General features: G+C 39.0%; 1 protein-coding gene and 1 pseudogene across 8 annotated transcripts; both read left to right on the forward strand.

Annotated features, from left to right (window-relative positions):
- The first annotated feature begins 11,917 nt into the window (after nucleotides 1-11,917).
- LOC306864613 (protein arginine N-methyltransferase 6-like) lies at nucleotides 11,918-13,689 on the forward strand (annotated as a pseudogene). The gene is made up of 2 exons: nucleotides 11,918-12,196; nucleotides 12,976-13,689. The product of its transcript is annotated as a protein arginine N-methyltransferase 6-like (transcript).
- A 13,193-nt stretch (nucleotides 13,690-26,882) lies between these two features.
- On the forward strand, nucleotides 26,883-102,801 carry LOC306865230 (netrin-G1-like). 7 transcript variants are annotated; one of them, XM_079409711.1, is made up of 8 exons: nucleotides 26,883-27,335; nucleotides 55,376-56,019; nucleotides 81,790-81,962; nucleotides 88,643-88,669; nucleotides 91,520-91,564; nucleotides 92,510-92,566; nucleotides 96,114-96,248; nucleotides 101,194-102,801. In XM_079409711.1, the coding sequence occupies exons 1-8, from the start codon at nucleotides 27,090-27,092 to the stop codon at nucleotides 101,439-101,441; spliced, it is 1,575 nt and encodes a 524-aa protein (XP_079265837.1). In that variant the 5' UTR covers nucleotides 26,883-27,089; the 3' UTR covers nucleotides 101,442-102,801. The 7 variants fall into 7 exon arrangements, with proteins under 7 accessions (XP_079265837.1, XP_079265834.1, XP_079265838.1 ...); XM_079409708.1 differs by lacking the exon at nucleotides 92,510-92,566 and adding an exon at nucleotides 94,063-94,230; XM_079409712.1 differs by lacking the exon at nucleotides 92,510-92,566.
- Nucleotides 102,802-116,643: the final 13,842 nt, after the last annotated feature.

A 116,643-nucleotide genomic window follows, 5' to 3' on the forward strand; every position in this document is an offset into this window, starting at 1 on the left:
ATTACATAATCGGAAAGATCAGAGTGGTATCCATCATCTAATAGGCTTCTATTATAGGAAACTTTAGTTCAGCCATTTTCAGCAAAAGTATTAGATTTTTTTCATTTGGTCATTAGTGTGCTCATACAAATGTCAGCGACACTGTAGCTTCCCACTGTATTTATAGACTCCGAGAGGAGATTCTGAATGGTTATATATAGATCATTATGTGATTTCAATTATGCAAAGAATGGTGACCGATGTGCCTAATCTATCATGTTACATTATTACATCTCATTTGGTTTGCATGAAATCTGTAGGGGAGAGTTATGCAAGTTTCCTCCTTTTCCTCCCATCTTCCTCTTTTTAAACAGTTCATGTCATTTTATGGATTCAAAACAGGCATGCTTAAGCTACAAGTGCATAGTCATCTAAAATATAACAAGAACATTTTTTTATGGAGAATGTATTTAGGTTTTTATATTTGTCAGTGTCCTCAGTAAGTCTGCTCACTCAAGATTCTCAACCTACCAGTTCGAATGAATGAATGTTTAGTAAAAATGAATGAACACTGAAGAAAAGTGAATGAACCTTGAGTTAAAGTGAATGCTCCATAGCTACATAAAAGTTCAGAAGAAACATTATAACTCACGCTGTACAGGCATAGTTTACACAAAAATGGAAGTTCTGTCATCATTTGCTCACCCTCATGTTGTTCCAAAACTGTATTTTTTTTTCTCCATACAATGGAAGTCATTGGGTTCCAATGTTGTTTTGAACCTCATTCACTTAAAACATTCTTCAAAATATCTTATTTTGTGTTCACACAGCTGTGGAACGACATGTGGGTGTCAGACTTCTCAATTTGGGTGAACTATTCCTTTAAGGAATTTGACTACATAACAGCTTAACATCGAGAGACCAAGACTTTTTATCAATACTGCTCAATTGTGCATTGTGTATTCCCTTACAACTGCAAATATCCGTAGCAATGTCACACATTAATTTGGAGTGAAAAAATTCTGAAATAGGAACCATCTGCATTCATTTGAGAGCGGATTTATGATGTCAGTGGAAATGCTTGTGTGTGCATAATTCTCAATGGTTTATGAACAGCCAGCTAACAACAGTCCATTGTGTCCAGAGACTCATTGTGTGTACACTGTAAAGGCAGTTTAAAATGGTTGATCCAGCTTAATTTGACTTTATTACACAGGGCAAATCCCGTCGATAAAGAGCCAAGCTGGTCATAGGATATTATTTAGGGCTTATTAGCTGAATGCAGCAGGGTGTTACGGAACAACAAGCTGTGCTCTCCACCATCCTGCCCGTGTCCCTATACTTCACTGGATAATTCTATCATCACACATGCTTTCCCTCACTGTTTGTACTTCTCCTAAGAAAAAAAAAACTGAGGATTGGATTTTACCCATGCTATAAAGATGTGGGGAGAAAAAATGCGATGGCGCCACTGGCTTGTTTTTATTTCGGTGGTGACACAAGGCACCAATTAGGACTGAAATTATTTCAGATTTCTGGAGGCTATTCAGCAGAGACTTTCAAAATACTGTGTGCTTGTTTGAGTTAATGAAAAAATATGCTAAATGAAAGGGCATACTTAGAGAACAAAGCTAATATCAATAAAGCTAAAGCACATTCATGGGGGTGTTTGTGTTAATTCTATCTGGATTAAAATAGAGATACTGCCACTTTCTGTTCTAAGTGTGTGCTACTGTCGGTCCAGCGGTCTATTTGTCCTCACTATGGACACTCAATCTGGTGCCCTGCAGGCAGATGCCCACAGCCATCAGTTGAGTTTTGTGTAGGGCCATCACTCGCTCCCCCAGGCTAAATTTCAGCAGCAGTGGCATACGCAGCAAAATATTACCAACCAGCAACTTTGCTGCCAAGTTTAATATGATTTCTTATCGATAGAATGTTCTAGGATTCAGAAATCCAGATGAGCAGAGTGCTATTGTACTGTCATTCTATCTATCTATCTATCTATCTATCTATCTATCTATCTATCTATCTATCTATCTATCTATCTATCTATCTATCTATCTATCTATCTATCTATCTATCTATCTATCAATACACAGACAGACAGATAACAGAAGCCAGTGAGACTGACGGAAGGGATATACTGACAGGCAACTGTAAGTTAGCTAGCATAGCAAATGGCTAGAACTTTGTGACCGTCTTGTATAATTCACAGCGAGGAGAAAAAGTGCAGGTGGGAAGTGTTAATATTTCAGTGGATTGTAGGAACCTTGAACATGCCTTGCATACCTGAGATAAATAGTGATTTCTGTCAGGAACAATCCTGTCGAACGTCCACTGTGTCCAACGCCCAATCACTCACACTTGTGATTTATTTAAGAGCCTGTGGTATTGGGGAGATTAAACGCCTTGGGAGTCCTCCACAGCACCTCACAAAGACACAGCTTACACAAACAACTCAGCGGCCAAGAACGGAGATACCCACGAGTGTTTGCTGATATCCCAACACCTGGAGCAGAATCTCTAAGTCAGAAACGCATGTGGGAAAAGTCTACAGACCGCAGAGAATAAGAAAGCAAACGTGTTCTTGTCCAGATCTGCAACGATGATTGGGAGTGTGTAAATAAATCAAAGCTCTGAGAGGTACGAACTGCAACATGCCAACTCAGAGAGCCTGTAGATAAGACACAATGATAAAAAATCACCTTTTGAGTTGAGTTTTGTATTTATCTACCCATCCATCTATCTGTCCATATATCTATTTATCCATCCATTCATTTCATTGCTCACTGCCCTGGAAATGGGTTTAAAAAAATATACTGTACATTTCCAACAGTTCATCAATGCTTTAATTTAATTTTAACTTTGATCATCACAGCCAAAATCAATATGTGCAATTACATAGATCTTACCAATTACACCTCCTGCTAATGTACTAAATGGATTCCTTTTAATTCTTGTTTTCTTCACAGGCTCAATCTGGTTGCTCATGAAATATGGTGCTCTGTTTATAGAGTGGGCCCAGTCGTGTATTCTGGCTGCTATAAGGAGCCTTCTCGTAAGAACCCTCTCAGCTCTGATTCACTCAAGAAAGTCATGTTCTTTGCAAATCCATCTGAGGGTCACTGATTTTATTTATCAGACCTTCAAGGTCAGGTTTGTGGAAAGCAACTTCAAGGAGTTTAATTTCAGTCTTTCTTTGAGAGAGGCTTGCCTTTCTCTGTAGTCTGGTATGTATTAGTATGTATCTGTAACAAGAGATTAATATAAGGCTTTTGAATGGACCACAGTAGTTGGGATAACTTGGGGGTATATATATATATTGGTATATATATATATATATATATATATATATATATATATTTTTTTTTTTTTTTTTTTTTTTTTTTGCTAGTTGTGGCTATTTTTTTATTATGCAAGTAAAGAATGTGACAGTGTTTACATTACATGTACCAAATACAGATATATATATACTGTATAATTATATATATATGATTAAATATGTGCTGTCAATTGATTAAAAAAAACTAATTAATCACACATTTTTAATCCCACCTAACATTAAAGTTTTAAATATACTTTTATATTGCAATAATTTCACATTCAGTCTTCAAATATACAATATGCAAACATCATAAAGACAGTATATTTTTAATATTTCTTTAATGGTATCTTTTTTATGATTCAAGTCCAACATCACTGATATCAATACTACTGATGTCTCTATAAAATAGTTTTTACCCCTGAATATTTAACCATTGACTGTAGCCATTCAGCATTACAGTATAATTGAGAGCTATCAATTTGAACATTTATTAGACTTAACTTCTAATTTAAGTGAACTTAAAAAAATCTTCACACGAGCCCATTATAATAAATGACATATTTACCTACCTGTGCCCTTCAGCAGAAATATACAGAAAATGAATAGTTACCAAACACTAAATTCTAAATTAAATATAGACGAACCCCCTTAAAGCTATAAAAGTTACTGATTTCCTCTTTTGTTCTTTTGTTCTTGGATTAATAGACATCACAGCAGTTGGTTATTAGCTTATTTGCCTGCTTTTGCTTTAAAAGCTGCTGCTGCTGAACGTGACACGGATCTGACATGCATCTTATTTTCTCACAAATCTCTTAACCTTTTCTGACCCACTTCAGGGGCTGGTTGCATAAACTGCTTAGACTAGTCTTAAAAAGCTAGTCTTCTATATTTTTTTTCTTCGAGATTGGTCATAACTTTTTAAAGTTAGTTAGGAAAAGGTAGATTTGTCTAATTCTAATCCAAAAAGTAAGATTGATTATCTCTTGGTTAACTACTAGTTGGTCAAACTAGTTTGTAAGACAGTCTTAACACTGTATCTATGTTTATGCTGATGTTAATGCTGACCTCAGGTCTTAAAGTCTCTACTAATGAGCGGACGAGTTGAATCGGGTGTGTTAGATGAGGGAGACAGTGTTGGGGTGCCTCAGGACAGTTTATAAAATCATTTCAGAGACATGGTCTTAAATGTGACGCATATATAACATATTGCATGCATGCACACAGTTTTAAGGCAGCTTTAATCGCCTTTTTGGTAACTTGCCTTAACCGACGGCATAACTACGACATTGCATTGCATTAATTGCGACATTGCGTTAAATATTTTTAAGGCGTTAATCTGAAACAAATGTATCGCCTGCATTAACGCGCTGATTTTGACACCACTCATATATACTGTATAACTGTGTATTCCCCCAATGTCTTGTGTAAAATGTAACCACTCATTCACCACTTCTTTTTTTTTTTTTTTTTTTTTTTTAATCATGTATTGTGCTTTGGTACCCAAAAGTTATGAATTTAGTACCTGAAGATAAAAGTCTCTTCAGAAAATGTAAACTAAACCGCTCAGTTCATGGATTAGTTTTACTATCTCTTTATGAATATTTTAAAGCATCAAAGTGGTAGTTGCATAGACTGTCAATGAAGGGACAGAAATCTCTCAAATTTCATTAAAATATCTTCATTTGTGTTCTGAAGATTGACAAGAGAGTGAGTAAATGATGACAGAATTTTCAGAATTTTTTGGGTGAACTATCCCTTTAAATAGACCTAATCATGCTTCACAACAGCTATGCCAAATTAATAGATTCCCGTTAAATGCCTTGATGTTTGTCCAGTGTATGTGAGTAGAATATGAATAAACCACATCCAGACAAGAAGAAAAAAAATAATTAATAATTTCCTCTTGGTAGGAGATTCCTTTTGAGAACCATTTTTCTTTTTTTACACTTGCATGTAGGAGTAGATTTTGATTTCTGATCACAAAAAGAACAAACAATGTCTCACAGATTCTCTTTTTTCATCTTCTGCTCCATCTGGCTTGTGTCTACCTTATTAGCACCTGCCTGTTAATTGGTGATGTTCTGATAGTGTCCAGTACGAGCACAGTGGGACACGAGCCTTTGGAGGTAAAAATAGATGCACAGATTTCACCTCACGCTGGCAAACCGTAAACCAAACACCACAAAATTATCTGATGCTTAATTGGCACTCCAAAATGCTGCTCTTGCTGCTCTTTTTTTCTCTCGTTTGGGTAATCAGGTTTTTATGTTGAAAAAAAAACAAATCTTAATCAGTATTCCACTACAACATCCTTAAAACAAGATCCATTTACTTGTGAAGCGTAATTGGCAAAAATAACAAGATTTGTTTTTAAAGAATATCTTAAATTAAGTACATTTTTTACCCCACTGGAAAATATTTTCTTGGTTTACGCATAAGACCAGTAATATTTACACTTAAAACATGATATTTGTATATTGAATAGAATAGAATAGAATAGAATAGAATAGAATAGAATATGATAGGATAGAATCAGGCTCAGAATACCAATCAGTTGTTCTGAGAGTCACATATGATGCTTTTTGTGCTCAAGACTGTCAGTGTGTTGTCCTTCCATGCTGATTAGAGCCCAGTGGGGAGGATCTCTTCTGTAAATACCTTCTAACCATGAACCACCACAGCGAAACAAAGAAAAGTGGTTTTTTGAATTGGTCTCACAGCTAATGATCTTTCTTTTGTCTGTGTGTTGTGTTGTATTCTTCAGGTCTCAGGGTGTATATGTTTGGTATACATGCTACAGGACAGCTACAATTACCTTGTCAGATGATTCTGTGGTATTCTGTGATATTCATGTATACCTTTACAGGATGTACAGATGGCTTTTGATATTATTCTTATTAATATCTATATATTTTCATAATTGTGTCATTAATGTAAAATACTAAGTCAACTATTCTTTTTACTTGTTCTTATTATTTATTTATTTTATTCAGACAAAGCAGAATTCCAGTAAAAGAGATTCTTCCGAAAGGTAAAGGAATGTGAATACTGTATACAGTATGCTTATTAAATTTCTCATATTGAAATCATATCTCATATGATGTCACTCAGTTAACCTATAGGTTTTAAATGAATAGCAAAGATGTCTGAAATATACATCTAACACATATTAAAGGGACCTATTATGCCCCTTTTTACAAAATGTAAAATAAGTATCTGATGTCCTCAGAGTGTATATGTGAAGTTTTAGCTCAGAATACACCACAGATACAATTTTTATAGCTTGTTAAAATTGCCACTTTTAGGGTATGAGCCAAAACGCGTATTTGAGTATGTTGCTTTAAATGCAAATGACCTGTTGCTCCCGGAGAAGAGGGCGGAGCTTCAAGAGCTCCAGCTCCCATATTAGCAGTGCTAGCTTTTACAAATAAGCATTCCACTATTAGTACAAGCCTGTTATCTTTACAGAAAGCATGCTCTTTTTCAAAGTCTGTCATCTGATTATACTGTGCATAATAAATTTGCGTTTATGAATTACACAGACAGGGAGCACGGTGGGATAAAAATAATAACATAGCTGGTCTCATGCTATCACAAACTTTATAAGTTCCACTTCTGATTATGAGCTCGACAACTTTAAGCGATCGACTCACATTGCTTTCATATGCAACTTTTAACTACCACATTCCTATTCATGATCATTCTGGCAGCACTTGAAGGCAGCATCAGTGAAAACAGGCAGAGACAATGATAGCTTTAGCAATTAGCCTTACAGAGTGCCAAGAAGCTCTTTCAGAAAGGCAGTTTGGAAAACAAACGTGTGATACTTACTTTGTCTGGAGCTTACATTCGTGCACAAAGCATTGGTATGATTCCTAAACATTTAGGGGACTTTACAGATGTTTTCCAGGATATTTCCTTCGAAAATGAAATTTAACCACAGTGTCCTCGGCTCAGATGAGGGGAGATTATGGCAACTCCTATGTTCATTAGTGCATCCCAAAACACAACACTTGTAATGCCTCTTTGGCGCTGAAATTGTATATCTCTAGTAATTGCAGACCACAGCTTCTCACTCAGGGCTGTGTTTATGCATAGGGCAGAGAGCATCACAAATGGGTGGGACTTTTTCCCCTCAGTGACGTGAACAGAGGGAAAATCTGAAACAACTCTTTTAGAGAAACTGTTCATGATTTACTGGTTGAGTTGGTGGATTTTTAACATTATATGCTGGTTGTTTTCACACACTGCAGCCATACAACTGTGTTCAAACACCTTATAAAAGTGATTTTTGCATAATAGGTCCCCTTCAAGAAAAAAAGAAAAGAAAAAACAAGGAAAAATAAGAATTATTATGAATATTAAATAAAAAAAATAACAACACTAGTAACAACATGCCACTCTAGTCACAAATCTAAAAGCATTAACATGCATGTCCACAAATCCTTCCTTAACAAATATTCAATATAATATAATATAATATAATATAATATAATATAATATAATATAATAGATCACTATTTTCCAGAGAAACCAAATTAACTATGTTAACTCTTTCAAATAACCAAATCTCAGAAATATTGCTATTCAGATTAAATAACAAAATTAAAAAGAACATAGCCATTCATTAAATTTGTTGAAATGAGTTGTGAGGTATGATCAGAAGTCATCTTATCCCATCTTAACCAATATTCATGTATGAGTGTTCATTCTGTAAATCTGATTTATATAATTGATTGTACTAAATTAACCTGCTAATTTGACAGCCCTATATTTAAGTTAATTATTCAGTAAAACCATTCCAAGATTTTTCACATCTACATTGGCAATGTGAAACATGATGGGTTAAGATGTTGCCAGTATTTTCCTCTTGGGTCTAACATGTGAATTTAATGTGTCATTTAATCAAGTAACAATGTAATGCAATTTATTCTTGGATGCCGAGTGAGTACCTGCAGGTCTTTGGTAAAACTGATTAATGGCTTCAAGTGTGAACGAGGGGTGAGATCATGCCGAGACCATTTTCTTAATCAGTATTTTTGTTTTCCAGAAAAAATTAAACATACTTAAAAATACTTCCTCTTGAAAAGTATCTACCAAAAACAAAATGAAAAGTGACATCACAACACATTTACTGCCAGAGCCAACTGGTGTGATTGCACCGGGCCCCCTGTTTTGAGGAATGTGATCGCGAACGGACCGAGGGAGCCCCGCGTCAGCTAAGGACGGCCCTGTTTACTGCCTACAGGCCTAAGTCTAAAATGCAACTTGCCTTAAATCTGTATTTTGTTTTTAGTTTAGCTTACAAAGCTAAATAATGTCTTTTCTCAGCCTTATTTATCAACTCATCTGTCAGTTTGAAACAGATTGCGGCCATAATCAATGTTCAGTAAAACGCAGATTTCAACAAACTGGTGTTGTCTAATGTGCGCTTCACTACGAGAGTAAAATATCAAGTCACTTCCACATCGATCCTGCTGGAATCGATCCTCAGCCAGAGCATCACATATTAATTTCTCAGAAGGGTTTTAGTTTTGAATAGGCCAGCGTGACAGTGGGCAGATTGGCAGGCAGTACTGCCCGCAGGCCTGACGCTGATGGAGAGCCACAGACGATGGTCAGGCAGGTGACAGGTTCAGTCCTGCTGTCAGCACTTAGGATTTCCCCATAGGCACACGAATTCCAACAGCAGCTGAGGAGAGAAGTGAGACGCACACACAAACGCGCACACATTTTGAAATATTCTTGTATGGGAGTGTGATTTCATAAAACTTTAACAGTCTTCTTTCGTTTAACCGATTTCTAGGTTCACCTCCGGAGGCGACTTTGTGTGTTTACGTACAACTATTGCTTTGCTCATCAGTTTCAACCGTTTATTGAGGTGTTACCTCATGCATTGTGTTTAAAATCGTTTTGCAAATCTTAGTCATTTTTCAGTAATGCTGCATTTTAAATCTGAGGCAAGCGGTTAGCACATGCACTCACTCGGGTCCTGTTCTGATCCTCTTATCTTCTTTGTAATTAATAATAATAATAATTATAATAAAAACATATATTAATTTAATAATTTAACAAAGGAGAAAAGCCAACAATAAAAATAACCACAGGTTATTTGGAAATACGTGCATGTATGGCTGACTGCTGGATAGGTTGCTACCTCAGATGTTAATGCGCTTGCTGCTTCAGATAGGAATCAGTTTTGTGCTGCCAGTGTGGCACTGCTATAACTGAATCAAACCACCAATACGCCACAGTGATTGTGACTTCCCCTTCTAGTTTCATCCTTTCAGCAGACTTATCACATGTCCTCACCCTTAACTGATCCAACCAAACAAGATTCAGCAGGCGGATTGGAAACAACATGAGCCACCCAGGAAAAATCTGCTTGAGCTGTGTTATCTAATGTTTTCAGGACATCCTTCATTGTCCAAAGTGATTTGGTTTCCTGCTGTTACACTCATGCTTGAACAACCAGTCTCTTTCCTTTGCAGAAGCCACCATCTCTCCTCTCTGAAATTATCTCAGGCTTTCCAGACATGTTTCAGGAACACTGAGCAAAGTCTCTTCCTTCGTTGCCAGTCCATCCCCTTCCAATCAGCTCAGAGTCTGTGCTTTAGATGGGCAAACAGTGATGTGCAATTTTAATTAAAGAGAGATCAGGTGCCGATGTCTGTGCAAACACACAGGTTTTTTTTTTTTTTCAATCATTTCAGAGTGTGTAAAAACATTCAGAGGATGTGGATTTTGTTTAAATTGTGTGTTATCGTAGCAAGGACTCAGAACTACCCAAGGGAGATATGGAAAAAGAGACAAACAGTGCAAAGGAATTTTGCAAAACACCACATTGTAATAAATTTGTCCACAGCTGGTGTGTTCCCTCCCAAAAGTTGGTTGAAGGTCAGGGGGGAAAAAAACCCTAATGCAAATGAAAAATATCAAAATAAATACCCTTGCCAGCTTTTAAAAAGGTGGTTAAATGTTTCCCATCTCATTTGTTGACATCCTTATTTCCAAGTAAAACAGATATTCAATGAGGGCAGGAATTGATTTCATGGTGAAATTGAGCTTTAAGTACCAGAATGGAGCCAGACTAAATGCTAGTGTGCTAAAACAATATCTAAATAGCTATTTGACAAACGGTTAAGATTGTCAAATAGTCTGTGTAACCTAATTAACAGATGAATTGTTCAAAATAAGTCCTTTATTGTGCATTTGGAAAGTAAATGGGGAAATTTGATTTCATGTTGACTGCAAAATCATGATGAAATGGAAGTAGTGACAGATCTTTTCTATTGCGATATCCAAATAAAATAAATAATAATAATAAAAAACATTACGAGGACTGGTTTCTCTGTATTGTTTTTTTTTTTTGTACTGGATTTTTTTATGTAACATATACATGGATAAAATGTTCACAATAACATCTATAAAATGCATTTGGAAAATAGAACATTTGAATTTTGTGAACTTTAATTTCATGACAAGTGATTCATGCATTTCACTTCAAGCATTATTTTCTGTGCGGTAATGCATTCACATGTGTATTTAATTATCCCTGTAAGATATTTTAATTTTCCTTTAATAGAAATGTGTATGTGTCATATAAAGATAACCAATGTGCATCCTTTTCCTCTGACTTCTCCTTACTCTGTGAGTTCAACTTGAGGACAGTACTGAAAAAGGCCAGATCTCATAATCCAACCGTGAACATTTATCACCATAGATAAAGCAGAAGAAATCATAAAACACACTGTATTCAAGAGGAATAGCCTGCTGTCAGTGTGTAGCCTTTAGCGTGTGCAGAGAGAGTGACGGCCGAGGGTGAGGCAGTGCTATTTTATTAAGGTTAAAAGCAGATCATGCTATCCGTCATGGTGGAAAATGCGGTTTGGCTCAGACGGAGCCCTGGTGTTATGTTAGTACAGCTACAGCTGGGCACAGTCAGTTTAAACAGCTGTCCTGGAACTACTGCCAAACAGGCAGACAGCATAGACACTAACTGTAAAAATAAATAAATAAATACATTTAAAAAAAGAGAGAATTTATCAGGCATAATCCACTTATTTGTGTGGGCCAGCATGCAGCATTAACTTAAATAACCGGATGGATATATTGTGACAAACAAGTCTTAGTGTTTTGCATATAGGTCTTGAACAGTATTGAATTTGTAATTGTATGTACTTTGTCACTTTAAGTAATTATCAGATATGCTGCCCCCCCCCCCCCCCCATCCCTCCCTCTCTAAATATTGTTTATAGATAACAATAATAGCCTATTTAACTCTAACCCAAAACCTAGGCTAAAATAATGCTTTTTCAGAACAGTTATAAAGCATTAGCGTTGTATCCACATGTTTCTTTTGGGACGGTTATCACATTTAGCTAAATTCTTTAAGGCAAAAAACAATTATAAATGTTTGTTTTTAACAAAACCTAAAATACCTTCTAGTTATAGTAAGAATTTCTTGCCGCTCATGGGAAGTGTAATTCATTTCATAACAAGCTATCGATCTTTCCGAATCACACGGGCGTGTTTAAAAACTACATCTTCCATGATGCCTTTCAAATCGCGTTTCGGATATGGAAGCTACTTTGGGAAAATTAAAGACGCATGGCAAACTTGTGGAAAATGTCACAGCATGGTACCGAGAAAAGAAAATTAGACAGGAGTACAGAGGATTACATGTACTTTGACAGCTACTCCGATGTCACCATTCACGAAGAGATGATTGCAGACACAGTGCGCACTAGTGTACAGAATGGGCATTTTTAAAAACAGTAAGTCAATAGAAGGGAAAGTGGTGCTAGATGTGGGAGACGGTATTACGGATGAACTGGTTTCCGTGTTATCTGGTGACCAACTTTCTGGTTCAGGTCCTTCGCTCCAGATGTGATGGGACGACCGCAGCAGATTCGCCGATTCTGAAAGCACGAACTGAATCCCATTAATGTAAACACTGTTAATGCATAACAACACCCCGAAGTTTAAGTCTAGTTCTATGTTGCGATCCAGTGGATCATTGGTAAAAGACATTCTTACACTGGCAGGCTGCCCACATACACTTCTTGTTTTACAATGTAAAAAAAAAAACATATAACATCTGCTAACTATCCAAGATAACCTTTAAAGTGTAACTACTAGTACTAGTAAAACACTACTAGTAATAATCAGGATTTCGATATGGACAAATATCTGATGGGGCATTTTCCCCATGCAACCTCTTAGCCACAATGTTTAAATAGGGAAAGGACACATTTCCAAACTCTTTCAATGCTCCACAAGTTCTTTCACAATCAACATCCCTTTTATTGCCAGATACAACGGGTTTACATGTACAAGGAATTTGTCTTTGTGTACTGGACAAAAATACAACAAAGAAATTAAATTATATAAATAAATAAATGGACGTTAATGCGCTAAGCAAATCTTGCTACAAAAGACAATGTACACAGACGTGGTTCATTCCACTGGTTAATACATAAAAATACATTTTTGCCTTGCTTAGTTGGGGACACTTGACTGATTGCACACTATTGGAAGAGAGCTGAAGTAGATGACGACGATGACATCACTAAATCATCAATGGACTTTAGCTAGAAAATGTTGTTGTCCTCTATTTTCCTGTTGACACTGTAAAGCTGCTTTGACACAATCAGCATCGTATAGAGACTAGAGACGATCGAACTGGCCGAACAGGTGGATGTGATTGTCAGGGAATGGATGGGCTCCGCGCTCCTCCACGAATTCATGCTGAACTCAGTGATCTTCGCCCGGGATAAGTGGCTCAAACCCGGTGGCCTTATATTACTGTCCTGGGCAGATCTTTACATCGCTCTCATAAACGATATGGTGGTGGAGGGCAGATTGAATTTCTGGAGCACTGTCAAAGGACAGTATGGCGTGGACATGTCCTGCATGACCGACTTTGCTAGGAAGTGCATCATGAACAAAAACATCACTGTGAATCTGGTGACGGTGGAGGATGTGCTCTCCCACCCGTGCAAGTTTGCCGAGCTGGATTTGAACACATTCACGCTGGAGCAGCTCAGAGATGTGAGGGGCGTGTTCAGCTGCAGGTGCTTCGGCTCGTCCTCCATCCACGCCTTTTGCGTGTGGTTCACGGTGACTTTCCCCACTGAGGAGAAGGCCCTGGTGCTCTCCACGTCTCCGTTCAAACCAGAGATGCCCTGGAAACAGGCTGTGCTTTATCTGGATGATGCTGTGGATGTGATGCAGGACACTAAAGTTGAGGGGGAGATCAGTTTGTATCCCTCCGAGGAGAATTCTAGACATATATGCATCCGTGTGGACTATGTGATAGGTGAACAAAAAAGCACTCCAAAACCTTTTCTATTCCTGATCAGTATTTAGAAGTTAAATAGAGATGTGGCCGTTATTTATTTTTAGTTATTTCCCTAGTCAAATAAAAGGAATGCTCATGAAATTGTATCTTCATTTGGAGCCAATCTCATTGTGATGAAATAAAAAAACGATTCACTGGATATACAGAAATTTCTAGTTTTTCCTAGAATTTCAGTTTATCAATAGGATCTTCTGGGGTTCAGGTTGTGTCTTGTTAATATAATGTGTGATTAGTTCTAAATTATGATAATACATAGTAAGAAGTCTCTTAAGCTTTCCTTTTGGATTGGTTTTTGGTTTTCCCCCACTTGGTTTTGCAAAGAATTCACTATGAATTGTTGCTTGGAATTCTATATGTTAAGTATCTGCAAAAAAAATAAAAAATAAATCAGGTTTAAACTCCTGTCTCTGGACATGTATTGCACATCATTTGACATTAACAAGAAGTTATACGGGAGGCATTTTATTCTATCTATTTGAAAGCTGAGAAGCCCATGGAGAGTATGTTGCGTCGTTAACAATACATATGATTGCTTACATTTAGCATTGCTTTTTTCCCTTTTGGAATATACCTGTGACTCATTTTTGGATTGTAAATTTCTAAATGCACTTGCACTCAGATTAAAGCATTGTTTTGTGTTGTAGTGAAAGGAATGGAGAGAGTGTGGAGTCCAGTATGGAGAGTCTGTATGAGGACGTTGTTGGAAGGCCATTTGCAGGCTGAGAGGCAACAGAGAGGGTAAAGCCTAAGGTGTATTCTGTCCACACTCATTTAGTTATAGTGAGAAACACTGCTTTTACCAATAGGCAATTCATATTAAAGTTGCCTGAACACATTTCATGAATGCTAGGTCCAAAATGGTGCATATCTTTGTTTCAATCTTGACATATAGAAACAAGCTATTTAGAGATATGTTTGCAGGCTATGCGAATTCATGACTGTTTGGAATTGTATGTGGCCTGATCGGGTGGACATTTGTGGCCTCGGAATCCATTCAAAGCTAATTTCTCAGTTGTTGTATGCATAAGCTTAAGCTCAATTACCTATTGACCCAATCATCATTAGTCATTTTATTAGCTGTGATTTTGGATTATCATTGAATGCAGTTCATTTGTAGGAAGTTACTAATCCTCAGAATCACCAGGAGTGATAAGTACATTCATTTTCTTTGTATTTATGCAAGCTCATGTTGTTATGTCACGATTAATTGGAACGACACGTCATTAACGCGCTTTCAAGGCCACGCTTTATTTGATATATTGCATTTAATACCCGAAGATCAAAAAATCTTCTCATATTTAAGAATTAAATGCATCTAATTAAATCTTGCTATTAATAGTTGTGTAGACGGTAAGGAGCAAATTAAATCAGAGCTGTGTCTCTGTCTTCTAGACAGCCTCAATGAGTTTTATCCACAAAGGCATATCATTTTATCCAATACATCCCCCTGGTATGCTAATGATGATACTGTAAATAAACCAGGAGAAATCATTTGCCGCCTGCCAGTTACAGTAACCAATATTTTTGATTCGTGAGAAGACAAATTGGCAGCATGTTATTGACAAATCCTAATTTAGAAGACCAGATCCCAAGGCAATGGGCGGATCTTCAAGGCCAAGTGACAATTTATCATCATTATCATTAGCAGGCCGCTTTGCTTTCATTAACATACTAAAATAAACCACAGTGACAGAAGGTACACTCCCTACAGTCCTCAAACAGTCCTTAAAAGGCACTAGATTTAATGAATGGCAGCTAAAAACTAATTTAAATTTTGTTGGGTTACTATGTTTACTGTAAATTTGGAGGCTTTGTGTGTTTTATGTTTAATGATATCAGTTTTGGAGGAACATCATCTGCTGCTGTGAATATTTCCATGTCAATAAATTTAAGCATAGGCTAGAGCTTGAATATAAAAATGTATGATTATGGTGCTCAGTTTTAAATGTGTTAAAAGTCTCTTAAAACACGTGATTAAGGCTTTGTCACATACATTTCACCATAAGGCTTTATGTACTATTTCAGTCTTAGAAATTGTTATGTGACACATTTTCTTTACAGTGCTTGTCATTTTTAAGCAGAGGTTAATGTTTAAATGTCATGTGCTTTGCCTAGAAGTTGAAGACACTGAGAATTTAGAAAGCTGAATGGATAGTTTAGCCTTACAATTGTCATCATTTACTCTCCCATGTGTCATTCTAAACTTGTATGGCCTTTTTTCCTTGTAGTCCTAATAAAACCAATAAAAACTACTCCAATATAAAATTAAAGTATAGATAGATAGATAGATAGATGAAAGTGAAAAGGTCCATTCCCTGTTGTCAAAAGCCACTGAAATATTTGTTTAGAACTGTTTTAGCTTGTAAATGTGCCTGATCTGTGCATATTTCTCTCCTGATTTTGACAAGACAATTTTTCACTGGAGAAAGCATTGTTACAGATGAAATTGGACGATATTATAAGCGAAAGCAACAGTTTGAGGTCTTGATGGATTTGTTGCACATAAACACAGCTTTTTGCATCATAAGATTTTAACCGATGGATTGATGTTGTGTGGATTACTTGTGGATTATTGTGATGTTTTATCAACTGTTTGGACTCATTCTGACGGCACCCATTCAGTGTAGAGGATCCATTAATGAGCGTGATATAATATGTAAATTCTTTAAATCTGTTCCAATGAACAAACAAGCTCATCTTGGATGACCTTAGGGTGAGAAATTTTCTTTTTTGAGTGAACTATTACTTTATGGTTTAGCTTACTTTGGCCTAATAAGATCTCCATAAAGATTTAAACATGGTCATAAGAGATCACAGATGTCCTGCCAAAGAAATGTTTCTTTTCAAATCTGTTTTGAAGGGTTGACTTTTTCCAGATGTTTATATTTTTATATAACTTCCATGGTAAAGATCACAATAAATCAAAGTGTTAGCATCATATTGGAAACTCAGAAGAAGAATTAGACTGGATTTTGACATGTTATTGTCTATACAAGGGTGAAACCGTCTGTGGAAACATCTCACTTCATAGTGATCTCTCTTCATATTTCTTACCATGTGACAGATATGCGCTGGACGGAACAGATGAAACCCAATAGTCCTCTCAGATGTGAGAGACAGTCATCAATTCTCAGATAACTGAAAGGTATGACAGCACTGAAGGAAACACAGGCTGCATCTCCTACTGGCTGATGCAGTCATGTGATTGTCTGTCCATGTCAATTGCAGCGCCAGTGAGCTATTGAACTTTAAGATAGATTTTAAGATGCATGGCTGTGCGGAATATGAAATGGTAAACACATTCAACGGATGTGCCCCGTCTGTGAAGGAAGGATATCAGTTGTTTTTTTAAAGTGTGTGTTTAGGGGGTGCACAACAGTTGCTGATATATATCATCTGATTGTAACAATGGCCTTATTTGATTGACTTACATGATGACGATAAGCTAAACTGATTTTTGGTCACACAGAAAGCGGTTTAGTTCATGTTGTTCACATTAATTATTCAGTAGTCTATTTAGTCATCTTCAATTTTTCTTTTATGTAGATAAGCAGCATTTTGGTTTTCATATCAGCGCCTTGACCTTCCTGTCTGAACTAATGACTGGCCACTTTTAGGTTAAATGGTCCATGATGGAAAATTTATCTTCCTTCTCCATCAATAATTTAGATGTGCAGGTGCGAATCAGAGACAAGTCACAGAAATAAATAACGTCCACTTGCTAATTTCACACATGCAATGAAGCATGGTGGTTTTGAAGTCACCAGTCATTACTTTTTTTCAAAGTGAAGTCGTTATTTGGGGGGGACTTTTTATGTATTTATTTTTAATGGCTTGAGGACAACTATTTTAGGACATACAACCTTCTATTTCTGAATGTGCAGTTATGAAATGCAAAAACAAACAAACAAAAAAAGCTTATAGAATTTGTATTATTTTGTAATAAAAAAGCTCAAATAACTTTTGACAGTATTATATATGTACAAATAAGCAGCTTGTGCTTAATGTATTTTTCCGTGAAGCTATGCTATATTTGATAGTATTATACGTTTAATATGTGTAATATATATTTTTTAATCGAGTCGCACCCACGAACATCCGCCACATGTTGAATATAATCCCACCTTCCCAAGGCATCTCATCTGTCACATCCACCCCAAAGAAATAAGGCTTCGCCAAGACCTAACACTAAACCGGAAAAGTGTTTCTCCGCCGTCGCATTTGTTTGCTGAGTTGTTTGACTCGCTGAAGTGCCATTTGTGCCTTCGATTAGACCACCATTCTCCCGGAGCCGAGGACAGGAGTGGTCGCCTCTGAGTTCAGCTCCGCACCTGCGCGTCTCCAAGATGTCCCGATTGAAACCCGTCAAATATAGGTGTGCAACATGAGATCTCATCGCACCGTTCGGATTGACGCTTTGGAGTGAAGCTTTCGAGTGAAGGTGAGATCAATGAGGACTTTATATCTCAATGCATGCGTGGTTAATGGGTGCGTCTCGCCCAAACTTTTGATGTGCGTTAGGTGTTTTAATGGGCTTGCCGGCTTTCTAGAAGCATCATTTGAATATAATTTAATTGATACGCTAATCTTAATTCGCTAATCTATATATTTTTCTCTAAATGGATGGTTTTATCCTCTTTCGCCTGCAGTGCGTAAAATCTACCACGCGCTTTTGCGCACTTGTGTCTCTTTTTGTTTATGGCTCTGGCAGTGGACCTTGCTGGTGTAAAACTCTTTTTGTAAGATGCTAAATTACTGTTTCTTTACCTTGGACACTCGTATGTTTGAAATGAAACACACAATCACTTTGTGTGTAGGATGTCACGCACTGGTAATATTCTAGTTTATTGGTTCTCCATAAAAGGCTTTCTGACAGCAACTACATAAATGAGCAGAGCTTGAACTCATTGCCTCTTTATGAGATGAATGATTATCACTAGCTGTTTCTTTATATGTATGTAGCCCTCACTGTTCACTAACAGACCAGTTGAGTTGCAACAGTAGTTTATGAAGTATTCACACTTTATGATATTGGTATTTTCATAAATATTATGCAGTGCATATTTTAAGTGTCATTAATTAATTGCATACTGATAGGGTACATGAATTTAGCTACTGGCCGAAATTAAGCTGTTGTTTGCAAAAAAACAAAAACAAAAAAGAAAACACTTTGGCTTTTTACACCTGTTTATAGGCTGGAACATTATCCTGAAAAGAATCTGTTTTTGCAATGCATCATAGTTTATTAGCTTCTTTTTTAGCTTTATTGTTTTAACTTTAGCTTCTCCAAACAGTGATGACTTTGCTTTATTGTTTCTAACAGTTAATTAATCTGACTTCTTTTTAGACTTTATTCTGTTTTGTAGACATTACCCCGGTCGCGTTGATAGCTAAAATCCACAACATTTCCAAACCATGCTCCAATCAGTATAGCTATATATATATATTTTTATTATTATTATTATTATTATTAAATTACATTTATTTCTGATGTGTGTGATGATTTTATTTGTGTTAAATTATTTGATTTGCTTTTATTTTAAACATGAAACTTTCTTTATAAAGTAGCCTAAATATAGTAATTTAAGTAAATTAATTTAATATTATTTTCTAATATTATTAGTTATATTAATATTGGTCATTTTAGTTGGTTGATATAATTAATTGTATTAAGGAAATATATTATGCGAAATTATACAGCTGCCTTTTTTAAAATAAAAAGCAGCTACAATTCATGTATCAGCATGATATTCTTGTTGAATCTAGATAATAAATTATGTACACAATCACCATAAATAGAAGCTCCAACATAATAAGTTTTAAGTAAATGCTACCTTTAGGACCCTGTGGATGGCATATCCTACTTAGTATTTACAGTGAAGAGATCCTTGCATCAGAGAGAAATATGTAACTATATGTAACCCATCTCCCTCACCATTTGTTAGAATACAAAAAGGAGGACTGTTTGTGTCTTTGCTGAAGTCCCATCTGAGTTTTAAACTGCTGGAAGAGAGTGAGGGAGAGGATGAGCAGAAAACAGTGAAGGTTGAGTGGATGTGTAAAAGCAGAGAGTGTGTGTGGAGTGTCCAAGTGCGTATATGCGCGTGAGGGAATGCGCGTGAGGATATTATCGGCGCGCGCGGGTCTAATTGGTGCGATTCGTATCTCGCTCACGTCTAAAACGTCGAGGAAATAGTGAAAATATTGCAAAAAGAACTGTTTGTCGTTATCCCCGCAAACAAGAAGGGAGTCTCTTGTTTTTTGGATATAGGGCGGTTGAAAAAAGCCGTCAGGAAGAACGGACCCTTGGCTATTTAAAGTTTAGAGAGGACGGCTACTGGCTCTGAGCTGATTGTTATGAGACTCACAAAAGAAAACACGATGAAGAAGGATAAATTGTGGGATTTATGAGTTTACACTGTTTGGGACACACGCAGAGGTTGAATTTATGCTCATTTTGGTGCCACTGAAAACATTTCCTTTTAAGTTTGCCTCAGAAATGTCCTCTTCGGTAATGTCTCGCGCTAGAGAGATGTGGCACGCGACTTAAGAAAAGATTGACGTGCCGCGAGACACATTTCAGTCTCTGTGTTTAGTCAGCCCGTTTAGTTCGGGTGGAGGTGGGGGGCATTCCGTTTTTTTCCCCGAACTCATCACATTAAGATTAACAAGCCGTCTTTAAGAGGATCCTCTATAGTCATTCATGAACTTGTTGAACACCCAGCCCTCCGCGGGACCTTTCACAACGTGAGTGAATCTCATTAACGTGAGTATTCCGTCTCTTTTTTAAGTTTAGGTTGGTTTGTGTGCGCCATACGTTAGTTAATAATTAACTTCTAGTAATCTAGTAATATGATTTCGCTGCAGCTTTAACTTTCCTTAACCAAATTCATTCAGAATGCTGTCTGGTTTACTGCCTATAGTACTGAGCCTATTTAATAGGATACCGATACCTGGAAAACGCATTTGTGATATATACGCAGAGAATTTATGCGAACCGAAAACGATTTCAGCACCTTGGAGAGTGGACTTTCCTATGAAAGAATGCGAATGGAAGCGCCCCCTTGCGGCAATAATGCGTTTTAATATCTTTCGATGTCCAGGTTGCTTTCACGCACGATTAATTCTTACCTGATATGCTCTAATTTGATTTAATCCATCAAAGTAGGCCATGTTGTTGAATAGAAATCTTGAACAAACTCTTTAAAAATGAATTTGCACTGTACTGTTTAAATAGTGTCAATTTCTGGTTTATTTTGCACGCAAGTTTACTTTAAACATCAAACATCAAATTAATAATTATAGGCTTTTGTTAGTTTTTCTATTGTTTTGTTTCCTCGTAACATTTTTTCCGTGCAATTCTGGTTGTTTGTTTGGGATTATATGTTAGTTTCAGTTAAACAGATATGATCTGAATAAATTGACATGAAATATGTAAGTGAAGTTTACTCTAATATATATATATATATATATATATTATATATGCACCTTTTATACATACATCCACAGCCTTTATACATTCATAACCTAATATGCTGTTGTTGATAAAAATGTCTATAGATGATAGATTGAAAGATACTAGAATAGATTCTGACATGAAACAGTTGATTTTTTAGAATAATCAGGCAGTGCAATTTGTCATTGCAGTCTACTTTTTTATTCAACCTTCAAGCGAAAAGACATAGGTTTTGTTTGAGTCATGCTATCTCACAAAATATTCATATGGTGAGTGAGGAATTGTAAGTATCAATCATCATAAGAGGTTTATGACATTATATCTGAGATTTAGCAGCAGCAATCATGAAAGTAGCTGTAAAGAAATAATAGCATGCACTTGAGCTGTGAGCTTTCTGTTCAGTGTAAAATTATTCTCAACATCCCAAGATAATGATTTCAAGCTTCGTTCTCCAGTGGGATATTTTGAGCAGTCTGACATATCGCGACGAAAACTGCATGCCACAGCAGCCTTTTAGGAAAAGTAAGTTTAATAATGCATAACATGTTCCGTTGTCGCAGCAAAGTGTGCGCTTGGCAGTGGAGGGTGATGTCTTGAGCGGAGGGGGGATTGTAGGGGAGAGGGTCTGTGACAACACAAGCCTTATAGGGGCTTTTGTGAGCGGAGATTGAGAAGCAAACCCCTGAAGCTAAGATGCACGACACAAATGGTATTGCTAGAGTTGAGAGTCGCCCTGTCAAGTGGACTGTGCCTTCACACATGAACAGAAAGTGACAGAACATGCCAAAGAGAGAGCAAGAAAGAAAGAGTGAAGAGCAAGCAAGGGAGAAGTCAAGCCCGGCTTAGCAGCTGCGCTAAGGGAGATCCCTTTCTTCCGAGGCCAGGGACCTGTCTACTGCAGACAATCAGATTGCATTATGGGATAGGAGGTCTGCCAGGTTCAGTAGCACTCATGGAGTGTAGACAAACCTGTGCTTTGATTTTGCCTTCTACTGACAGGCTGAGTCACATGCAGCCATCATCAGGCCTTCTGCTTGCAATTGCCATACATTACGATGAAAGAAAGATCTCGCACCTGAATATTATAAGAGGTGACACGGAGGAGTGGATGGTTGTGCTGTGGATAAGTCTGGATTAGAGCAGAGATCATCAGACTCTGTAGGTGTATGTGTTGGGCTGTCATGTTTAGGGAAAACATACTCACTCCCTGCTGCACTCAATGTTTATTTATGAGACCTGTCATATTGGCAGGCTGTTTATGGTAGAATCACTGATCCCGTGCAGGCGGACACTGAAATCCCGAGAGCACAGATCTCATCGAGCGCTGCACCTCCCTCTCTATCACAGGCTGAGACATGAATGACAGCGAGAGAAATATGGCAACAGTAAAAAGGATTTTGGGATAGAAGATGAAGGGGGTGGGGGTTTTATAAATTTGATATATAATGTATATAAGACATGTATCTGTTCTAGTAGGTCTAGTTCAGCATTTCTGATGTTTATGAGCACCTATGGGGTTTAGACATGAAGTTATGCTTCAGTAGTCCAGGGGACAGGATCGAAGTGGACACCAAGAAAGGGAAGGATGTGCTTCACAGCATAAAATGAATGAGGAAATCTGAGCCACTAGTCCTAGGCCTGTAAAGGTCATGTGAAATCTGTGAACGATTTATTGGTTTAAATAAAATATTACCATGTGGCTTACTGGTAAAGCTTTCATTCTTAAATACATATTCACCTGCATGAAAAAGGATGCATGCTTGTCTTGTGGTTTTTTGGGTTGTTGAGTGCGAGGAGGATATATTTTTCTACATATTACCTTTAAATAGGCAATATGTAGAAAAATTAGTTTTGCTATTTTTTGAAAGGAAAAAAAGTCTTGTTAAAATTGGCTAAAGGTTTTTTGATTGTTTGTTATTTTGTTGTTTTTATGGTTAAAGCAAAAAAAAAAAGAAAAAAAAGAAGCAAAATCCAGACATTTTTGTTCGCCAGCTGAATAAAGGAATTTTTTTATGTATATTTTTTTATAGAATAGAACATTAATATAAGCGTTTCAGTTGATGATATGAGACATATTTTTGAATAAGTAAATAGTAAATAGAATATAATAAATATATAGAATAAATAGAATAAGTAAAAAAAAAAACGTGTCTAAAAATGACTGAAAATGGCAGTAGAATGCTGCACACACTTTTTCAAGGTTTGCAAAATAATATTTTTTTATATATTTTATCATCATGATTATCATATTATACCTGTTGGACCAGCTAAAATGAATGATAATGATTAATATTTCTTGCTAAACAATTCATTTCAAATTCTCAAATCACACCTAAGTATATTGTTGCTGAATTGCTTGTTTTCACTGCTATAGATATATAGCAGCAGAAGATCATATGACTTCCCTGTAATAGTGAGATTAAATGATGAGATTGTTTGTGAATCCCCTCATAAGGGTCCCATGTTTAACACAATATATGTTAGATGAGGTGACCTGCCTCAGATCACCCCGCTCTTTGTCATAATGCATACTGCACTCTGCGCCAGCCACATCACCGAAGGCAGCGCAGAATAATTAAGAGGACTCGTATATGGATCATGGAAAGTGATAACAAGCGGGTTTGTGTGATCTTTAATGTGCCCTAGACACTTATCCTCCCTGTATCTCTAATGGCTCATTACACTGTCCTCTTTTCCTCCCTCGTTTCTCGTCTTTCTCTCTCCGTTCCCTCCCTCAGTGTCTCGGATGAATTTTGTGCCCATCGAGAGCTGCATGGCAAGACTTTGCCAATTTCTCAATTTGTTTTGTCCCCCGCCCTCAACATTACAGCTGTTAAGAGGTGTATCCCACCTACTCTTTCTCTCTCTCCTGCTGTCTCCTTCTCTCCTGCCCTGTCTCCTAGCTCTGTCCTTATTAAATCTGGAGGATCTAATCACGCCTTCCATCCATAGTCTTGGATAATGGTCTCTGTGATGGATGTGATGAGTTTTAATAGGACATGGCCATACTTTAAGATTCATAAAAAACTGACCTTTTCCCATTCTGCTTGTATTTATTTAGATTAATCCATAGGTTAAATGTCTAAGTTAAGCAGTGAAATAAATAGGCTGAATGATGTTCTTTCATTCAGTGTTGTTTTTCTTTTTTTCTCCCTAATGCATATTTGAAGTCATGGTTTTGGTCTGGCTTTCATTACAGCTAATATGCCTAATCTGTGCTTTTCAAAGTTTAAGTATATCTCTGATCCTAAAATATTTGCCCAAGTTCAGTAATGATGAACTCTTTCAACCACTGGCACCAAACACCCTTTTATTTAGGCAGCTTTGGTCAACAGTTAGAATGTGATTTCATGCTCCATGTTTTTCCAATTGGAGATTATGCTCTATTACTGACGACCCCACTCAACTCCCTGCTCTGTGATTTTACAGTGACAGAAATTTTGCAAATGATCCTTTTTGCACTACAATGTGCATGAGCTTTGCTCTGGTGAGAAAAGAGCTCCCATCTGAGGGTGGTTTACTGCGAGACTGCGCTGTGATCTGACTCTCCGCCCCATCTCTTTTGGGGCTCACGAGGTTAATTGATCAATGTGGGACTGGTGACGGGATGAGTGTGGGGTCAGCATGTGTATTGACTGGACAGACTGATTAACAAGCACTAAAATTCTCCTGGCCCCCGCTTTGAGAACGTTTGTTAGGTCGTCGTCAATTATCCCCCTGCCAGCCTCCATCAGGGGGAACTGGCAACCTTTGCTCTCTCTTCATTTTGTAGCTGTGCTGTGCAGAAACTGTGGTTTTGCGAAACGCACATGGACAACTCTAACTGCTGCGTATTGATTGCTCTTAGCAGACAGCCAAAGGGTTACAAACTGATTTAATCTAACATTTGATATTGGATATTTCTTACACATTGCGTGATGGGTATATTGATCATCTGAAAAAATTAATCTTCTGATGTTGTGACAATGATCACATTTATATGTACAACAAAACACTGATAGGAAATTGGCTCATTATGAGAAACCTTTTTAAAGAAATTACATTCAAATCAATAAATCAATATTTTCATTGATGACCATTCAATAGTAACCTTATATTTTGACTAAATAACCTTTATTGTAATATTGCCAAAGTAATTTTTGTTTTGGAGGACAGAGCTAACAGTTCAGTTTTGGAGGACAAAGCCATTGGTATGAAAGGGGGATGCTAAGAAATTTCAGGTTTCTTCATTTTAGTAAATACCTCGTTGTTGAAAACCTAATGTAAATATGCATATACATTAGCTTAACTGTTTTTATATGCAAAGCAAAATGTAGACAACAAACAAAAATCTAGGTGTTGATTTGATGTTAAAAGAGCAGAATTTAAGTTGTTTTAAATTTATTTTGTCAGTTTATTGAGCATAATGAGTGTAAGCCATGCAGTGTACTGTAGTATTAGTATCAAATAAAATAAAACAAAAAAGCGAATGAGCCATTGATTTTTATTTATTTATTTGGAAAATTTTCAGTTGTTCAGATCTCACAAGACTGTTGTCCTCTGTCTATGTAGTATTTCTTTTGTATTTTTTTTCAGTGCATCATTTTACTGTTCTGAAGCGCAACAGATAAAAGCAGAACTTTGTTGAAGTTGAATTTTTTTCTGCAAATTCCAGATGAAATATCTGTTCATTACAGTATAATCGTGAAAGTGAAGATGAAAGCAATGTGGGACCATAGGAATCCATAAATAATTTCATCTTTAGCTAACAAGCATCTTCATCTCCACTTAAATATAAATATTAAGTTAGAAAGGTATCACTTACTTGCTGATGTAATAATGATTGGTTTAATCCAACATGGCTGTTTTCAAGTTCAACTCAACCCTTCTTCAATTATGTTTATAAACATTCAGTCAGGCATCAGTGGTGGTGGTTTCTATGTGCAATGCATACTGTGAAATATTTAGAATAACAGGAAAAGGCATTTAATGTTGTGCATTTCACATTATTGTCTCCTTACAGAAGCAGTTTACAGGCCTCCTTTAGGGGCTTCAAAGGGACTTCAACTGCAGATAATGTGTTTCTATAGTAACTTTTGAGAGAGTAACCTCGTGAGCTTGCTTCCTATTCACAATTTCATCAATTCCCATACAAAAGGCATCCAAGCAATCATCAGCTTTGCACTTATTCTCTGAATTCTACATCCTGTAATTTAATTTAGCGTTACATGTAGCTGTTGGTCTATATTCAGTATCAAAAGAGCATTTTGAGTATAGCTACAGTGGAAGAGAACGGGTCTGCAGGGGATTATGGGTAATGCCAGGAGTGAATGCGCGAAAGCTCTCAAGATCACGTTTTCTTTGATGGTCTTTTAGATATCTGATATTTCTCATGACGCACACCAGACACCTGACTGGCACCACCTCATAGGAGTCAGAGTGCTAATTTTCCCTTGCTGTCAAACTCTATCCCCTAACTGATATTCACCATCACCTCTCTCATTTTTCTGTGCAGAGTGCAGATGCCAAGCTGCAATAGAGGATGATTGACAGAAGGCAAAGCTGAGACGGCTGTCACTCAATATCCAGCCAGAGAGTCGATTCATCAGAGTGTCAGAAGCCTTGCTCTCTCTCCAGCCCGACCGATCACGTTGTCTTCTCTGCCTCCACTTTTCTTATCTCTGCTGGCACCCCGACCCTGCCCCTTCTCAGCGGACACAATAAAGAGCAGAGGTGGAGATAGAAGCATCGGGCTTGAGGACCTTTCAGTGACCAAAGCAAAGCCGGTATGCTGCTGCACCTCTTCTGTCCCACGTTCAACAAAAGTTGGATTATTTTGTAAACCAGACCCAGATCTTCCTCTCCATTCCCTCTTTCTCTATCTCTCCTTCTCTCATGCATCTTTGAGAGGAAGGGAGCAGACGGATACTTTACATCACAGTGAATAGTCTATTAGAGGGGCGGCCTGAATAAAGGAAGCAGCCATGCGATTCCCGCTGCTCTTGACACTGCAGGCATCATGGCTGACGGTTTGTCAGGCCTCGCAGCACTATCCCACAACCTGGGGACACTACGACTTGTGCAAGTCACATGGCTACACGGACGAAGGCCCAACCTGGTATTACATGGCCTGTCAGCCTGAAGCTGCGGACATGACCAAGTACCTAAAAGTGTTTCTTGACCCACCCAACATCACCTGTGGAGACCCACCAGAGACCTACTGCACCCTGGTGAGTGAATGAATCATACAATTTCACCCACAGTGTATTTACTACTTGTTGTGGCTTCATCTCATTTTATAACATTTATTAATGCGCTTCACATTTGATATGCAAATATATTCATGGTGCCGCATGCAGACTATAACTGAGGCTAAACAGTTTTGAGGATATGGGATGGATCTGCGTAATCTACAACCGGTAGCAACGAAGATGCTTACAAATAACTGACAAAGTCAATTTCATTCATTTACGCAATTAGAACTGCTAATAAGGAGTAGTGCAACTGAAGCCTTAGTTAACGTCACATTTGTGACGGTGTAAATGGTGTCCACTTCCTGTGCCGGGTCATTGACTGTTTCAATTTATGTGGTTAATTATCTCTTTTCAGCTTTGGTGGAAGCCTTCATTAGGTCTTTGTGGACAAAATGCTGTCTGTCATTAGCATTGAAAATGAGAACTAGAAAAGGGTTAGAAGTAGAAGCAGAGAGAGAAAGAGAGAGAGAGATGGATGAAAGAGGCACTTAAAAAAATCTGGCTTTCTTTGAGGAGGTGAGCTGTACGTCTTTTATGGGCAAGTCTAAGTGTTTAATTAGAAAAATGTTTCTTTGAAATTCACAGCTGGCCTGCAGTATTAGAAATGAGTTAATGGTTATCAGTGTTATCTTTGCTTGTCTGTATATGTGTTTTGGAAGACTATGCGTATTATCTGAAGTTTTACTACAGGTTCAGAGAGCGAGTGAAAGGCTGTTTACAGTATTTAAGAGGTGAAAATAACGAGTGTTGTGGGACAGTCCAATGAGAGTCCGCTGAGTGACAGAGGACCTAATATCTGGCGTGCAGGGAGTGAAAAGTGAATTATTCAGTATGTTTTGTCGCTAATGTGTTTTATTCATAGGATACATTATTCAGAGCCATATCTGTGAGGTACTTTTCAAAATGCTGACTCTCTCTGATAGATTCTCAAGGTTAGAGCAAGGGCTGTCATCCATTTTGGAGGGTCACTGTCACAATATAGTTCGGCTCTCTGGTTTCCCAAGGGCCCGAAGTAAAAAAAAAATGACACATAATTTCACCCCAGCATACCAGTCAGTTATTATTGCAATAACAGATGACTGACAAACAGCATGTGCTGTGGTCATGCCTGCCTTCATTCCTGGCCCCAATATTACTTTATACTTATAAAATGTCTGTGGCAGTTATTATAGAAAAGTTATTAAATAAATAAAAAAAACTATTAAATTAGTTATTAAAGTGTTTAAATTATGGGTTATGAAAAAGGTTAATATTTTGGTTTTGGGAGTCCCCAGCAACAGATTGACATGCATGCAAGGTCAAAAAACACTTTCATTGTCTTATAATATGCATTTATTTTTACCTTATTTGCTCAACAACTCCCAAACGATTCACTCAACGATTCATTTTTCCAACCCCCTCCTTTGCATCACGCTAATCTGCAGTGATTGGTCTGATTGGTCAATTTCATTTCCATTTCATCATGCTTGTAATGCCTGATAGTGAGCAGTGCTGCTTTGTGTACAGCCGTTACCGGGGACACAGCTATTTTACACTCCAAAAGCACACCTAGTGGCAAATAATTAATTTGCATTTTAATTCAGACCAACGTGAAAATCTACTGATGGTCAGGTTTTCCCAGGTCTGCGCGCACAGCAAGTGGGCGGGCAATATGAGGTCAACATGAAATGGCTTGGATTTGTTTTAAAACATTTCTGAGGTCAACATGAAATGGCTTGGATTTTGGATTTGGATTGGTTTAAATGATTCAGAGTCGACTCTTTCTTTTGAGACACAATAACTATAAACGGTGCACTTTCATATTTAAAACTTTGCAGGATGTTTTCATTCACGTAGGTCTGTTTTACACACTGCATGAAAGGTAATTTTCAAAAATCCATAATAGGGGCACTTTAACAGTTGAGCAGACTCTTAGGCCAAGTTTACATAAAATATTTATTGTAAAACATTTCTGGTAACGCTAGGTGATCAGGCCCTTGTTGTCAAGCAACATAAATTGCCATTGTCCAGCCTTGAAACCCACTTGGTTTTCTGCCAGTGCATTAAGGCCGATCAATTTCTGATCTGTTAGCCATAAATTGGCAGAATACATTACATAGATATACTGATTATGCCAATAACAGTTTTTATGATGTCTGTAATCATTCTTTTATTTCCGGCTATTGCCATTATTGTTCTTTATACAAGAGCTCAATCCTCCGTAATTGATTTCTACTCAGGCTGGCCATAGGCTTCTCTCTCTCCCTCTCTGAGGCTGCTGGGCTGTTTCCTCTGATTAGACCCGTAACAGCCATCGCAGACAGGCAGCGAACCTGCTCCGGGCTGGAAAAAACCAAGCACTGGAGAGGCCGATGCTTTACCCTGCAATCTGAAGTGCAGGAAGCTGGACAGATCCATTTGTGAAAAGCTTTTATACGCAATGGGTGATGACCTTCTCTATAGCAAAAACTTGACCCTCTTGCCCTACACCACATAATAACGTCTGCTCAGACACTCTTTAAGCGGAATCTCTGCTGTAGACAATGCTATTTGTCTCTAAATGTTTCGTGCTTTTGTTGTCCAAAATTGTGGACTTAATGCAAAACACTTCTAGACTTGGATAACATGTCATGGCAAGTCAGTTGAGAATGTATAGCCTACTTTATCACACTTTGTGCAAACTTACTAGTGGGGTGGTAGTTGGTTCTCTATTTACACCAGAATACCTCGTACTGCTCACAATCTGCATGTCTTATTCTCTATCTCAACATCTCAAAATGTTAAAGGAAATCTTTCTAGAATTTCATAATAAATGCTCATCTCCTCAAGCTTTTGGCCCTTTGAGCGTATCCAAAAAGTTGCCCTTGTATTTAACCTCTGGAAATTCTCTCATGTTACACCTCTGGCCAGGTCTCTTCGCTGGCTGTCAGTAATGGCTAGAATAAATTTAAGACCTTCCTAAAATGCTGCTTTGGTCTGTGCCACCACTATCTTTAGACTTAAATCAAACGGCTCCAGCCTGGTCACTGCTATCAGCCATTTCTGTCACCTTGCTTCCCAATTTCTCCATGTTCACACTCATCATGCGCTGAATTTTTTTCCACACTTGCCCCTTGATATTGGATTTGAACTCTCCAGGTTTCAATGCTGCCAGTTAGAGTAAAAAAAAAGACCTCATGCATCACTATAAAGGAAAGGATCATTGAAACAAATTTGGCAATGGTTTTCAGATTTATAGTTAGATATAATTCAAACAGCTTGTTCATCAGTTTTGTGGCTTGACACAATTCAGAGAGAGACACTCCTCACTAATGTAACAGCCTCAGAAGACCTCTCCTTTCATCATGTGATATTATACGTCCCAGAAAGAAGAACTGAATGACAGAGAGCTGTTTTTAATAAGGAAGATGAAACAATTACACAGTTACAGAAAGAAAACTAGATTGTGGTTAAAAAATCCTAATGGCTTTCAGCTGAAGATTGTCCCATTGCAGCATTACTCAAGCTTTCATTATTCTATAAAGTGACACCGCTTTATTTATGTTTTGATATATAATTCTGCCCTTTTCCTGCATATTTGTGCGTGATATTCCAGAGTTCAGGGAGTGATGGAAGACATTTTGGTTCATCAGCCTTCTCTCAGAGCTGTCCCATTCCTCAAGTGGCTTAGCATTGACATTTCAGTGAGATTTGAGAGTGCTGTCAGCTACAATATGCCTCCTCTCATATTTAAATGTGCGTCTCGATAAAAGCCGAGGGGAAAAGGCTCCTGCCAATACAGTGTAGTCTCAGACAAATGGTGACATTCGACTTTAATCAAATAGTTTATTCATGCCGAATTCATGCTGAGAGATTGCACAAAACCAGCCACAAAGCAGCTTTTCAAAAGTGCTGACTTTCATGAATGGACTGAGGCAAATATTTGCATTTTAACACTATTGAAAAACTAATTACTTTTCAATAGAGCTGTTAAACATCTGAGGAATTGTGCCACATGGTTGATATATATATTTTTTTTATTTTTAGCCAAGACGTAGAGCTGATAGAAATTAATCTGACTGAAGTGGCTGCTCTGCATTAGACCAAAAAGTTAACAAATCTGATGGAATTATCAGTCTGACTTGAGACATCGATAGAATGCTTTGACAGTTCAGCTCTTTGAAAGTCCAGCAGAAACATATTTTGTGTTATATTCTTCACCATATTCTCGATTTTAGACTTTTGTTTAGGTTTATGTTCGCTTATTTACTTGTAGCAATGCAAGGGCTGAATCATAGTTGTCCATGTCTGTACACTGTCAGCTGTTTGGTGGCTTGGCAACATGAAAACAACTGGGTTCAAATAGTACTGAAGGGTCTTCCCCTTGTGCAAGGCTTCGAGCAAGGCACTTAACCTCTGCTTGCTCCGGGGGGCCCGCAGAATGACTGTATGCCTGTGTGTTTTGACCCATCCCTTTGCCTGTCACAGAAGAGAGTATATGGCTTTAAAAATTCTGGGGTTTTATGTTAGAAAATGGATCACAGGGAAACCCACGATCAAGGCTGAAGCATGGAAATTACACTTTTGGTCTTCAAACAGCTGTTGCAACAAAAATATATTTTCAGAAGGGCATAGAAAATGGTATTATGCTTTATTAGCTGCTCTGCTTTGTGCATCACTGGCTGTGCTGTTGAATAAGGTTTGTCGACTGTCTTTACATTCATATTGACACTGATTTATACATAGAATGCTTAATTATTTTAATGCTGTGTCCTGACTCAGGTAAGCATTATCTACAATGACACCTGCTGACAACTTGTCACGTTATAGTTGCACCTCCCCTAATGAGCAAATTAATATTTGCCATCTGAGTGCAAAGTCATTCAGATGAAAATGCCCTGACAGGATGGGCAGCCGTTTGTACTATGACAAAACACACACAAATCTGTTAGCTGTTTACCCTTTTTGAATTTATTCACCAAGGTGATATGGTCCCACAGTAACAGGAAGTAGTATTTCCTGACGTAGAAGCTTCTTGTTCTATCTTAACTCTATCAGGACATGGATTAAGTACATACTGGCTGCTACAACAAGATAAGAATGTATTTTCCCAATGCTGCTATCCCATAATGCACGCTGACAACTTTTCATCATTTGTATTTTTTTTTTTTTGTACCTGCCGAAATATGAGTAGAATGAGGAGGACAACAGAACCAGCCATTGGAAATTTCCCATTATATTACACAATAAAGCGCCATACATCACACATACACACATGCAGATAGTGTATTATCTTATCTTTCTCTTGTAAAGGTTGGAGGAAATACAGGTGGCTTAAACTAAAATGATATTAATATAAACATTTATCCTGACATTTACCCTCACAGAATTGCACAAAAAAAGATAACTAGCGAATGCGACTCAACTCAAAAATCATAACCTCAAATTAACGCAAACATCTCTTTGAGTTACCGTCAAAGTGTGCATTAGAGAAAAAAAAGTGTGTATTAGAATATTGGAAAATAATTTTGTCTGGTCTGTAATTTGCTCTGTGAATATGTCCCATTGGAGCTCTTGGCTTGTAGATAATGAGAGCACCGTCATTTGGCTTCAAGTTTTTATTTCTATGACACAGGGAATTTTCTTTAATGTATTCCATTTGACTAAGGGCTTCTTCTTCTCTCTCTCTCTCTCTCTAATGCAAGATGAGGCTAAATCCCTCTCCTGGTAATGGGGCTTTTGTTGGTTTCCACAGTTCATCACGCATGGAAAATTCTCAGCTCAAACATTCTCTGAGGATGGCTTCTAAGAATAGGCAGAATTCTGTAGTAGCCTATCTGAAACGGGGCCCTGGGATCCATTTACTTTTAATTGCTGTCTCTGCCTTTAGGCTACAGATCTTCCTTCCCTCCATCCCTCCCTCCAGCTTTCTTTCTTTCGTTCTTTCTTTCTTTCTCACACCCATCATATCTTTCTGTGTTTGTTGTTGTATTTGTCTCACTATCTGTGTTACAAGCACCATTATGCTCGTGTTGGCTACGCAGACATGGTGACTTTCACAATCTGTTTGGCATTCGACAGCGGAAAAGACCGCAAAATGGAAATGATTCAATAAGCGCCAGATAATAAACTACTATCTACTCACACATTAAACATAGTCTCGTGGATCACACACTAACTGCTAAGACACCTATAATAATTTACCCACTTGAATGAAACATCCTGTGTGCAGTATGAGGACACAGATTGCTTTGGGCACTGCTGAATTAGATCCATGAAGGCCGGTATCATTGCACTGGGTCATGGGGTTTTACAGGACCAGATCTGCTGTTCCAGCCACATTAAATGCCTGTTGTGCATGTGTGAAGGGACAGAAAGATTAACGAGTATGTGCGGTTTCTTGATGTCAAAGCTAAACCATTTACTAATTGGAGACAGACAGAAAGAGCTGAGTAAAGGAAGGACCTTATCGATAAATAAATTGATCTCCTTAAATGGGCAATGGACCACAAACAGCTACGTATCATGACTGAAGTGAAAGGGATTGATTAAAAAAGAAGATGAAAAAAAAGAAACTTCACAAACACACAATTCAAGCCATCTCTCTCGTTTTCTCTCTTTTTCAGAATGGTCAGTGGAGGATGGATTAATAGGGCTATTCATTTTCAAGGAGAGGAAAGAAAAGGAAAAATCTGTCTTTTCAAGGGATAGCGGGCAAAGAGAAAAGGGCTGAGGAGGCTCTTTGCAGGCCTCGAGGGCTGGATTTCTCTTTCTGAGAGCCGTGTGAAGACAAAAAGAAAGAGAGAGACTCTGGCTGTCTTCACTGGCCCCCAGACAGAGCGCCTCAACTGAATGACAGTTCAAAAATGCAATGATCTGTTATGTCTGTCCCAGGCAGTGCCGAGAAAATTTGAAATCAATAACAATGCAATCAGAACTGAGAATCAAATGCTAAATATTTCCCTAGACATTTGCTGCAGAATGACATTTGCTTTTTGATGAATTGCTAATGTGCTTCTGAGCTTATTGCTAGTAGCCTACAGTCGACAGTCAGGTGGAACATTGCCTCTGCAGAAGAGCACAAAATTGCATACCAATATTTATGACACTTGCTATATTTAATTCACTTAATGGATGTTTAAGAAGTAAAAAAAAAACTTCCAGAACAGTGTTTCTGACTCTAAATTCTGATTGGATTGGAAGTTATTATGTTGGGCATATTAACCATATTACTTTGTAAAAAAATATAACTATATTAGTATACACATATATATTTTAAATAATATTTTGCTTTAAAATATATGTTTATTATGATATTCCTATTACCATCAATATAATTTTTTAACATTATTGTTTATTATGATAGCTTATTCCTATTACCATTCATTTTCACGAACAGTCAGTTTCAGTCTTTAATTAAAGAGACAACCTGCACATTTCATGCACACTTTTTGATATGAATCAGTATTTACTGTGCAAATGAGACTGTCCCAGGACCAAATTAGGAGAGGCCCAAGAGCTTTCATTTAATTAGTGAGACCCTGATTAAAAAACAGGAGCAAATTACAGTTTCTTGGGAGGGCGAGGAGAGGAAGAGAAATGGACGTGACACTGAGCGGTTACAGAAGTGATGTCTGTAGTGAGATTGTTAGCTCTTTATTGCTGCTCTCCAATCTGTAAATTGAGTCTGTTGGTGGATGGACTGCAGTGTCTGCACGTCTGTATCCCGTAGGCAGCAGCCAGCACATGTCTGACATTTAAACCTCTCCCTTTTCACTCCCCTCTGTTTAAACAGTTTTTCTTTCTTAAACTCCTCCCCTCTTAAACTCCTCTGGAAAAAAGACCAGATTCTCCTCAACATTTTTTTTTCAGCCCTGAAAATATATTTAAATTGTTTTATATGGTTTCTTGTATGAAAAAGTCAATTTAGTTTCAATAAGGGACATTTTCTACCTTCTATCTGCTAAAACAATTATCAAATAAAATAAACTACAGTAGCGATATGTGAATTGCCTGTGGTTTTGACATCATAACCATTCCAATTTCCTAATTACCCATTTCTGTCATTTAATTCTCATAAATATTCTGGATGTACTTGGGAGGGAACTGATTATACCCCTTCTCTCCCTCACCTCTATCTCTACTTTCTTGTCCTAACCACAAACCACACAGCTTGTCTAACATAGCATTGCCTTTTATTATATGCTTTTCTTTCATTTTAATCATCTCACAGAAGAAACTGAGGGCATTATTCATAATTTTTTAGTGGCTATCCACGTATATTCTTCAGGGGGATGTATCTTTGTCCATAGTTAGGGAAGACAACGTAAAGTGAAACTCTCGTAACTTCAGCGGGTCGTCTTTTTCAAAAGCCTTAGCTTGAAATGTATTACATATCCTCATGCTGCACATTAGAGAATAGAAATTAAGTGATTTAGTGACACACATTGAGCCTTAGATGTTGCTCTGGGAGTAACGGCTCATCTTGGGGCGTGTTAAGGGGCTCTTTAATGGTGTTTAATGTGTTCGTTCTCTTCCTCCCCACCAAACTTCATAGCTCAAAACGACAGCCGCCATACTACGGGCTATTTTCTCTGATGTATGCTGGAATTTGTGGAAATCTCATTAGGGCCTTTTCTCATAGCTCCTATTGTTTCAAGCTGCTCTTTCACAGTGAAGCAGCCTTAGAGAAAGAAGAACAAAACCTTGCATGCATGAGGAAAGTCTTGTGAGTAAATCCGTTTTGAGGACCGACTTAGAACAAAAACTCCCATCGGAATCATCCTTCCTTATCCAGAAAAATTGATTACAAAATCAATGTTTTGTAATCAATGGCTGTTTGTTTTTTTTTTTATTCAGGTTCAGATTTTTTTTTTATCCCAAATCAGATGCATGCAAGTGATGATAATGGCTCTTGTGTTTTTATTTAATAACTCATATGGCCAGTGACTATGACCTCAGAGAATATGAACAGAAAATACGCCTGCTAGAAAAACACAGGTCAGCATTTACAGTATCTGACACAATATTTCTGGACCCTGCAGTGTTCTCCACTCATTAGGCGGTTTGGTGGTGACACCAGGGTCCATCGTGTCAACAGTTGTAAAATCCCTCTATTCATCATGCCATTAATTTTGTATTCATTTTCGATTTAGAAACGGCCTCAGCAATTTGTTTTATTCCCTCTTGAGCAAATTACACCCTGCTAATAATCCTAATTACTCCTCCTAATATATTTCCCCTCAAACATTTCCTCTAGAGAGAGCCATGAGTGCAGGGCCCATTATGGTTGCCTAAAGCTTTCGGTGTAGCTTACACTTAACTATGATCAGGTAAATTAAAAAACTTAACGCCACATATTCTTGCGATTGGCAAACAAGGTGCAATGCTTCAAAACCAGGTTTAAATGGTTCTCTGTATGAACTTTGTGAGAGCCTTCTGCCAATTAATAGCACTTTCTCTTGGACGTCAGTGTTATCAGAGCTTGTTTTTCTCTGCTGCTGAGAGCAAACCTATTTAGAATGTCATAGTATGTGAGCGCTAAAGATGTCTAGCAGTGCTTTACACTGGCACTGAATTCGGCTAATGCTTTTGAACTCTGTTCTGCTTTCAGAGAATGGATGAAAGCAGAGGTGTGGGCCAGCATGCCATGTGTCACGGCGTCGGGGTTTATTCTGCTCGTAGATAAGAACACAGCATAAGCCGCTCTTCTCCCCAGTCGACAGGCCTTTCTACAGAATTATCTCCGTCCAAAGTTGTTTTCGGCTGTCTATTTTTAAACGGTCAATTAGGAAGGCTAGGCATGTCTTCTGCCATAAGTGTTTAATGTAAATGCTTTTCAATAAAGAGATTACTTTTAGGTTATGTCGGTTTGATGATTTTTTGCCAGATGTTATCTACATTGTTTGGAATTTAATTGTAGCTTAATTTTATAGTGCATTTTGTTGTTTGCATATTTGCACTCATTTGCAATAAGACTTTCCGTTCTCATCTGGCTGATCTTTTGGGGTAACATGTTTTTAGGATCAGGGTTTAAAACCCAAAGAATATTATCTTTGTATGACCATCAGCTTGCTTGTGCTGCTTATTTAGGCTTAAAGTGGAACAGGAATAGCTTTGCTGTTGAACACTGGGCATCAGGTGATTTCACATGGGGATTCACCTCTTCATTCACCATTCCTTCAAGTGTGACTGATTCAAATCCGGGCAGAGAAGACATAAAGGCTGAGGGTTCAGGATCTGGACTGCATTCAGGCATTCAGTAGCCTTCTTAACATGCAGTGGTGATATGTAGTCTGGCAGCTGTTTGAGTGACTGGCTTAGTGCTGCATTTTGGAAGTCCAAGTTAGGTTAGATGTACACCAAAGAAAGCACAAGCAAAGCCTTTACAATCCCATTCCAGTCTTCTTCTGAACACTGTTCTGTCTGCCTTACTTCTTGAAGTCATTCCCATGGTGGCAGTTTTACCACTGTTCCTCGACTTCTAATGAGCATATGGCACAGAAAAGAGCTAAAATTATGACAAAGAGATCAAAAGATGCAACCTTCTAACATGTTCTGAACAGTAATTTTATACAAACCACTGGTTGTATAAGGAATACACACATTTGATGTTTAATTGTATGCTACCGAATATCACAGGGCGTGAAGTAATGCAGCACTTTGTACCAACAATTTGTTCAGTTTATCCCACTTTGCTATTTCTAGAGGTAAACTATAACTATAAAAGTCAGGTCTATAAATAAATAAATAAATAAATAAATATATATATATATATATATATATATATATATATTAAATATACTTTATATAGCTAACTCATTTTCACTTTTTTTTAGAATCATTTTAACTTTTTTAACTATTCCTTGCCATTGGATTTACTTGAAATGATGTGTTGCATTTGTGTTTATAACATGTAGTAAAATATCTAGTTAAATAGCACTGTTTATTTTTAAATGAAAGTTTCCAATACGTTTTTGATTAATAAAGAGACATAATTTAATTTGATATGTTCATCTGCAGAATTCCAAGCACTTCTGTGTGGTAGTTCAGAATATCTGAATTTGTCAATGTCATCATGCATAATTCATAAAGCTTTCTGTATCTGCCGTTACATGGCATTCAAATAACTGAGCTATAATGAAAATGCATAGACATGCTACTACTATCAAAGGAGGACAGAAAGGAATACAAACACTCATTAACTTACACACATCTAATGTTTCTCCAGCTTTTATTTTGAAGCAACCCTTGGCATACCTCTTTTTTCAGTGAGCCAAACGTAATGAATATTCAGTGGATCATTTTGGAAGGCTGATATGTCTCTGACTGGCAGCACCAAAACATCTTCAATCGTTCCCTTTCGGCCGTGAACCGCCCGCTGCATGACAATTACAAACTCATTCAATAATACTGCTGACAGCTGTCACAAACATCGGCACCTTTAGTTTATTTATTTAGAGTTTTCTTTTTACCTCAATTAGTGTATCTGAATTTTCAGCACTTATTTTTCTCTGTGTGTCTTTTGGGAGTCATCAGAAAGTCTTGCTTTCGGTTTCAAGAGCAGATGGGTTTGGGTCCACTGGATTCAAAATGATCTATCATTTGCCCCCCGTGGATGGTTGTGACCGTAGTTAACTGGCTGTCCTTTTCGCCCACCCCGGGACGGAATGCGTTGACACCATGAGTAAGCCTCCTGTCTGCTCCTGCACACCCCCTGGGACCCCCTGTTGATATTAAATATTATTCATTGCTGTGTTGAATTGTAAACAATTACACATTATCTCAGCAGGGTCATTACATAACCATCATGACATTGCACACAGTTTGTAGTCAAATATGCCCATGTATTTGACAGCAGTATTCTATAATCTAATGGAATCTGAAAAAAATAATCTCAATATCCTCAGCCAGGCCAGTGCATCCCAGGGGGTGTGCAGGAGCGGACAGGAGGCTGACTCATGGTGTCAACGCATTCTGTCCCAGGGTGGGCAAAAAGGACAGCCAGTTAACCACGGTCACAACCTTAGAACATTGGTCCCTCAGAGCTGACAGAGAGCTGAGAGGAGTCTGGCCCACACCTCGACAGCTAAGGGGATAAATGACATCCAACCTGGGAAGTAATCAGCCCTGGGAGACAAGAGAGAAAGAGAGTGAGAAGGCAAAGGTGTGGAGGTTAATTTAGATATGGTAGTGGCAGTAACAGTAACAGTAACAGTCTTTTGTGTTTTACGTAAAAAGGATTTAAAAATCAGCCAATACAGCGAGCTTTGATACACATCGTCACATTCTATTCTGTTTGATGCTCTTCACTTTTGCACATTAGGACTATTGATTTCTGTAGATAAATTTAGATGATCACAAAGCCGCAGCCGCTTTGTGTTGTAGCTGTGTAGAATAGTTTGTGTGCTCAGTCACTCGGGAGTCATTACAGAGCTGTTACGAAACAACAGTAAAACAAGCAGTAACATGGGAACCAATAAGTGACACAGTTTGAGCTCCTTCTCTGTCTGTGTGCTTTGTTTTCTAATGCTGCCAATGAAACATTTTATTATAGATTTTTTCCCACTCTTATTAGGGCTTGTGGTTACTGAGATATGTTTCAGGTAGCTGCTGCCAGCACAAATTTAGAAACAAATATTGTCTCCATTCACAGAATTACCAAGAAAAAATATCTTGCTTGCAAACCTCGAGAGCGAAGGAGCATTTCGTACACGTTTGCCGGGATGATTTATCTCTCATTTTACTAAGAAACAGTTCACTAAGAGATGAACTGAAATAGCACAGTGCTACATTATCTTCTGAAACTATTCAGTAAAGTGCAACAATTAAAAATTAATAAGCAAACAGTGTTCTTTCCTTTGTATCACAGTGGCCACATTGCCTTTTAATTTAGTGTGGTTTTGTTTGATAGCTTGATAAAAGCCAGTGGAGTTTTCCCAGGAGGGTGTTTCACTTACCAAGATAATGTTGTTGAATATGTTGCATTTCTCGCTGTAATTAAGGAGGTGATTGTCACTCAACCATGGAAAGTGTAGATGGTGAGCTTATATTTTGACAGGATGTCAAGTTAATGTGTTGATGCATTTAACGTATGTTAACGAGTTAATTAATGTTGAAAAACATTCATTTTTAACATTGTTGAACATATTTATCTAATTTGATATTAATTATATCCACTTTTATATTATTCTTTTTAAATTCTTTTCAAATACTGTACATTATTGTAGTTCCTCTATGCCCCGCCTCTCTCATTTCTACAAAGCCCCTCCTTCCAACAAGTGCATTCTGCTTTGATTGGCCAACTGACCAGTGCATTGTGATTGGCCGAACACCACAAGCACTCGTCGGAAATGCAACTCTCCTTACCATAATCGTGAGCTTCAGCTTTCAAGTTAGTTTTATCAGTTCAAGCCCAAAAGGGGAACAGAGTCACGAGACAAACACAGTGATGATGCTCGTATGTATTTGCAGTACACAAGCCGTGATCAAGACGATTTCTGACAGGCTGTACACTCCGCTGGGATATGACCCTGTTCCCCTCACACACACACACACACAATGCGTTACGCGCAAAACTCCACATTTGAACAGTCAATAGCAAATACTTGAACTAATAACAAAACATACTTACAGTCGCTGATTCAGAAGCATCAGATTATCATAGCAAAATCAGAATTTGACCCTTAGGGATCTCATCTATGCATGAACAGCTTGTAACACTCCAAAGAGAAAGGAAAACTTGAAATCACATCATATGACCCCTTTAACTGATGCTTTATTCTTCAGTGTCAGTCTGACAAGACCAACTTAGAAAACAGAATTAGATTGCTCCCATTATAATCAGCAAAGCTATCTAGACTGGAAGCACCTGATGTGCCACGTCATACTCAGTTCTGTCATTTATTTGATGGACACCCTGTTCCTATTTTGGTCATACAGCAAAGCTACTCCTTTTTTATTCACAAATATATGTAGGAATTAATCACTATAAATTATATATTCACTATAAAAAGCCAGGCATTACTCTACATAATACCAATTAAATTGCTGAATTAAAGGAATAGTTCACCTAAAAATGTACTCACCCTCAGGCCATCCAAGATGTAGATGAGTTGTTTCTTCAGAACAGATTTGGAGAAATTTAGCATTACATGACTTACTCACCAATAGATCCCCTGCAGTGAATGAGTGCCGTCAGAATGAGAGTTCAAACAGCTGAGAAAAGCATCACAATCATATACAAGTACTCCACGTGACTTCCTTCCATCAATTAACGTCTTGTAAAGTGATAAGATGAATGTTTGTAATAAACAAATCTATCAAATCTATCACAAGAGTCACAAGAGAAATATACACTGATCAAACACCGTTTACAAGTGCAAAAAAATTATAAACAAATTTTTCATTGGAGCAAGTGTTATTAAGGATTATAGACTGGTATTTTGGCCAGAAGTGACAGATTTTAAGTTAAAATGCCTTAATGATGGATTTGTATCTTACAATTAGTTTTTCACTTCATAAGATTGCTCAATCATTTTTCCAAGGTAAATTTTTGGGTGAAATATTTATTTTAATTACTTTGGATACTAAAATATGTTCTTAACTTTAAGGCTGTGATGTGGCAGTTTTATTTGTAGGAAGATTATGTAGTAATATAGTTAGTTGCAGTATTGTTGGTCTCCAGTGAGTTTTTGAAAACAGACAGTTCTAACAGATGACTATAGATTAAGCACCGGCTCCCGCACCAGCACTATGTACATGTGTACATGCTATCTGCATACATTCTTCCCCTAGACCTGTTTTTGCTTCTTGATAAGTGTGATCTGTAGTGTTGTCTGAAAGAAGACAGTTAAAACCACCCTCCAGTCTACATTCAGCCTGAGCATTCTCACTTCCTCTCTGTCTGCCAGCATCAAATGAAGGATCGCTTTCACAGCATGTCTCAGCTAAACACAGTCTGATTAAAAAGAACCCTCATGCATGTCCAGACTGCATTATCAAGCCAATGGGTCTGAAGTAGAGATGCACCGATACTGAATTTCTCTGTCGATGCCGATAGCTGATTATTCAGAATGATATCAGCCGATACCGATAGTTATGTGCGAGTTAAAAATTTGTCGTGGTCGCATTTGTGGCAGCGCATGGTCTGCCTGGTTTATACTCGCCGCGTCAGCACGAGCGGCAAAAATGATGCGAATACTGAGGATACGATGGCGAAAGTAAAATAAAAGACTGCTTCTTAAACCAGAGAAGGTGAATATGTTGGTTTTATCTTTGCTGTTTATCTCACGTTACACTATGGAGGCTTTCTTTAAATGCTCTTTATTTATTTGATTCCTCAGTGTTTGCTAAACCTTCTGGTGTAGCCTATACCATGCCATGCCTCGTCTTATTCGTTTATGTTAATTACATTATATAAGTTAGTTTGTAGCATACTGTTTTATTGTTGTTGTGCTTTTCAATCAAGAATAACAATGAATCCATATTTCAGTCATTTGCTTTAGTTTAAAACAGTGAATAGATGTAAGCAAAACAGACAATTATCTTTTTTTTCATAAATACCTTAATGCCAGATTTATTTAAACATAGCCTACATATATAATTATAAGTAAAAAAGCTCCTCTTCAGTGTTGTTTTATAGCTAACTAATGAACTGTGAACAGCGGAATAACTTTGCTGAGGTAAATGTCACGTTAAGTGACACTGTTCACAATCTGTTTTACTGGCATCTTTCCGCGGTTGAAACACTGATTGAGCGATCACATTAGACACACATGATACATTTTGGTAAGCCATACTGTATCTTTCAACATCTTATGATGTACATTCATGTTTTGCGCTATATAACTTATTAAACTGGAAGAGACTTGAACTTGAACTGAGGTGCAATGGCGATCTGTCACGTCACATTTAAAAGCGTTAAAACGGCATTCATTGTTTGCATTTCATTATAGAATGTACAGGATTTGAAAGCTGAGAGTTTGTTTCTTATCAGAAGTAAGAAAGCACAGAGCTCTCTGTGATTATTGGATGCGAGGCGTGCTACAAATGTTTGGTGTAGAGGAAAATTGCGGATCTGGCAATGCTGGCTTGGACTATGGGTGATTCATCTGGTCAAATAGAGCCTGCTTTAATGTAGCTTTTATTTAACTGTTAATGCCTTATTGTCACGTTAATTTTGACAGCCCTAAATTCAACAGAGATTTTCTTCCCTCACAGTATGAGTTGCAGTCTGACACGTTTTTCCGCCGCCTTTTGATTGACAGGATATAATCGGCCCTGATCATCGGCTGATTTTGAACAATTGGCCGATGGCCGATAAAGAAATAAAGTGCTTTTATCAGCCGATAGTGATTGTTAGCCGATACATCGGTGCATCTCTAGTCTGAAGTGTCCATTCAGTTGAACTGTTATGCCATTCTATGGCACCAGATATCTTTAAATAATCTTTTATGTACAAAATTACTGATTGTGCTGCAGATAATGCCTAAAGATATTTGTTGCAAATATGTCAGTAGCACACCAAATTAGATTCAAAACAATTACAGATTCACAATGTGATTTTTTTATGTTTCCTTTTCACTGTCATTCTTGTAATTTAGGCAGTTATGCAGCTGAATGGCGGCTGATTTAATTACTTGTAGCGAGCTCCATATTCCCATCAGAGTGCGGAGGGATGGAGGGGGTTTGGCAGGGATATCTCACCTCTCTGCCAACAGCCAACCTCCCTCTGCCGCTGGCTAGAGCCCCACACACGCTCCACTGGAGAGAAGTGTTCTCAGTGAAGAAGCCTTGATAGAATGATAGTGGTTTTATGTAATGTTATTTGCAACCGTTTTATTTTGATTCATTTAAGCTTTTCATGGGATTGTTTTAAGGATTTTTGCTAAATGTTTTTTGTTTGTACCTGTCTGTATTTGTCATTTCGAACCGAGTTGTTGTTTAGAGAACCCCTCAAAATGATGGCTGATGATTTTTTCTCTCAAAGGGCTTTGCGTGAGGTGTATAAAACCCTTTCGGACCTCTCCCTGAGTCATGCAAGATGCTGCTGAGCCTGACCTTTTACCTCAGAGAGATGTAATGTCAAGGCTTGCTGGGAGTGATTTTCTAGATTTTTCTATTCTTTGACTTGACTTCCTGGCTTGCTGACAGCACAGGTGCTGAACCTAGCAGAGCAAGTTTTTGTCTTTAGATATTATTAGTAATGTATTTTATTGTCATGTTGAAAAGTTTAGATCAGCTTAAATGTCCTGGTTGAGTTTTTCAGGTTACTTCTGGTTTTGATCGAGTCTAGCTGCTGGACCAGCACAGTTAAGCCTGTAAGACGCCAACACAACAGCATCCCTCTCTGGAGAAAACAACTACAATGTTGGCTGTTGACCAGCAATGCCCCCCCCCCCCCCCCCCCCCCCCCCGGACATTATCTGCATACTAAACCCAAACCTTTGTGGCAACAAAAAATAAATATATATATATATATATATATATATATATTTTTTTTTTTTTAAGGTTGCCAAAGTCTGCAGCAGAATCTAGGGCAGCTTTGAGACATGAAATATACAGTGGCATGTAGCACAGACAGGTGCTACTGTGGTGTAGTGTATGTGGGAAGGAAAGATCGCTCCTCTCTCTGTGTAAGCATGTGTTTGTGAATAGCTGCATCAGAGCTGGTCTCTTATTGCCAGGCCAGCATTATACAAGACACATGCGCATCACTTCCACCTCTGGCCTTACACTCTGAGTCATATCTAATAAAATAATTCAGATACAAACCAAAGGAAAGACATTTTCTCTATCTCTTAGAGAAAGTGACAAAGAGAGAGCGAGAGAGAGAAAATACAAGAAATATCTTTTAGCAGAAGATTGGGAGGGGTTTTTTGTGCCGTTTCGCATCTAAAAATCACAAGCCCCCGCGCAGAACTTCAGTCGGAGGTGTCAGCTGCGATCTCAAGGAGAGATGTGTCAGACAGAGCCGAGAGAAGTGGCTGAGAGTCAGAGCTAAGGGGCCTGCTGGAGAAACAGATGGAATAGCAGAAAAGGAGATAGGAATAGTTTGACAATAAACATCAATAATGAAAAAAAGTTTGACAATAAACATCAGAGAAATGAAAGAAGGGTTGAGACAGAAGGAGGAGGATATAGCGGGATTGTTCAGTCTGTAACAGAGATTTTAAACACAGAAATAAATAATTTAATAAATGTGGGGTAGAAGTGCTTGCAGGGTTACGCAGGTTCATACAGTTGTTCTTTTTATAGTTTGTTCACAGATCTTGAAGTTCTTAAGGCCTATAGATTAATTAAATAATAAAGCGTGTGGGACACACCTAACTCAACTCTACATATGAAAAATATTAACCTTAAAGAGAGTTCACCCAAATGTACTCACCATGAAAACAAAGAAACACATATAAATATTCATAAAGACAGAAACTTGTTGTTAATGATGCGCCACAACTTTTATGAATGAAGTTGCTTCGCTGCATTATATTTCTCAGAAACAAGATGGGTTGGTACAATTTTTTTTATTGTTTTTGAATGAAGTCACTTAGGCTCACTTAAGGATATATTTATTTTATTTACATAAAATAATATGAATATATTTTAAAATATAGTTCATTCTTGTGATAGCAAAGCTGAGGCAGCAGTCATTGCTCCAGTCTTCAGTGTCACATCATTCAGAAATCATTCTAATATACTGATTTGGTGCTCAAGAAACATTTTCATATTATTGTCGATGTTGAAAACAGTGCAATATTTGTGTAAGGATGCTATCTCCAGTATCTGAAGTATTTTAGGTATGTTTGTTGTGAACTCACTCCAGAGGGGAGAATAAATTGTTTTGTTTTTGATGTAAAAAAAAAAAACAGAAAAGAATGATGGAAACATTTTTTGTATCCATTCAAACAGGAATTCTAGACCATCTTGTTTTCTACACAGAAATGTCATGAATTTCAAGAAATTCAAATTCATGGAACCGTCTCATTGAGTGGTGCAATGCAAAACTTGCATGGAGCTATTTACTGTATGTAGATAAAAACTAAATTTTAAAATAATATGATATTAAAAAGAATTATGGAAAAGTTCCATCTCTGTAATATTTTATGATGTTGACGAGACACTTTGAACTCTCCATATTTGATTCCCCACACATGCTCTTGTGGACCCCCACGCTGAGCCCTGACAAGTGTAGAATGAGAATTTAGGGCTTGTAATGCTATTTTCTGGGTTGTCTCATTAGATTAGTCTCAAGGCTTAATTAGTCACTTTAAGAGAGCTTAATTCATCTTTTATTTCTGAGGAGTGGAGTTAATCAGCCAAGTTGGTCATTTTAAAGTTGTTAATAGCAGCTTGTCAGGAAGCAAATGAGTCCGTCTGGACTGAAAAACATCCTGGTTTCATTACACATGGGAAAGTGAAAAAATAAAATAAAATCATGCTTAGAATGCTTATTCATCTTTTAAATTTTTTTTTTTTTTTTTGCACAATGTAACAAGGCAGTGCTCTTTCTCAGTGTCTGTCTCTCTCACCCCCTGTCTTTCTGTCTCTGTAAACACAACGGATGCTTGTGTGTGCTGTATGCACACATGAATAAGTCTAACAGAGTACAGAGGATTGTGCTATGGTCCCTAGAGTCATCTGTCAATCATATTTCACATTCAGCAGTGAAAAAGAGTCAAAGAATCCCCGGCGGATGGGCCAAAGAGGCTTCACTGATCTACAGGGGTGGTAGGAGCAGAATTTAAAGACCACTGAAGCTGTCTGCCACACACAGACAACATTCTAAGTCATATTGAGTTTAATCATCCCACAGTGCTCCAGACTCAAGAAAAAATTAGCAAAATACAGCCACAAAAATACTTGTTATATCCAGGAATGTAGAAGGTGCCAAACAGGGACATTTGACTGAATTCTTTTGACACCTTCAGCAGCCAAACCCCTTTTGCTATTCTGAGATTGTCAGACATGCAACATAAACCAGATTAAACACAAAGGGAGATCTCACAGCCAACAGTAATTAATGTAAAACTCCCTGTATGCACAGCAACTCTTAATTAAGCAGAAACTATATCATGAATTGAATGGCTGTTCTAAGGGTCTGAGATTTCAAAGGAAGTTTTCTCATAACAAGAGACAATTTCCCTGTCAAAAAGATACAAATCCCAGAGAGTTGTTATGAAATTATTCTGAATGAAACCCTCAGGCTGCTATTTACAGAGATTCACCAATGACATGGCTGAGAAATGACTTTTAAAATGCAAGTTGTAGCTGGCAGGAACAATATGGGTCCATATCGCAGATCTTTATAAAACATTATGAATTGCAGCAATGTGATTTGCGGATCTCTACAACCAATGCTTGTCTCCTTAGATCTAGCCCATTACTATTATCATAAAAATATTAGTCTTTTGGAAATGCTGCAAAATTGAACACCTTACTAGGTGAAATTAGTTTTCTATCCTGGGCGCCCTTAGAGGAGGATGCGGTCAGCACAGAGACACTTGTTCATTCAGCCATAGCGGTGAAGCAGACACGCAAAATATGAACGTCTAACCGATGGAAGAAAACACAGAGGGAAAAGGACTGAAGAAAGAGGAAATATGATCTGTCAGTTAGTTTGAGACAAGGCCAGGATTATCAGGTCTAAGACACCATAGACAGCCTTAGCCTTCAGCTGCTGCTGCCATAGTAACCCACACCGTGGCCCCGGTCATGCACTGTGAATGATGCTTTGTTAACCGCTGAGAGACTCGTGATTTGGATGATCCCAGTGGTTGGCTCGATGAAAGAGTGTGTAAATAATTCTGTAAAGGCCGATAAATTTACTTTAATCCGTTTATCAACTGTTCCAGTCCCAGTATTTTATAAAAGGGAATATATTGTATATTTTTATCATATTTTTCTCAAGTCCTAATATAATGTTTATAATATAGTAAATTTATCCTCCTGTCATTCCAATTTAAATTCTGGTTCAGTGTCTTTGTGATATGTGGCCAATGCAATTCAAATTTGAACTCATGAATTAAAAAACAAGCCAATTCTTCATTTCTGAATTTGAAGCTATTCTAAATGTTGTATCAAAAACTCCCTTAGAATTAGACAGGCTATTTTTGTCAACAAGCTTCTATATTTAAATAACTGCTGGTATGAATGGCAAAATGTTTTGAATGTGAAATTAATAACATTTATATGTTTCAGATTTGCTGTCACATCCAATAAATTTGGTGCTTCCCCATCTCAACTCATGAAGTCTACATTGTAAAAGCTTCCCAAAACATCCATATTGAAATGTGCCACACAAACTTTTAAGGTCAGAGTGAAATTATCAGGGATGTTGGTCAAAAATAAACTTAGTAGGATATGCAGCGCGATATACACTAAGCAAATATAAAAATAGCTAAATGTTTGGCAAACGTCCCCCATATTTACCTGTAGCTACTCATTGGAAAAATATATTTTTCTGGTGTATGGAATACTAATATCTAGCTTTGCGTTAAAAACAGAGTATTTCTATTGTATATTAAACTCTTGGCGGAATAGATCTACTACTCTGCTGCTGCTGTGGCAGACCAAGTACCGAGACTTGCTACTGCCAATACATCCACAACATGGTGCTGTGAGCATGTAAGAAATACTGCTGCTGCACATATAACATATGAAATAACCCCCATATATAGCATATCAGTCACCCCATAACAGATATATACAGGTGGAGCTGGGGAAGGTGTAGGTTTTCTTAAGTGTGCTGCAACTGCTACAACAAGCACTAGCCAAGTATTTGAGTGTTCAGCAGCAATCTCATTGGCTGCTGACACAAAAAGTACCAGTCAGCTGCTCCATGTGATGATGCCATTATGTCAGATTGAGTTAGACCTATCAGACTGTGCCATCTAGGTTTCATGACAGAACTTTGGATTTATTTCAAAAGAGCAAGAAAATGCAGTTTTTTTTTTTATGATACTGCATCCCTTTAAGGAGTGTATGTTTGGTATGTCAGACTTTTGTTTAAAGTTAAGTATTTTTCATTTCATGTCTAAGTGTAATGTGTGTGTGTGTGGTGATTCTGTGCTCTGTAGTAATATTGCTGATTAGTTCTGGCAGATCAAAAGAAGGAATAACTGAGCGAGGCAGGTTATCAGACAACTTTGTGTGGTGTATTTGATCTTTTGTGATTGTCTAATGAGATCAGCTATGGGTGCTTCCCTGCAGGTAATGGCTGAGTCTTTTTATGAAGAAAAGAAATGGACACTCTTTATGGCATTGAAAAGAGGAAATAATTACCGGTACTTGAAGTTCTCGTTATTACTACGCAGAACATTAGGGGTGGAGCGTCTAACTTCTTCCTGACTTCATTCGTACACTCATTTTCAAGCTATCAAAGAGTTTGAACCTCTGGCCCTGACAATGCTGACCCAGCACAACAAACAGACACAACTGCAAGCTGGAGAGATTTCTGCTGTCACAACACATCAGCTCGAGATCTGACATGTAATCACTCTAAACGCTAAATGGCCACAGAAAGCCATTAATAATTACAGCAGTGGTGAGCTTTTGATAAACAACTGATAAGAATAAGAATGAGGCTTCATCTTCAAAGCTCTGCTCTCATGCGGTGCTTTACGTGCTTTACTAAGTCCATTTTGTAACAGTGCAGGCAGCCGTTCACTTTTCATCCCTCAAGGAATCACCTTGACATATTGGAAGCCAGCAAGTGTGATCTGCATTTGTGAATACAGTCTCTTAAGTGGTGAATTTTTTTCCCCCTTACTCACCGTGTGTCCATAGGGAAGTCACCCAGACCATCTAAAATAATATGTTATATCTTTTTTTAATAATACACAGAAGAACAATATTATCTCAGGTGTTGCTATGATTTTTATTTTTTTATCTGTCCATCCATCCATTTATCCATCGTTCAATCAATCTATCTGTCTGTCTGTATGTCTTCTTCCTTCAATTTTTTATTTTTTTTTTTGTCGCTATTTTATCATCCATCAAGTGAAAGCTGCATTATTTTATTGATTCTTGATTCATTATTGTAGCACACATGGTAAATAAACTTTTGGAAAAACTGTATTACTTACCTATGAAGGTTAGAGGATAGTTGTAATGAGTATGAGTAATAATAATAGTGATGCATGTAGCACTAACTAGATTTTATCAGCTCACGTCACTTACCTCATTTACTTCTTGAATTAGAATTACTATTACTAAAACCCATGGGAAAAGGCCTGAACATGCTGATGTGTGTGCATATGTTAAATCCAGGCAGATTATTTATTTGTCAATGCATTTGGCAGGTGGGGATTGAACTGGCTTCTCTTTTTGTCTGCTATCTCATCCCGCTGACCTCTAGTTTGAAAATGCAAATGTAATTCTTGGTGAGATTTATCCTGGGGTCTATTACACACAGTAATCTGTGTTTCCTGTATTCAAGCAGCATCGGGGTGAAGCCCAAGTGCGTTTGTGGCCGTTCTGCAGGACGAGCTCAAAGGTGCTTGCGAGAGCACAGAGGCAGATTGAAAAGGAGTCGGAGTTTCAATCAAACCGAGGGCCTTGGAGAAATCTATCCCTCCACCAAGGTCTCATTTATGCACAAGTGATGGATTTAACCGCAGTCTGGGGAGGGAGAGATAGACAGAAAGAGAATAAGAGATTGAGGGAAATTACATGCCCAGACCCTCATGTTTATTTGTAACACCTGCAAGCCGTGCTCTTAAAATCAAATTTGCTCCTTTGTAATTTAGTGGCTAATGTCATGTCATGTGAACATATTTGATTTAAATCATTTCATGTCAGCACCAGGAAAAGAGATATGCAAATGGCCTGACCTGAGCCTGTCATGCGGTCTGGCAAAATGGCCTCTGACAGATTAGACATTAACATTTGAAACGATCGAGGAGAAATCGCTCTTCACACTGCTCTCCTTTAGCTGAGACAATTACAAAATAGATTTCACAACGTGAGCACTGATCTCAGTGTGGCCGCTGCATAGTAATTTCATTTCCAATGAAACGATATTGATCTATTTGTCATTTCTGAAGAGCTCAAAACAGCCACAATCAAATACGTGAAAAGCATTGCAAGAGAGTGATGGAACAGACAATACGCTTGCTGTGTTGCGATGCATATTGATGTGTTGGCGTGTGTGTACACAAATTTGCACATATGTGTTCGTCAAAGGACCATCGAGTAGGAAAAGAAAGAGAAATAGAGACAGCAGTCTGTGATCTGGGTTGCATGTCACAAACATCTGTCACACAAAAGGATTTGTTTGATTGGTTGGTCCTATATATCACAGTCTGCTGTCTGCCACAGTAAATTTATAGTCGGTCACATTGGTGATCTGGTAATCTGAAGCCTTGCCTGCCAGTGGGACAGTCGTATCTCATTCACTTCTGCCCTCGACCAGAAATAATTCACTTCTGCCCACCTGAATAATAATTTTTCATGTGGCTTGGTCAAGATTGATCCTAAACTACTACCATTGTCTTGACAGTAATGACTTTGATGCCCTTTTACTCGTGACGGTGCATCTCTTACACAAGCTTCAGAGGCCATTCCCACAGGAAGTTGAACTGGAATTTGAATTGGAATGCGAGTAAGAGGAATTTTCCTAAATCCATCTATCTGTTCATCCATCTATAAGGCCCATAAACCTTCAAACTTCAGGTCTTTTGAAACTTTCAAGCAAGGCTTTGTCAAGACAATATTCAATGTTAAATTGAAAAATTTGTTATATTTAGTAATATTTTGATTTAATTCAACTTTCAAATTCGAATTGCAGTTCAGGAATTGGCATTCTCAATTAAATTCTGAGTGGTGCACAACCCATATGATACATCATGCAAATCCCCCAGAATACTGTCTAAACTCTGAGAGTCATGCTGCAATGCCCTCCATGCCAGGCAGTGGCAAAGTTGCTGATGCTACATAGAGTTCAGTGCATTGAGAAATGTTGACATGAGTCATGTGAATGCTCCTTCAGTCTTGATCCTGCAATGCATGAGATTATCAGCAGGAAAATAATGGGAGTTATTACCAAGTGTAAGCATACACTGTTGATTGTGGCTGTGAAGAGGCAGGCTTTTGACATGGCTTTCATTTGCACTCTTCTGTTTGAGACAAATTATTGCTTTGATAATACATCTTCATTCCACAGCGATGTGTGATCAGCCGTGAGAAAAAAGCTCAGCCAGGCACTGAACAGACAAAAGGCATTTGTAGGACGGGTGGGTTTTTTCAAGGCTGTGTTTAGGAAGCAAGTGTGAGGTGATTCATGACGACTGTGTGCGTGTTTGTTTGTGTGAAATTACCCAGAACACATTTAATGGGGACAACAGGCTCGGATTAGAACCAGTGCATGTTCAGCACATCTCTCTTTCTATTTTTCTTTCTCTCGTCTTGCTTTCTCTCTATCTCTGGCCCTCTTTCTTGTTCAACAGACTTCATCAAGCTCTTTGTGGATGGGATTAACCTTACACGGTTTGGGGCCTTACACTGTCATTAGCACCAATTCACAGAAAGCTGTCTGCTATTCCAAATACGCTCAGCCATCAAAATCCCTGGTCCACGTATCCTGGGTGTCCTGATCAGTTTAGGATTAATAGAAACATATTTAGTAATTACTGATCATTTTCAATGTGGCAGCTATGTCAGTTTTTCTATTGTGAGTCAATGTGAGTTAATCTTTACTTAAAGCTCTCAGTGGCATGAAAAAACTGGAAACTTTGCTTTCCAATGGCTGCATTTAAAGGTGATGTCTCTCTCCGATAAATGGGAGGTTTGCAGTGACTGAAAAAAAAACATCTAATTAATCTTTAGAAGGCATTTCTGTGTAGACTATTTCCTCACATCACCTTTTGCAGCTGCAACACTACAGATTACTGCCCTGTGAATGAAAAAACAATAATAAAATAACAAGCTTGTGAGAAAGTGTAGGTCAATGTGTGTATGTTGGTGAAAGAAAATTAGATTGTGGACCTTAAATATAATTATCTGTGGAGATACTGTACTGTTTGAAAGCTTAGGCTGATTTTTTACAATTACTATGAAATCTGTCTCTCTCTGGCTATGTCTCTATTATTATCTGTTATAATTATTCTCATAACCAGCCTTGGTGTCTTGTTATATTTTTAGTATTTTTTATTTTTTTTTGTCAATCACAATCTTCTGTTTTCATAAAATTGTGCTAGGTAGCCAAAAAAACTAAATAAAACAAAAAACTAATTGATCCAGAATCTTGCTGCAGATATGATTGTCACTTGTCCCAATATGCACAAATTTTTTTTCCAAAGATTCATCATTGTGCTTGCCCGTGCGGAACTTACTTTACCATACTTTACTGGGGTATTGTGAGTAGCTGACTGGAGATTTCTGTGCAGTAAATCAGGTGTTCAGATTTTTTTTATGCATAGCTAAGCAGTTGCTGGGAAATTCTGGGTGATTGCTAGGTGGTTGCCCATCGTCGAGTCTTTCTAAATACGGCATCAATGAAAGTCTGTGAAATTTGTTTTCCTATTTTATTGTCTGCCAGGAGGAAAATTAATTGCACACCTCTCCTCAACAAGCTGTGCAATAGGAGTTATCATTCATGTTAAAAACACCAACATAATTTAGCTTAATTTAGCTTGATTCTTTGGGGAAGGGGTTTGTTTAAATCACTTAATCACACACTCCAAGTATAAGCAATAGTTATATTGATGCTTGCTAGCTAAATATAGAGTGCTATAGACACCAATTAGTTCTTCTCTTCATAGGAGGGCTAGTGCCTGAAGCACACGCTGAGATAGAACAGCATGAAAGAACAGCTCTGCCCTCCTGACTGGATGGTCTAGTGAGAGGCATGTGGACTCACTGGTGGGTCTGATCATTCTCCAGGCTTATGTGCACGGCTGTAGAGGACTGGCTGGAGAGCATATTAATGCCTCCTTGTCAGAATTAAGAGGTTAAATGGTTGTCTGGGCTTCATTGTCACATTGCCTTAGAGGACAAGGCAAGAGGAAAAGCCTATTAACAGAAGCACTCCTTTTTTTCCCCCCTGTGTACCTCTCTGCCACTGTGTCGCTCTTTTTCTTCTCCGCAGTCCCTTTCTCCACCTATCCTTTATCACCATGCTCTTCCCCAGAGTCCAGGCCTGTGGATTCCCGCAGAGAGACAGACATCTCCCACTTAATCAGCTGCTGTGTCTCTTGTTCAGATAAATTGGAGCATGTTCCTCTTGAGAGGTATTTCCTGGAGGACACCAATGCCACCCGACAGTATAACAGCCCCAACGAGCCCCTGCTTAGTGTACACCAGCATGTGGTGCAGCAGAACATACCAGTATACTGATTAGTTTGAGAGAATGCTGCAGTTTGAGGAAGGACAGTGGCACTAGGGCATACTGTCTTCATGCAAACCAGCAGCACTCTTGTTTCAATGCCTCTTTCTTAATTGCAGATCCATGGTATATTTTCACCTGCAAGCAGTGGCTGACAAAAGTGCACCTTTGGGTGTCCTTACCTCAAGGTGCAGAACAAGGTAGCCTTTATGCAAAAGAATGACTTGAGGAGAGTGTATTATTCACATTTTGTCAGTCTGACCTTCATATTTTTCTCTTTTTAATGAGCATTTTAACATGAATCTCTGTCCATTTTTACCTCTTTGGAGACTCCATTTTCTTGTTCTTTATTATCATGGATTGATGGAACTTAAAACAGGGAATAATCTTCTCATAAATTATGTGCAAAACAAGACTGGTTTTACTGGTTGTCTGCATGAGGGATCTTGACTTTAAATGGCTCTATAAAAGATCTATGAGTTTTTGGGCGATTAATGGCCAGTCCTTAGCTAGATTTAGCCAACAGCTGGAGAATAGCTTCAGCCACTGCTTCGTATCCATAATATCGCTCATGTACCACCAAGGCCAGTGCCTTTGAAATATAAATTGTCTTCGTTTCATTAGCCGGCACCAGCCTATACCTCATATGTGCACACAATAAAAAGCACTTTTTTAAAAGCACTTTTGTTTGGATTCTCATTTAACTGTTGTTTTCTTTATTTGCTTAATCTTGTAGGAAAACCCCTATATGTGCAACAACGAGTGCGACGCAGCCACAGAAGAGCTGGCCCACCCCCCTGAGCTCATGTTTGACTTTGAGGGCCGCAACCCCACCACTTTCTGGCAGTCCACCTCCTGGAAGAAGTACCCTAAACCTCTGGCAGTCAACATAACCCTGTCATGGAACAAGACCATTGAGCTGACCGACGACATTATCATCACTTTTGAGTCGGGTCGGCCAGAGCAGATGGTTCTGGAGAAGTCTCTGGACTATGGACGTAGCTGGCAGCCTTACCAGTTCTACGCTACCGACTGCCTTGATGCTTTTACTATGGAGCCCAAAACAGTGAGGGACATTACCCAGCACACGTTGCTGGACATTATCTGCACCGAGGAATATTCCAGAGGTTATGTGTGGAAGAACGATAAGACTGTACGCTTCGAAATCAAAGACCGCTTCGCATTGTTCGCTGGCCCCAAGCTGCACAATATGGCCTCGCTGTATGGACAACTGGACACCACCAAAAACCTAAGAGACTTTTTCACCATTACTGACCTGCGTATACGTCTGCTCAGGCCTGCCACGGGTGCCACCATGGTGGATGAGAACAACCTTTCCAGATACTTCTACGCCATCTCTGACATTAAAGTACACGGCAGGTAAGACATTTAACTCAGTTGCAGTCAAATTTTGGTTGGGGTCTGTTGCCTTTGGCTCTTTTCTTTTTTTTCGTTTTCTTAGCAAACCATTTCTCATTCTGTAGTTCTGTGTATTGGGAGGCAGGGTAGGTGTACTTCACTTTATATTTTTAGGGGAAGGTTTTATGCATAGGCTTGATTTATTTAAAGATTTAAAGAACTACAGTGTATTGGTCTTACAATTATTTTTAACAATACATAAAAAAGATCTGGGGGAAAGATTTAGTGTAAGTGCAAATATGTACTTTAGGAATCAAACAAAAAGTACTGTTCTCATTAACTCTTTAATTGCAGTGTGTGTGTGTGTGTGTGTGTTTCTTTCCAGAATGAGAACCTTATTGAAATTAGAAAGCTTTTTTAGATTGTTCTTCATGTTTTAGTAAACTCCTGCATAGTCAGGATTTTTTGCAGTGTTCTGAAATATACTTTCTAATTTGACACCCTGTGATCAATCTCAAGACTGTGAAATTCACTGTTCTGACACCCAGGCTATAAACAGGAGTTCATTCTCTTATTATGCACATATCAGGGGCCATACCCGCCTCCATCTCATCTCACCTTTACATGTTAATTTCTTTTAGTCTTAACAAGGAGAAAAGATTAAGTTCAGCATCTGTCCCTGCCTGTTCATCACATTAGTGTCAGAGGTCAATAAGAAGAATGCTAATTCATTCTGCATGATATTTAGTAAAAAGTTAGCAATTACATTGTTTTATTATAGAGGAATTAGATTGCGGAAAGTAGGCAGAGAAAGTCTAATCTACAAAAAACTTCACATCAGAGTGTACAATGCTGCGTGTTGAATGTATGAATGTTTATAAACCTGTTCGTGGGTGAAGATGACAGCTGATCACAGAAGGCTGTAAATTTTAAACCTTCCTCAAGGCTGTGTTCTCATTAATGGTGCACAGCGATGATCGGTGAGTGTCATCGGATATTTATGAGAGCAGTGACTTGTCGTCTTGTTTCTAAAAAGGTAATCCAGAGTTCAGCAGCATGCTCCTTGTTGTAGGTTTTTCTCTGAGCCTCCCTGTCATGGAGAATCATGATTCATCTCCCTCCACACACTCACAGGAAGCATACGCTCCTTTATCCCCTGAAATGTGTTTCTGCCTCACGGTGCGTGAGCCACTAGAGTCTGGCAGGAGGCAGATGACCCCAAGCACAGGAATTCCTGATCTCAGAAGAGATTCAGTCTATATCGGTATGAAACAAAGGAGCCGAGATGCAGCCCTAGAACGGAGAGCTAAGTAGGTCAGCAAAAGGAAAGAAAAGAGAGGAAAAGGTACACTTTAGTCCAGTTTCACACACTAATGTTTGTTGTGTTAAGATGCCATATTTATTAATAATGATTTAAATAGGGATGCACCGATCCGATACTCAGTATCGGTATCGGGTCCGATATGGTAATTTTCTGCTGGATCGGGTATCGGTCAGACGAGACCGATCCAAATTCGATATTGTGCGTATGGTATTCTGTGTTTTTGTCAAGCCCCACAAAAGGCACAAAAACATTATAAAACACCATAAAGTTTTCGTGCACTATATTCTAAATGTTCTGAAGCCGTTACATAGTTTGAGGTAGAGATTAATATTTAAGTCAAGTTCAAGTACTCTTCTCTCCGCTGCGGCTGTCTGTCATCCTCCATTCAGCATTCAAACCGCATGCTGCGTTCGTTTACGGCAGTCAAGAAACTCTCTACAAGAGTGCAGTAACTGAAATTTAAAACTGTTAAAAGAGAAGTCTCAATAAACTAACGCACAGATTTAATACACTATGCATCAATATCTCTTCACTTTGTGCTTTGAACTTTTCTATGCTGCACGCTGTGACTCCGCGTTGCTTTAAGCGCATCATTCTGCACATGGGATGCGCATAAGCGCTTTGTGCCTCTCTGTATTATAGCCTTTCGTATTATAATACTTTTGCGCAATGAAAGATTATTAATAGCCTTTCTTGTTCTGTCCTATCTATCATATGTTGCTGCCTCCATTACTGTGCTATTCATGTAAAAATTAAAGTCGTGACGTATTGTCAAGTATGGTGACCCATACTCGAAATTGGTGCTCTGCGTTTAACCCATCCAAGTGCACACACACAGCAGTGAGTAGTGAACAAATGCACACACACACACACACACACACACACACACACACACACACACACACACACACACACACACACACACACACACACACACACACACTGTGAACACACACCCGGAGCAGTGGGCAGCCATGCTGCGGCGCCCGGGGAGCAATTGGGGGTTCGGTGCCTTGCTCAAGGGCACCTCAGTCGTGGTATTGAGGGTGGAGAGAGCGCTGTACATTCACTCCCCCCACCTACAATCCCTGCCGGCCGGGGACTCGAACCCGCAACCTTTCGATTACAAGTCCAATTCTCTAACCATTAGGCCACGACTTCCCCTGTTCCCATGTTAAATGTTTTGTAATTTTATAGTATATATTTATAAATATATTTACTTGTTTTTCATGAATGTATTTTACAACAATACAAAGAGCAATGTTTAACATTTTTCCAGATTTAGCCCTACGCCTATTCACTTTTATTTGTTCCACACTAAATAATGTTATTTCACTAAATGTTTAGATTTTATAAAATTATTGTGCACTCATGATTTTTCTAGAATAACTTTTGCTGCTGAATTATCCACTAGCCTAGTTTATAATAGTAATTTTGTCATAGATTATATATTTAAAACAGTGGTGATCAGGACAACACACTGAGGTATAGAAATTCTACACTGATTATTAAAAAAACAGTGCTGGTATCGGATCGGTATTGGTTTCGGCCGATACTCAGAATCTTTGGGATCGGATCGGATATGAAAAAAATCGTATCGGTGCATCCTTAGAGTTAAAATCATATTTTGTTATGAGGGGCAAGTATGTATGTTTTGGAAGAGTAGATTAATATATAATATTATAAATACATAGGAGTGGTGTCTTGTTTGTGTGAGAAACAGTGAAAAAAAAAGAAAAATTAGGTTTCCTTCATCTGAAGTGACTTTGTAAAGTCACTGTAAAACCTGTTAGATTATAGACTATATTTGATCTTCTATCAATTATATTCTATATATATATTCGTTAATATAAAGCAGTAACAGTATTTTAGTATAATTATATGAATTATATTTATTTTGCATTTTCATTTACATTTTTGTTGCTCAGTTAAATTTATTTCTGGTTCATCCATCACACTGGAAATGGAAGCTGAATTCAAGCATTGCATGTTGAGATACATTATTCCATGTAGTAAGCATTTTAGCAAATGTAGTAGATCACAACATTTGCATATTGTGCACTGTATGTATATATATATATATATATATATATATATGCTAGACACTGCAGCAATTGTAATAGTCTCTTTCTCTCCCTCTCAGTCTAAAAACTACACCCAGCACTTTGTTCTCCCTGTCCTTCCATGTCTTTCTTTTTCTTTCTTTCTTTTACTTCATCCCTCATTCCCCCTCCATCTGTGTTTGATCAATAGAGTGTAATTAAAGGAGGGATGAAGCAGGCTCCTAGAGGAACAGCTTGAGTCTGACTCTGTCTCCTCTGACACACTGCTGGCCCTCACTCATTCTGATGTATAATGTATGCATTATACATCAGCCCTCTCTCTCAACCATAGTCTCTGCAGGAGAACCGAAAACTCCTACTGTTCCTGGTTAGCTTGCAGTGAAGATAAAGAGGGGTGTAAATGTCTCACTCAACAGCCATGTCTAAAAGACAATCTTTTTATTTGTGAATCACAACTGTCATGCTGTCTTTTTAGATTGATGCATCGTTGTGTGCTACATTATAAACAGTCAGTACAGAAATTGAATTTGCAAATCTTACAGATCAGCATTAACTGTGTTTTAATAGTTTGCGGTTGGATGGTTCGTTCACTTGTGAGCACATTGAGCAGGTCTTTCAGTGGCTTATTAACTTTTTGACATTACTTTATTAACTGAAAGAGGAAGTATGGATATATAAAAAATTATAAAATAATTTTTTTTTTACATTTTTAAAATGTATTTTACCCCCTCTCTCTTTCTCTCCCTCTCTCTCTCTCTCTCTCTATATATATATATATATATATATATATACACACCTAAAAATTAAAGGTTAAACATTTCAGTCAACATATATTATAAAATGTATTAAAGTAAAAAAACTAGAAAAAAGGTTTCTTGATATGATCAAGTGTAAATATATCTGTTTACACAAGAAAATAGAGCTGTTACTCCATTTCACATGCTTTTCTGTTATCTGTGCAAAACCGTTGCATTTTTAGTTAGGCCCGGATACAGTTGTCTCCCTCGGGGATCGATGATACGGTGATTGATCGTTTAATTGCGGTCCTCCTTGGCTGCTCGGACAGGCAGTCGTTCGCCGAGAAGTCAATGTGTTTTTCTCTTTTTCTTTTTTTTTCCGGGCTGCTTGGGCCGTGCTGAGGCCAGAAACCAGAGGACAGATAATCTATTTGTGCTAATTTCGAGACCCCCCCACCCCTTCCTGAATAAGTCATTCCGCTCTGTATCTTCTTCTTGCCATCTCATGTGCTGCGCTCGGCACTTCAGCTCTTCCACATCAGCACATTTCATTGGTCCGGTCATCTGATGTTTCAGCATTCTTCTGTTCCACATGCTCTTTCACCACAAAACTTAATCTAATCATGTTATAACCTCCCGGCCTCAGATGATTGCAATCCGATTTGCATTTCTCTGATTTTATTTAAAGCGTTTGATTTTGTGCTATTGTTACAGAAATGGAAGAATTCCAGTGCAACTTTTTATATCGGTTGATATAGACACCGATTTAGATATATTCCATTTGACCTCTTAACACCACTGACACATCAGGAAGCTGCTGCTCAGGCAGTTAATCTGAGACTGTGTGTGTGTGTGTGTGTGTGTGTGTTTCTACTCTGAGAAACAGAATCGGAGCACAAGAGATCCAAATGATGAAGTGTAATTACACACCCAATTGATTCTGGCACCTCATTCATCATCCAGTCATCATGTTATTCACAAATGCCGTTCCCAGGCGTCAACTGAGCTAAGAAAACAATTTAATGTGTAAAAATACACACTTGACCCTGCAGATACAGATACTTTTGGCACTACATCCCTTGAGCCAACTCAAGAAATGTCCAGCTTATTTTCTCAGCCTTCCAGAATTCACAGTCATCTCTCTCACTGCTTTCTTCTGCTCCCTCTCACTCAAAAGAGTGCATTAGCTGACTTCTCCTTTCAACGATTTGGAAATTAAACAAAATGCAGGTGAAGGATTAATTCCTGCAATTCCTCTGCAGTTACTCTGCTCTCCCCATGATTGATGAGCGCATTTAGTCGTTCAGTTCTTTGCGTCTGCTTATCCCTGTCCACATCTGCCTAAATGCTGACCTTGATTTTGAAGACCACTACCACTTTTCAGCGCTCCTCATACATGTTTTCTAAAGAGTTTTCATGTAGATGCTTGTTAGAACCATTTTAAGAATATAAAACATTTATAAAAAGAAAATTATTGAAACATTAAAAACAAGAACGATAATAAAATAAAGTAAATAGTTTGTTTGCTTTTTTTGTTCTTGCAAAAACCTAATAGTATCTTTTTGTGACTCATCTTCTCTGTTGTTCTTAAGCAGGCAGTTGTAGTTCTCAAAATGAATGAACAGCAGACAGGTAGCATCACTCAAGGTAATGGAAGGTGACACCTGGCTTGTCAGCCCTTTAACATTAGACCTGCAGAAGTTCGTTTAAAGCATCTTAACAAGTCACAAAACAGAAACACTGACACTCCTGCAGTCCAGAAAATCTCTCAGTTAATCTATTTGTTTTGCTTTCGCATCTCTTCTCCCTGTCTCTGCCCGACCTGTGCTCTCTCTTTAACTTATTTACGGATAACAGATCTGCTTGTTGGTGTTTCACAGCCTGTGGTTTTCACCAGCTTTCATACAAAGAGCTTCACATATTGCCCAGCATTTCCTGTCTGAACACATGGGGCTCACTGTTCTGTCTCTCTCCACCATTGCCTCGCCATAATAAGATACCCACTGCTTTGAGAGTTCCCCAAGCAGAGCACCTGCAGTCCGTAGAGGTAGAAAAAATGAGGAGTAGAAGGAGGGAGAGCAGAGGAGAAGGGTTGTGCGGCAAAACCGAAGCAGAAAGCGCCGTATCTGGGTAGCCCAGGTCCCAGGTGTGTGTGTGTGTGTGTGTGTGTGTGTGTGTGCGTGTGTGTGTGTGTCATGGTGGGCTGATGCGTGACTGCCCTGCTTGGTCAGAATTGAAAGGGGGAGGGCTAATCTATCTCTGTTTCATGCGAATCATTCTGCAGTACACATGTTTAATTAGCTCCTGTAAAAAAAACAAAAAATGCTGGCGTGCTCTTTGTTTGTCAGGCCAATTGATTTTATGAATTATAAAGGAGCAATTTATGATGGCAAACTAAACTCAGTCAACACCCTGGAGGAAACGTCCATCAAATACCACCATTTCATGGTGATATTTAAGAACTTAAGAGAGTGGGCATCTGTCATCTGGTCAGTTTGGCGTTCATTTTTTGAATGCATATTAGGTTCGTCATGATAAAAGAAAATATATTAGTTGATACCAATTTTCTGCAGAGAAATTGATCTTAATATTAATTTTAATTAATAGCAACCTAATATTTAACTTATATGTTTTATTTATATTATCATGGTAGCATTAATATTAAAAATAGTCATCAAAAGTTTTTTTTTTTAAGTTTATATATATATATATATATATATATATATATATGAAAACTTTATATATATATATATATAAAGTCTGTCAGTGTTGTGACTCGGGTGGTTTCTCCTTCACTTGTTTCACAGAAGGTGAAGTTTTCGTTCATGCATGAATAAACACACGCATCCACCACTGATTTAAAATATGTATTTGAAAGTCCATCAAAAAGAAACCAAGCTCATGAGACTGAGTGTTGTCCTCATTAAATTTGTAAAAAACAAAAACTCTACCCAACATTTTGTGGTTGCTTTCCAGATTTGTCAGACCCGAGCAACCAGCAGTCTAGTAAACATGCTGATAATTATTTCACCTGTTTGACATTAAGTAAGAAGAACGGCTGAACCACTCTGACTTATCAATAATGTAGCAGCCATCCAGTGACTGGTAAATGCATTCGCTTCTCCGTGAAGAGAATGTTGTGTCTTTTGGGACTCTGCTGACTGACTGAGAACTGTGTTAATGATAACATGCTGAACGTCTGGATGCCTCTAGACACCCTTACTGATTACCAGCAACTGCCTGATCCAGCACATTCAGTCAGAGGAGAGACAGACCATAGCCTAGAGGGTGTTAGCAAACCAGTCTGCCTATATTTTAAACTCTTTGACCCTTCTTAAACAATATCCTCTGTTTAGACTGAAGAGAGGCATTTATTTTAAAAGGGCCAAATCCTAGCAGGAGTTGTTATTTTTCCTCCTACTCCAGTTCGCCTAGATGCTTAGTGGAAAATCAACATTAAACATTATATTAAAATAATATTGATATGTTGTTAAACATGCGTTCTCTATAGAAAGGAGGTGTAACCGATGCAGTGCAGTCATAGTGCAGCTACTCATTTCGCATGCGCTTAAAAATATATCTCAAAATCAAAAGGGTCTCGCGTAGCCAGACCTTCAGACTGACGGCAGAAAGTCTGGAATAGATGGTCGCTTTCATTGGCCAAGGCCCGCCCATGAGGACGTTTGACCGACATGTCAAACAACCAATCATTGTTCGTTTCGTTTAGCGTCACTTTTCGGGGCGTGGAAATGTTGCCACAATAAAAAAACGGTGTGTGAAACTCTCGGATGTATTTTAAAAATTATATGCCGCGAACATTAAATATTTCACATACTTTTGGAAATCCAGCATTTAGTTGACCCTGATAAGCGTTCGTCATGACAGTTGAAAACACAACGGCTTTCTTCTTTCGTTTCGTACGGCATCCTTGTTTCCCGGGGGACCGAAAATAAACGCGACACTCATGTCTCCCGGAAATGCGATTTAATTCAACCAGTCAGATGACGACTTCCACATTCCTAAAGTGTTTCCAGAAAAGTGTGCTATATGCATCAGACGTTTAGCTAACGGTCCGTGGGCGTGACGCCTGAGACTATCAAAAGGGTGACATTTTTTGCAGTTGCTTTAAAAATAAAACACTGCTGCTGTTTCATTTAAAAAGGGGTTCAAAAGAGAAGTGTTGACAACATAAAATATATTTTTTTAAAAAGCAGACATGTGCAAGGCGCTGTATTTTTTTAATGTTCCCCAGCAATTTGCAAATCAGAGGGCCAGTGTGTTTACAAGCACAAATGTAGCACATATCGACTTTGAAATCATTAAATGCAGCTGATGTGACCATTGATTCATGTGTATTTTGTGAAAGTGCCTTGGGAATTAGTGTGAATATTTCTTGAGCATCAGTGTGTGTGAGTCTGAATCACTGTTTAGATGCACATTTCTCTCACACTGACACAAAGACGCCTTCCTCCCAAGCAGAGCTGATTTGTATTCCACTCACTCGTACCGTCTCTGTCTGTGTCTCTCTCTTTATCTCTCTCTGACCTGATCACTCACAGATGGCACAGCCCTTATTCCGTTCCTCCTCCTTTACAGAGCGCTCAGCAAAGGAACATGTATGCAATCACAACACAAATGGATTAATTATGTTTCAGTGAAGAAAACCTCGGTGAATTCATTGTATACAAACATAGTGTGAAAAATAAACACATGCAGACAGACGTCCTTTGCCACAGACATGTGCAAATTCACATGCACACAAGTGCATGCATGCATACACATCTTAGCACCATAAGCAGGGCTGATACTGAGGTGATGGGAGGATTTTTACAGTGCAAAGCCACAGTGTTACCCTGGAAAGGCTGATCCCATTTAGAGGTTCCAACAAAATCCCTATCCCATTCAAAGCCATTGACTGGAATAAAGCTATTAGCCTCCCTTCAGATTAGCTCTGTAACACAAGAATTATTATGTTAATGTGTCAAAATCGGGGTTAAGTTTATGTCATTCTTTCTGAAGAGGAAAGTTTGGGCCGTCTTTAGTCAATATCTTGGCCTGTACAAAGTCCAGCTTAAATGTTAAGGCGCTTGATTTTATCTGGCCTCATTCATGAAACATGAAAATGATGAATTTTTCAAAATGATAGTTGGTGCAAAAAAAAACTATTTGTCTGCAAGCCTAACAATTTCGGCAAATGAGTTTTGTTTTATTCTGTTTTGCATTTATGCAATATACTGGAGCCAACCCTGAGAAGGGAACTGAGACGTTCCCACTGCACGTAACAGTGTTATTGGAGCATCAATGAGATGCTATTATAGTTTTTGCTAATATTTTTAATTCTATTTTTTCTTTATATATATATATTAGTTCCCTATCTGTCGGTCACTACGAGTTATGTCATGACGACATTAGGGGATTTACTTGAGAGCCCCGACTGCCTCTGATAAGAGAAAACGCCAATGAAATTTGGCTAGTGGATTTTGCATACCTGAGCCACTCCCCGTGCATACGGGTATAAAAGGGCGACAGGTGCATCCACTCATCAGATTTTTGCTTCGGAGCCGAGTGGATGAGAAATCTTCAAAACAGATCAGATCTCCACAAAGCCGTCTGCCTCGAAGTTTGTTCCTGGGTGGCGTTACGGTGCAGACAGCGGTGTCCCTGCAGCAGCGATTCCCCTGGGCACTTCACCTGAAAGAGCAAATTTCTAAAACACTGGGCGGTTCGCGTCTTTTTAAAGATGCCGTTCCGTCCGTGTTCTCTTGGTTGCGGTCGCTTCCTGTCCTCGGATGACGGTCACGAGCGCTGTCTTCAGTGTCTGGGCATCCAGCACGCTGAAGATGCGTTTGTGGATGAGTCATGCGCCTGTTGTGGGCGTATGAACATGGCAACGCTGCGATCTCGCCTTTCCTTTCTGAAAGGATTGGCACCCTCTGCCGCCACCCGTCCCGGTCTCTCTGGCTCGAGCAGAGGACCGCCGGCTGGCGCTCTGGGAGATCTGAGGGTGACAGTAAGAGCTTCTCCGCCGGGCACGTCCCCGCGGACCTCTTACTCCTCCCGCAGCGCTTGTTCCATCCGGTTCCCGAGTGATTTCGCTGGTTCGCCTCACGGGGCCGCCAGCATTTCATTCGGTGCGCCGCCCGAGGATCAGATGTCGATCGCGGCATCGGGGGATGGGCTTTCGTCCTCTGAGGATGAACGATCGGCGGGGCTGCCCCCCTCGGGTGTTGTCGCCACTGCCGATCCGGACCCAGAGCTGACGGCCATGCTTGCCCGGGCAGCCGTGAGTATCGGGCTGGAGGTCAACAGACCGCCCAGTCCCGAGCCTTCGCGGCTGGATGATTGGTTCATCGGCGCAAAACACGACCAGCGGCCGCACTTTGCCCCGGTGCCTTTCTTCCCGGAGGTGCATGAGGAGCGGACGAAGTCGTGGACGGCCCCTTTCTCGGTCAGAAGCCGCTCGTCTCCCTCCTCCGTCCTCACTACCCTCGATGGCGGGGCGGCCAGAGGGTACGTGGATATTCCCCAGGTGGAGAGAGCGGTTGCGGTGCACCTGTGCCCGCAAAACGCCGCCACCTGGAGGAATCGTCCGCGTCTCCCGTCCAAAGCCTGTAAGCTGACGGCCGCACTTGCCGCCAAGGCTTACAGCGCTGCGGGCCAGGCCGCCTCTGCCCTGCATGCCATGGCCATCCTGCAAGTTCACCAGGCCAAGGCACTGAAACAAATGCACGAGGGTAGTCCCGACCCGGGGTTGATGCAGGAGCTGCGCATGGCGACTGACTTCGCTCTCCGGGCGACGAAAGTCACGGCGCGGTCCCTCGGGAAGGCGATGTCCACGTTAGTGGTCCAAGAGCGCCATCTCTAGCTCAATCTGGCCGAGATGAAGGACGTCGACAAAGTACGCTTTCTCGACGCCTCCATCTCCCAGACGGGGCTATTTGGCGACACTGTCGAGGGTTTTGCACAGCAATTCTCGGCAGTACAAAAGCAGACAGAGGCAATTCAGCACATCCTCCCTAAATGGCGGGATGCTCCAGCTGCCACCGCTGGCCCAAGGGCCAGGCCCCAGTCTGCTGGTCGCCGTGGGCGCCCTCCTGCGTCCTCCAGAGCTGCTCCGCCCCGTGCTGAGTCGTCACCTAGGCCGGTGCGTCGAGCCTCTCGCAGGAGTGCGGCACCCCCTGCGCCTCAGCCGGCCGCCAAGTCCTCCAGGAAGACGACAAAGCGGCCCTGACGCGCACAACCCGGAGATGGAGGAATTTGCTCTTTCCCAGGAGACGACGAGGCTAGCGTCGCTCCTTCCCCCGGAGGAGGGCCGGGTGGAGAATCCTGTGTTTTCTTTTTGTTTCTGTTCCGCCACTGGCTCAAGGGCCAGTGGTACCCACATTGTCAAAGAAAGAGCAATTTCCCTTTCCTCCGGGTTCCCAGGTCTGCGGGCTGACAGTGTGCGACGCAATGCCTCCTCACTCTCACCCGAGACCCATATTGCCAGTGGCCAAGAGAGTGCGGTCTGGGGACGCGATGCCTCCCCGCGCACCTCTAGCCAGTCCCCCCGGGGACTTAGGGAGTTTTGTGGGGATGAGTCAGAACGCACTGCCTTCTGTTCCATCCAACCTTACTCCCCCTCGCTGCACCACTGCGGGCACGTCGATTGGGCCTTTGGTGCCGCTTGCACGGTATCTGGGGGCGTGGCTTGCGCTACCCAGCCCGTCTCGCTGGCTCATTCGCACAGTTCGACTCGGCTATGCGATTCAGTTCGCCAGGCGGCCGCCCAGGTTCAGCGGCATCCTCGAGACTTCGGTGGCAGTCCGAGATGCGCCTGTCCTGCGCGAGGAGATTGCTGTCCTTCTGGCAAAGGGTGCAATCGAGCCGGTCCCTCCAGCCGAGATGAGGCAGGGGTTTTACAGCCCCTACTTCATCGTGCCCAAGAAAGGCGGTGGCCTCCGGCCAATCCTGGACCTGCGAGTCTTGAATCGGGCCCTACACAAGCTCCCGTTCAAGATGTTGACGCAGATGCGTTCAGTCCGTGGATTGGTTTGCAGCGATCGACCTGAAGGACGCTTAGTTTCATGTCTCGATTCGCCCTCGACACAGGCCGTCCCTACGGTTTGCGTTCGAGGGGCGGGCATGGCAGTACAGGGTCCTCCCCTTCGGGCTCTCCCTGTCTCTCCGTGCCTTCACGAGGGCGCCCTTGCCCCGTTACGGGAAGTGGGCGTCAGGATCCTCAACTATCTCGACGATTGGCTCATCCTGGCCCGATCGCGAGAACAGTTGGGTGGTCACAGGGACCTGGTGCTCCGGCACCTCAGCCAGTTGGGGCTTCGGGTCAACTGGGAAAAGAGCAAGCTCTCCCCTGTGCAGAGAATCTCTTTTCTCGGTGTGGAGTTAGACTCCGTGAGTATGACGGCACGTGCCCAATCAGTGCTGAACTGCCTGAGTTCCTTCAGAGGCAGGACAGTGGTTCCGCTGAAACAGTTTCAGCAGCTCCTGGGGCATATGGCATCCGTAGCCGCAGTCACGCCGCTCGGGTTGCTTCATATGAGACCACTTCAGCACTGGTTACACTCACGGGTCCCGAGATGGGCATGGCGCCGCGGGATACGTCGTGTCACCATCACGCATCGTGTCGCCGCTCTTTCAGCCCCTGGTCGGACCTTGCCTTCCTACGGGCCGGGGTGCCCTTAGGACAAGTGTCCCGGCATGTTGTTGTCACAACAGATGCCTCCAGCATGGGCCGGGGTGCTACATGCAACGGGCAGGCAGCCTCGGGGCTCTGGATGGGGCCTCGACTGCTTTGGCACATCAACTGCCTAGAGCTGTTGGCAGTGCATCTGGCCTTAAAGCAGTTCCGGCCACTGCTCCTAGGCCAGCACGTGTTGGTCCGCACGGACAACACTGCGGCTGTTTCGTACATCAACCGGCAGGGAGGTCTACGATCACGCCACATGTCACAGCTCGCCCGCCATCTCCTCCTCTGGAGTCAGTCACAGCTCAAATCGCTGCGCGCCGTCCACATTCCGGGGGAGCTCAATCGTGCAGCCGACGCGCTTTCACGACAGCTCACTTCCCCGGAGAATGGCGACTCCATCCCGAGACGATCCGGCTGATTTGGAGTCGATTCGGGGAAGCTCAGGTAGACCTGTTTGCTTCCCGCAAGTCCTCCCACTGCCAGCTGTATTTCTCCCGGGCCGAGGCCCCCCTCGGCACGGACGCACTGGCACACAGCTGGCCTCGGGCTCTGCGTAAGTATGCGTTTCCCCCAGTGAGCCTGATCGCACAGGCACTGTGCAAGGTCAGGGAGGACGAGGAGCAGGTCTTGTTGGTTGCGCCATATTGGCCCACCCGGACCTGGTTTCCGGAACTCACCCTCCTCGCGACAGCCCCTCCCTGGCGCATCCCTCTGAGGAAGGACCTTCTTTCTCAGGGGCTCGGCACCATACGGCACCCGCGTCCAGATCTGTGGAACCTCCATGTGCGGCTCCTGGATGGGACGCGGCAGACTTGAGTGGCCTGCCACAGGCTGAAGTGGAGTCTGTTCGCGGACTGGTGTTCTTCTCGTAGGGAGGACCCCCGAAGATGCACGATTGGAGTGGTGCTTTCTATCCTGCAAGAGAGGTTGGAGCGCAGGCTGTCGCCCTCCACCTTGAAAGTGTACGTGGCTCCTATTGCGGCCCATCACGATGCAGTGGACGGCCGGTCCCTGGGGAAGCACGATCTCATCGTGAGGTTCCTGAGGGGTGCCAGAAGGTTAAATCCTCCTAGGCCACCCCTGATGCCCTCCTGGGATCTCTCTATTGTCCTGGCTGGACTTCAGAGGGGTCCCTTTGAGCCGCTGGACTCAGTCGAGCTGAAATTCCTGTCGGCCAAGACAGCGCTCCTGACCGCGCTCACTTCCATCAAGAGGGTCGGGGACCTCCAAGCATTTTCGGTAAGCGAAGAGTGCCTTGTGTTTGGGCCGGCCTACTCTCACGTTGTCCTGAGACCCCGGCCTGGATACGTGCCTAAGGTTCCCACCACGCCCTTCCGCGATCAGGTGGTGAACCTGCAAGCACTGCCCTCGGAGGAGGCAGACCCAGCCTTGGCGTTGCTGTGTCCCGTAAGAGCGCTGCGCATATACGTGGACCGCACCCGGAGCTTCAGAAGCTCTGAGCAGCTCTTTGTCTGCCACGGAGGTCAGCAGAAAGGGAAGGCTGTCTCCAAGCAGAGGTTGGCCCACTGGATAGTGGATGCCATCGCCTTGGCGTACCAATCCCAAGGCGAGCCGTGCCCCCTCGGGGTGAGGGCTCACTCCACACGGAGTATTGCCTCCTCCTATGTGCTGGCGCACGGCGCCTCTTTGGCAGACATCTGTAGAGCTGCGGGCTGGGCGACACCGAACACCTTCGCGAGATTTTACAGTCTCCGCGTTGAGCCAATCTCTTCCCGTGTGTTGGGTAACAGGTAAGTGGCGGGAAGAGTTGGCCGGTGTCACGCTTGCTGCGCCATTCCCCCTTACCCGGGGATACGAGCGCCTATTCTCTCCTCCAGTTAGTTCCCCGGACGGCGAACCCTGGCGGAGTTCCTCCAGCACCCCCGGCAGTCAGGCTGGGCGGAGCAGTCTGACGCCAGGCCCAGTACCGGTGTTAGCTTGCCCGGGTCTCCGGTCAGCCCCTGTACTCGGCTAGGTGCCCGTGTGGCCTGATTCCCTTCGGGTGATCCCACACGTGTATTCATCCACGGTACGGTTTCCCTCACGGTAAACCCGTGTCTTCCCTTTGACAGAGCTCTGTCAGACCCTGCTGGCAGCCTTCCTCCATTCTCCTAGGTAGGATCTGCCCCAGGGTCCAGGCGTATGTAGCACTGCCCCAGGCTTGGGCCAGTCCATACCAGTGTCTCCACACGTTACCTCCCTTCGGGCAGGGTGTGGCCTCCGTAGCGCCCTTCTCCGGAAGGCTCGCTTCCCCGTCGTTACTGCCGGGCTGTAACAACAAACAGGAAATACTTGAAGCAGTCTTTCATAGAAGGTCGAAATCCCTTCCGATTTCTGGGGAAAGGAACAGCGGCTTGGCTATCTCCAGAAGCAATGTACTCAGTGGTCCCTGCGGGCGCCAAGGTTAGCGAATTTGCACTGGGGCGACGGGAAGGTTGCGACCTTCGCATCGCATTTGTCTGTCACGCGCTAGCTTGTCAACATCTGCATGCCACAAGGTCGTGACGGGGTTCAGGTTGTGGCGCTTTCCATAGACCCCTAATGTCGTCACGACATAACTCGTAGTGACCGACAGATAGGGAACGTCTCGGTTACGTACGTAACCCTCGTTCCCTGATGGAGGGAACGGAGACGTTATGTCCCCATGCCACAATCTTGAACCATCGCTGGTTGCCAGGGACACGTTCTCGGCTCCTCAGCGGAAAACCTGATGAGTGGATGCACCTGTCGCCCTTTTATACCCGTATGCACGGGGAGTGGCTCAGGTATGCAAAATCCACTAGCCAAATTTCATTGGCGTTTTCTCTTATCAGAGGCAGTCGGGGCTCTCAAGTAAATCCCCTAATGTCGTCACGACATAACGTCTCCGTTCCCTCCATCAGGGAACGAGGGTTACATACGTAACCGAGACGTTATGGTTATAGTTATTTTAAAGTCCCCTGTAGTCAAAAATTGTATCCCTTAAGTCATCTTTGATCGTCAAAATGACACATTGAAATGTTTTTTCTTGTGAAAATAATTTTCTCATGCCTTAAAATAGCTTGAATGCAACTCTACACCCTTGCCTCATTTACTGGATCTATATATGCAAAATAGCCCCGCCTCCACTCAGTCACACCAGCCAGGGCCTCCTGATACATGGGTAGCCTAATGACTGATACAACTATGTTTTTACTAGCGGACAGCTAGAGTGGATACTGTAACATTTGTTACTTACTTGACGATCTTTTGTCCTCAAAATGCCTTGAAGACTCGAATGCAGCTTTTGTGATTCCAATTCGCACCTACGAGCACAAGCGTGTGAAGTGCAGATGCTGATGCTGGATCTGACTCCGGGCTACTTTTACACTGTTGCCGCGGGTTATTATTCTAGATAGCGGTTCTAAATTCACGTTAAACCACTGTTTCATGTTTTTTTTTTTTGCTCTATTTTATTTTTGGTTTTGTTCTGGTAATCCTATTGGTATATTTTGCATGCGATCTCTATAATTTATACTGGATTAACCTGCTGCCTTTTCACTAGAATCTATCCCTTGATGGGATTGGTTGTTGAATTTTGTGACATAGCAAAAAAAGGGCTGTTTTAAACTGCGTTTTTGAGACAGCCTATGGGAAACTACAGTTTTAAGGAGAAAATACTCAGCAATGGTGTTGATTAATGGATTGGCACTTGGTTTGTCTAAAAACAAATGAAAAACACTACATAGACAAATAAACAGCATAAAAAACTTGATTTTCACTACAGGGGGACTTTAATGCATCAAGATAAACTAAATTAAATAAGTTTATAAACTGAATAAATAAGTTTACATTTTTTATATTTTATTTTATTTTAGTCAAAATGAATTAATTATTTTGTTTATTTATTTGTTGTTGTTGTTATAGTTTTAGGTAACTCACATACCTATATTTCACATAATTTCACCTACCGGTAGTTCATGGGAGGGGATTATTCTAATAGTGAATTCCCTAGGAATGATTGGAATTCATGAACATACACATTTAACTATCAAAGTTTTTGAGTTTTTTGAAAAGGTCCATTTTATGCACACACTCAAAAAACTTTTTTTAACTTATTTAAAAAAAAAAGGAATGCTTTAACTTAGTTTAAAACTAAACAAACATATTATTGGACATCATAACTGAACTAACTAACTAGCCTAGTCTTTATCTTTATTGAAAATACATAAAATTACACTTGATTTCAACATTTACTTTCCTAATGCAGTCCCATGCAAAGCATACTGGGAACTACACATCCACTGCCCAGGTAGTTATGAAATTACATAATGAAATGAAGTTGTGACAAAATGTTCAATATTGTGTTGCTTCAGCTAATTTGAACAAAGTAATTTGAACAAACAACAAAAATGAATTTTTTGGAGTGCATATTTCAATGTATTTACTCATAGGAAAGTTTTGTGAATAAGGCAATATTGTGTTCACAAAAACTGTAAGAGCAGTGTTTTGAAATAATTTCCACCCTTTTCTTTTTTATTTTAGTTGACAGCGTCTGTATTCATAGGCATGCATGATCTATTTAATTACTAAGAGGGGGAGGTCTGGTCACTCATAATATGACTGTTGACGGATGTCTATGAGTAATCCCCTTACTGACCTCACCTTCACTCAACATCTCTGCCTCTGTTAACCCCACACCCCCCTCACACATACACATAACATTCAAGTATGTCACCCTGATTTAGATTACAGTGATGTTTCTTTCAATCAGCTATGCGTCGGAAGCTTTTACATTCGTTCTGAACATCTATTCTGTCTAAAGGTGCTTTAGCTAAGAATTTATGAGATGCTTACATCCAATATTTCTCGCCTCACTCTGGGCTGATGCCTGTTGTACGGGACAGATGAAGACGCAAAGCGCCGTAGGATTCCGATCGCGGACTGCCCTCTGACCCTGGGCACATCTGTGCGGTTCAGGCCGCCTCTGATGATGGATTAAGAGTCTTTAATCAGAGCGTCTGGGGAGAACTTGGCAATCTGAGCCAGGCCAATTCACCAGCCCCATACAGCCATGCATCATTACAACACAGATATCCTCCGACCTCCCCTCGCCTGCCTCCCTCAGACCCGACACATTAAGATTTAAATACATCCCTCATCCGCCACGCTACACATTCAGCAATCGAAGAAGATCACGAACCCTTGTTTTTCCAGAATGATAATACTGAAACACAAGCTGTTCACTGCAGTGGTGTGAAAGGGATGGGAAACAAGACAACAGATTGGCTGTGTAAAGCCAGATTCGTGAGTTTTGCTTAAAACAAATTCCTGCAGCGATACTCCATCAGAGAGAGCCATGTCGTCTGCATGGTCATGGCTGCCGTGTGTTGAGCTCGGCTGTCAGGCTTATAAGGGATTTTCTGGTGCTTGCGCTGAGATGCTTTGTAAACTGTAGTGGGTATCTGCAGATGAATAGGCTTATTTATTTTTGTCTTTGCATTTTACAATGGTTTCAATGACTCTTTTCCCAACAAATTAAGTAAATTTTTAAGAAACACCGATTATTGTCAAACTTGTAGAGTGGTTTTACCCATCATATAATACAAAGTTAAATTGAAAATGATCTCAATTTAATTCCTGAATTTGAATTAAGGTAGTGAATTTGAACGTAGTGAAGATACATAGATAGATTGCATTGTGTTAAGATATAAGTCATATCTTATTACAAAAATCTATATTTATTTATATATTTAAGATATATTTTAACATTTAATCAATTAACTTTTGTGGACCAGGGTGGAGGAACACCTAGTTTCCTGAAATGCATTACCTGTGTTCTATTTCTTTGAATTGCAATTCAATAAATTCCACTTCTAGTGCTGTATGATACCTTCATCATTATCAGTTTTATTATTTAAGTATTTTGATTAGGTATGCTGCTTTTACAGATTCTACATTTTAGCTTCTTAATCTTATTTGAAAGAGCTAGAATGAAAAACACTTTGGTGCTGGTAAAGGTATGCTCAAGGAGAAATTAAGGAATATTTTGGTTTCATTTTAGCTGAATCTCCTTGACATTTATCTCACAACTCTCCCCAGAGTCTACCTTTATTATCACCAATACAATACACAAGTTTCATACAGATTTATACAGCAGCCTGTTGATTTATCATTTTTATTAACGGAGTGTCTATTTACACTAAGTGCAAATAGCCCGTCTTGTTGGCAAAGGCTATTTACACTAACTCCGCCCACTAACGTGTGATTGGGTTAGTCAACATTAAAAAAAGAAGCTAGTTCAACATCAGCTTCAGTGGCGTAGATGGTAAGGTTCGAGTTCGAGCCCACCTTTTGCCAAACATTTTTTTCTCCCTTTTCAAACCTCATATCGCATCAGAAAGGCATTTATTTTCAATAAAAATTAAGGAAATAATCAAAAAGTTGAAAATAAAGTATCGGGTAGGGTTAGGGTAGGTGTAGGGAGGGCTTTATTGTCCCAATAAGGTGGCATCCATTTAATAAATTTGAATTAAAATTATAATTTACACTCTGTTTACTGTTTTATAATGTACTACAATACTGAGGTGCAGATAATTGCCACTATTTGCAATAAGTAGTATAAATAGCAGAAAATCTTGCTATTTTAACAGTGTAAATAGAATCTATAGCTATTTGCACTTAGTGTAAATAGCATATCGTTAAAAAATACTGCTATTTTCACTTGGTGTAAATATAATCCATTTCTATTTGCACTTAGTGTAAATAGCATCTGTCACTAAAAAAATATGCTATTTGCACTTGGTGTAAATAGCATCTATCGCTATTTACACTTAGTGCAAATAGCCGCTGCCTTTTATTAAACTTGTTTCTTTTGATCAAGCACCTTCATACTTTTATACGTCTTTTTTTGCTTGTCAAATGTCATGTATGTTTTACATGAGCTATACTAGAAAAAAATAAACCTGTTTGTCGAGTAGAAATTTTGAAATTCCCAGATTCTTATTGGGTTGAATTTAATGCAGCATCAGCCCAGAATGCCTCTCCAGTTTTTATAGCTTTTCTTTACCTTGTGATTAGTTCACTGACCCCTGAATAATATGAATGTCTTGGGACTTACAATCTGTAATAGCTTGTGACTGCTGCACAAAACAAAAGTGGGACAACTAAATGTTCTTTAAATTGTTAAATGAATTGTAGATACAGTGTTGTAATTTCAGTGGCAATGTTTGGCTTTAGGGTCATTCAGATTTATTCCAATTTAGCTCCTCACTGCATCCTGCTAACATTGTTGTTTAGCAAATGTGAAACTCTGATAATTGTAAGCCTAGAGCCGTAGACAACATCCACAGTCCTCTTTTTAGAGTAAAGAATATCCATTAAATATCCACCAAGGCCACTTGAATTGTCATGTTTGTAGCTCATTAGCGGTTGAGTGAGAGGGTTAATATGGTGCAGGTTGTTACCAACTGTTTTTAGTAAGTATTGTTACATCTAGTTGAACTCAGAGGAGTCTGTTGGTTTCTCAGATGGTCATCTTCGGCTCCCCAAAGCATTAAACTGTCCCTGAATGTAACTTCTCTGGCTGTCAAGTCCATGCAGTTTAGCAAAAAGCAATAGTTGCACAGATCTGTCTCAGAGAGATTGCACTCACTTCTCACTTCCTGTGCTGTTCTGCGGAGCAGTTGTCTGTGTTTGTCAGGAGGCAATTAGAGTCAGCACACAAGATGCCCTGTTTCATTTATCTCAGATTCAGAGTGAGGTACGATACTCAGGCCTCACCTTGTCAGCCTATGACATGCAACTGTTCACAGCCAATCACAAAGAGACAGAACTGGCTGAAGTAATCACTTTACAGTAGTTGGAGAAGTAAACACTTTACAGAGAAGGGGAAATTTGTCTTTACCTTGATGAGGTGGAGAGGCAGATGCAGTGAGATTGGTGATACATGCTGTGGAGAGACAAAAAAAATACAAAGCAAGTGAAGGGAAGTAAAGTATACAGAAAAGGGTAATGCGGAAGTAAATCAAAATCTCGAAGATACCTTAAAGGAACAGTCATCATTTACTCACCCTTATGTGATTGCAAACCTGTACGATCTTCTTTCTTCTGTGGAACACAAATAAGGGTATTTTTAAGGACATTTGATTGTTTGAACATTTTGAAAATGATTTTGGACTGTTTTTGCTCATTGACTTTCATTGTATGGACAAAAAGAAGACTTTTTTCCCTTTTTGTGTTCCACAGAAGAAAACCTGCAGGTTTTGGAATGACATGAGGTTGAGTAAATGATGACAATTTTTTCCTCACCTCAGGAATTCTTTAATTTTGGTTGATGTCTATATCCAGTTTGAAGCTTGTTTTTCAGAGACACACAGGCAGCAGATGGCCAAGTAGATCAGGACTGAAAGAAACAAAGGTATCTAAGAACCTAGCATCCTAAAAAGTGAAATGAGAGCAGGGTTCTTTTAAATATTTTGGAAAACTCTTTTGAACCAACTTTCTATCTAAAATAAGGGAAAGCCTACAGCATTGAATCAACTACAAAAAGAGAAACAGTCAGGCAAACCCCAAAACCTCAAACCCATCATCAAAATTCAGACAACATCGTCAACAAAATTACTGATGGATAGTAAAAAGTACAGATAAAGGACAGAATAGTAACACTGTGCTGGCCAGGATGTGTTAGTTTGAAAAAATTTTTTATTAACTGGATGTTTGAAAGCAGCACTACCCAGCACTGCAGTTTTCCCATCTGCTTCAAAAGCTCAGCCATTGTTCCTCGAAAAGCCCAAGATACCTCTCCTGAATGGCTACAGACCTGAGTTCTGCATTTAGGGACTTGAGCCCATTTCAAAACTATAGCACTTTGCTGTGCTCCAAGTCCTTTGCAATAGACACAGCAAATGACTATATTTTGGTTTAAGTTTTTATTCAATCTTAGGTTGCTCCAAACCCATTTGATTTTCTTCCTCCTGTGGAACACAAAAGGTAATTTAAAAAAATGTTCAGTTAGTACATATGGCTTGTGCACTATATTCCAAGTCTTCTGAAGCAATGAAGTACCCCAGTTACTCGGTGTTCAATTTGTTGTTGCATTGTTTAGTATAAGTCTGTTTGCCTCCTCATCTTTACTATTTGCACAATGGTTTTTATACGCTGACATGAGCAAATAATTATTTTAGTGAGAGTTTTGACCTTGTTCTCTGTGTTACAATAACACCTGCACATTTAATTAAACATAATTACTTCACTTACTTAGCTCGATTACAGGCCATTCTGTCTTCGCTCAGACTGTTGTGGTTGGATCAGCATGCTTAGCCGTGCATGTGTAAGCTTCATTTGGAGATAATTGCTAATAATTATCCCCTGATAAGTCAATACGGCACAAGGCGGCTTGAGAACCATTGCTGTTTTGCTGTCAGTTTCCAAACTGGCACAAGAGCAGATAAGATATGAAATGATGAAGACGAGTTCTTTTTTCAAGAGGTCAGTTGAAAGGGGGACCATTTAAAGAGAGAAACTACGATGTTGTTTGTGCTCTTATTGTCAATCAGGCTTCCATTATTTTGGAGGTCACAGACTCTGCGCTTTAGGCTAGTATTTAAATAAAAGATAAATAAATAAATCAGTATTAACAGCATGTTCTGCCTCCTGCCTTTCAAGGAGGACATTCCGCATTTAAACCTTTTTGTTAGACTCAAAGCTAAATGAACAAAAACCTCCTTCATTATTCTTCTTTGTAGGAAGTTAGCCATCTGTTTGACCACACACCTTAATTACTAGAATTAAACATTTATTTCTACACAATGACTGCCACATTTTTTCCAAGGAATAGTTCTCAAAATAAGCAAAAGAAGATTCTAGCATCATGTTGTTCCAAATCTGTATGCCTTTTATTCTGTAGAACACTTTTAAAATCATTGGGTGAACAATTCCTTCACACATCTCGAGGTGTCAATGAATATACACATTTGAGAATGAAATTTAAAGGTCAAGATGGAGGGCAAGATTTTCAGTAAATAACAAATTTCAGTCTTTGACCGCATTGACTTCAGAATACTTGTAATAGGGTGTCGATTTTTGGGCTTGACAGCCATTATTGTATTGAAAAGAATGTCTTGGACAACACATAACACATAAAACTCCACAGAAGTGAGAAAGTCAGGTTTGGAACAACATCGGGTTGAGTAATAGCAGAACTTTGGTTCGACATATTTCTTTAAAGGGATAGTCCACTAAATATATATAAAAAAAAAAAAAGAATATCTGCAATCATTTACTCACCCTCATGTCATTCCAAACCTGTAAGATATTTTGGTATGTTGCTGATGTGTTGATAACCATATGTTTCAGGTTCCATCGACGGTAGTTTTTTAAATATTTTCATCCACACTATGAAATTCAATGGGACCAACATTCTTTAAAATATTTTCTTTTATGTTCCACAGAAAAAAGAAATACAGGTTTGGAAAGACATGAAGGTGTGCAAATGATGATCTGATTTTCCTCTTTGAGTAGACAGTCCTTTCAACAACATATTAGACTGTTGTGGAAACTCACAAGCGGAATGCACATACACATTTACTGTAATCCTTCATCAGAGAGAGGTAGTGTTTGCGAATATGGCATAGCCTGGTTAAATTAAGACCGACAGTTTCTATGGTGGAGCCCTGGAAGAGCAGCTTTGGCATTAAAGTCTAATTAAATATATATTTTTTTACTGCGCTTCTCCTTGAGGCAGCTATTGCACCTCGTCTCCCCTAGTGACCAGACTGGAACGAGAATGTTTCGTTTCTGTTAGCGATGCTACCATGCCGACTGCAAAGAGACCCAGCGGGCCCTTGCTGTGTCCCCTTCATTATATCAGCAGCACAGCTCTGCCTCGTATCAACACCTTGATTAATATGTTACTGGTGATAAGAGATATGAAGGTCAAGCTACAAGGAGTACGGCGTGGAATCTGAGACCTCCACCTCAACTGAACAAGGAGGCCTCATCAGAATGCCACACATGCCTTTTACTTCTTGCAGCTCGATGGCTTTGTTTTGTTCAGTCACTGGACCAGCCTTGTTAGTGCAGGCTGGTGAGCCATTCATTTCAATGCATAGTTCTTACTGAATAAGTACCTCTTTGCCCACTTGAAATGTTGCATGTCACTGTAAAACCCCTGTTTTTATGGTTTTTACTCTTGTGTGGTTTTAATATGTCTCAGAAGTCTATTACTTGCTGTTTATATGCAGTTTAATGACCCACTAAAATATCAGGGACTAATTTGCATTATATGTAATTATTTGGTGGGAGATTTTATGTGCAAGCTTGCTGACATTTCACAGAAGCAACAGATTCATGCTTGGCTGACAGGTGACAGTTTTAAAGAGGATGTCCTAGAATCTTGAGATTTGACATGCCCTTCTGTTAAATAAAAAAAAAAAAAAACTATAAATAATGAGATGCAAATCAGGGTGTCTGGAGAATAATGCCCTCTCATTTATTCTGCCCGTGTATACCTGTGGGAACTGAGCAGTCATTTGTCACTTCCAAATGTGATTCGGTGCATCACATTTATCAGCCCCTGCACGCGCATCTCTTTGGACACACCGGTTTTAATGGTTTTAATAATGCTCCTCTGTGCCCACGCAGGGCAGACCGTACACCTGCGTGAGAAAGAGAGACGGCAGACATCAAGAGCCTGGTTATGCCCGTAATCCGTGAGGAGCCTCAGTCTGGAAAAAGTTAGATCAAAGACTAGCGACTGATCAGCTTTTGATTTTTTTACAGTGTTACTTTAGTGTGTTAGAATGATGCTGTGAAGCTTTAAAGGAATTCAGTTTTTTCCTAACTTAATGGATGCCATATGTGACATGATGTTTATTGCTGAAAAGTATTATTTCAGCTATAATAATCATGTAAAATATTTATAGTGATACATTTACTTTGGAGCCATGTGGACTAAGTACTTATATATTTATATTCACTTCCATCAATCATTTATATGTATAAATTCTGTTTTCTATTTCCATTTTTATTAATATTTTTGTATTCCCTTACTCCACAAAATTGATTCATGGGAGTCACACTTAATCACATACATAGTCGTGTTGGGGAAACAAAGTGGATTATGATTATGGCTTTATATAGTTTATGATACAGATACAGATGAAGTTAAAGACAATTGTGTTATTCAGTAAATGAGTTGAAACATATTTGTGCAAGTGATGGTCAATTTCTTTTGAAATTAAGAGCAAGAATCACAGGTGAACTGAAAAACGGACACACATAAACAAGTTAAGCTACTCTATTCTAGCTGCAGAACAGTTTCACATAACTGCATCACATTTCTTTACGTCAGTACTGCATGTGTGCCACAGAAATATCCATCTTTTGCTGGCATACAAAATCAATTTCCGTGCGTAGAGAGGAAACGGGGGAGCAAACCTCCCTGCATGTGTATGTGAGACAAATGCTTGCTGGGGTTTGTCCTCAGTGGCCATACTAAATTTATTACCAACAACATTTAAAACATGACTGCCTCTTAGGATTTAAAACTTTCACAAGTGCTGTAGAATTTATTTATATTAAATAGAATGCATATAGCAAAAAATCTGTAAATAATCAAAGCGTGCAACATACAGTATATGCCAAATGTACAGCACTTATTTTTTTAATTAAGTTTTCTTTCTCTCATTGCAAGTGTGACCTGTATGTAATTATTTATTTTCCAATGGGATAATTATAAATAACCTATCTTTCGAGAGGAAAGAAAAAGCATAAAAATAATTATGGGGATTTTGCAGAATCCTTGACACCATCTGCAAGGTTTTGAAGTCACATTCTGGAAGCTTCAGAATACCCCCACATGCAGATGCACGTTTACTTGAAATGCAAATAATTTGCAAGGTCACTCTGATCTCTAAGTGCTGGTTCCTATTTTTTTTCCCTCTCGGGTGTAATTGAACTCGATTGAAAATCCACAAGGGCATATGTTTTATTTCTTTTTTTTCTTTTCTTTCACCGTGACAGGTGCAAGTGCAACCTTCACGCCAACAGCTGCATCTATGACAAAGAGAGACTGACTTGCGAGTGTGAGCACAACACCACGGGGCCTGACTGTGGCCGCTGTAAGAGGAATTATCAGGCCAGAGCTTGGAGCGCAGGATCCTATCTCCCCATCCCCAAGGGCACAGCAAATATCTGTGAGTACACACAGACGCACACACACACACACACACACACACACACACACACACACACACACGCGTAGACACACATTCCCATTCCACTTACTGGAAAGAACAATGCGGGCTCTGTGTTTGTGGATAACAAGGCTCACATGTCCTTTTACTTTGACCATAAACCATCTCTCTTACTGCTGTCCTACCTTTCACAATGTGCTCATGGTGTCTCCCCAGAAGCCATTACCCTACTTCCAGTTTAAAACCAGGTCCTCACAGGAACTCTGACACCAAATGCTGAACAACAAAATCACTTCTAAACTTTAAGAAGATTTATCAAATATCCTTTTTTTAAACATTTATTTTTGTTGAATTACAAACTAAATGCTTGTTACCGTGTACTGCACTGAGATAAAGTCCAAAAGGTGGTGGTGGTAATATAGTAATGTTATCAATTGTGATTTGATACACACTGGGGTCCATTAGATCCCAAAATATTTAAGTGAAATGTGAATTTCTGAAGTTTGATTTTTTTTTTATATTATTTGATAAAAGTCCAAAAAGAAAATACAAACAAAAAAACAAAAACAAGAAAGAAAGTCACACAGGTTTGAAATTGCATATGGGTAAGTAAATGATGGCATAGCTCCGCTTTTGGGTGAACTATTGCTTTAGGGAGTGTTTCCCCTTCCAAAAGATGCAGAATACTTGTAGGACCTGTCTTTCAAAGAATGTAGTGCATGTCAAATGTTAGAACTATAACAGAAGGACAGTTAGCCTTTAGAAAACCAGTGCTGTCTGTAATTCCAGCTGGAGGACTACACCACCACTGCAGTTAAATTCAAATGGCAGGAGACAACGCCTTCAATCCAACACGCAGAATTTTTGCCCAGAAGTAAACTAGCACTATTAAACACTCACCATATGCTTCTGGGACTAAAGCAGCAGCACATACCACAGATAAGACCTTAGCATGCACAGAAACTGTGTGCATGCCAAAACTTTCTTTTCAGTCCTCAGCAGATTTGTCTTTGTGTTTCTGTGTGTGCGCATGTGTGTGTGTGTGTGCGTGCGCGCGCATGTGTGTGTGTGTTTGTATATTCATGTGTTTGAGTGGAGCAACGCGTGCCTCCTGGCAGCTGTTGTACCTCATGACTCTCTAGGAGCCGGTGGAGTGTTTTGAAGGACTGAGATTGACAGGACATTATTAAAAAAAAGCCAGGACAGACTCTGAACCCACTATAAAACACAGCCTCACCTTAAACCCCTCATTATGGTCCTGTGTGAGTAGAGTGAGAAATCCATAACATAATAATGCTGCAAAAGACAGGCTCTTAGATCATTCCCTTTGGATTAAAAATAATTAGATTAAACAATAATATTATTTCAGAAAGAAGAAAGGCAGTTTGTCATTTTAAAACCAATTGCAGCTGATTTTACAACAGTTCTATGTGCTTGACACCATGTGGTAGGGCAATGGAGACAAATGGGGTAAATGAAAAAAACTAGCAGTACAAATAGGCCAGTAATCTGCTATTTTTATCCTATAGCTAAGTAGTATTATATACTACTAGTATATGCATACATAGAACAAAGGCAATAATCCAACACATTCTAAAAATTACACACTAAAATGAATGAAGCATTAGGTCATACTAATTTTAGCAATTAAAAGAAGTATTTTATAGGTTTATCTATATATTTTTTTATTTAGTGAAAGTTCATTTAAATTTTTTCAATTTGTTTGCAATCCTTATAGATTGTCGCACACACACACACACACACACACATTGGGTTTCCATGTTTTATGTGGACATTCAGTAGGCATAATGATTTTATACTGTGCAAACTGTATTTTCTATCGCCCTACTCCAACCCTACACCTAAACCGCTATCCCTTACAGAAAACTTTCTGCATTTTTAGATTTTCAAAAAACTTCATTTTGTGTGATTTATAATCTTGTCTCCTCATGGGGACCAAAAAAATGTCACCACAAGGACACGGATTTCGGATATTGCCAACTTTGTGGGGACATTTTGTCCTCATAACGTAGGGTTTACCAAGACCACACACAGACACACATATATATATATATATATATATATATATATATATATATATATACTGTATATGTAATTTATAGTATTTAGCAGTACCGCTTCCGTTTTTATCTGTGTAGGGCCGAGTAATTCCTGTTAGTCTGAGTGGGTCAGACAAACCAGGAAAAGAGCTTGAGATTGAGGAAAGATTGTTGGATATCACTCTTCGTCAAAGCGCACTCACACTTCTGGGAAGTGGCTAGGTTCTCGCTTCACATCGGAACGGCGAGTCGGAGAGCGATCAGTTCAAGAATTAGCCATGACAGACCATTTCTGCTCTGGAGGAGAGGGGAAGTGATGAGGGCGCCCCCATTTTCTCCCTCCTGGAAAAGGTGGCAATGGGACTCACACATAATGTTCTGGCCCGTACTGATCTGAATCTAAAATGCCTTCTTAAACTTGACTAATGTTTGTGTGTTTTATAGCTTGTCAGATTGATGTAGGGTTTCATGACGTGAGTCAAAATAAGGTCTGATCCGCACCGTGCCTGCTGTTTCCCAAACACAGGGCGATCAGCAACTCCCCGTTTACATTTAAAAATGCGCCGAGAGGATTAACAAGCGATTCTAATTGTTTTCCATGTCTCTGCTGAGTAATAATCTGTAGTTTAAGACAGCACTTCTTTACAGAGAACTGACTAATTCCTCTTGTCCTGGCAGGATTAAACTGTGCAAATGAAACTTCAAATCAGCCCGGTCTGGCCTTGTAAATTACTCGCGATCAAAGCACTTAAAGAGAGAGATGTGTCCCGACACGGTTTCAGTAAAGGTTTTTATCGCTCCTCATTGACCTCGGCTTCAGTCCGCGAGGATAAAAGCTGAACATGATATAAGCTTTTATGCGACTTATTGATTTTGCAGCTTTTTAACATTTAATTATTTGGATACAAAATTCCACTCGGCATACAGCAGGAGCCACGAAAATCACGCTTGAGCGAGATCCAGCAGGGGAGGAGATTCATAATACCTCATTTACTTCCGTTCAGCCTAGCTAGCAAAGACAGCCCAACACATCTGGAGATGACAGTCGCAATGAGAGTAAATTATTATCAACGGTGCCGTAGTGTACGACTGATGGCTGGTTTTGTTTTTTAATTAGTTTCATAAGTATAGGGCTGCCAGATGTCAGTGTGTTTCCCTGCCGTTGTTCGGCGTCCTTGAATCAAACGGTTCGTTCCTGGGCTGATACTATAACAGCTGTACCCTTCCTCCCCCGCCTGCCATCCTCAGACATGCAAACTTTCTTATAGAAAGAACATACACTCGGAGAGGAAGACGATTCCAGCCTCAGAACACGTTCTGTTCCGTAGAAGGTGTTTGCCTTTCTTGTTGTGTAACATGAACAATCTTGAAGTGTAATTAAGCGTGTCCTCAATCCTCGTTCTACTGCCGTACGGATGCTCTAATTAGTGCTATCTGAAGGGCCAGGTGGCCATCTTGTCTTCTCCCAGAAGAGGAGAGTTATTTTGTACCGTTTGTGTTATCTAATTATTCATTTTAACATCTCCACCCTGGCTGCATATCCTCCACAACCCCCACGGTTTCCATTTCCATCTTGACTCTCGTAGTGTCAGCTCCGAAAGCATATTACGCTCGCTCTCTCTTTCTATCTTTTTTCTCATTCTTTGTTTTGTGTTATGTTCTCCTTATTCCCCCATGAGACCTGGTTTGTTTACTCTGCCTTTTCCACATCTTTCTGTGTGCTGCCGCAACGGTAATCTCTCTTTCAAATATTTGTTTCTTCCATCACTGAATTTTCCGCCGTGCGTCGCATTCCCAGAATCTTAACTGTGACTGTGACTCATCGCAGTCACTTTTTCATACTTGGCATCTCCCGTACAAATCTATTCACTCTGCCCTGTAAGACGTTCAGATGGAGGCACCGTTACTGTAGCGGAGGTTGGACGACAAGTTCTACCGGTGTGGATTGTCACGTTTCCTTCCGTTTGAGGCACACAGTTGCTTGTGCATGTCACGGCTCACATCCCGGTAGAAAACGGATGATGGATAGCCAGAAGATGTAAGCAGCCAGGGAGAGTAATTACAAACTTTGCCTAGGGTAGAAATTTTGTAGATAAGCGTTACCTAAATGTCCAGGTGGATGGAAAAAGCAAACAGATGAGACTCTGTGAAGGTCAGGATGTTGTTCTACCAGAACAACAATGAGGCCTCCAGCAATTCAACTAGCTTCGTTTCCAACATGAAACATTAAATAAAGCATCACAGAGGGTTTTGTCCTTTCGCTGGCGATGGAAATGGGCAGTTAAGGAACAGATTGGCTTTCAAATGAGAAAAAAGGAAAGTCGTCACAATTTTTGTGCCGTCCAGCGGGAATCCCTCAAGCTGGATGACTTGGCAGGCGAGTGAGTGTGTTATGTAGGGCAGGACAGATCTGGTATCTTGCCCAGGTTGGGTTAATTACGTCCCGTCAACCTCTGGGAGGAAGCCTGAAAAATTAACTGTCAGTATAACATGTGTTTAGGTGTGTGTGGGTGGATTTTTTCCCCCAAGAGACTGTCTATTCTTTATCATTCTGTGCAGGTTCATACAAGATTGAAGGAGTATTTTGACAGCATAATTGCTTGATTGAAAGAAAAGGGTCTTATTAACTTATGGAAAGGTGGATTTGCACAAAATCCAAAAAGGAAGTATTTGTTTAAATAGAAGGAACATAGAATAAGTATATTCAGGCATATTTATAATATGTATTATATTAACCCCCAGAGTTCATATTACTGCCCTAAGATACTAAAAATGTAATGCACCTTTAATGAGTAGATATGGTACACAATTTTCTCTTTCACACTTCCCCAGAAGGTACAAATTGTTCACATTCTATGAATGTGAAAAATTTCATGTCAGATAATATTTCAGGTGTGTTAAACAGCCAATAGCATAAAAATGTCAACCTAACATGTAAAATAAGGAATGGGTAAAATGGAAAAATCTTCCAGGATGTGTATTCATTTACCGCACACACTCCTGCCCATCAATTGTTGATCCTGGAGACTCGAGTAACCCCAGAGTACAGAAGTTCAGATGGTAAAAATCAATGGAGTATGCAATAAACATAAGCAGCCTAATGTGTTTCTGCATCAGGCTTCACAATTCGATTCCTGCTCCCCGACATAATGGAGAGTTCCAGCAGGTGAGGGGGGTTGAAAACCACTGTGATTGAAAGATAATCTAATGATATGACACATGATATTTTGCGTCCGTCTCAGGCGGACGACTGCCCAACTCAAAAGAGGAGAGATGAATAAATAAATAAATTAAAAAAGAGGTTGAATTGCACTTACATGAATCGTGAGGATGAATGTGCACCATGACTAAAAGCCTGACTGTATTTAAAGCAAAGAGAGCGGACAGTTTGCTATGAGAGGTGCTGTGTTACACTCTTGATGCTGTTTAGGGTATATCCAGACGTCTGTATGTGTTTCTGTGGTGTCAGATGCAGCATCAACATAAGCCATAATTTTTCCTTCATGACTTGAATTTTTTTTTTTAAATCATAGACTCGCATTGAAAGAGGGAGCCAAGTGTCATCTAAGTAAATAATTGAATAAATCTCCCAGGGGAAAAAAAACTAAAAAAACAGTACACCCTTCCAACCACTTTTTTCCCCAGAAAAAAAGAGAGCGAGAAGGTATTGCTATTGCACTGTTTATATAATTTGGCATAAAGCAGGAGGTTTCAAACTGGGGAATGGGCACCCCCTGGAGTCCACAAGTGGGTGCTATGGGTGGGTCAGCAAAATATTTTAGGGGATGGAAACTGTGAAAATGGAACTAAAACTCCCATGTGCTATAGTTTGCATATAAGATTTGAATTAGAGAAGCGTGCAAGATTTCTCACTTCTTAAATGAAAATCGAGCAGGATCTCTTCAAGGAAAGTCTCTCATTTGTACTGGCAGATCTAAATACCAGGGCATGATGTTAGAGTTTATATTTCCCTATGCAGTTTGTACTCTCCACTTTCTTCCCTCTTGCTATCTTTCTGACTCAGCCTTCACACGTGTTCATCGGAGGTGCCTGCAGCCTTTTATTTTCCTAGTCATTTCTCAGCCCTCCTTCCAAAGGTCATAAATTTGGCTCTTAACTGTCCCTGTGAAGCAGTGATCAGGGAGGGAGATTAGATGGCACACACTAGATCAATGGCACATGGCAGGGGCATGATCAGTTCTCTTTCTGCAACCAGACCATTGTCTCCAACAGTTCTCCATTGTGTAGGAAATCCTCCATTCACTGTTTTGGTCCTCTTGATTGAGAAACATGGCACCTCCCCCTTTTATTTATTTATTTATTTTTCATTTATTAAGAAAGCTGATAAAACACTACAAGTTCTTTCTTTTGAATTTGCTCTTTAAAAAAAATGTTGTTATTTCTCTGCTGTTATTTGACACAAAAAAAACAAGATTACGTTTTGTGGATTGTAGATGTTTTTATTAATATTTGTATTATTATATAAATAATATTTTAATAGACATAATTATCAGTATTTTGTTTGTTATTATTGCATTTTATTACGTTTTTAAATTGCTATTTGTTGTATTGCTAGTGCTATTGTTGCTAATATAATCTTTTCTCTCATCTCTCTTCCAGGTCTGCCAAATAGTGTTGGTCCAGTTAGTAAGTAAACAAACTCATAGATCTATATCAACAGGAAGTGTGAGATGAACAGCTTTGCTTCTCACTTCACCTCAGGTCCACTTCTGGTTAAACATGTATTTCTGATTTTCATTAGATCTATCGGATATAAACTGCGCAACCTAATCTGATTGGTTTGGAAATTAATTAGAATAGGGCTTAGTTAAACTATTTATAGAAAACTAGTTTTCTATTGTTAAGTTTATAGATGGACTAATTCAAATGCTGACTTTGCATGTATTATAAATGCTACAGGGGATGTAAAGCAGTTCAGGATCTCGTACGAAGTAGAAAGTTCTCATATTATCATTTTAATATGAGAAATGCAGGTCTATGTGGTATTATCTGGTCCTGCCAGGGGCCTCATAAGCCAGCAGACAGATAGAGTTACAGGCGCAGTGAGGTTGAATGTGAAAACTGGAGCCACAGCGTTATTGAACATGTCAGAATGCATGTAGAGCCCTGAATATTTCCACACGCTTCACTTCTCCTGGGTCCAGGACAAATATACACATTTCCTCTTTGGATAGATTGGTATAATATATCACAGGTGTATGGAATAACATTACACAAATCAAATATTCAATAATGAACATTGGAATTATTACAAGAGTGAATGAAGTCTGATTTGTATATAAATTACAGTTTAATGTTACCAGTGACCATCTGAAACTGGTGAACACAGCAAAAAAAAATCTTGCACTAAAAGTTGCACTTTTAATCAGAACTGTATGTCAAACCAAGTGGACACTCCCTTCTCCTCTCCTCAAGTGTGTTTTGTATTTGGCCGTATAGCATGGCCTGTGCTGTGCCATTTCTGCATGGGCTCATTCCATTATTTCTTATTCAAACGTCATGCTACTGTACCATAAACATTCACTCACTGTCCTCATGGTGAATTTACACACCTCCATCCAGGAAGACACAAAGAGGTGACACTCACAATGCAACCAGGGTCCCAAACAGCTCGATGTTACTTTAGCACCAAAAGCATCCTCTGACCATCACTATAACAATTATAAACACCATTCTCTCTTCCTTCACAAAACTATAGCGAGCGCTTGTAAAGAGTGTCCTTGAGGACAGAGATGTTATGCCCGAGACTGAAAAAGAAAACACTGCAGTTTCCTCAGAGTTGCTTGAGGGTAATTGAATTCTTTATTGACTTTTCCCAATTCTATTTCAAGTTTATTAAGCCTGCCAGAATTGCCTAATGCAGGCATTAGAGCAAAATTAATATTTTAAGATGAGATTTTGGCTGTACAGGATTGCATTTCATTACTGGGATGGCATTTATTAAAATCTGTCACTTCTCATTTATCCAATTTTTATCCAAATTTTCACTAACAAAAACATTAATGAAGAGCAGATGCAATGAGCATCACTCCTAATCACTTGCTAATACGGAACACATTTTATATCAGTAATAAAGCTCCCAGCATGGTCCCATGGGTATCACAACAGTGGCTTCTGTGTGTGTGAGTGTCATGGAATGTGATGAGAGAGGACAGCTGGATTTGTCCATCACTCAGAGGTCAGATCTGTTCCAAACTGATAGTGACTCCAATGGTTGTCCATTGCTGCTTGCTCACACTTTGTGTCTCACTTGATTCAAAAATTAATAGAAAACTTCCATTAAAAAGGGTTGTGGAAAAAGTGTTTCTCCAAATATTGGATTAGATTGATGGATCCAAATTGTGCATTTATTTATTCATTCATTAATTTATTTACTTTATAAATGAAAGCTAAAGACTAAGAATTGTTTGAAATAGTTGTAATTTTTGAATGAGATTGAATAACAAACAAAGCAAATTTATTGATGAGATGATGCTGACAAACCAAGGACTAATCTAAAGAAAGAGAAGCACTTTATGATGTTGACACACCCTGAACTCACATTATCTTATTAATCTTACAGAAATAATTTGCTTTTCATCTTTAATTTCTTTCATAAAATATTACCGGAGCTTGAACTGAAAACTCATAGTGAAGTTCATGGAATTCCCCAAATCACATGGAAAACGAGTAATTTCTCCCGATGTGATTGGACATAGAGGCCATTTCATAATGGGTCTTCAAGATGGGTTTCCTCTGCCAGTAAACTGCAAGTGCATGTTTTCTGAGTCCCCAACCACCATGCTATGTCCCTGGTGAAAATCTAATTCAAATTAATAGACGTGTCCTCACTGGAATTCCTGCACCCTGTCCACGTTTCACGTGCCCACACACTGAGGTCAACCACGAAGCAGCACATAAGGGACTTAACCATGTTTGTGTTGGATGGATGGAGCGTTTGGTTTGGTCCTCTCACTTTAGTGCTGCCTCTGAGATTGACACGAGACTGCTCCATTCCAAGCCCTAATATTTCCACCTCTAAGGAAATGAATTGTATGTAATTATGAGGATATTCTCATCAAATCGTAATTTCAATTGATAGCTATTTTTTGTCATACAGAACCACACTTCAAATGAATCAATTTGATAAACTGAACAAGCATCTCAAGCAACCATGAATACATACATCCAGTCTCACACCCAAAAGACTGACATGATTTCCCCTGATCACTGTCAGCCGTCATTCCCATGTATTAATATAGAGTAAGCCATAAAACAAAAAGCTCAATTACATACAATCTCTAGAGATGATCTGTGATTGGTCTATTGGTTGCTTGTTCTCATCGAGCCTATCAGCTCAACTTTATGAATGACCCATCTGGAGATGTGTGTAGCTGTTTATGTGTACATGAGTCCAAACTGGACACGTCCTAGTGCATCTGACATCCGACAGCCAGTGCATTCAGTTAACACCTGATTTCTCCTGTATGCATGCAGTTCGGCAGAACATTTCATCCCTAGGTGTCGCTAACCGAAATCAAGGTAGGGTACATTTTTAACTTGGATACAATTTCCTTTGATCTGACTCACAGAACGATATTTAGGCTGATGTAAGATTGAAACAGATTCAGCAGAAGTTTGCTGACAGCTAGTCTTTTTTGTATATTTGTTGTACTGAATCATTCCAGATGGACAAACGTCTTATTTTTGCCTTTTCTCTTTCACATACCAGTTCCTGACATGTCTGAAAGCTGTGAGATTTTTGAGCAATCAGCATTTCTAAGAAACAAGCTGAACAGCCATAAAGACACACACAGATGATTTAAAGCTTTACGCCCTCCATTTTAATTAGGCGTGGTGCTCTCTCTTGGGCCCTCTCAATATTTTCTCAGCCCTGCTGGGGAGTTTTCATGGCTGTTTTAGGTAGACTCATTCAAGGTAATCCATTGCGCAGATGTCCAAAAAGAAGCATCACGCAAACAACGGCCCTGAGTAAACAGCGTTTTTGATTGAATTGGGGGTTGGAGGTTAGTAAAGGACATAATGCTCATTGCCCCTTGGTTTGTTTTGTGACTGCACGATGAGCTGATAACTTTGGGATTGTTCTGAGCCCTGTTGTTCTGCTGCTGTGTCGGGCTGGCAGCGGGACGTGGGGATCTAAGCCTTACGCGCTCTCACACAAGAAGCCTGGGAAGCTCAACTACACTAATGCCAGCTGAGCAGTTTCTGCCAGCAACGCAGGCTTTTTCTTTTCTAAAGCCATCTAAACTTCCAAACCAAAGCAGCTGCAGGGAATGGAACGTGCGCAAATTTGTCTTCTTTTTGTATCTTTTTTATCATTTCTGGCAGAGTAACAGGATTAGTCTAAATTCTTGTTTTATTCATGCTTTTGGTAAAGAAAGATTGTAATGTTTATAACATCATTCAGGTTTCTGTTGACTTAATATGTTTTTATTTTATTTATTTTGTCTTTATTTTGTCTAGTAGCTCCTCAAGTTGCTTTATCAACCGTTCCTTCTGTACAAGTTGCAAACAGTAAGAGAGGTAGGAGGACTCAATTCATATACTCTCACTATTCTGTGTCAGTGTATGTTGTCCGAATTATCCCCTTCACCATGCCCTCAATGAATCCCGAGTGGATCCTGTACCTCCTGTACTTGCAGAACACCTAGCCCTGACCCTACTATTCCCACTTTGCATAGTATCAAATAAAAGATACTGATATTAGTGCAATTGTTTACTTTGTTTTATGATTAGCTCCATCCTGAATCATCATGGAAGCTCTGTACCGAATGTTTTAGAGACCCAAGTCTTTGAAAATTGAGACAACAAAGATTTTACTTGATGAATCAGGAGGGAAGTGTTCAAATCATGTTGACTTTGTCAGATTAACGGGTTATATACAGTCAATGTTGCTGATCCCAGTGTAGATGAGAACATTGAATCTGATATAATTCCGCAGTGGCTCACAGACGAGAAGCCTGTCAATTGTTTGTTAAAGTGGGCCCTCTAAAACATTTTCCAGGCAGAATGATTGACATATCCAGGCAGCTTTAGAGATCGCTTTACAGGAGATATGTCTGTCTCAACTCCTCCAGTCGAGGGATGGGGGAAAAGGCTGCAGAGGAGGCCTGACCTCAATCCAGATCTCGATAATGAGAAGTCCTCCATTTCTCCCGAAAGCCCTGGAATCATCTCAAGAGGGAGGTACCTGCAGGCTTTATGAGCGTAACTCAGATTTGTCAGACCCGTTGGGTTGAAGGTGCTGGCCAGTTGGTTGACCAAGCATCCCTAGCAGGTCAGGGTAATGCCATCAGTTTATGTTATGCTATGCCAAGAGCAGCATCCGAGCATCGAGATTCAACTTCACTTTGAAACTAGGACAGACTCCTTGCGGGTCCCGGATAAACGTTGTTTGGTTTCTTTGGAGGCTATGGGGAAATAGATAGGAAGTTATTTCTGATTTGCTTGTGCTATTTCTCATTTTGGAGCTGACAGAATCGATACTGAAAAAAAATGCTTTGTCTTTCATTTTTATCGTAGTAGTTCTGTGGAGAGGATACAGTTTGTGTACCCGTTTTCGACCTGAGAGGCTTTGTTATTTCGGGTGCATAGAAAATAGAAGCCATTGTTTTATTCCCGTGTTTGAAAGTTCCAGCTCCTTCACTACACCCTTCCATCATTTCTGTGAAACAACTCTCCATGAGCAATAGAATATAAATACAGCGGATGTAAATTTCAAATCGCACGTGCACTTGCATTCTGTCGAGGTTGAAAATTACATCTGCTCGTGTTTGATTTCCATGTAACATTCCTGTTCTTATTTTCCTCTCCATCGCTGTGGTTTGCTCGAGGCCAACTCTCTAATAACAACACCGCTTCTCCATTCATCTTAAGGTGATCTTACATCTAACACCGCTTCTGCTGTTTCAGACCATCCAAACCTTGCATGCCATGGTGCTGCCCCTATTCTGCAGCGCCGCCGTGACTCGCACACACTTATCCTAAACACAGCTACATCTCTCTCCCCTTTTTGCAAGACTGTGAATGTTTCAGTCACTCCAATCGCTGCAGTTACATCGAGGTGCTAAACACCGTCATTTGCGTGAGCTGTAAGCACAACACTAGAGGGCAGCACTGCCAGCTGTGCAAGCTTGGATACTACCGCAATGCCTCAGCAGAGCTGGACGATGAGAATGTTTGCATAGGTCAGTCCTCCAGCACTCCCATCCACCAACACAGCTTATCGCACATCACATTCCCCCCAAATCTGCCATCTGGCCTTCTGTTTCTATTGCTCCATCATCCTCCATCTCTTCACTCCCTTCTCTGTGTCTGTCCATCCCTCTGTCGTCACCCGAGTCTCTTCACGCATGCTTGTGTGCACGAGCAAAGTCACGTTGATCCACATCCCTCCAGTCTTTGACGACAAGACCAGCAAGTATGACATGTTGATCCACAGCAGATTAGGACAGAAGACTTTGTTCGTTACAAAGCCAATAAAAGAAAAAGAAAAAGGTAGAGCAGAGAACAAAAAAACAAAAGCCAGACAGGTGTCATTGTGAGACAGAGGTGATGTCTGCCATCACACTTCCCCAGTGAGGTGTCTGGGAGGGCTCGCACCCACAGAAAAAGGTGCTGCATGTTGCATATGTCACTCTCGGAAAGAAGAAGCAAGAGAAAGAAGAGAGCGAGAGAGGTGTCTGGGAGAAGGTCACGACTGTGTGACTTACACACACATCTTTAGGTGTTACAGGTCACAGACTCTGACCTCCACTTCAACCAAGCAATATCTGTAGTCACAGGAGGGCCACAGAACTGTCAAAATATGTGAAGAGTGCATCTTGGGAGAGGTTTATGTTAGTGTTTTAGCAAACCATTAATAATTAATAAGCATTAATGTCTTTACTTAGAAATGAAACACGTATCTTCTCTGTAGCAAAACCTTAAGGCTATGTTCACACTTGTAAAGTGTTCTGCTGTGCTAGGCATCTGAAAACACTGATGAATTTATGAAAAGAAGTAGGAGAGTTTTAAAAGGAATGATTAGTTTTTAAGAACAAATGTGCAGTCGTAATCAGAAATGCCATTACACACATCAGAGTTTCAGGCTACACGTCCAAGTTCTTCTGAGAAAGCACAAGAGAATTAATCAGATTCTCTTTTGAATTGATAATATTAAAACTGTTGCATATTTAATAACCCTCAGTAGCTCAGCATCTGCGCAAATCATTTGTCATCTTTGTAGATATCCAAGAAATGCAGGTTTTGAATGGCACGTCAGCACCATAAGCAGACCTCAGTTAATTGGCCAGATGTCTTTGGGTGATCCATGACCTGGATAGTTACTGACGTTGCCAAAAACTTATAGCCAACATGAAATCAGAATGGACTATTTACTTGGATAAAATCAAGTCAAACTCGGTATCTTGATTCATACATCATTAAAATTAATGCAAATTCCATTTAATGCAGACTTTAATAAAATGGTAACCTTCAAGGACATTTTCTGTAGTATCAAAGGATTTAATTATGATTATCAGTGTTATCAGTATTTGAGTTGAATGCACTTATGGACAGCAAGCGAATTGGCTAATCAGGAAACCATGTGACTGTCTTTGTTTCTCTTTTGTATGTTCCCTTCATTCATGCCACTCATTGTTGATGCTAAACTACATATAGAAATATGTTTTCAGAAAAGTATTCCGAATACACAGTGCAGTCGCTCAGTAATGGTCTACGCTTTTGCATTATGGGACTTCCAAGATGTTGAACATTCACAAACATTTGTTTTCCTTATTAAACTAAATGCCATTGTTTCCATTTTCCACCCTTACTTACCTTCCCCAGCTGATGCTTCTCATTTTATTCCCTTGAAATTGTAGATGTGAGGTAAATATTCAGTTTTAGGGGTTATAAATCTGTCCTTTGTAGACTAGCAATGTGCATGAAGGAGGCAGCAGAGGCCCATTTTGAGCGAAAATGCTTTTTTTGTTGAAAACAGAGGGACTTTATTCATGAGCTGATCTGAGGCTGAAGACCGCAGACCCCATCTCTCCACTGTGTGTATGTGTGTGTCTTGTTTTTACAGACTGTAATTGTAATCCCTTTGGCTCAGACACTGATCGCTGTAATGGCACAGGATATTGTAAATGTAAGGAGGGAGCGACAGGGGCTAAGTGCCATGAGTGTCTGCCAGGATATTTGTGGGACAATGGCTGCAAATGTAAGTAGAACCTCCACCCAACCTGCAGCTTCAGTCCCCTGCTCTCTTTTGCGTTTCTCTTTCTCTACCCCTCCCTCCTTTATTCTCTCCCTCTTTCTATTTTCTCTGTTTTGCTGCTTCTTTTTGGCTTACCCGAGAATGAGCAGCTTGATTTGCTTACAGCACTTGGAAACAAAAAAAAAAACTTGGACTGACTTCCATTCGAGGCTCAGTCACACCTGTTATGCTGCCTTGTTAGTGGTTTAACTGCAGAATTTATTTTGAGGGAATTATTCTAATCATTTATTAGCATTGTTTTTATTAATAGTATTATTGTAGAACTTTTCTCAAGCACAGAGATAAACCACGCAAACAATCCTCGGGCTCAATCCCATGCACGTGCATTTGTGGAGATAAACACAGGCAGCTGAGCTAATATTTGGAGTGAGCAGAACATTTGACGCCTGCGCTGTTTTCTCTGGCTGTTTGCTGTTATTGCCACACTGTGATGACTGGTTCTTCTCCAGTTGGCTCCAAGTGCTGTGGTTGAAACGATCCGTAGGTCAAGCATTGATTTGTACTTCAATGGGCTTCCAGCATCAAAGGTCAACATTTACCAGAGCCTCAAATATCAGAGGGATGTTGGCTGTAATAATGTGAGATGGACAGTCCAGTTAATATGTGTCTATTGAGTTCTGTGTAGCTTTAGACCCAAGACTACAAGGCTTGGTTTAGTTGAGAAGCAAAAATTCACAACATCACACGTCATGAGATTAAAGTAAACCAGAGCAATTGGTGCAAATAGTGACATGTGGCAAATGCACTCCCATTACTGTCTGTTCTGGGAAACATATTGGAGAGAAATAAAGAGACGTGACTCTTTATACACATCCATCATTCACCAGCATGAAGATGCATTACCATGTGTCTGTTTCAGCCGATGGTATGCACTAAAGTAAAGCACCATAACCATTTTAGTTTGATGTTGTCATCAGCACAGACGCTTTTCGTTAGATGTCCTAGACAAGAGATTTAGGTTTGTTGCATTAGTCTCATTCAAATCCCAAAGGCCATAATGTGTGTGATAAATGCAATCTAAGGCTCATTTTCCTGATCCCGTCCATCTGTATGCAGATTTCGGTATGCAATTAAAGCTCAAATCTTTCTTCAAATAAGCCTTTTCTTCCCAGCGCACCGCAATCTACTGCTGTTCTCAAAAAATATTATCCCTCTTATCAAAAGCAAACCCAATAAATTGCTCAATTTATTCTCTTATTACTGTTTATTTACATGCAAGCAAATCGCAAATGCAGAATTGGAGGTTGAGCACGTTTTTTCTGCTTGTGAGTGCACATGCTTTAAACATACAGAGCTTCTGTTGCTCTATTAAAATAGGTGCTTATATTTATTAGATGTGCATGGGCTCTAGAGAGCGTGGCGTATAGAGGTTAAACTGTTTGTAGGGCTAAATAGATTCCATGCCCCCCTCCATTGGAAGGTAAAGGTGTTTGTTAGCACCCATAACAGCTATAAATCACTGACGTGGCTCTTCTTGCCTCAGCAACTTTTCCTGGTCATCAGGGGATATCAAACTCAGGAGAAAGAAAGAGTTGAACTCACAGGGTGAAGTAAAAAGACCCAAACTCTTGAGAGATACATTACCTGCAAAACTGTGCCTCTTTTAAATCTTTCTTCAGATGAAGCACAAGAACACTCTTGCCAAAGGCCACAGTTGTGGAAAAGGCAATCGATCAATTTGCTCTCTTTCCCTCAAAGAGGAGGTGTTCTAAAACTCTTTCCACAGACACAATCCACTCATTACCTCTTACTTCTTTTTTGTACAATCTCCTATTCATGAACAGTTTGGTAAAAGGCAACATTGATGTCTCAATTGGAAACAGTCAATATGCCGTACACTTGTGAAGAATCAATTGATTTATAATAGGAAACATCTACAGTAGTCTAAATGTGTTTTGTGCAGTTTAGGAGTTCCAGAACTATCCAGAACACTGAATCAATAAAGAATCTCTATTTTTTTATTCATAATTTCTTTATTGTTTCTTAACGGGCATACAAGACAGAGTAAAATGTGCTCAGAGACAGTTGATGGTCAGGTCATGACTACACCAGAGAAAAACAGGCACTGTAAAAATAAAAATAAAAAAGGAAGTTGTAAATTAAGATTAAACAAAGTAAACAAAGATTATTAGAGTAAATTTTACAAGAAAATACTATTTCAGACTTTTTACTATAATTTTGCATCATATTCCATTTATTACACTTTTTTTTTTGTTAGATTATTTTATTAAGACTAGACAGGGATTTATCGCTAAGGATTTTTTCGGGCCAGTGGTTCAAATTTTTACTTGGCCCTGACACACACACACACACAAAAATAATAGTTACTGTTATCATTGTTTTTGATTTCTACTATAATAAATAAGCTTATATGACACCAATATTTTAGGTAGCAAGTAAATTTTACAATTCTCTATTTCAATTTCGATATCACAGAAAAAATCACTAGCCAGAAATAAACATACATATAAAGTTTAAACATTATTAAAAGTGTATAGCACAAGTAATAGCGCAAACATAGAAATTAAATAATGCTTTAGTTTTTTTATGTTTGTAGATGTTTGGGTACAGAAATTGAAAAATCACGTATTAAATAACATCTGCATATTCTTCACTGTTTGTTGCACCTTGATTTTTCATAGCCATTTGAAATTACAGGCAGCCACTGCATTTTAATCATGAATTGATAAAAAAAATGTGCAAGGTTTGATTTATATTAGACTGTATAATTTCAAAATCTGAAGCAAAAACAGAATGACCTGACTTTGGGAAATTATGCCACATAAAACATCTGCATTCATGACACAGAAACAGCAGGCGGGCTGAATGAGACGCTTATAGAACAACTCCTTGGTTACCACTGTAAACAGAGCAGCGCTGCATGTATTAACACTAATTGAAATGCATTATATGGAGACAAAATGAAAAGAAAACGTCATTTCTTAAAACAGACAGTTCCCCTCAGAATCATTCATATTAAATTCAATGTTTGGATTTTCTTCCTATAGTTCGCGCATCGTGTGAACGGTGAACAGTGTCCGGTCGATCGGTGCATCTGTACTCCAGTGTATAAATTAGACTAATCATTGTTAAAGCTACAAAGTTACTTGTCAAGATGGGTATTTTGATATACATTTGTATGTATTTGCCCGTTCAGGCAGCTCGCGGGTGTCTGTGAGCGACCGAGTACTACTGAATGGAGTTGTCTTTCACACAGAAATGCTTTTTAATCGCTTGAATTTTTAAATTAACAAGGCTTTAATTAACACATGCAAATGATAAAATTTCGCAACGACGCTGCAGTGGCCCGATCAGGCAAGTGACAAATCCGTCTACTGTCCCGAACGTCTTTCACACTGGCCATCGGGCAGTCCTTATTGTCGAGCCCTGCTAGATAAACTAATCTAATCTAGATACTCTAATCTACATCATATTCAAACACAAATAGATTAATGAGGGCAACTATAACTTTGTTATAATGCCCATATGTTTCTTTACATTTTGACTCTTTTAAGAAGTCTTACAAGATTCGACAGAAAAGACTGAAACAAGTGAAGTGTTACATTAGGTAAATGCCCTATTTTGGCAAAATTTAAGAACTAATTTAATACATTTTAATTAACTGTAAATTATTATTATTTCTTAACATTTGGTATTTCTTAACATCGAAACAAATATTCCTTACATATTTCTTAACATCTTGAATTATTATTATTATTTAAACAAAATTGTGTCAGTTTGTTCCAAACGTTAATAAAATTATGATTTGCCTACAAATACTAACGAGACTGATACTAATAGAAACTATTCAATCTTTATGCATTTATGCATTTAATCACCGATAATTCAAATATCTTGTTCATTTGCAGGTACAATTTCTGGGTCTTGTTTTGTGGTACGAGTGTGGGTTTTCACTTGGGAACGATTGATCTGCATCGTAAAAAGACTCGGCAGTGATGAACAGAGGGAATTATGGACACAAACAGGGGCTCATTTTTCCCTGACTCAACCATAAAGCCGTATCCATACAGGAGATGGAGAGAGAGAAGCTGGAGACCATGTAGTTCTGCCAGCTCCCTAATCAGCCTGTTATGACTGGGAGAGTTACACCTCCTCTCTCTATCATCCAGCTCTTCCTGTCAGCTCAGTCCAGCCCAAAATAGCTCAGTAACAGCCATTAAACAGATGCTGAGACGCACAAGACCTCTCAGAACCATTCCTCGCAACCTGATAGAGGTCAGCGTTTGTGTGTTGATGATTATGATTATTTTCCAATCAGCAGGATTACAGTGCTTTGATGAAGACGTGAGAGGCATGGCTTGTTCATCCGTTTTTATTTGTCTCTGTTGGTTTTGCTAGTTTGTGCTGGAATTTGTTTGCCTGAAGCTTGCTCAACAGCTTACGTCCGAGGCCTGGCCTTGGTGTCCCTGTTGTTAAATGCACCTGATACACCTGAGGGGAATGCAAGTCATTGTCAGGGATTTGGAGAAACCTCTGCCATGTTAATAGTTTGGGTTAATGGCAGGTCTCTTGAGAGACATTTTCTTTATTTTGAGACGATCGTTGAGCAGGGATGCTTTTTGGAACATTTTTAATCAAATCTCGAGAGTTAAATTTTCTGTAAGAAAAAAATCTATTAATATTTTTTTACTTATGAATTTCTATTAATAATGATATTAAGTTTTCTACTTGTGATTCATTTCAATCAATATTTTGCCTGCACTTTTTATTGACTATTTCTGTCTATTTTCAGCAATAGATGAATATATGATATCTCAGGATAGAGCTCTATGTAATCATAGAAGTGTTCATACTTGTTTGGGTGTAGCCTATATGTGTGTGTGGGGGGTTTTGCCTTCTGCTTACCCTTTTCCTTTCAATGCCACAGCCCGAGTGTGCGACAACGAACTTCTGCGTTGCCAAAACGGTGGCGTGTGTGTGAACAACATCCGTTGTCAGTGTCCTCCAGCGTACACCGGCCTGCTGTGCGAGAAACCGCGGTGCGAGAACGAGCCAGGCGGCTGCGGAGGGTCGGACTCGGGCCAGGCTTCCCACCGCCCCCCCGGGCTGATCCTGCTTTCGCTGCTGTCCATCCTGGTTCCCGTATTCCTCGTGGAGATCTGCTGGATCCTTTGAGAGGTAGAGCTCCGACTGCCCAGCTTCTTCTGTATGAGCAGCGCACCAGACCCACCGACACTCGGCCGGCCATGTGGAATGTGCCCAAATATCAAAGCGAAATTTCTGAGGATGACAGACAAAATACAATAAATAATACATCAATAAAAATAGTATTTATAAAAATTGATTCAATATAAAAATCTAAAAGTAAAAAAAAAAAACCATCAAGGTGTTATTTATAGAATTTACCTAAGCATATGCTTCATGAAGCAAATAAGAGGAAGTAGAGACGTGAACTAAGCCATAATAGATACTCACTCCCCTAACAGAACGAGAGAGCGACAGGGATTGGAGCGGACAAGACTCATCCCTTTCCTCCCTATATCACCAAGGCAACGGGAGCTGCGTTCAGCCAGCGGCATGTACAAGTAAAGCCAGCTGCCGCCCCTCACCTGAGCCATTCTGGGTATCATGTTGGCTGTAGACTGCTTTTGGCTATTGTGACACAGAGCGATGGAAAACTGTCCGGATTGTGTGAACTGGCAATTACAAAAAAAAAAAATGATATGGAGAAAGACTTGAGAAAAGAAACAAGCATTTTTTGCTGTCAGTGCATTGTGGATATAAGGAAATCTATTCAGACTGTCACATTTGATCCGCTTTCAAATTGAGCTCATCCCACCAACACGTCCCACCCCACCTTCAAAAATAAACTTTAGAGTGTCCTTTGTGTCAAAAACCCCGTCCTTCCTCCACCCTGTGCTTTTGTGAATGTTATTCTGTAACCCTTGATATTTTTTTCAGTATATATATTTTTTTGCTTTTCCTTTCAGTCTGTGTGATGTTAGTCACACTCATGTGGCACACCCCCTTATCCTCCAAAAAATATAACGGAAAAACTCATGACTTTGAAATGTGACGGACTGTTTGCTGAGGCCACGGTCAAAGATGTATGTTTTCACCCAAACAAATGAAGTGCTTAGACAGTCATCAGTGTATTTAATTTTTGTATTAATACAGAAGTTATTTTCTTGACAGAGTAAAGATAATGTAGAACATATACTTTTTTGTATTATTGCTGAAATGTGTTTAAGGGCAACATTTTAGTGCGTTCAATCAAGGTGCGTACTGAATTAAATATCTGATTATGTTGGTCTGAAATTTATTTTATTTCATTTACACTTACACTTTTTTTTTCTCCTTCAGTTGGATTGTGAAGTTTTCCTAAAGTATATTGGCAACGTGCTGGCATCAAAGAATATCAGTTTACATACAGTACATATACTGACGTGTAAAAAAGAAAATCACACCAAAGGACATTCTAAATGTTTTCTTGTTGCTTTAACACTGAGAAATTTAAGTGAATAAAACTTTAAAAGGACTTTATGTAGCTGTGTTGTATTGTTTTATGTGTCTTTTATTGCAGAATGAAGATTCTAAATTGTCCCTGCGATGAAAGCGTGATAAATAATCGCATATGTCTTTATATAACGCATGCATATAAATTGCATACTTTGAAAACAGTGGAAAATGCTTTAAGCCTCAGAATTTTCTGCACACCATTTATCTCAAATTCAATACAGTAATGATTTGTTTCAGTGAAACGCATTATCGGATGGGCAGAATTAAATATTAACAGCTATTGATGTCTGTTTGAGAGCTTGTTTTATGGAGTTGGTCTTGCCTGTGAATAAACTGCCCATCTATCGCACGGGTTTGTTTTAAGCAGAAAGTTTTACAGCCTTTTTCACGATTATAAAGTGTGTGACAATGCAGGCCTGCTAAATGATTCATTTTGAAGGAGATGCTCCTGAAACATTTGTCTTTATCGGCAGTGGCTCTTAGTAACTGGATACTAATTTATGAATCTTGTGCTTGTGTGTGTGTTATGTGTTTGTGTGTCTGCTTTGAAAACAAAAGAAATGTTGATTAAGTAATATTGCACTTTCATGTTAGTTATAAACCAGTCCACATCATATTTTATTCTGGAAATTCAACATAAGCAACCAAATAATGACACTTTGTCGGCTGTTACTTTACATTAGAGTGGCACTTTAAGAAATGGATGACAGTATTGTTTACCAAAATTATAGTTGTTTTGAAAGAATCACTTAAACTTTCAGTAAGAGCTGAAGTGATATGGGCCGACCCAATATTTTACATCTTTATGGCAGAGCCATTATTAGCAATCCCTGCAACAGTCTTTGTGTCATCACAGTTTACACTGATAAATTGCACAACACACTGTGAACTATTATTTCCTACATCTGTATGATAAACAGTAACTTTCGAAATTGCAGGTTAATTACAATACCATGTACAGGTGTATATATACATAGTTTATGTATATAAATACATAGTTAGTTAATGCACATTTTTATATAGAAAAAACATTTATACATTTATATAAGTGATATAAAAGTTATATTTGTTTAACCATACACCCTAAAAAAGATCAACTAGTCCAGATATGCTCTTGTAATTATTCCCTGGCTGAGAAAAGTGGAGTTCACCATCTGTACATTTGTGTTATATTGGTTCAGAAATGCAATGTTCTCTTTATCAAGGCAGACATATGCAACACTGACAAAGAGAATAAACAATTCAGTGCATCTATATACTCAGCAGATCCACTGTGTATTCAACAAATTCTTTGAACCAAGCCAACAAACAGGCTCAGCCAAAATCAACTGCATCGTTCCAGTTGTTCACTCCTATATATAGGAGGAAAGATACTGCAGATTATTTTCTAAAAAGATTCAGTGAGTGTTTGTATTTCTGCATATTTTATTACATTTATTTCTATTTTTCTTAAAGCGATGTGTCAAACTTTTTCTTGCATCTGGAGTTAATCTGCCCTTGAACAAGGCAGCCTATTGATTTTTAAATCAGCTTTTCCACTTGTTAAGAAGTTTAGCTTCAGTAAACATCATGATTTTTTTACTTCAGGCACATTCAACTTTTTCATTGATAACAGGAATGAAAAACTGAGGATTCATTTAACGTTGACCGTTTCAGAGTTTTGATTTATGGTTTCCTACTCGGGGTAAGACTTACAGTGTTACATACACTTTTATCAGCTTGTATCATAATAACACACATAAGAATATGTTTCTGGAATAATGTCGCAACAACACAGAGGAAAAGTGAACCAAGGTTACCCAAAGAACTGCTAAACTCAGATGACCGACTGGCTTTGGTAAGATCATTATCCACCATTCAGCATCTCGCTTTTCTTCCCAGAACAAAAGCCCAACTTTGGCTCGGCATCTAAGTCCTTCTCTCGGAGGAGTAATGGTGATATTGTTCCCTCTGCCAATAATGGGAATATCTCTGCAAAAATACAGGCTTTCTAAAGGGAGACACACTGCGTTTGGTATTTGACTGCAAGAAGACATTCATTTGTCAGATTTGGTGGAATAGAGAAGCACAGCCGATTGTATGAAGACCAAAACAAGGTGGATGGGTTCATGTTTGCACGCTAAAGGTAGAATACATGAATGAAGTATAACGCTGGAGAATGTGTGAGCGCTGGAGAATCCTGAAGGTCAAACCATTGTAGAAATGTAAAAGGTCTTCAAGATTGTTTGGAATGAATTCATTTCAATAACAAAAAAAGTCATACCAATGTAGGTAGAAGCACCAGCACAAAGAATAATATGAAAGAACATTTATGGAAGTTCAAGAATCCCTACAGACCACAAGCATATGTGGAATATGAATAACCAAAACTTCCTTACTCATAACCTTCAATGTTTTTAAACATAGGAGGCGATACAAGGTGAGGAAAAAATAGGAGTCATATCTGAATTCAGTCTATTACAGCACTCAGTGCTCACAATAAGAAATCTTTCTAGTGGCAATATACATGTCGATCTATTCGAAAGTTATTGAACTATATGAGATGATCAAAACACAATGAACACTGAAACAATATTACGGTAATTCACTCAGGCCATCCAAAATGTAGATGAGTTTGTTTCTTCAGCAGAACAGATTTGGAGAAATTTACCATTACATCACTTGGTCACCAGTGTATCCTCTGCAGTGAATGGGTGCCGTTAGATGAGAGTCCAAACAGCTGATAAAAACACCACAATACATCACAACACAACATCACAAATGTGAAAAGCTGCATGTTTGTAATAAACAAACCCATCAAGACAGTTTTACTTCAAACCATAGCTTCATTCTTGTCTGAATCAGGAGAGAAATATGCATAGATTAAGCACTATTAAAAGAGAAAATAGTTTCAAAGTTCTAAACGGTGGATTCACTGGATTATGGACTATTATTATGGATTATGGACTCATAATTTTGCCAAAAACAACAGTTTAGTTAAAATCATCTTAATGATGGATTTGTTTCTTAAAAGCACAGCTTTTCACTTCACAAGATGTTAATTGATGGACCGGAGTGCTGTGGATTACTTGTGAATTATTATAATGTTTTTATCAGCCTTTTTGACTATCATTCTGACGGCACCCATTCACTGCAGAGGATCCATTGGTGAGCAAGTGATATAATGCTAAATTTCTAAATCTGAAGAAAAAAATTATCTGTATCTTGTATAGCTTAAGGGTGAGTAAATTTCAGCAAATTCATTTTGTCTTAATTATTCCTTTAACACTTTAGTCTACGATAACGATAAATGCACAAGATGGCTCCACTTGTGTTTAAATAACTAGACGATGTAATAAAAGAGACATTAATGTAGTGCCGGTAAAGTAGTTACTCAGAGGAGTGGACTGATATACAGTGTTGAAATGGAAAAAGGTACACTAAGTAACTTCTTTCTATGATTTAATGCATATTTAAATAGTGTTTTCATTACAGAAGAATTGTGAGCCAAACCGTTTCTACACTTGATCACCTAATATAGCCCAGATCACTCCAGCACAACTTCATTAAGCCACCTAGCCTCATGTGACGAATGCATACAAATAAAAATTAAAATATTTCCTGGCATGGACAAGTCCCCAGGGCAGAGGCAGGTGTATGTCTGAAGATTATTCTTGCCATTTTCCAAGTTAGTTGTTCACACCTCTCCAGAATACAAAACTCTGAGATCCAAATATACAAGAAGTATATTGCTGTGCATCGCTCTCTCTCTCAGTGTCTCAGAGGTACACACATACTGACACCTTAGCAGCACTGCAAGCATATTTTCTCCAGCAGTGGGGAAATAGACTTCTTTTGCAGTATGGCCAAGATAAACTAAAGATGTAATGCATTATTTAGACCTACGGCATGCCCTTTCCAGAGGTAGATAAGCAAGAAGTGTGAACGCCAGACATTGTGGATGTATTTTCAATAGATGGATGTGTGCATGCACACACGCACTCATAGTTTTGAATAACAATGTGGCTCAGGGTTAGGAACGAACATTGTAATGCTCTTCTCATTAGAGCAACTACTTCCTGTTTCATATAAAAAAGGCAGCCATGTTTAAAGAACAAGGTATACAAAAGCACTGGCTATGTTGTATATTATGTGGGTCATTTCTGTTATGTATTTTTAACTTTAAAAAAATCCAAATATCATTTTTAATAGTTCTAGTTTTATTTAAAGATAACAACAGTGGATGGGGACATAGAAATGTATGGCAAAATAGGAATAACCCTTATGTTTTAAATAGATATTCATAATTGCAATATAAATTTTGTCATATATAAATATATATAAATATGTCTTATATAAATGTAAGCTTTGCTGCAAAAATTGTTAACGAAACATAAGTATGAATGTCGTTAAAATGGTACATTATTCTGGATTTCAGTGCTTTTATCAGCTGTGTGTTACTATAAATTAGTCAGACAGTCTTTGACCATGCTCAAGGCCAAATCCTACGCAACTAAAGAATGCACCGCTATAGAAACGAAGCATGGGTTGTTTGAGTTCATAAGATTTATAAGTGGTGTTTGCTAAGGAAAGATTTACTATTTTGTCCAAACTCTATGACCCACCCAAAGCACGTAGGCAACTACCTAGCAACTGCATTTGGGTTTTGTACAGGCAGGCACCACTGACACTTTTATTTATATTTTTTAGAAAATATACTGGATGTTGATGCTTTGGTTGAACATGATTTAATATTTTAGGACATTAGGATGTATTTCTTTTTATTATTAGTCATATTGTATATATTTATTTTAAATTTAGTAATGCAGTTATGATTAAATTTGACCTTTCAGCAGGTTTATGTGGGTGCTGTTCATAAAGCTGATTGTCTTTAGAGCAGTAAATCAAAAACTAAAGGCCCTGTGTTGCACAAGCACAAAAATCCCCTTAGTTAATCAGAGGTCATCCGAGATCAGAGCCTCTCATCCTTCCACCTGTCCATCCCTCTGATCAGCGCTTCTAAGACGTCCCACGACAGGCATCCACTCAGCTAATGAACATCTCATCACCGTCCCTCTGCCCTCTCTGTAAAGCTGCTCTCCCCTCCACCATCTCCTTTGTTGATTTGACCAAAGTTAGATCTTTACAAAGTGAAAAATGACATTCCAGGTCGAGGACATCAAGGATGGTCAAGGTAATGAATGGCCACCAGATGTCCGTTATTAGGCTAATGCAGTCCTCCCTGCTTCTCTCAGGGGGAACGGCAGCTCTCACTAGTGGAGCACACGCAGAGATACGACTAAAACTATATGAGCTGCTGCTGAAGGCCTGTGAAAACCTCTGGCCCAAATTTTATTTGGTGAATCAGGTTACACTTTTACATACATTACAGCTGAAAGTTTTGTAGTTAGTAAGATATTTAGTGGTTTTAGAAATTTTGAAAGAAGCATTTTATACTCATCAAATCTACATTTATTTGATTAAAATTCAAATGTAGCATTTGGTTTAAATCTATTTTGTTTTTGCTTTTTATAAATGTACAGGTATTTTAGTTTGGTTTAAATATATTGTGCATGTATATATTCAAAAGTTTCAATATTGCAAGACTCTTATGCTCAAGGTCACAGTTATTTGTTCAAAAATACAGTAAAAAGTAGCATTGAGAAATATTATTACAATTTACAATAAAGGTTTTCTATGTGAATAAAATGTATTTTAAAAATATTCAAATGTAGTTTATTTCTAACATAGCAAAGCTGAATTTTCAGCATCATTACGCCAGTCTTCAGTTTCAGTTTATTCTAATTTGCTGATTTGGTGCTCAATAAACATTTCTTGTTATTATCAATGTTGAAAACAGTTTTCCTGCTTAATATATATATATTTTTTTTTTTATGTAGGCAAATACATAACCTTGGGTTTTGTACAGGCAAGCACCACTCACACTTATATTTATATTTTTCATATATTTTTAAATAAGCTTTAATATTTTAGGACATTAAGATATATTATGGGAGCAGTGTTGTTTTAAAATTATTTATATTGATATATTAAATTAGCTTTTATTTTTAGTAATTTTATGTTAATTTTCAATATTTAATTTGTTTATTTATTTTAAAAACTTTAATTGAGATAATTGTTTACATAACAGTAGGACATGATTTGGTCTTAGACTAATTTGATGAGAAATGTTTGAGTTTTATAGAGTTTCTTATTAAAATCTTTCTTATTTAAAACTCTTCATTTTTAACTTTGGAATCTTACCAGGTCTGAACACATTTTGAGACATTGATGAGATCACTTCTGAGTTAGCAAAAGTCTCAATTTGCTTTCCATTTAATCACTTCTGTCTCTGATACAAACAAACACCAATGCCAGATTTACCAGCGGAACTGGCAAGGAACTGGCATTTGCTATCAGAAACTGGCTTCAGCCTCCAGAACAAGTCGAAAAGATACAGATCTTACTTACCTTTAGTCACTTTTGGCAACGTGAGGTTTTTGGCTAATAAACCAGCTCTTTGCACTAAATACGAGCCATGGAGAATACAAACACTTTAATTTCATGTGTTTCTTGTCTTCCTGCCAATACTCCCGACTGTGCAGTTGTTCTCAATGGATTTTGCATTATCCACACAGACAGAGATTCAAAAGTGTCAAGAAAAAAGGGAAGTGGGTTTAGTGTTTTTTTTTTCTTTTTTTCTGTGAACAACATATGGTGCAACCCAGGACATTATTATAAAAGCACATGTTTTTCTCACAAATGTTGCTACTCAATGCAACAAAAAAGAATCCAAAGGTCACAGATTCTGAGCTGCAGACTTTAGTATAATCTTGTGAATATTAAATTTAAAAGTATACCACCACCATGCCAAGACATTTTGAGAGGACAACATGAACCCGACTGTGTCGGTGTTGTGAAATGAAAAGAAAATTCGAGGAAAAATTCACCCAAAAATGAAAATTCATTATTTACTCACCCTCACCTCATTTCTGTGTCGTTCCTTTCTTCTCTGCAACACAAAATTTCCTTTTTTTGAGGAATATTCTTGCTCTGCTTTTCATTATAATAAAAGTGAATGAGAACTGAAGCTGTCAAGCTACAAAAAAATGACAAAAGCACCATAAACCGTGATCTTTTAAATAATATACACAATAAAAGACTCACAGGAGCTCAAACAACAAAACAAAAGTCAACGAAAGGCAAGCTGAAACAAAAACCCAAAAGAAAAACAGTGCTTTAGAATTTGATTGTTTTGTAAAACTTTTATAAACCTAATTCAATACAATCAAACCTTAAAGTGAAGAAACTAAAATAAAAGTGTCCCTCATATGCATCACCCTTCATATACAAAACCAAATGAAAATATTGTGCCTGAATGTAAACCAGTCGAGCATGAGATTTTATTTTGAATCAAGTATTTCATTAAACCTGCTTACCTAGGCCGCAATGACTTCACAGGTCTCCAGAAGTGATTGGTGGATTTTGTATTGTCAATGTCTTGCAGCAGTGTTATGAAAAACTCTCTCTGTGGAGTTGAAGAGAATAGCTGATGCCATCATATTTCTGGATGACAAATGAAAGTGGAATATACCTGGAGGCATTCGGGAAGCGCGTGAGGGATTTGACACAGCCAGAGCATCTGGTTCTTCAGGAACCAAATAGAAACGAGCATCTTTCCCATCTCGTAATCCTCCTGAAAGTATAGAACTTGATCGAAACGCCTAGGACCGACAACCGTTTAGGACCGACCGCATTTATATCACTACTTATAGATCCATAACGTTTAATGGCTAATGAATAAAGAAATGTCAGATCAACGTAGAACCGTTGCGTGTGCATATTTGTTTTAAATCATAAAACAGCTTATTTTACTTTCACAATGTGAGGCATTTCTGAGTGAAAAGGTATTGAACAAGAAAAAAATATTTCAACCTGACTTGAAATACCTGTAAATGTTATTACCAGTCAATATCTATGTTTTGAATCAGATTTCCTGGACTCTGCAGAGCAACCCATGTCAGGATCCGGTAGCAGATCAGACTGAAAGCATCTCTTTTCTCACCAGCTGATACGTGAAAACTAGACATTGTAAAAGGCAGGGTGAGAGATTGCACATCCCTCCACTGAGAGCTTCAGCAGATCACTGGCAAGATTCTGCTGGCTGCAGACAGCGGCTTCCTTTTAAAAAAACTGCGGAGATGGTCTTATCTTATCGGGTTCAAGTGCCGGATAGACGCGAGACTCTGTCGGTGTGTGATACGCAGAGATCTGCTGTTGATGGATTCTGATGAATTCTATCATGCTGTAAGTCCACGTGTATGTGTTGCTCAGCTCAGAGGATGCGGTATTAAATGAATCCTGGGGACCTCAGGGTTTATTACAGTCCTTTGCAGTTATATTCGTGCTCGGGTCATGCTGAAATACAGTAAATCTTGAGACAGACTGCAAAGCATCACACCTGTAAAGCCTGACAATAGAACAGTTTATTGATCCTTAGACAAAATCTAATTTTAAAAAGCTAAATTCTGTTTTGTTTTTGTTTTTTGATTACCATATGATACATCAGTATTTACAGGAAAATAGCAAATACTTCAGCTTTATTTAGAGGCCCAAACTGAGCAAAAATATACAGTTCGGTGCAGTTGCTGTATTAGTTTCTGATTAATATTTTTTTTTAAGTACATTAAACTTTTGAGCCCCTTCCCCATAAATAAAATAAAATAAAATAAAATAAAATAAAATAAAATAAAATTAGGGTTTGTATTTTCTTCTGATGAATAACAGACAATTTAACTGAATAAACTTTTTGTGAGTAGGCCTATATTGTTCTGTTATTCTCTATTTATTAGGGGGAAAACATTAAAACATTAACATTTAAATTACAAAATTGTACAATATTCCAAAATAAATTATTTAAATGTAATGAATTTTCACTTATACGAGTTCACAATGAATATCATTCAATTTATTCATGTTCCTCCAAACAAGTGTGACTGTTTCATTCATATAATTTATCACAAAAAGTGTGTACATAAGAAAATTGAATGTTGCAGAGAGCTCAGTAAGCACACACCACACCTTATAAGGAAAAAAGGCGGAGAATAAACAACCGCAATCCAACCTTATTGGTTCTCACAGCTGTTGTTGCTGCAGTAGTGAACTTGAACACAAAAGTACACGATGATAGTGTCCTAATCATTATAAAATAACTAAATAAGAGCTCTGTAATCTGTTGTAGCAGTAGTACACTGTAAAAACTTTTGTTACAAAAAAAGTTGTAACAAACAGATTATTGGAGTGCATTTTACAAGAGAATACTATTTAAGTCTTTCTACTCCAAAAGTTCATGTTTAATGTGTACCTTTGTAATTATTTGTGAAATTTTCTTGCAAGTTCTTGGAAATTCTATACACTTTCTTTTTTTCGGCCACAGTGGTGAGCATATGTAATTAAGAAGTTGTATTTTCCTGAAATGGCTCACAGGATGGAAGAAAGCATTCAGATCAGTGACGTTGTTATTAATGCATTAGGGAACTGCATGCGGGTTTGTGGATGTGGGGCGCAGGGCTTGATATTTACACGTCGGCTATGCCTTTTCCTCTGACGGCTCCCAGATGGCCGCTGCCGCAAACGCCGTCCAACACGGATCTTTACCATGGTGGGCAAAAAGCAAATACTATGAGCTTTTGCCGGCGCTCCATTATTAAAAACAATATCCTCTGCAGATTGTTGTATAATAATCAAAATACCAAGAAGGGCAAAGGTACGGCTCACTCGATATGAGAAAAACACAAAAACAGAGTGCATTTCGTTAAATGTCAAAGATGGTTTCATCTCGATGGAGTTGGGTATATAAAAGCAGTTTGTTTTGTTGATAGATGTCACTTTTGATGTAGTTTAACACGTCTTGCTTCAGTTCTCGGCTTTCACGGATGAGTCTGGTTTCTCTGCATTTATACCAGCAAATGAGTGCTTACCTCAGGAGCCGAGAGAGGGGATAAAGGGACTCGGGACTTCTGCCGCAGTCATGACTTTTCTGTAAATCAATCCTCATCTGCAGCTTTCTTCTGCAGGTGGGACGGGCAGACTCACATTGCTTTGAGGCGATAGATTGAGTCTCAGCAGACACCTCGAGCGCCTCATCACCAGCCGAATGACCCCATTGTCTTCTTCAGAACGTGTTCTCCTCCTAAGCTCAAACAGATGGAGACTGGCACTGCATGTTTTAATCTCTGTTTTACACGTACACACTTCTAGATGAATATGAAAGTTGACAGCAACTTAATTCTCTTTCTAGCCGCATACATGAATGCATAAGTCTGTCAACCTTGAGGACTGACACATATCTGAAATACAAAGGTCTCAAGAAACCTTGCATTGTGTATTAAAGATTTATTCTGTTGTTGCACTACCTAAAACTAGAAACTCAACACATTTAACTGTTAATTAGAATAAGATTAAATAAAATATATTAGATAAAAAAAAAACACAAAATGAAAACTTGATGCAACAACTAATTTAATAAAAATAAAAATAAATAAAACTGAAATAAAAAATAAACAAATATTAATGTTTAGAAATAAATAACATGATAAAATTACAAAATAATCTAAAATTATAATGAAAACCAAAATCCATGCTAATTCAAAATATGAATAAAAACAGTTGAAATAACAATTTGTGATAAAAATAATGAAAGATTATAAACACTACACTTAAAACTAGGAAACTCCAATGCAGAGTTATCGTTTAATAAAACTAAAACTATTAAAAATATTTTGTGTTGAATGAATAAAATAATTTGTTAGATAAAGCCTAAACTAAATGAAAATGTTGCCATTGTAACTAATTGAAAAAAAAAACTTTGTTTAAAATAAAAACTAAAACAAAAAAAATGAAGACTGAAAAAAAATAAATTAAACCTAAATAGTAAAATTGACAAACAAATCAATAAATATTTCACAAAAGAACATAAAATACTAAAAATATTATCTAAAATTATAATGAAAACTGAAAATTAAAGCTACTTCGAAATACTAATAAAAACTATTATAATACTAAAGTAACACTGCTCCCCCGTGGATGTTCAGTATAAGAAATTAAGTCATAAAATATTGATTTTAATTCTTTAGACAAATAATTTATTGTTATATTTCTCTGTACATCAGTAGAAATATATAGTGAATATTTAAGGGTGGGTTTAACAAACCATTGGACACTTTTAATTATATTATTAAAAGCAAGTTTTTCTACACAAAAGACTGTGAAACAATTTGCAAAAAGAAGCAATATACATTTTATTGTAACTTTCTGTACATATATATACAGTTGAAGTGTGATACAGCAGCTAGGTGGCGCTGCAGGGCACTCGGATTGCACTGCTACAGGTTAGGCCACTGCGGCCGTTTCCTTTGCGGCTAGGCTTGTCTTTGGCTTGAGTGGACAATAGATCATTACCCATGAGCCCTCAGAGTACCGGCTTTCTGTTACTCAAGGTTGCTTACATACAGTAAATATGGCTTTTGCTTATTTTGATAGCCCCAGAAATTGTTGCAAAATGCCACATATGCAATTATTACACAAAAAATATTACTAAAAACACAGTACGGTTTAAGCATGAGACATTTAGAGACTATTAACACTGCAAATATTTGTTGACTTAATTGCCCACAGGACGCCCTCAGCATTACATACTAAAGTTTGAAAGACATCTAGATAAAGAGTGGAGAATATGATTATGAAGGTATGAGTGGAGAAGACATCGTGAGAGAGAGGAAATAGAGGCAGAAATGCCTTTCCTTCGAGGTTAGAGATCGCTGGCTGATTAGTGGCCCACAACTCTGTGTTGAAACAGACTCTGCCGTATATAAATATATAACGATGTGTGGAAGCCTGTTAAATCCGTCCTGTCAGGGTTCATCTCTGGGGAGAGAGGAGTGGGAACAGATTACCGGTGAGAAAGCTTAGAAAACCAATTCTACCGCTCGCAGTTAGAGTGTAGGGAACCGTGCACCCAGGAGAAGACCATAATCTGCCTCGGGCACGGATTTTGCCCCAGATTTCGGTGCCAGACCAAAAATCCTCTTTCAGTCGATGCCCGAAAGAAAAAAAACGGCAATGCTAAAACCGAACTTTAACCTTTATAAATAAAGGGAGGGAGAGGTAGAGACGATTTCTCACTGTGCCGTAAACAGCTGGTAAATGTGATTTTCCTAATGAGAAGTTAATCTATCCGAATCCTCTGTGACATAACAGCGCTTCCTCTCAGAGAGGAAAGAACTGATACGGCATCACAGGAAAATACTGAATCTTTAAATATCACTGGGCCTTATGCTGCCTTTAAATCATGTCAGGATGATTGTATTTATGAGTTGAGTGTGCATCAACGTTATTAGGTGGGAAACTTTGAGCAGAGAATTGCTGAATGTTAATTAATGGATCGTGGTGAAGGCTACTGTAATTAGTATTGAGCATGTTGAATGTTGACTGTATGATTTTGTATGTATTTTAAGCTAAAACTAAAACAATTTTTGTTTCATGAAATAAACTAAAAATATATTTTTTCAGGTTGGCCAAAAAAAAAAAAAAAAAAAAAAAATATATATATATATATATATATATATATTCGTTGCTGGGAGGTGTACCCATAAATACAAATGTTCCTGGATTTTAAGGCAGCATTATGGTGACTGGGAAAATGCAATGAAGATAAAGAAGGAACAATAGGCTCATAAGATGAAGATGAGAATGAAGAGAGAGAAGCACCTGGTAATGCTGCTGCCACTTAGTGGTGTTACACTGTGCTACATTGAGACAGAGTTCACACTGAGACGACTGATCAATACCTTATTCACATTATAAATTCATTATAACACAGATCAAGACCTATAAATCAATAAATATTTACCTTTTTACTCTACATATAGTTTCTCATTTTACAGGAATGAAAAAAAAAGTCTTGCTCACATGACAACTGAAGATTTTACAATACATTATATAGCTCTTTGGGAAGAGTAAAACAATTAAAAGATCCATCTTTTATGTTCAAAGCATAACATGGAGAAAGAACAGCCAGTTATAAATGGAGATGCTTTACATTGGACTGCTTTATAGGCACATAGGAGTGTATTTTCGTTCTCTACTGGCTTGAAGCTTTTCAGTCATTTGTCGGTATTCCTTTGAATGTCTTTTCCTGTCAAAGTCTCTTCTTAGATCACAAATAAATAAATATTCCTTTGTGAGTGCATTTTTATCTAACCATTTGAGACAAACCAGCGCTTTGACTGTTTCCTGATGTGACCTTTCTGCGATTATAGAGTCTGTCACCTCAACACAGTCTAAACACGATGAAAACTTCATTTCATCACAGTTTAGAGCCAGTTCAGATTGCACGCAGATCTACATGTAGCTGTTACAGCACTGGAACATCTTGTAAAACTGAGTCCCAAAGGGAAATGAAGCAGGAAGTGAAAACAGCCAATATCCCATCCAACAGCACAGAACAATGCCATATTTTGATGCAATGAAGAAATGACTTACAAACTCGTGGCCAAGAATTTTGTCAGTGACTCTAGTGGTGAGTTAATCGACCGATATCTGTCAATTTGTGTCAATTTCCCTTAATTTAAGTAAATTTTGAATAGAAATAAGCATTTAATTATAGTGGCCAATATCATAATTTAATACAAATAATAATTTAATTATATATATATATTTGCACAGCATTGGTCACCCTGCAGTTTAGATATCGGACACAGACCCATATCAGTCGACCACTAGAGTCATTCTTCAGCTTCTGATCCACTGGTGGATTTCAAACAGAATTATCTGGCTCATTGTTTTGCAATGTGTCAATTCTTCTTGCAAATGTGTGTAA

This window comes from Barbus barbus (assembly GCF_936440315.1).
Source record: "Barbus barbus genome assembly, chromosome: 46".
In the NCBI taxonomy this organism is placed as follows: domain Eukaryota; kingdom Metazoa; phylum Chordata; class Actinopteri; order Cypriniformes; family Cyprinidae; genus Barbus; species Barbus barbus.

Bases quoted from the DNA above. Each gene is read 5' to 3' on its own strand.
- LOC306865230 (XM_079409708.1), top strand. From the start codon at position 27,090: ATGCGATTCCCGCTGCTCTTGACACTGCAGGCATCATGGCTGACGGTT. The intron at 88,670-91,519 runs GTAAGTAAACAA...GTATGCATGCAG, and splicing joins AAATAGTGTTGGTCCAGTTA to TTCGGCAGAACATTTCATCC. The intron at 94,231-96,113 runs GTCAGTCCTCCA...TTGTTTTTACAG, and splicing joins CGATGAGAATGTTTGCATAG to ACTGTAATTGTAATCCCTTT.